Genomic DNA, 102,417 nt, shown 5'->3' with positions numbered 1-102,417 from the left:
CTAAAGGTATAAAATCTGCTGCACTGCTAATCTAGACATTGCCATTCCTTAAGCCGCTCAAAATATGACAAAGAAAACACAATCATTTTGTAAATTTCAGTTAAGCATGTTAGTGTTGGACCTTGGCTACAAGTTTGGCTATCAGCAATAATTAATGATTATCAAGGATAATCATTAATTATTGCAGTTTAGGAAGAGGTTAGTTGCATGCAAGATCTAGTTACTGGATGTAACATGTGCTGAGCATGCTAACATTAACCTAGCGGTGTGGCTATGCAATAACCTGACCATGAACAAGACATCACAACAATAGTTCAATGAATAACCTTAGCCAAATCAATACATGTACAGTACAATGATTAAGTTAAACATTCTTGCTTAGCCATGCTATGCTTCACTATATGTTGCCAGGCTATGCCCAGTTGTTCCCAGTCCATGAAGAAAGAGATGCTTTGTGGTGTTTTGCTTCTTAGCTGGTGAATCCGTGGAAGAGACAGGCTGAGAAGGGTTTGGTTCCAAAGCTGAAGGATGCAGGCATTGCTGGGGAGACAGCACTCCAGTCGTGCAGGTCAGAGGGCCCAGGTCTTCCTTTGTGTAGAGTTAGCGGCAAGCTGACTCTGTTTTGTGGCTCCTGTACTTGTTTAATCAGTCAGCAGACTTGTGTAGTAGCTGCTGGCACTAGAAAACTTAGTTTCTGAGTCTTAGGCAGGCTCTCGCATCTTCTGCTGTAAAGAAAGAGTTCTGTGTGTGTCTGCTGGGAGTAGGCCACACAAGAGAGCAGAGAGCTGTGAGGAGAAAGAGGAGCTAAGAGCTGCTCCTTCAGCAGCTGGAGGTGAAAAAGAGCAAGGAGCTGCTCCAGCCACAGCTGGAGGAGAAAGAGAGAGATAAGAGGGGGATCTTTAGTTTTGATAACCTGGATCCATGGGTGGAGTTTCTTGAGGACACCTGCTGTCTCCTAGTCTTGAAACATGTGGTCAGCTAGTGAGACCCAACTGTCAGTAAGCTGTTGTTAATGCTCCCTATATGCCAGCAGCCCGCCCCTCCAACAGGACCCCCTACCCCTCCTGAGAGAAACAAAATATGTTTATTTATGTTATTTACATAATTTATGTGCAGCTCAGTGTGAGAGTCTCTACTGCATTCTACTGTCATTTATGATCGCATTAGTTTCTCTCCTCTCCTCTGCTCTCTGTGGTTTACTATGGGCGGGGCTCACACACACACACACATACACACACACACACACACACACACACACACACAGAGTGGAGCAGGGGAGAGACAGTCAGGAAGGGAATGCTGCACTTTTGTTGGAGCCAATCAGAAGAGAGGGGCATATAGCAGACACAAAATAGCCCGTTTCTGGTTGAGTGAGACAGAGGGGCTGCATCCATGGCTGGTACAGCTGTAACTAGGTGCTTTTTGACAATAAAAACCATGCCAATGTTTGTAGACAGACCATGAAAATGAAAATATTAAACTAGGAAAGGGGCATAATATGACCTCTTTAAACCTGCAGTGCAGAACTTTTACATATAAATGAATTTCTGTTACATTCAAGCCCTTGCCAAACAAGTTTACACAATGCTGATTAATCCTCTCACCGCCAGGTAAATCTCTCTGTTTTTCACAGTATACAGAGTTTTTAAATCTCATGTTGGGAGGGACATTCCCATGCTGGCTGTTTGAATGCGCACCCAGAGACTTCCACTGGCCAAGCCGGTAAACTTCCAGTTAGCCCTCTGATAACTTGAATGAGGATAAAATAACTGAATGATGCAGCTCTTCTATTAGTCTTTATTGGACTGGGAATATGTGATGTAAGCACATGTCAACAGTGGTTTTGTAATTACTCTCACTGCCAGAAGGGGAAGACAAAAGTCCCAAATTCCAGCTTTAAGGAGATGAAGAGGAAGTCATCATGATGGAAACAGTTGATTTTACTTTTGCACTTGAACAACAGAAGTTCAGAACAAGCTGTTAAGGAACTACCATGCTATGTTGAGGAGTGGCAATGAATGTATTGTATGTTGTTCTGCTTATGTATGTTTCTGCTTATGTAATGTGCAATTTATTGGGCTCACAGCAGTGGTGTACTGGCCATTGGGCATACCAGGGCAAGTCCTGGTGGGCCGCTGCATCAGTGGACCAGCAGACCGTCAAAAATCAGTTTTTGGGCCAGTGGACTGTTTTCTGTGTGCCTGTCGTTCGGGATGTGCATGAGAGTGTGCTGCATGTGTGTTTGCATCACTGGCCAATCAACAACTGATTAGCTCTAAGCACAAAGTACAGCTGAGCCTGAGGGAACATCATTCATTTGCAGGTATTTGGTCATAATCCACAGTGTTGGACAAATTAAAATCTTCACATGATGTTGGTGCTAGATAAAAAGTCAGGGGAGTTCCAAAAGTATTGTATAGAGATATTTTGGTCTGAACCAAAGTGGTGGACCAGCAGAACAACATTGCCAACCCTTGAGCCACACCACTAGCATCACTCAAAATATGACAAACACAAGAATTTTGTAAATTTCATTTGGGGATGTTTGTCAGTAAGTTGTTGTAAATGCTCCCTATATGCATAGTGTTTGTGCATTGTGAATATGTTTCCTTTTTTTTAAAGATAAAAACAATGCTTGAGATATACACAAAACAATACACTGTTGTCAAGGAAACAAGTTGTCAAGCTGGAGACACCACAAGCCCAATTCTGCCGCAAACGGGACGGGTTTGAGGTGCCTCCCGCCCAACACCCTCACAAAAGCAGAGAGTACAGCGTAATATCCGTTAGATCAGAACAAACAAAACAAATCATCAGCAGGCTTACTCTCAACGGCCAATGAAGCACTGAGATACATGACGCAGCATGTGCATCATGCATTCAGGATCTCATCTTCCCTAACCCTAACCCAGTATCAGACAGCAAACAAGGTGTCACAAAAAATAAATCTCAAAAGCGGGATGTGTGGACCTGAGTGTCAAGCAACCTGACTGGTTGATCCAACTCCTGTCAGGATGCAGGTTCGTAACAGAGAAGAACATATACAAAATGGTATACAAGGTCCACATTTTACACCAAAGGCCATGACCATAAATGAGGAAAAGAATTTCACAGAGGAAGAAAGAAGGTAACCAGTATTTCAGACAACCCAAAAGTGGAAATTGGTCAAATTGATCTGCTGCAACATAATAAGAAAGTTAAAGGATATGATGATAATTTTTTATATTTTTCTTATTGTCAACAAATCTCAAATTACAAGTATAGTGTGTGTATCCAAAGTCTGATATATCTTATTCCTCTGTTTTGCTAGTGCCTCTTTTCATAAGTCTAATATATTTTTACTTGCATGTGGGGTATATTTGTGTTCACATGGCAAATAATCTCTCTACTGAGCAAAACAACCAAATCTCATCATGTGCCAAAATAAATTTAAAGCTATAACTTAACTTAAGTGATAACTTATATTAATCGACATAGAACGTCAAACATGTGTATAGCAAAATAACAGCCATTGCTCAGATGAATGGAAGACAACTGAAAATGAGTACCACACACACGTTTCTGTTTTGTATTCATCTCCAATACTTTAATGTGTCAATGCACATTATTTTATACAGTTACTTTACAATTATCTGTACAGTCTTCTTTGGTATTAAAAATTACTATCTGTCTATGATAGGTCTGTGATTGATACAGTGAACGGAGAGTCCTCTGCTGTTAAAGATTTATTCATCATTTAGTCATACAAAACACACAATATCTGATTTGATTAAATTATTTAAACAATTATTAAACAATTTGTACTGTGAGTCCAATAATTCTTTGCACGTTACATGAGCAGAACAACATACAGTTTATCATTTCCACTCATCAACATAGCATGGCAGTTCTTAAAAAGCTTGTTTTGAACTTCTGTTGTTCGAGTGCACAAGTGAAATCAACTTGCTTCCATCATTAATCATTCATCGTTAAGTTGCTCTTCATTTCCTGTAGATATAATTCGATGCCCATAGGACGCTTTGGGCGCTAAACAGAAGGAGGGAGAGAGAGAGAAAGAGAGAGAGATTACTGATGTTATTGAAGTAACAACAAACAACAATCATCCACTTTTTAATACGGAGCACTTTGTGATAAAATGTAACATTTGAATATATTGCAAGACAGAAGAGAAATAAACTCAAAGTAAAGCAAGTTTATTCTTACATGTTTAGCCGAACATCCTCCTGGTCTTCTGTAACAGCCGCGCCAGAACCAATATTTGGACTTCACAACTTTTTTCACGGGTCTTCTCTGTAACAAAATGAGAAGAACACATTTTTTCAGACAACTTTCTTCCACTGTTTCACCATACTTGTTACACTTGTAATCTTCTAATTTATAATAGAATATCTGCAAATTTAAAAAGAAATAAAACCTTTTGTTTTTCAGCAACATGTTTGACATTCATGACTAAACACTCCAAAAAGAAAACACCACGTGAATCAAGGATCTTCTTACAACAAAAGAAAAGTTCTTTGCAGTCAATAAACTGCAGAGGATCTTCTTACCAGATCAAGATCAAGAGGCTTTGGTTGTTGATCATCTTTCACCAGAGCAGCTGCATCTGTAGAAGAGAAGGCTGTGATGAGCAGGAAAGCCTGCAGACACAACAGGACCAGCAGCACAGTTTTGTCCATGGCTGATGAACTGAAGAGTTTGATCCAGCTGTGAAACAAACAGGTCTTTATATACTCACTGACAACAAACCACTTCCATGAAAGAAATCTACTGTGCCAAACATTCACAAAGATTTCATATTATTGGAGTTTTACAAAGGAGGAAACAGTCTCTATTACATTATCTCTCAAGGAAATATGGTCAGTATATTTCCACATTACTTTAGAGCTGAAAGCTGTGATGTCAAAGAGCACCTTACATTCATCAGTGAGGAAAATTACACATTATTATCCCGACTTTAAAGTGAAGTTCTGAAAAAAACACCTTAAATCATAAACATTGACTGCAGATTAGAATATTTATGCACATTTAGATTAACACATTCAAATAAAGCAAAGATAGAAACAATATACATGTGTAACTTACAACATGTGTATAAATTACAAATGACAGTGCAACAAATGAATGATGATAAATTGAACAAATTAATCATTATGAATTCATACAATAAAAACTATACAGAAATGAGGATGACACAAAGCTACAAACTGGGCAGCCCTTTGTGTGAATGTGTGGGACTGTTTAATTGCAAAACTTTAGGTAACAAACAAGTATAATAATTTGAAAAGAAAGTGGAAGCACTTTAAAATTACTTTACTGCATGAACAGATGTTTTGCTAACAATGTGCTTTCTTTAGAGCTTAAAGGAAAAAAACATGACAACATCCTTTTTATATCTTCCAGGGACACCAAATGTATGAAATCTTCCGTATGAAGTAGATAAAAACCCCTATCAGGTAAAAGTTGGGTATGCAGAAAAGGCCACAAAAGAACAGAACAGGGTTCATCTTCACTAGAGTGTAAATATTTGTGAAAAATAAAGTTAAAATGGACTGTTTACTTGGAACTATAGAATTATATTAATCAGTGCTACAATGACTACATTATGTTGTTGCTGAAGGTGACTTTAGTGCATTTAGCAACATTATGTAGTTGTTGGATCACTGTTAGTGAAATAATATCTGTTGTAACTGTGAACTTACATGATAGTATGTGTTGCGTGAGGTGGACTGAGGTAACTGAAGTTACTTAATTCGTTTTCACTTGTTCAGTGATCTTACCACATTTTCGGGTGGTGTAATCAAAGCCTCACAAAAAATCTGTTGTCTACAGTCCCTTCTTCCATCTATGATGCAACATTTCATACAAAAAAACATCTTCTATTGTTTCAATATACTTTTGACATTTTCTGTAAAGTGTAGTGTTTAAAATGTACAGCTATATTTGTTGTTAGGTTATTTTTCAACTATTTTTCAACATAAAAAAGAAACTTTAGTGTAGCATACCGTGAGGCAAAGTGAGCATAGTATTCAGGAAAGAGTGATTGTCACTCAGTATTGACACTAGGGAATGTAGCCATTGGCAGAAATATTGTTTTTATAGTTTTTTATAGTTTTTGGTCAACAGCGGAGGTCTGCAGCACAGAGGAATGCAATATATCAGGCTTGGGATACACACACAATACTTGTAAGTAGGATCAGTTCATTGTTGGTTTGGCTCTGCACATGAGATTTGATAACAATAAGAAAAATATAAAAATTTGCCAGCCATATCCATTAATAAGTACAATATGAATCAATAATCAATCAATCACCCGATCCATCCATCCACCTGACCTTCTGTCTGGAGACAGAGAGAGTGAAAGAAAGAAAAGAAAGACAGGTGATTATAAAAGACAGCTTACCAAGTGAGGTTTGCTAAGCCTGTCCCTTTGAGTTACTGTTGCTACCAGTCAAGATTTCTGTTCTTACGCAGCAAATATTGCAGTTTACAATCATAACGGTGCTAAACTGTTTTAATTTTTACCATCAGAAAAAATACTAGGCCCATAAACATTAATGTTTTTTTTTTCTAAATCCTGCTGCTTGATTGTACAAATTTTGTAAAATTTCGCAACTGCCTCTTTTCTTAACTAATATATTTTTACTTTATGTCTTGTAATCAAGCATGTGGGGTATATTTGTGTTCACATAGCAGATAATCTCACTATTTAGAAAAACAACCAAACCTCAACATGTGCCAAAATAAATCCAAAACTAAAAATGAGTACCACACTATGTTTCTGTTCTGTATTCATCTCCAAATACTTTAATATGTCGATACACATTATTTTGTACCATTACTTTACAGTTATCTGTACAGTCTTATTTGGTATTAAAAATGACTGTGACAGGTCTGTAATTGATACAGTGAACGGAGAATCCTCTGCTGTTAAAGATTTATTCATCATCCAGTCATACAAAACACACAATATCTGATTTGAAATCTTTATTTTGTAAATAAATGATTTGTATTGTGAGCCCAGTAAATTATTGCATATTACATAAGTAGAACAACATACAGTTTATCATTTTCACTCATCAACATAGCATGGCAGTTCTTAAAAAGCTTGTTTTGAACTTGTTATTCGAGTGCACAAGTGAGATCGACTTGCTTCCATCATGTTAGGTTGTTCTTCGTTTACTATTGATGTAATTTGGTGTCCTCAGGAAGCCTGGGGGGCTAAACAGAGGGAGAGAGAGAGAGTACTGTTGTTATTTAAGTAACAACAACAAGCCAACCAACTCTTTTAACAACGATCATCCACTTTTCAATATTAACACTTTGTGATAAAATGTAGCTTCTGAATATATTGCAAGACAGACAGAGGAGAAATTAACTTCAAGTAAGACAAGTTTATTCTTACAGGACGCCTACATCCTCCTGGATTTCTCCTACAGCTTCTCTTGGTCCGAATTATTAACTTTCCAATTTCTTTTTCCTGTAACAAAATGAGAAGAACACATTATTTAAGACAACCTTCTTCCGTTGTTTCGCCATACTTGTTAAACTTGTAATCTCTTAATCAATAAAAGATTTACTGCACATTTACACAAAAACCTTTTGTTTTACAGCAACATGTTTGACATTTACAACTAACCAATAAAATAAGAAAACACCACGTGAATTAAGGATCAGTCAGAGGATCTTCTTACCAGATCAAGAGGCTTTGGTTGTTGATCATCTTTCACCAGAGCGGCTGCATCTGTAGAAGAGAAGGCTGTGATGAGCAGGAAAGCCTGCAGACACAACAGGACCAGCAGCACACTTTTGTCCATGGCTGATGAACTGAAGAGTTTGATCCAGCTGTGAAACAAACAGGTCTTTATATACTCACTGACAACAAACCACTTCCATGAAAGAAATCTACTGTGCCAAACATTCACAAAGATATCATATTATTGGAGTTTTACAAAGGAGGAAACAGTCTCAATTACATCATCTCTCAAGGAAATATGGTCAGTATATTTCCACATTACTTTAGAGCTGAAAGCTGTGATGTCAAAGAACACCTTACATTCATCAGTGAGGAAAATTACACATTATTATCCCGACTTTAAAGTGAGGTTCTGAAAAAAATGCCTTTAATCATAAAAATTGAGTGAGGATTACAATATTTATGCACATTTAAATTAACACATTCAAATAAAGCAAAGATAGAAACAATATACATGTGTAACAAAGGGAGGTGCAAATTGCAATAAATGAATGATTATAAATTGTATGAATTCATGAATGAATCATGAATCATTATAAATTTAAACAATATAAACTGTACAGAAATTAAGATGACATAAAGCTAAAAGTCAACTGGGCAGCCTTTTGTGTGAATGTGTGAAACCAATTACTTGGAAAACTTTAGGTAACAAACAGTATAAGAACTTGAAAACCATTTTAAAATGACTTTATTCCATGAGCTGTTTCAGTAACAATGTGCTTTCCATAAAGCTTCAAAAGAAAAGCATAACAACATCCTTTTTACAGTTTCCAGGGACACCAAATGTATGTAATATTGTATAAATGAAGTAGATAATAAGTCGGTTTTTTGTTGTTGTTGTTGTTGTTGTTTTGCATGAATATATTTGTTGGTTTTTATATTTTTCGTTACATATACAATAAAGACATAAAAACTAAAACAAAATAGGAAAAACAAGGAATCAAAACAAAAACAAACAAAAAAAGAAAAAATGCTGTCATACATAAACTACATTTCTTCATCAGTTCATCAGAAAGTACAAAGTCAAATGCATAAAGCGTCCTCATATTATTTGTAATGTTTGTAATGGTCCTTTGCAGCATATGTGAGCTTTTTCATGGCCAGGCAGCTTGAGAAGCTTTTTAGCCATTGAGTAACAGATGGTACTTCAGTTTTTTTCCATTAAAGTGCAATACAGTTTTTATCGTGTAGGTTCTACAGAATAAATACTGTATTGCGCTTTAAAAATGATCAGCTTTTGTTTTCTACAGTGTAGAAACAGCGAGAGGAAAATTATGCAGAAATGCATTCGTTTTTGTAAATGGTGCTTTACAGCGAGAGGAAAATTATGCAGAAATGCATTCGTTTTTGTAAATGGTGCTTTACACAAACAATTCTTTATTTTTCCCCAACTTAATTTGTTTGTTTTTTTTTTACTTTTAATCACAAACAGATAATAGACTGGAAGCCAGTCTGTTTTCTACAGTGTAGAAAACAAAGACTGATCATTTTTGCTTTAGATTTTGACAATTATATGTCATCAGGATTAAGACCCAGGATGCAAAGACAGGGCAGATGCTGTAGGTAATGGTAAGGAAACAATATCTGATAAGATCTGTGTTGTTTTTACCCAAAAGATTTGCAACTTCTGGCAGTTCCACATACAATGTACTAATGTCGCCTCCTCTGAGCCACATTTTACACAAGTATTATTTTCATTGCATCGATGTAAGAGATAATCAGTTGTAGGTAGAAATCCCACCACCATCAGGTAAAAGTTGGATATGCAGAAAAAGTCACATAAGAACAGAACAGGGTTCACCTGAGATATGAGAGTAAATATGTGCAAAAATAAAGTAGATATATTCTCTGTGTATATGTAGACAACTAAAATGGACTCTTAACTGGACTCTTATTTTTGGAGCTAATAAATGTTGACTAAAAAATTACTATGTTGTTTTTAATTTTGGTGCATTTAGCAAATGTACTTGTTGGATGCCTGTTAGAGAAATAATATCAATAAATAATATCAACAATATGGTGTAACAGTGAACTTGCATGCTAATATGTGGTATGTGTTGCGTGAGATGGACTGAGGTAACTGAAGTTACTTAATTCCTCTGCACTTTTTCAAAGATCTGACCTCCTTTCAGGGTGATGGAATCAGAGTACTTGCATCACCAAGCAATTTGACCAAAGAAATAACCTCATTATTTTTTCGCAAAAATTACAAAAAGTTTACATATTTGTCTTCTTTTTCTGTTGTCTATGGCCCCTCTCACCATCTGTGATGCAACGTTTCACACAGAAAATCATTTTCTTCTTTTGCTTCAATATACTTTTAACATTTTCTGTAAATTGTAGTAAGTGTGCAATTTACTCATACATTTACTGTCAGGTTATAAAATTTTAGAAAATATCCCACTCAGTACTCATGTTGTTTAATACTCTTTAATAGCAGATGTAAAGGACTCATCAAAAATGATGAAGATTTATGATAGAGGTTTACAGGAAAATGTATTACTGTATTACTGTTGTATTGTTATCAGATTTTTTAAATGCTTTCAAATATCAATATCTGCTTCAGCCTCAAAAAACCTTCATCAATCAGGCTCTAAGTAAAGCCATGGTTAGCTTCTTTATTTTGCAAAGAATGTTTATAGATAAGTCTATAGACAAGCTATACATTAATTTGAAGTTAAAAAATTACCCGCCTTTATCAGTTTAGGGATGCATAATTACGATCATAGTCATCGCTTAGGCACAGATCTGTTGGGAAAATGAGAAGTTTAACAAGTTGATTGTTGTCATTGAAAAGAACATTAATGCAATGAACAAAGCTCATTTTCAAACAGAAATGGTGTACAGGTAAAACACAAATTGCTGGTGTTGTTTTTAATCAGTGATGCTTTTTATTGTGATATGTAAAAAAATAAATGGTATGTAACACATACCGTAAGACAATGTGAGCACATTATTCAGTACAGGAGTGATTCTTTATTACTCAGTATTGACTCTTGTAAATTTAGCCAAGCAAAAATAGTACTTGAGCATAATACACAGTATATAAACACCAGTGGACTTTGCATTAACTGACAATTTAGAAGGGAAAAAGGAGAAAAAGACAACATATTTTACAATGAACAGCACAATTTGAGTGTGATCTGGCAATCACAGGATCACCAGAATTCCCTTCTGTGGAAGTAGCTTAATAAGTACAATATCAATCAGTAATCAATCAGTCACCCGATCCTTCCATCCATCCATTGGACCTTCTGTCTGGTCTGGAGGCCGAGATAGAGAGTGAAAAAAAGCAAAGAAACAAAGATGTTATAAACTGAAGTTTGCGAAGCCCATCAAGCTTTCTGCTCTTACACACTTTTCTAAAACTTGCTGCTTGATTAAAAAATATATTTTGCTCCCTCTTTTCATAATTATAATAGATTGTAACTTTGTCTTTTAATCAAGCATGTGGGGTATATTTGTGTTCATGTGAGAGAAAATCTCTTACCTGGAAGGAGGAGGAGGAGGAGGAGGAGGAGGAGGAGGCGGGTTTGAAGAATTTGGATTAGGCTGTAACAGAGACAGAGCAGTTGATAAGCAGCAGCAGATTAATTGAGAAATAATATATCAGAATAAACACATGACAACCCTGCAGTTTTCAGAACTAATGAGTGATAAAACTTCCTCAAATTAAAATGTTGAAATCTGACAGTGATTTTTGAGACGTAGATTCTGGGAGGTTCAGTTACGTTTTATAAGATGAAAAAGACGTTAAATTGGTGAAGTTTGGTCTTACCCTCAGAGCAGCCCCTCCACTTGATCCTGGTCTCCAACTACAGTCGGAATTGGGTCTTCTTCCAAATCTGTCTCTGTGATGGTTATGTCTTCTGTCCATCTATAACAAATTTTAGTTGTCATTTCCCAAAGCAGTGATGAACCCCAAATTGCAAATTCAAAAAGAACAAAATCTTTGGGTAACGGTTTTGATTAAAGGCCACACAGTGTAATTATTTATCACATATGGGGTATCAATAACATACTTGCCGAGTATCTACTGTATATGCAAGTCCAAAGAAAGTAGACAAGAGGTCAGAGAATAAGAGTGTAAGAAATGTGTGTTAACAGTGATGTAAATTACACTATATGTATTTTTAAGTACCTTTTTGATAATTACTGGGTGCAGTAATATTGTTACTGGGTAACCAAACAGGAAAAATGGGGCAAACAGGGTAACAGTGACAATATTGCAATCAAATTAGTTATGGTATCACTTATTTTAAAATGATGATATACTGACACTTACAAAAATGTTTAAAACTGCACTTCTTCTTATTATTATTACTACAGTGTAAAATATTGTTGCTGGTGGATAAATCATCACTCTAAGCCTAGGAAGAAAGGTGGACTGTTATAGCTATAACTACAAAAGTTTATGTACTTTTTCAAAATGATTTTAAAAAATACTGGGGAACAATAGTGTGATGATGATGAGCTCAAAACTTATTTTAAACTCCAGTAGAAAAGAAGCTAGTCCTGCTCATCTCTTAGAAACGCAAATGTGTTGCCTCCTTATTCCCTGTAACTTCTCCCTTTCACCTACTGGTTGGTACTAAACTAAAGTATTTCATTTGTATCCAACAACATGTTTTCTATTTAGACCTAAACAGTTAAATGAGAGAAGACCATGAATCAAGGACCTTCTTACAATATAAGAAGCTCTTTACAGTCAATTAATCTTACCAGATTAGGAGGTTGTTGATAATCTCTCACCAGAGTGGCTGCATCTGTAGAAGTGAAGGCTGTGATGAGCAGGAAAACCTGCAGACACAACAGGACCAGCAGCACACCTCTGTCCATGGCTGCAGAACTAAAAAGTTTGATAAATCTATAAAACACACAGATCTTTATATACTCACTGACAACCAACCACTTTCATGTAGAGAAAGGGGAGGCAAACAGATGTTAGATAATGCAAATGCGCAATTTGAAATGGTTTGTTTAAGTACAAGTTCAATTTAATCATAGCAATGACTTCTAAAGTATTTAACTGATGTATCTGCTTACTTCCTCTGCAGTCCCTCGTTGGACATCTCCAGATTATATCAATTAAAATATTTCCGTAGCTGTCCAAAGAAATAACTTTTTTTCTTGAACTTACATAAACTTCATGATATTCTGCAACCTCTCAGTTAGAGAATATTGTATTGATATAGCTCACAAAATCAACCTTTTTGTGTACCTGATCAGGTTTGTATACAGGTCTTTATCATATTTTAAAAAATGAAGTCTATACAGTACATCGAGTGAGACCTCCTCTACTCTGCTTTGATTTTATAATCAACATTAACAAATGAACTACCAGATTTTGGGGCCTATGGAAATATAGGGAACTAAATATAGGAATTTAAATCTGCAAATACAGATCTGTCGACTTGGTCGCAGTGGAAACAAGCTGTGAACAAAACATTGACACAAGCTACCTTTTAAATTGACATGACAAATTTAAATAGTTACTTATTTACACATCCAGCAGTTACAGACATTTTTGTCTGGCCATCAGGCGAATGTAAGTCCAACATTCACTCTCTTTTAGCTCTTTTTTTGGTTTCTATCAGGCTCTTTAGCTGCTAAATGCTCAACTATGTTCACCTGATGGTCACGAGCTGTGTCTGTTTGCAGTTTGGTGCTGAGCAGGTAGTGTACAGTGGGTTTTTAGAGCTTTTTCTCAGAAAACAGCTTCCTGACATGCTTGACAACGACGCTTTAGATCAGTGAGAGTGATCCAAAACAGTAAAGTTGCAGCTGGACAGCTTAGCAATGAGCTAAAACTCATGACAAACCTCCATAAAGCTGCAGAGTTAGAACATAATTCTGTTTGTTCTGTTTTATAATTTAAGTAATTTTGCTGTGTTATTTTTGTGAAATGTTATTTAAAATCTTCACATTTTCACCTAGTATACACTTATGTTATCAATAGGTGAAATGTACAGACAGCTAGTGCTACTGGCTCAGGGGGCCTGGTCTTCTTTTGCATTGTCTTTAATAATTAAAACACCAGTGCAGTGATAAAAAGTGAGTTAAGAAAAATTTTATTCAATCTTTTTCTATTTAAAGTGATGAATGTAGATCAACATTCAGTCAAACTCTGTGCACGAGTCGGGAAACGAGCGACCCAGGCAAGTCAATCTGTGCAAAATCAAGTAAATTCACATTTTTCTTGTAATTTAATTTATCATACATCTAGTAAACAAACCACTGGCTCACTGATAACTAAAGGACATGGCAGACAAGATAAACAACAAAACCTCATCATGGACCAAAATAAATCCAAAACTGTTTCTGTGATAAATCATATTAACATAGAGCATCAAACATGTGCACTACAACATAAAAGACATTGCTCAGATAAATGGAAGAAGACTAAAAATGAGTACCACTCTATGTTTTTTTTTCTGTATTCATCTCCAAATGCTGTTGTACTCACTTTATTTTGTACCATTACTTATGGTTATATTAATTACTTATATCTTTCTTGATCTGTACAGTCTTTGGTATTAAAATGAGTATCAGAGTCAGTGACAGCGTCTGTGTCAGGTCTCTGGTTGATACTGGATAGTGTGTCATCTAGTCATACAAAACACACAATGTCTGATTTGAAATCTATATTTTGTAAATAAACAATTTGTATTGTGTGTCCAGTAAATGATTGTACATTGCATAAGCAGAACAACATACAGTTTATCATTTCCACTTCTCAACATAGTATGGCAGATCCTAAAACACTTGTTTTGAACTTTTGTTGAGTGCACAAGTGAAATCAACTTGCTTCCCTCATGTTGACGTGCTGTTTGTCCCTTTTAGATGTAATCCGATCTTCTACTGAGATTCGCGGGGCTAATCAGTGGGAGAGAGAGAGAGAGAGAGAGAGAGAGAGAGAGTATGATGTTGTGATTTAAGTAACAACAAACTCTTGTACCAACAAGCATTCACTTTTCAATACTGAACTCTTTGTTACAGACATAACGCAAGTTTATTCTTACTGCAGGACATCCTCTCATTCTTCCCACATAGCCTCTCTTGGTCCAAATTATTAACTCTCTAATTCCTTTTTCCGCAGCTCCTTCCTGTAACAAAATAAGAGGAACGCATTATTTCAGACAACCTTCTTCCACTGTTTCAACATACTTGTTACACTTGTAATCTTCTAATTAACAATATAAATACTGCAAATTGAAAAGGAACTAAAACCTTTTGTTTTGCAGCAACATATTTGAAATTCACAACTAAACACTCCAATAAGAAAACACCTTGTGAATTAAGGATTTTACAACATAAGAAAGTCAGTATAACCAGCAGTGGATCTTCTTACCAGATCAAGAGACTTTTGTTGTTGATCATCTTTCACCGGAGCGGCTGCATCTGTAGAAGTGAAGGCTGTGATGAGCAGGAAAGCCTGCAGACACAACAGCACCAGTAGCACACTTTTGTCCATGGCTGATGAATTGAAGAGTTTGATACAGCTGTGAAACACAGAGGTCTTCATATACTCACTGACAACAAACCGTTTCCATGTGGACAAACAGGAGGCAACAACAGCTTCCTCTTAGATATTAATGGGTGCTCGTTATTGGAAGAGAAACAATATATTGCTTCAATTACATTAATTTAAAGCCAAATATAATGTCTTACACAGTAGGTACAACATTGAAACTCTTTTGTATTTCATTTTTGTCATGTGATTTGATTTGTCTTTATAACCATTTTTGTGACCAGCAGCATGTCCTTTAAGTTACCCACTTCTGTTAAATTATTTATTGTTTAAGTGATGATAGTCAATGTATCATGAGAGAACATCTATCTCATTTTCCTAAAAAAGGATATAAAACACAGTTTATGCAGGATGAGCCATTCAGCCGGAAGAAAGGGAACATGAAGGAAGATGTTCCTGTGATGATGCTTCTGTGGTGACAGAGGTTAGAGAAGCACAGAGTTGCAAGTTCAAGTCCTGGACTGCAGCACTTGTCTCTCCAGATTTCTGGCTTTGAGTCCTAGTAGGCCTTTATACAATACCAGAGTTATCATAACTACAAGTTTCTGACTTGTAAGCAGTATTCATGTTAACATCCAAGTTGTAAATATGACTGGGAAACTAATTTTTTATGAAAGCTCTGATATATCCAAACTAACACTTAATAATATGGTTGTGGATGAAAAACCAAATAGATATGGATGTCTCCACACATCAATGGCCTTAGCCCGCAAGTGCTCTTTCAGTGCTGCTCAGTGGCCAACAGATCAGACTGTGGGTGTATAAAGTGTGTGGAAGCCTTTTTTCATTGACGAAAATTTTCTCACGTCACAGTAGGAAAAACACAGGTGTCAATAATAAAATGATTGATGGCTGAATTCCATTTTAGCTGCAGTTTCAGGCTCCTGGTGTTGACATTTTTCACTTGTCATACCAGGACAAACACAAGTGACACTGATAACTTTAATGATGGCTCAGTTTCACTGCATCATTCATTATATCTGGGTCATGAATTTAGAAGAACTATATGGGATTCAGCCGTCATTAATGCTATAAACTGCACCTCTGCTTTTCCTTCTTTGATATGTTAAAATGTCTGCTGTGAAAACGGTCTATTGACAAGAGATTTTGACATATGAAGTTACAGAGGAAGTAGATGGTGATGCTTATGTAACCCTGATAGCCTATATAGTGTCTAAATTGTATAAAATAAGGTCTGAAGGGTTAGGCTACTATATAACAGTTCATTATATGCCATTTTATCTGACTTTTAAAAAAAAATGCAAGTAGATTTATTTATTTTATTTTATTATTTTTCAGTGTTTTCACTGATAGAAATGCTCTCTTTTGACTTGTCATGGTAGGTAAATAACAGGTGTTACTTATAACATTAATGAAGGTCCCAGAAAGCCATGACAGTGTGACAGTGAACTAGCATCTACAATACCAGGACCTTTAAACTAAAGCTGCCAAATGTAATTCAGCCATCATTCATTGTACCTGTGCTTTTCCTACTATGATGTGTGAATGTTCCGCTTTTGCCATCCCTGTATGATAGTCTGATACTGTATTTAGCCTGAATATGTCTTCCATGAAGGTGTTTGTCACAGAAGACATTTTGACATGTCATGGTGCTTTTCCTGCTGTGACATGTGAAAAGGGTAAATAACTCTGAAACTGAAGCAGCTAAATGGAATCCAGACATTGTTAATTTTATTACTGACACGTCTGCTTTTCCTACTGTGACATGTCAACATGTCCATGAAAAAGGTGTGGAGGAAAAAATGACATTAGAAGTGTACTGTATTATTATATTAATATTTTGACGATCATTAATCCAGTGTAGAAGTGTGATCAACTGATCAGTTTTGTCTTTAAGACCCTGAGATGTTTCACAACTTGTTTGTGTATAAATGAATAACTTATCTGTCAGAAAAGCAGAAATAGGAAAGTTATCTGAATTGTATCATACATGGTAACTCCAATTCTAAGAAGTGATTGCTGGAAAAGGGGAACTAAATGCAAGAACTGGAAGCTGTACAAGATGGACATGACTCATTATTAATGATTATCTTGCAGGAAGCAGATGTCTGCAGACAGGAGTGTGACTGCGCAAGAGGTGCTTGTGTTGATGGTTGTGCTGGACGGAGGCTGAAAGTATAAGATGTTTGTGTGAGCTGTTCAAGGGGCTCCTCTTGCTGCAGAGCTCAGGAGCCTGTATGCAAACGCTTTAATGATTTATTAAAGGCAGTTGGACTGCAAAAGAATACTGTGTCTTTGGTATTTAGTCGTCTTTCTCACCTAACAAGCTAATATTTCAACTGCAACAAAAGAATCCTATTCAGACTCAGACTGTAATTCTCCGTCTGTCCACCAGATGTCCTCAGCGAGTTTACTGCGCTTGTTAAAGTCACCTGCTCTCCCGACATACCTGCTGCACCCACCTGCTCCTCATTATCCCATCTAGCGTCCTTGCAGCCACCGCTCTCTGCTGGACTTTTAGTAGCTTTCCAGGCTGTATCCTGTTTTACCTGCTTGCTTTGGATTTCACAAACTCCTGCCAACCTGCCTTTATCCCTTTGGTTCTGTTTGCGGATTCATGCCTGCTAGTCCGATTAGACCAAGTAAACACAATTTTATCCTCAACTGCCTGCATGTGACTCTGTTCATGAGTCCAGTCAGAAACCACAAACACTAGTATTGTTATTTAGGCTTATCATTGTGATACAGTGACAGAGGAATCAAGATGAAGAACGCGTAAATGTGCTCGCACCTGGCGAATGATTGCGTCCTGATTCTATATACTGTTTGTTTGGAAACATAAAGATAACACTTAAAAACTACCATCATCATTATGTGCATTATAGTGCTACAATCCCCCTCTCTTGTTTACACAAATGTCCATCATTTGTCGCCTACTTTGTTGTGCCAAGCAGAGAAACACTGGAAGTTGACCCTTCCAGCTTTATCCTGATTTTCTGTTGGACACACGGATCAGAGCAGCCGGGGCGGTCTTCAGACCACATCCACCTTTTTTATAAACAGGAAAATACTTTTAAAGAAAGGTTTGAGGACTTTTGGCAACATCATTTTCTTTTATAGAGATTTGATAACAGCAGTGGCCATTTCACAGGAGGAATTCAAAACGGATTTAAAGTGTTTTTTGTTTTGTTTTGTTTTTTGTTTTGTTTTTTTTGGCTCTTTTTTGCAGCTGTGAAGGTGAACCGCTGGTCATTGTTTCAACCAACGACGACAACAGACTCAGACATCGGTAAGTCTTTAGAGCAAGATTTTCTTTTATTATAGTCTATGATATGATTTATTGTCAGTAATATAAATAGGTCTGTTCCTGTTATATCTTAGCAAATATGTATCTGTGACCACTCATAATGAATAAAGTGGTCTAACTGCATTATATACATTTATAGGCGACTGTATCACTATATTATGGCTCAGAAGTTTGTACCACCTCCCACTAAAATTAGCTCTGCCGGATTAAAAACTGCAAAAGTACTCCTTATCGCGAGTTGACAGTAAGATGAAACAGTTTTGTTGTTACTGCCTTGAGCACAGTTTGATAATCCTGAACAGTTTCCCGCTATAGATATAATATAATCTCCTCAAACCAGGAGCTCCACATCCACATGGATTCACTGCAGACACCCTGATCTGCTTCAATCATAGAAAAGTTCAACTTCATGTCTGACACACACACACACACACACACACACACACACACACACACAGAGAGAGAGAGAGAGAGAGAGAGAGAGAGAGAGAGAGAGAGAGAGAGAGAGAGATTTCATCCTCAGGAATGCTAATGCAGAAAAATGAAATCCAGGTCGGTGTTAATTCCCCCTGATTTACTTGTGTAAGTGGCTTGAAGGACGTCAAAATGAGTTTTAAGTGCTTATGGACACAGTTGTGTTCTGTATAGTGTTAAATAGGAGGGTGTTTATGTATGAGCTGCCAGGTTGAAGGCATGTAATTCAGTTCAAATGGGTAGAAATGTAGGAAAGTTTGGTTTACCATCAGTCAGCAGGACCCTGAAGGACATATTTCTGACAGTATTATATTATTGGAATATAATATGGACTCTCAGACTTGCAAATTCAGTATCTTCCTTTAGGTTGCCTCTGACAACTCATTATCGTAAGGCTGTCGTATAATCTTAATTTACTGACTTGATTTAATGATTTCTATTTGTTTTTAATGATATATATGTGGGGATGAATGTGTGTATTTGTTGTTTTTATTCTGCTTTTTGCTCCTTTTATGTCTACTTTGACCTTGTAACTGCTGGTTTTGATAAGTGTTATACAAATAAACTTTATTATTATGTTTCCATACATATATAGTCTTTTGTTAACAGGATAACAGAAGTTTAGACTTTTATATGTGGTTCATTGTTATATTAATATACCCACACTGTCTTACAAAGGTGTACTGCAGTGAAATACTGTGTTTTTTACAGGTCACAGGTCATGAGTGAAGTTTAGATTTCACTTCATTAATATTAATAAAGTTTATTAATATAGCATTTGTCACAGTGCTTTACAAACATATCACAGCATATGATAAGCCTACCTTGCATCATGCACACATAATTGCATTTCATTCATTCATTTCATTTTCCTCTTTTTTAAGATGATAACAACAAGCTGATTGGTTGGTCAGAGGGGCAACAGCTGACGGTGTGTCAACGATGGGCCGGAAGTTGGATCTGTCGGGCCTGACGGACAACGAGGCGGAGCATGTGCTGCAGGTGGTGCAGAGGGACATGAGGTTACGCAAGAAAGAGGAGGAGCGACTCAGGTGAGTTCTGAGCTACCTGGTGAATTTGAGAATTAACAATTGGACCAGTGGTTAGAAAAGACTGTTTTGTAATCAGATGGTCACAAGTTTGAGCCCTGAAACAGATAATAGCTGCATTATGAGGTGTGTGTGACCTGTCAAAGTGTTTTTGAGCTACTGGACTTCAAAGTGATTACAGAGTGATAAACACCTCAAACTCCTCGAATGACTTTACTGATTGTTTTATTTAGTTTATTAGATCAACTGATATTTAGCACATATAAAACTCCAAAAAAGGACAGAGGCATGGTAGCTGTTACTTAAACGATTGCATCAATTAGGCTGATGATGACACACTAAAACTAATCTGTTTCAACAGCAGCAACACAGAAGAACACCCAATGCTCTCAACATCATGCAAACAACTTCCTGTTTGTTGGTCTACGGTCCAACCATAGAAAGTAAAACTTCATGTGTTCAAGAGAGTCTAACAAAAACATTGTTAATATTAGATTTTTGTTTAAAGCTGCTCTAAATAATATATTTACAGTAACAAATGACTTTGTCTAATGTGGAAAGAGAAAATAATGGACTTAAATTCATCAGGTACATTAAATACATCTCCAAATTAATGCTAATGTTGCTCTGCAGCTGCTGGATGTGTAAAGAGGCAACTTTTTCTGAATGTTCAACATATTAAAGGGGACATATTACTGTTTTGTGGTTTTCTGATATTTTTATATGTTTAACATGGTCAAATTTCCAAAAGTTGAGGTTAACGTATGTAGAAATGCTCCCTGCAAGTCAAAAGCCTGCAACCTGCCCTGAACGCTTCATTTACAATGTTTTTTTCGACCTTGTCAACGAACTGACGGCGACTCATCACGCATGCCCATAAACTGCCGTCTGTTCTTCCATCTGGGCTCAAACATATACGGATGTATTTGAGAAGTTGATATTTGAGTAAGAACAAGGATGAGTAGTGAAAGCCTACTACTTTAGTTTGGTTTCATGGTTTGTTGACATGGCCTCCGGAGCCGGCATTTCTTAACCTCAGTGGAGATTTCCCATTCTGCGTCTCTGCCCTGCTCTGTGCTCCTCAAAACAACGGACAGGAAGCGACAGCCCTTTCCTGTTGCACTCAAACAAGTTTCCTCAAAACTCCTGTGGCCTTCAGATTCCACAGATTCCACAGCAATACAAAGACAGAATATGCTAATTGGGTGGGTTTGAGTCTCTGGTGTATATCAGCCTGAGTTTAGGCTGAGAGTTAGAGAAACACATAATAGTCGGAAACGATTTGTCTGCTTGTTGAGCACAAGTCAGTATTCAGAGGTTAAGAATAACATGGTTATGTCATTGCCCTTCAACTCTTTGCTTGGTTGGACTCCATCCTGCTCCTGATTCTTTCTCTCAGACTCCATCACTCTGCTTACTTTAACTGAAAATGCTTTCAGCGATCGGGGAAACCTATCAAAAGATAAGAAATTGTTTTTTAAGAGCCACTCACGCAAGATTAACTTAATGGCTGTAATTTCTTTCAGATTGACAAGAGAGGAATGCTTTAATGTGGAAACTTGGCTCAAGCCCCATATTTTGTATTTTGACCTACGTGACAATCACATAGCCAGTTTTTCACAAGTTCATACTGACTCATTTGCTGTGGTGACAGATGTTTAACAGTCCTGATATGAACTGTGAACAGAAACAAAAATATGAAGTATTGGAAAAATTATCTAAATTATGCATAAAATGCTCTAATTGGTCTTAATTAATTGTCCCAGTCCACTTAAAACATAGTTTATATACCTTCTGATAAGATAAAATATATCCATCATCCTATATTTCCTACCTGTGCGTTTATATACAGTACTTAAGGTGAGGAGGGAATTTGCAGGGATTCAGAGTTTGTTTTCAGATCAGCTGCTCTGCCAATTTCTTAGTTGTTGTTGTTGTTCTTCCTCTTAGGTGTTTGCCTTGCATGTATTTTATCATGAAAGCCATGTACCAAAAGTAAGGAGAAATAATATCATATTATTGTTCACAGTGCTGTCTGTTTTTTATGTTTTTGGTTTTTTTTATGTCAGCAATCAATTTGGTCATCCAGCCCTATGAAGATACTATTGTAAGCCTAAAATATTCTCATAATATTCCAGAATTTTATTTGCTGTCTGCCTGGATTAGTTAGTAATTCATTAATTTTGATATTAACAGTCTTTATAATTGAATCTCCTATATTAAAACACTGTGATAGACTAGTTTGAACGTTTTCTGCTATATGAATCATCAGCAGTCTTAACTTCCGCAGCCTCACATGCTACACAACACTACTGGGAACGTTCTTAATAAATGTTATTGTAAAAGTCGTATGTAAGATCTGTGTGTAAAATCTGGAAAAACCAGAAGCCGCTGAACAATTGGCTAAGCTGTTCTACTGAATCATATTTACAACTGGATGGTTTCTGGTTAAATCTCCATGTGACTGTTACTGAAAATGGGGTGTTTTCTAGTTTCTTGAACTTTGACAAATTTGGCAAGCAAGGTGTTAACATCTAATCTGGTTGTTGTTTACCAGGTATGTCTAGACGTGTGCTGAGTTGTACAAAAGAGGATATTTTACACATTCAATTTCTGTGTTTGTGGAGATCAAAATGATTTTTCTATTTTATATTTAAGTTGTTAAGTGACATGACAAACACTTTCACACCACATAATTGGTCAAGACTTCTTTAGCAGAAGTACATTTCATCAGTTAAGGTTCTCAGATACCATATCTAAGATGTAAAATCCTCATGTCATGCAGATTGTGCACGTTTCTGCTTCCTCAGTCCTCCAGTCATTAAGTGGGCTCCATCTTCATGCAGCCTCCTTTTCCAATTTCTGCACTGATATCCCCTGAGATGAAATCTAAGAGTCGCACAGAATGTCAAATAGCAACGAGTGATAGACAGGGGAGTACAGGAAAGCAGCATCTAGAGTTGAAGGTTAGAAGGAATACAGATGAGTGAGTTTGCTGCTGTTTACTTTCCTCGTAGCTCCAGCTGAACAAGAGGGTTTCTCTTTTTTCTCACGCGGAGAAGAATTATCAAATTTCGACTGAATCTTGCATCACTGGCAGCAATGTTGTAAGAGTGTCAGAAAGGTGCTGGATAACTGAAATATCTCACATATAAAACCGAACTGATATTAAGCTTGATCAAATCTGCCTTGCTCTCTAGCCTGTTGCAACAGTAGAAATACTTTAGATAATGACACCCTCTACAAAGAAAAAAGAAGATAGAGCTCAGGTTGAGAGATTAGCGAGATTTCAATGCATTTCTTACATCTGTTAGCCAACAGGGAGAATGTTGAGCAGAGAACAGGCTTTGAAACACTTTAACACTCAGATCTAATTATTTTATGTAGGTTATTTTAATAACCCGGCTTAACTAACATATTAATCACACCTTCTTAGTGTTCGTACGTATTTATTGTAATCTGTATTTACATTCTCAAGTAATCCCATGTAATCTTGTTATAAATTGTGAGATTACTTTAAGAAAGAACATAGTAATTAGTTCTTAGGTCTCTGAACTAAGGCCGTGCTCAGTAGTTACATATATAGGAATGTATATGCATGTATTTACATGTTGTAGATCTCAATTACACATATAAAACACATCTTATATCCAGTATCTAATTTGATGAACCCTTTGTGAAACATTAAATTTGTTATTCCTGATGAATTTCAACAGGCCGTGTTGAATTTGCTCTAAAATGTTGGGACACTGATCGTGGACAGCTGTCAGACTGTGTTTATGTTGTAAACTGTTCCAGCAGAATAACAAGTTCTTTGGAAAAAGCCCCAGGAGCCGGCTCACTGCCACCGCACCTGATGATTTGGGGATTGCTGGCTTGTGATTCTCTGTAGTGTCACCCGCCCACACACAGAACACACAGTCAGCACAGATACACACACACACACACACACACACACACATGCAGAGTCTTAGTGTCAGTGCTAATCCTGGCTGATTGAGACAGCGAGTCTGTGGAAGTGAAGTTGTGTTCAGTGTTAGAGAAAGATGACCGCATCACTGTATCAGGAAAGAAATGATAAGACAGCAAGAGGCAGCTTGATATGTTTCTTAAATCTTCTGCAATTATTTATGTAGATAATTACTCAGCAATTATTATGCTAAGTGCTTTGTGGATTTCCAAAATGGCCAGTGTCAAATAACTTCAATGTGCACACCATGAATCATGCACTTGATTATTAATATACAATAAGAAATTCAACTAAAATAGAAAAATGAACCAATTAACTGAGCAAACCTCTTTTATTATCATCTCTATTTTTACAGTAACAGTCGTATTGGATTTCATTTTTATTTCAGTTTCCATAGTCTCTGTCATAGTTGTATCATCAGTCGAATCAAACCAATAACATAATATACCCCGAGCATATCATAGCAGAACATATGTCAGTTTCACATGATGCCTTCTGTTCATGTTTTTCTTATGTAGAGATATCATGTTTTTTGTATTATGTCAATCACAATCTTTCATGTTACTTAATCCAGGCTTCAAAAATATTTTGAACAAAGATTCAATAACACACAAACACGTCCGGTAGATACTTTTACAACAATCAAAACATGAAGTAGTTCTAATTGGATACAACTGAACACTAAGGACATGCTTTACCCTCTAATCATTATCAAACAAAACAAACTGTCATCCTTATACACCTAAGTCACCCTCAGCAGGTGACACTGTTCTTACTGATCTTGATTTGTTTTATTAATTAACTCTCAGTTCAACTCAAATAACATTAGATACCAGAGCGCATTCAACCACAGTCTAAGTATGAATGCCCTCTACTGTTCAAAAGCAGCACAGCAAGTATATTTTCTTGGCAAGAAACTACATTGTGCATAATAAATAATAAAACTATCATCTTCCTAAAGCAAAAGAAAACAGATCCCTGCTAAAATCTTTCAAAACAAGAAAAATTAATTACAATATACATTAGGGGGTGTCACATCTTCTTATCACCAAGAAACAGACTTTTTGTGAAGATTATTGCAGCTCAATCTGAGCTCAATCCTTTCCTCGCTTCTTCTCTTTTTTTGCCTGAAGCGAGAAAGTTCTTTTAGACGAGGATGTGCTGAGCTACTTTACAGATTTTGTGAATTATTGTGCTGACGAACATTGTCAGTGTATGTTCCATGTCATTATAATTATTTAAATGAATGAGATATTTAATGGTTGCCGTTGTTGCTGTCAGTTGTAGGTGCATTTCTGCATTTTCAGAGGTGCGTTTACACATCTCCATGTGTTTCTGCACGTTACTTTACTGTCTTGCATCTTGCTGTGAGTATCTTACTGTGACTGTGTGTATCTGTGTACGTTCTGTCTCAGTTATTTATGTCGCCCACTGAGGTTCAGTAATGGACTGTGCTGCTGTAGTGAGAGGGCAGCCGTCTCTCTGTCAGACAGGCATCTGAGGGACACTGTTAAATTTTTATAGTTTGAGAGTTACAGAAACCAAACCTGGGTTCATTTTCAAGAGGTGTGGCTTTGATTAGGGACTTCTAAGTCATATAGTGTGTTATTTAGTTACATACTCATTGTTCAATATTTCCAGATTCATTTTTTTGTGATTATCAGTGTATCTCATCTCCTTTCAGGTATTTGTAACCTTTTCTCTACCTTGCTCTCCACTTTTCTTTCCGTGTAAAGTGCTCTCTCTGTTTCATCAAGATTACAGAGTTCACCAAGTTTCCAATTTGGGTAATTTGGGGTGCAGGAAAACTATCTGTATGTGCAAATAAATGTTAAATGTTTGATTCATCAGATTTCTTTTTTTTTTTCTTTGAATTTTTGCAAACATGAGAAACCTGAATCCAAGGGTCAAAGTTTATTCTTGACCTCAGAAACACCAGACAGAACAATATCAGCATGAAGCATTCAGTACCATTTGTGGTGTTTTCAATTAGGGCTGCAACGATTAGTCGATTAATTGATTAGTCAGTCGATAGAAAATTAATCATCAACTATTTAATAATGATAGAATAATAATTTTAGTCATTTTTTAAGCAAAATGCCAAATATTCAGTGGTTGCAGCCTCTCAAATGTGAGAATTTGAAGCTTTTCTGTGTCATAGATGATAGTAATCTGAATATCTTTTGGATTGTGGACTGTTTGAACATTTGACATTTGAAGATGTCAGTTTGAGCTTTAAGAAATTATGAGCAGGCATTTTTCTCCATTTTCTGACATTTTGTAGACAAAACGCTTTATCAATTAATTGAAAAATAATCAGCAGATTAATTGATAATGAAAATAATCGTTGGTTAGCTCTACTTTTGATCACATCTCATGACCTTCATATGAACTTTGCCCAATCGTCATGGAGTTGTAGATGTTCATGTCCCATTTTTTAAGGACTTCTCTAGCCTGCTCAGACCTCTGAATCTCAAGCTTCGTTGGAGGGATTAAGTATAGGAATGTGATCTTTCTTCATAACTAGCTACCTAGCTACATTCATGAAAAATGATGAAAAGCGTGGATGAGGAGAGCGCAGCTGTTCAAATTGCTGTAAGTCCATGTACAGAAATAACTCTTAAAGTCAAACAGCAGTTACAGTGTCTTTATCCTCTGTGATGTGACGTATGTGGGTGGGGTATTACTATGCAAGGGATTTAAATCAAATCCTACAGATTTGTTTTGATCACTTGAATGGGCGTGGCTTCATGAATGCAGAGCGTTTCAGTGCTGTAGAGAACTGTCGGCCTCCATGCACACCTCCCTCACCTGCGCTGTTGAAGTCAGGAGGAAGAGGATGAGGGAGAAATGAATAACAGCACAATCACACACACACACCTGCTCTGCATGCTACACCCACAAGCTAACTGACAAGTGCAGTCTTATAGAGCCACACTAGACAAAATAACCCCGTCACACCAACAACAAATCAGCCAGCATGAACACAATGTGACAGGCTGAATGAATTAAGTGAAACCAAGCAAAGCTGACAGTTCAGTTTGACTGTCAGGCGAGGATTTTTTTACATAAAAGCTGAGGTTCAACATTATGAAATATGATCAAAAGCTCCAGAACAGCTACTAACTGGACCTTCTTTAATAATAATAATAAATGTTCACAATACTCTGACATTGGTAGTCATATAAACAGAAGAGCTGCCGGTGCTGTCGAGGAAAACACACCAATGTATTATTCACCACAGCCGCCTCCTTTAACCTTTACATGAGCGCAGCAGGCAGCATTTAAATGAACATGTAATGATAAGTGCTCTGTTTTAAATATTTAATCAGACATTTATGAATGAGAATTTCACTCTGATAACATTGTGAAGACATTTCACCACCTTGAAATGAATGATGTGCATTAAGGCAGATGTGGCTGCTTTTTTTTTTTTTCAATCATCATTTACCTTTTAACGATGTATAGATTATGATGAGATGAAATGACCGACTTTGTGAAACCACTTTAATTTCTGTTCCATTTTCATTAAAAGGAGGCAGAGGATCAGTGTGAATGTGTGTGTTTATGTCCTCATTGTAATCCCATTTGACACAGTAAGCCCACGACTGCTGCTTTATCCACAGAGATGAGCTATATCTTCCCCTTCTCATCCTACTCCCAGTCACTCATACAACCTGATTTAAATATTCTCAGCCTTTTTTTAAAAAAAAAAAACAAACATTTTCTACCACACACGCATAAATTCCCAGGTTCACTTCCTTCTCTCTCTAACCATCTCTTCTCTCCCCCTCTCTTCATCCCTTCTTTCCCTCTCATCCCTCCCCACCCCCCCCCCACCCCTCCTCCCCACAGTGAACTGAAGCAGGAGCTCGACGAGGAGGGCAGTCGCTGCCTCCTGCTGTCACGGCAGAGTTGCTTCAACCGGCGCTGCTGCATCCGCTGCTGCGCACCCTTCACCTTCCTGCTCAACCCCAAGCGCCAGTGCCGTGACTGCCTCTACAACGTCTGTAAGGCCTGCCGGGTCTACAACAAGCGGGACAAAGCCTGGCTCTGCTCCGCCTGCCAGAAGAGCAGGTAAGGTTGGCGGTGGTGGATGATAGTGGGGTGATTCAGATAGTGTGTTTTGTGTGTATTAAGTAAAAAGAGGCTAAGTTAAGGATGAGAGTCTAACAGTGACATCAAAGGTTATTAAGGTCTTAACTCTGCTGTGGGAGATATGGATTTAGCACTTATTACACACAACATAGTCACTAAGATACAGCACAGGATAAAGTCTGTCACTGGCTGGAATATTTGCACTCAGCCTGACATAACATGGCAGAGAGAAGGAGAGAGATGACTAAACTCAGCAGGTTAAAGTGTTGACGATGTGAAGATGTGAAGCAACAAGAAATGTATGCCTTTCGTTATCTGCATGAGGTGTTGAATGCAGCATCTCGGTTTCATATTACTGAAACCTGCGATGTGTAATTGCAAATCATTTTAAATATATGTTTGATTTATTGCTTTTCTGTGTTTTTGTGGTCAGTTCATGTTTTAACAACTCAGGATGACATTTGTTAATTGAGGGAAATCCTTAGTTTACTAAATTCATGACCATTTCAAAACCTATTGGATCAATTGGAAAATGTGTTGTTTTCCTACATGAAAAGATGACATTTTGGAGAGTCAACATTTTCTCTGAAAAGATAAGGCTGGTGCTATTTTATGTCCCTTAAGGTGGGGTTATGCTCAGAATGAACTAGTTACTGTAGTACGATATGTTGTCGTGCCGTGAAACAGAGAGGAGAGGGATACGCAGTAACTGTTCAAACAGCACACACCTTCAGACAATCTTTTCTCTGAAGGCTTTAATGTCGTTTGTACAGTTGAAAAGTGACAGGTGTAAGTCTTTGAAGAATAAAAAAAGAGAGAGAATGTCAAACCCTGCTTAGTTTCACACCTCCACACATCTGGCCTATTGCTGTGTGAAGTGGTGCGTGACTGTCTGATTGTCAGTTTCAGAAAGTTACAGAAATTCTCAGATGCAACATCTGACATCAGAAAGGTTTCTCACATTCTATCATTAAATACGCACTTACTGGCTTACTAGCAGCTTTATTGACAACAAATCCCTTGAAAATACCAAAAATGAACAATGCATCAGTTTGTCTCTCAACACTTCACTGCCCTGCCTGGTGCACTAAACCCTCAAGCCCATTTGTTCCTTCTGAAGGTGTAATTTTCTTAAACTGGCTCAAAGTGAAATAGTTTCATCTTTAGAAAAAAATCTGAGTAATTCCCTTATACAGCTGGGCACTTTAGCAAAAGTTACTCAAACAGGAGTAAATTGTGTATTTTTAGGGGACTATTTCCATTCATGACTTAATATATTTGGTGCTCTAGTGAGTCACAGAGGACTAAGATGTATCAGGCTCTGGATACACAAAAATATTTATTAGTAGGATCAATTCATTACTAGTTTTGGTCTTTCCATGGAATTTATTGACAATAAAAAATATAATACATTGCCAGACTTATCCTTTAAAAACTACAATATATGCATGATACACAATACCATATATTAAATATATTGTATACTGTATTTGAAGATTATTTCAAATTCAAGTCTATTCTCTTAACCCACTTAGCCTGATCTGGATCAGGGTTGCTGGAGTAAATGCCAGCAGCATGCACTGGGCACTGGGGTACACCCTGTGCAGTCGTCACAATCACAATCACACCTTTTTAACTTTCAAATTCACCTGAGAACCTGGAGGAAATTCGTGCAGATGCAAGAAAACACGGGATCTTCTTGCTGTGAGGTGCTAAAATTACCAACTGAGCCTCAAAACACTTTGATAAAATTTCAAAACCTAAAATTCATGATTCAGTGCTTATAAAACAAATGATGCTTTCTACTAGAAATTACAGTAATAACTTCTAGTAAAAATTTTCATAAGGCTTTTTACTACCATCTTAACTATGATCTATTGTAAATGATGCAGGTGTCTATGCCCCGAAGAAAGATTTTTTTTATATATTATGCGTAGAAGATAATAACTTATGTGCATAACATTATAACTTGATAACAACAAGATTCATTAAAAAAATATAATCTCCTGGGACTTTGGTGTCTCTGTAAACTTCAGTTTTTTTAATTGGTGGATATCTGACACCACTGCAGGAGACACTAGGAGTCTACCTGTGTCACCTCCACCTCCCGTCAACACACTTACACTCAGCACTCAGCACTCAGCTCCCCATCACACTGCAACTCGACCGCAACTCGACCACAGTGAACAGATGGTAACTCATTAAACATGCTGACATGAATATCTCTGAAATATCCTACACCTGTCATTCCTCAGCATTCAGTTTAATTCTAGTTCATTTTAATCTTAATAGGAAACTTGAAGATGAGACATTAATCTCACTGTGATAATACACCTGTTAAGTTAGTAATTTAAAGAACTTCAGTAAGTGCATTTATATCATGATGGTTTATCCCTAAAATAAATCAAAGTTTGAAATATTGGATTCTTTCTGGTTTACAAACCTGATTAAAATTGAAATCCACTTTGTGTAAAAATATTTTATTAGTTTTTAGCATCTTCCATGTTATTCTGATGGCATCGTTTATAGAAATCTTCCAGTAAAATTTTGATGTGTTGGTTTCATTTCCTTTATGTATTGGCGGCATGCGCTGCTGTATGCCACTGTGCCTTTAATATTAACATGGTGCACCAAAGTCAAAAGAAACTTTCAATTTCAACACATAGTGGCTTTAAATTTCATATATTTATTTCATATATTTATTTAACTAAACCTTTTCCTTAAGACCTTTCCTTTTTGCTTATGTCTGTAAGGTTTAAGATTGATTACTTTTTCAACTGCTGTCTGCTTGTCTCTCTCTCTCTGTCAGGTTATTAAAGACACAGTCACTTGAGTGGTTCTACACTAATGTGAAGACGCGCTTCAAGAGGTTTGGCAGTGCCAAAGTGCTGAAGACTCTTTACAGGAAGCACTTGGTGGAGCACAGTGCGCTCGCAGAGCTGACTGGTAAACTACTCTGTTCATTAGTGATGCTGCTAAAACCTGTTTGCATTAGTTTTGGTAATATGATGATTGTTACAGGTTCAGCACCAATTTAAGTATTTTACATTAATGATGGCTTGGCATTTAGGGTAAACCTGTACAGAACAAAAACAGAAAACAAACAACAAAGAATCAACTCTCAGAGTGCTTAACTTGTCTTATGTAACACATTTTGGGAATATTTGTGGCAAAACATCTGAAAGGGTACTGAAATCCTGTATATGACCGGGTCAGGTCTGCAAACTTAATCCCACACTGAATGCTGTAAAGGGATTACTTTAGGGAGAATTTACTGTCATTAAAAATGATGGTGTGTATATGAGAATGTGTCTAATTCAACCACAGTATGAGCATGATTTTGTGTGTGGAAGTTTCAGTGTATCTGCATGATTTTTGTTGTTTCATATCTCAAAGCAGTGAAGAACAGGAAGTTAGGAAGAGAGCGAAACAGGATTAAGGTCTTGCTTTGCTTTCATCTCACATAACTTCAGCAGATTACTCTGACTGGCTGCCAGACTTCAGTCTTTTTTTACATTTGTTTGCTTCCTTCCCATCATCACTCAGCAGGGAGTCAGTGCTGCTGTATTTGGGTTTTATTATACAATATAAAAGTGTGTCTGTGTGTATGAATGGTAGATGCATACTGTATGTAAACTTCACCAGTGCTGTTAGAAAATATACCTTTTATTTCAACTTGAATTAGAAGTTCAAACTTCATTTACCATAAATTTTCTTCTTTTTTTAAAAGAACCTACAGAACCTGTCAAAATCCAGTATAGAGTATAATCCAGTAGAGCTGCAACATAGTCGATTAATCAATTAAACAGTAGAAAATGAATCAGCAACTATTTTAATAATTGAATAATCATTTTTAGTGATTTTTTTTTTTAAGCAAATATGCCAAACATACTGTGGTTGCAGTTTCTCAAATGTGAGAATTTGAAGCTTTTCTGTGTCATACATGATAGTAAACTGAATATCTTTGGATTTTGGACTTTTGATTTGACAAATCAAAACATATGAAGATGTCAGCTTGAGCTTAAGAAATTATAACAGGCTTTTTCCCCCCATTTTCTTACATTTTATAGACAAAATGCTAACATGTGTTTATACTAAACACAAAATGCAGCTGACATGTTACTTTGAGTTTAAGTATGTTGTAATGTCATTAGCTTTGCAGGTATTTGTTCATATACAAGTATTGGACAAACTGATATGATGTTGACATGATGATGGCGCTAGAAGAAAAGTTAAGGGATCATCAGTGTGATAACAATTCATCCTGAGGGGGACATGAATATGTGTACCATCTTTAATGGCAAAACATCCGATAGTTGTTGAGACATTTCAATTAGAACCACAAATGTCAATCTCATGATGGCGCTAGAGAAAAAGTCAGGGATCATCTAAGTCATAAGCTTTCATCCTTTGGGGACCATGAATGTCTGTACAAACTTTCATGGCAATCCTCTGGTAGTTGTTGAGATATTTCAGTCTGGACTAAAATGCTGGACCGACCGCCAGACCATTGCCATCCATTCTACCCTCATGGCTAAAAACATGAATTTCTAAGTATCTTAGGCCAGCATTATTTTTGTTTTGCTATTATCTTATAGTTTGACATCACCAGGCAAAGTCTAAATGTATCTGTTTCAGTCTTATTTCATTCATTGTGTCTAGTAGTAGCTTTCTGCACAGCTTAATGTGAAGCGTGTGGCACAAATACACACATACATGTGGGCCAAGGTTGGGAGCTTTACTGGAGCTAACCATGCTGAAAATGTATTTATCGTGCTATACAGCACTTTGAATAAAAGTCTTCACCGGCAGCATATGCTACACTGGGGACCAGTGTAGTTCAGGCGGAGGCGTGTATCTCCGGGCCGTTAGTTCAGAGTCTCTGATCTGATTGAACAGACAAGGGATTTCAGAGCATTATGCATGTTTTGTGGAGGAGAGGTCGCTGGCTGCAGATGATGCAGAACTGTGACCCTCGTGGGAGGGGGACTCATGCGGGCTGATGTCAGGCCACCGCTCATCTTCTCTTTCTGGTTTAGGTAGCTCTGTTTTCATTTTCCACTCACACGCACACTCTTAGCACACACTGTATCATACATTATAATTTGTTTATGACTGACCCGCACTGGATATTCAGCTGTATTTATCCTGCCACCATATCCGATCTGCATAGTCTGACTCATGGAAGACCTCGCTACTGTTACTTTGCATATGAACAATGTGAGCTGCATGAATAGCATCAGAATTAATAGAGCTGACATTTGGGAGCTAAAAGCTGTGGGTATAGGCATCATCTTGTCTTTGTGTAGCAGTGAAACATTTCCCCTCAAGACTCCAACACAGCCCAGTGACTCAACAGCGCTCGGAGACATTCCCCTCTAAAGAGTAGAGCAGAAGAACAAAGTGACCCTCAGGAGAAGAGAAAATGGGCACGAGAACACATACAGACAGTCTAGTAAAAGTCACAACTGTGTGATGCATCATGCATATTACATGCCGATTTTAATGTAGTAATATGGAAAGCAATGCCAATAGTCGGAATGATGGCATTCACAAGTATAGAAACGTAATATACACTCACTGAGCACTTTATTAGGAACATCTGTGCAATCTAATGCAATCCAATACAAACAAAGCTGATATATTCTCAGTTTTTGTTAATATTGTCAGAAAGGTGATAATTCTACTTTGTTTTTGAGGTTGTAGTGGGTGGTGGTGGTGTTACTAGGGTGCATTATATTGAAAAGTGTTCCTAATATTTTGCTCCCCACATGTATGTCAATGGGGTGGATAAAATATTACAGACACTTTTCAAGGAAATTACAGCAACATACAGGAAGTAATGAATTATAATTATAATTCTACATCACCCAGAATCCATCTTTTTTCAAGTGCATCCTACATATTTCTTATTTTGTGAGTCAATTCTTCTTGAATTGTGCTTTTTCATCTTGTTAAATCTGGGTGTGTCGGCTTTTTTCCATCTTCTTGTAAGAATTTGAAATTACATTTTTTTAATCCTCTTGATGATCTCATTGGGATTGCATTGGTATTTTTAGATAATTTTCAAAGTTGCTTCTGCTGATTCGAAATTTCCAGTTTTCTTGAGGACCTTTGGTGAAAATCAGATAATCGTAGCTTATTTTTTAGAGTTAACCTGCCGTCATATACATTTAGTATACACATTACATCAGGATTATATTTCTATGCAGATACAGTTTGTGAACCACCGTTAGTTCACCTTCGTGAGAGTCTCATGGTGCCTTTAGGGTTACAATGACCTTTAGCTGCTGTAGTTGAGGCAACTGTGTCGGTCATGAGTGTTTTTTTTCATGTCCCTTTGCTGGGGCCAAATGTGCCATGACTCTTTAGATGTTGTAACACAGATGTTGCACACACATCTACCAGGGGACACAAAATTAATATTCCAGCCACTGAAATACAAATACAGATTCTCAGTTTGTCTCATGTCGTTGAATTCATGCCTGCCTATAGGGTTTTAGCAGTGAAAGGGCTCTCAGAATCAAAGAGTGCTCTCTGCATTTTCAAAATAATCTAGTTCATATCACTTAAGTCCACTTTTTGCCCCTTAAAATGATTGGAAGTGACCCTGTGTACTTCTGAACCAGCGCCTGCTGCACACAGATCAGGTCGCCTGGTAATACCACACACGAGGCTGCTCTAATGCACTTATATAACCACAAATGGCTGCATTGTTGCATGAATATTTGCACAACGTGAAAACAGCTCAAGGCTCAGAGTTGGAAGGGGAAACTGTCTACAGTAGGACTGAGCTCCCTCACACCCTAAAAGACTGCTGCTCAGTCATCAACTCTGAAACCTAGTCATGAATTTAAAATGTAATTTCCCATAATTAAAGGCAAAGATACATGAGATACATTTCCCAGCTATTCTTCTTTGTTGTTGTTGTTTTTGGTTAAATTATCACATTAGTTCTTATTTTTTGACCCACTAAATGAAGGTAAAAATCCTTTCACAAATGATATGCAAGAAAAAAACATCATCACAGGGACATTTCAAATTTCTGCATGAATGAAAACAGTATTTATGATGAGACTGTACTTGACATGTACTATAATAGTGTAACTAATGTGTGTAAAAGTAATTCTTATCATTGCTATGAGATTTTACTATTAAAGGAGAATATATACTGTTAATAGTTGGTAAACTGATGCCATATGTTACATTAGTGAGAAGAGAGACAGGACACAATTTCCTTTTTGTTGACTGTACTGTATCTGCTTTTTCACATCCATGTTGACATCTGTCTTTATGTGTGTGTGTGTGTATGCGCGTGCATGCAGAGGGCAGCGCCTACGAGGAGAGCATCTGCAATGAGGGCAGCGTCTGTGGGAGCGACTCAACCTTCTACAGACAAACTGAAGGTGTGAATGTGTTTTATAACTGTTTCACTGTTCCTTGGATTTTGTAAAGTCACCCTTTGATATAAAGCAGTTTAATACAGTAAGGTTTATTATTGCTGTGTCACACTAAACATTTAACCATCCAAATGGAAATACAAGACACCGCTATACATTGAATATCAAAAATAAAACATTGCCATTAATACATATACAAAACCAAAATTAAAAACATCAGTTTTAACATTATGTATACTTCTACATCCTGTAAATATTATATGTTTATGACCTATTTTCATTGGAAAATTTCAAATACATTTTGCACTGAACAGCAGAAGAAAGAAATGAAATACTACTGACTAACTCACTGACTTAGATGTATCGTTTCTGAACAGCCAACTCTGTTTTTTGTGCATCATATATGTAAACCACATACTTCAGTATTGACAGAGGTTATAGTGGCAGAAATGCTCAAGTCTCTTTTTAAAAGAACCTTCTTCTGAGGACAAAATGATCCTCTGTAATGGCAACAGTGAGACTAAAAAAGTCTCTTAAGATTAGATCCTCTACTTTTAGTTGTGTCTTAGTAAATAATTAACACAAGTAGCAATAAAAGTCATTATAGTTGCACAGATATCAGGAGTTGGCATGCAGAAGCATGGGGTCGGCTCAACTCTGAAGGGGGCCCCGGGCCCCTATTCAGTCCCCCTAGGTTCACCAACTTAGTTTTGTTAGAAGTTGATTAAATGCTAAAAATGCTAAAAATTCATTTAAAAGGAACATATCATGCTTTTTATGATTTTCTGTATTTTATATACTGTTATGATGTTAAATGTCTCTGTTAAACATAGTCCAAGTTCCAAGACTTGAGGTGAACATATGTAAAAATGCAAAAGCCCAGACTTCAGCCTACTCTGAACGCTCAGTTTGCAAGGTTACCTCTACTTCCTTGCAATGACATCAGTTTTTTGAACTGTAAATCATGCCAAGTAGACCGGTAGAGCCCCAGAATAAAAACAGTGATTTGGAAATGTGCATGATACGTCCCCTTTAAGAATATATGACATGTAATCATAATATCGACTGATATATTAGAGGTATTAAAATTAGATTTTGTTCTGACCTCCTCTATGAGACAGGGCCTTGAGGGTTTGAGGTAAAGATGCAGGAGTTGCCTTAAGGCCTCTTTGCTGTCAGTTGCTATAAAATCAGTTGATCAGATTACTTGCCCCACAGTGAACTTGAGGCCTTTGGGGCTCTGGGGTGGTGGCCCACTTTGCCCATTTGGTAATCCAGCATTGCTTAGTGTTTAACGCCATTTCTACAAGAAAGTCACCACAACAGACGTTCTGAGGCCATATTCAAGGTTATTTTAGGATTGTTGTAATCCTCTCATGAATCCATAAACTCATATTTGTGCCCAGCTGCCATGAAGCTAATACTTTACAGCAGACGAAGCAGCGGAGAAATAAATAGTTAAAGGATCTTGGCTGTAATCTTTTGATTACAGTTGCATCTCAAGCAGCTGTATGTTAGTCATTCCTGCCCCTGCATGCCTTCCTCTGTGTCTTAGTCTGTCCTCACTTCTCCTCAACTCTCCCAGTTCACTGCACTAACAGAATGAGTGACTGTAAACAGAAATGAAAAGCTGCAGCAGCCTGATGGTCATGCATCTGTCTGTTGTGCCTCTGTGACACAAATCAGGACAGACAAAACAGATCAGTCATGCAGGATACAATTATATATGAAAATTATACAATTATTCCCCTTTTTACTTCATTTTACATAATTGCAATGATTAAATCATGTTTTTTCTTTGATTTTATTTCAAGGATTGTTCAGATAACAAAACAAGTGATTATTGTGTTTCTTTGTGTTCAGAGCACAGCATGGAAGATACGCTCACTGTGGCCTTGCGGGTGGCAGAGGAGGCTATAGACGAGGCCATTTCCAAGGCTGAGTTCGATTCTGCCAGTCAGGTTATTCATGCTGTTCACGTATTATAAATAGACTGTCATTGTAAATTTATTTGTAGATTTCTTATCTACTCATACTGCCTTGCACTTAGTGTTACAAAAACTGCTGTGTACTGTGTTAGCATTTTTATGTTTTCTGACATTTGTACTGTAATTACTCTTCTCTGTAAACGGCAGTGGATGAAAGGCAATACTGTACAGACAATACTGTAGATGCTTATATATTACTGTGTTGGTCTACAATCTGTATGCTTTGATAAATATACAGTACTTTCATCACATTTCTCTTTAATCTAAATTCTGTGATTTTTCTCTAAATCAGTGTTTGAGTCAGATTATGGGAAACAATACAGATTCTGCTGCAATCCAAATAACGGTTTAATGTTACAGTATAAAATAATGTTATATACTGCTTAAAATAACATGGATTATCTCATTAAATAGTTATTTTAGTTTTCAGTCTGTTTTTGGAGGCTGATGATAACAAAGAATTAATTAAAATTAAAATTCATGAAGATGTGTTTCCCTATAACATTTATGTGATACCTAAAGTATGTAAATTCTTTGTTCAACAACGTAACAGTTAACTTATTGTTCATTGGCTGAAACCCACTATTGATTTTATCTGTTTCTACAAAACATCAGGCTTATTATACATGTCTCCCAAGATGTATAAAGTTTATACACTTTCTTCATTTCAGTGAGTTTCATATAATTTTTCTTAAATAATCGATCATACTTGCTCTTTATGTCAAGTAAAATTATCATTCACTTTGCTTTGAATCTCAGTGTTTTCAAAGGTGACTAAAGACGCGTAATCCGTGTATTCCATATATAACCTTAGATCTATAATCTGTATATTAAATTTCAAAGACACATTTGTGATTCTGCTGCCATTTTCAGACATACTGCTGTGTACTGCAGCATATGTTCAAAATGATTTTCTTCTCACTAATCTGTTAAAGTATCCCAAAGCTTTTGAACTCAGTGCAGAAAATATGTATATTTAGAGCGTATATTTAGAGAAGTAATCCGCTTATAGTGTGTGTGTATCTGTGTGTGTGTGTGGTACTGCATGAGTAGCCTTTTTTATTTGTGTGTTTGTTCTTGTTTACCAGGAGAAGCAGAATGAGGCACACTATCTACGGAAGCACAGAGGAGAGCTTGTTGAGGAACTGGCCAAAACTATTGTGCAAAAAGTATGAAAAAAGAACAGATTTTACTGTCTGAGCTGCTGACATTCACAATTCATTCTAACTGATGTTTTATAGTGTGTAATTAGGTTGATTGAGCCATTGCGTAACACTCAAATGTAAGTCAGAAGAGTGGGTGGAGGGGTTTCCACAGCTGTTACACTACACGATGATGTGTTTAAATTCATAGCTGCTCTATTACACTCTAACTGAACCAGTAATTTACCTTTAAACAGGAAAACCAGCTGATTTTCATTATCCTTTCTCTGTGCATGTAAGATCATTAGTAGGAGGAAGACTTTGGCTGACATTAAGGCTGAGTATAACGAGGATTGGCCATTTGAACACAACACGGACCTTCATCATCATCATCAGTCCACCGCTGATCAAGCCTGCAGCTCCTTTAAAAACCAACCAGGCCTCTGGGTAAAAAAAACAAAAAAAAAAACACATCACAGTCAGTCCGAAGGATGACACATGCTGACCTCTACTGGTTAAATATGCTATATTGATTTTATGGTATGTAGGCAGATATAAGTGTTTATTACTGTATTTGTCGACAACAATAACTCCTCCTGTGGGCGCCCATAGGAGGCTGGTGTATAAACAGATAATGAATGACAGTACAGTAAAACACAAAATAATATATGTCTTCGTAGGAGAAGTTATATTGTTGTTAGATACTGTACATTAATAAACACTTAAAATGTCCTTACATCTGCTTATAACTACATTATAGTGTGTTATAAAAATTTATTAAATGTTTGTATACTGCTTATAAATTCTGTGATTTAATTATCAGCATCCAGCATTTCTATTGTGATTGTAGGTAAAACCACATGTGTGATTTCATTTGTCTCATCTCTCTCCAGAGGTCACATTCTGCCTTCTCACTGCTGGACGACTCTCCAGGTCTGATACAAGAAACTCACCAGACGTTGAAGAAGGAAGGTGGTGGCTCGGCTATGTCTGCTTGGAAGAGTGTAGACCGGCTGGACAATCCCGGTGAGATGTTGCTGCTTTAACTTGTTAAACCTCATTGATCCACCACTCAGTTTTTGTTCTTCTAGGTTCTGTCAGGCCAGGAATTAGAATAACTTACCTTTGCAAATTAAAATAATAAATAACCACAACAATTTTAAATTAATTTGTACTTAATTTGTTTTATAATGTGTTTCTTGGATGTTTTAATTGAAATGATTTATAAATGGTGATGATATAGATTTGTAGTATTTTATTTTCACAATATCAAATTAATAATGAAATTATGACGGTGAAATTATGACGGTGAAATTATGAAATTATGGTTAAAAACTCAAAGAAATATTCATACAGTCACACCAGATGTGCAGGCAGAGCCCAAAAGCCAAAGGGCAGATCCCCTAGAAGAGCATCAACTTTATCATCACAACAGCATCATATTTCTGGAGCAAAATATCTACAATCAACATTTATCTGTCCAAACCAGAATCTACAATATTGCTCAAAATAGACAGGTACTAAGAGTTGACAATGAGGAATCCTCAACATATTTTTTATATGTTGAGGATTATATATAAAAACTCTGGGGATAAGTTTACAAAACAGGACCCGTATCAAAAATTCTACATTGGGCTTTGAAATTCTTGAAAATGCAAGCTGAAGTTGATGATCTGTGCCTGGTTTCACAGTTGTGAATGGTGCTAAATATGCTGAAATAATCATTTAGAAGTTGGTATTAATTGTGTTAGTTTGTTGGTAGTATTGCCTCACCTGGTCACCTGAACTCCTGCATCTTTACATCAAGGACCACAACAGAAATAATTCTTGGAATGTATTGTACCATCCTTGATACTTTTGTGGGTGTAAATTACAGTAAAGTCATTACAAAGTCATGTTGTGAAAATATTGTTTAAACTCTCATAACTTTTCTCTAAATTCTTGTGGAGATCCCAAAGTTTTCACAGTTACCAAATATGTCACAAAAAATAATGCTCAAACCATTTCTGATTGACAGAATGAAAATATGGAGTCTTTGGTTTGACTATTTCCCTCAGTAATGCTTTATTTTATCCTAATTTACTAATTTCCTTTAAGTAATTTGTAGGTATTTAATGGTTAATTTTAGGACATTTTATAGAAAGGGTGTAATTTGGTTCAAATTATACGAAAAAACTGAAAAATTGTTGGTAAGTGCCCACTCCTTATATCTGGGTTCATACATAGTTGTAAATTTACAAATATAAAATAATAAATTGGACTTTTAACAATTCTGAATTTAAGTGACAGAAAAAACTTTTTCAGTGTGTAGTTTTGAGTGTCAAAAATGTTCAATTGTTTCTTAAAAACTATAAATGCACTATAATAAGTGCATTTATTGTATTCTACCAAATTACATAATCCTTTCAGAGAAATGTCCTAAGAGTTAACAGTTACACAGTAGCTACTTTTAGCAGATTATTGAAAGAACTCAATATGCTAATATATATCGTTTGACACACAAAACTACACACTGAAAATTTAAAAACATTTTTTTATATATTTTCTGTCAGTTAAAGAATTGTTAAGAGTCTAATTTATTAAGAATCTTTGCAAAGTAACTACATATGAACCCAAATGTAATGAGTGGTTACTTTTGAAATAACCTAACTTAACACTGTTTTCTGCTGTTTCTTATCATTTGTACCAAATTGCCCCACCTTTTCAGTAAAATTAACTTAACTTAATTTGTTAAATACCTACAAATTACTCTGAAAATGTTCAGGAAATGAGTGTGAAATTAAAGGACCTGTAAAATAAAGCGTTCCCTAAACATCATATATCTGAGTTGGAACTAGCTGCTGCAGACAGTGTGGAATAAAATGCTACTTAACAGGTAAAAAGGGTAAAACTGGATGTTTAATTGTTTAGCACAAGTTCATATATTAGTAATTTTTCACTGTCAGCTAATACATACCTCCACTGTGTTTGTTTTTGTTTGCTGCATGGGTGACTGTATTTTCTGTGGTATGCATGTTTGGCATATGCTTGTCTGCATGATATTTGTCCTTGTATGTGTGTGTGTGTGTGTGTGCATTCTGGGATGCGGAGGTGTGTCCTCAGTGCTCACGAGCCCAGATGGGAACTGGATTGCCCTGCAGAGCGCCCAGCTGTCGCGTCCCAGCCTGCTGACCAGAAGGAAGAGCCTGGTCTACAGTGCCTTGGAGAAGGAGTCAGGAGTGGTATCCGCCTATGAAGGCATGGGCTTTGACAGTGAAACCAAATCTGAGCCGGACAGTTCCTGGGGCACCGTCCTCCAGGAGATTCACAAGAAGATGACAGACTCCAACTTTAACCTCCAGGACACCGAGGACAGGGTCTCGCCACAGCTAATGGACCACCGGGGCAGCAACGACAATCTGTTTTCAGACTCTGAGGGCAACTGGAAAGTTAATAAACCTGTGCTGGGTCGTCTTAAAAGGAAGGTGCCTGTGGAGATCAGGCGACCTTCATCATTACCCAGGACCAACATCATCGACGTGAACTTTAACGTGGAAGGAGCAGAGGATGAGAGCAATGCGGCTGCTGAGCCCGCAGTTGGAAAAGTCAGGAGATCACGGAAGAAAAGGAACAGTAAAAAAGAGCTGGCAGCTTCTTCTCCTGTGCTGGTGAGAAATACATTCAACTCCAAACTGATATGACATAACAAAAGATATAAGACATAGACTTAAACAAGAGACAGATAATGAGACAGAAGATACAGACAAAGCAGAAAAATAGCAAGTTTGACATAGATGCAATACAAGGTTTGAAAGGAAAATAAAACAAATATATACAATTAATTCCTTATAAATTAGAAAAATACCTACTTACACTCAGTTTCCAGTTTATAGAGTTCATCTTTATAAAAGTAGGTATGCAACTAAAGATTATTTTCATTATTGATTAATCTGCCGATTACGTTTTAGATTCATTGATTACCTATAAAATGTCATAAAATATTGAAAAATGTCCATCACATTTTCATTATGTCCAAAACCAAAAGATAGTTAGTTAACATGATATAAGAGAGGGGAAAGCAGCAAATCCCCACACTGAAGAAGCTGGAAGCACAGAACGTTTGGCATTTTTGCTAAAAAAACAAAAAAAAACTCCAAAAACTTAACATAGTCAATTGATTACCAAAATAGTTGCTGTTGCCGATTAATTTTCTGGCGATTGACTAATTGATTAATTGACTAATTGTTGTAGCTCTAACTCCAATACAACAGCCGTGTTTTAGAGAGGTGTTACTTGGTCATTTTTGAATCTGTAGTTTGTGGTTCTGTTGAACTGTATTGTGTCATACTGAAAGGTGTTTCTAATTTTTAGTCTACACTGATATGATTGGTGTGGATAAAATAAACCGACAATCTACAGTAGATTTGAACTCATGTTATTCACCACAGAAATATTTATTTTAAACACTCTTATATTCACAGGATTATAACAAAAAAGACAACCAGTCCGAACCTACTTCTGATGCTGTGACCCCTGACACTTTGACCTCTGGGGCCACAACCCCTGAACCTTTTAACCCAGAGAGTGACATCACCGGACATGGAGCCAGTCAGATGGAGCAGGAGCTCACGTTAAAACTGCAACAGCTCACAGGCAGAGTTTCTGACTCGTTTACGAGAGACGACGGGCTTTATGGAGTGAGAGATGCTGACGATGACGCACAGAGTGAGGAAAGGAGACAAGGAAACGAGGACAAAGATGAAAAAGATGAAGAAGATGAGAGGCCGTGGAGGATGGAGATCGAATTGGATGACAGAAGAACAGAGGATGAGAGAGAGGAGGAGGAGCAAGACATAGACGAAGACGAGGTGAAAGACCGATTGTACAGGCTCGTCACACAGTCCAGACTCACATACTTATCGTCTACTGATGACGAGTTAGACAGAGCAGGCCTGAGCGAAGGAGAATGGGACGGAGAGAGAGATGAAGATATGGAGGAGGACTATAAAGAGCAGAAAGAGGAAAAGACAGAAGGACTCACTTATAAACTCTGTCAGCTGGAAAAAGAAGTCAGAGCTACCCAGTTCTCATCCACGGAGGATGAGCTGGACAGAGTTGGCATCATGGATGAAGAGAAGAAGACAGGAGAGGAGGAGGAGGAGCTGGCGGTGAAAGTGTGCAAATTAGCAAACCAAGTCAATGCCACCCAATTTTCATCCACGGACGATGAGTTAGACGGGAGAGGCGAAGAGGGGGAGGAAGCGATAGACGAAGTGACGCTTTGGAAACTGCAGGCGCGAAAAGCAGTCCAGGCGGCTCAAGTGCGCGACTTGGCCAGTCTAGTCAGCGCCTCTCAGTTTTCTTCCACGGAGGACGAGCTGGACAGATATGGAGAGAATGAGGGAGAGATGGAGCACGAGGTAAATGAAGGAGGAATAGAGAGCAGTGTTGAGATGGAAAAAGTGTGGGAGGGAACAGTGGGAAAGAGTCAGGAGAGGAGAGAATCCATTGGAGATTTAGATGTGAAAATGTTTGATTTAAGGGAAGAAATTGAGGAGAGAATGAACGAGAGAAGTGAGGAGAAAGTAGAAAAAGCGACGACTGAGAACGTTCTGGATTGTCAGATAAAATTTGATGTCCAGCCAGAAAAAACGAAGATAGAGGAACCTGAAGAGAAAGATTGCGTGCAAGAGAGAGTGGCAGAGGAGACTGAGGATGAAAGGATGGAAGGAAAAGTTTTTAAAGAGACAGAGGAGAGACAGGAGATGCAGTTAAAAACAGTGGTGGGAGCAGAGAGAAGGCAGGAAAGGACTGAGGAAATAATAGTCTTATATGAGACAAGAGTCGGACTAGAAAATCAGCCAGAGGCGAAGTGGTCAGACAAAAAAGAAGGAGAGGAGAGACAGGAAGAGGAAAAGATTAGAGAAAGCAAACAGACTCAGGAGAAATGGGAAACAGCATCAGACAGTGAAGAGGAGGATGAAGAATTTGACAGAATAATCAGCAGCATGTTGATGATGACTTTGGAGGACATGCAGGTAGAAAAGTTAAAGGATAAAGGAGAAAACGGAGGGATGAATAGAGAGCTAGAGGAGGTAGAGGCAGACAAGAAGGAGAAAGTGGATTCGAAGACAGACGAGACAGGAGGTGCAAAAGAAAGACCAGGAGAAAATATAACTGAGCAAACTGCAGGAGATATTTCTACAAAACAGGAGAGCAGCAATGCCACAGGCAGGAATAAAAATGAGCAGCAGGAAAAAGACACAGATCCACTAGAAAAACCGACAGATATGACAAGCGAAGAGACCAATGAGGCCAAACAGACATGTAAAAGAACGGAAGCGGATGACAAGAGCACAAGAGGAGAAATGACGACTGAGTGGCAAATGATGGAGACGCAGGGAGACGCTGCAGAGTGTGAAAGTAAAGACACGGATAAAACACTCGAGGAAACCAAAGAAAAACACATAGACGACACAGAGCAGAGCTGCACCTCGTCCCTTCAGGATGGTTTACTGTCACCGGAGGAGATTCAAAATGTAAGCATTCCTTTTTCTTTTTAGGCAGTTGTACATTTAGTAAATCATTCAGCAACATAGTTTAAGTTTTGCTTTTTTATAGTTGCTGCCAAGAAAATATTCACTGCACTGCAACTAACTACTCAACTTCCTTTTTCTATCTGTCCTCTGTTTCCCTCTCACCTTCTGTGCTTTTCTGTGTGCACTGTAGGCTAGTGACATGGAGCTTTACAAAACAATAGAGTTTATATCATCTCTGCTGGAGCAGGTGAGAGTGAACATGTTGTGCTTTAGAAAGGCAACATGTTGGAAAATGCAGGTGATGATTGCTAATTATGGTGCAGCTCTACTTCATTTACAGTCCTTTTCACCCACTTTTTCTTCTCTCATTGCTTTTATGCAACTTCTAAGTTGTTATAAAAGGAAACCTCCATATGTTGTTAAAATAGACAATACTGTAGCCTATATCAGCTAGAAAAAGTGAAAATTACTGATTTATGTGGTTTGATTAAGAGCAATTTTTTTGTCTTGGTGGCAAGAATATGCTGACGCAATTGGCCAATCATGTTATCCACTGCAGATATGAATACTCCTGTAAATGACTCCTGTGACCTGATGAAGTCTCCTCCCTGAAAATAACGTCCTGTCACCCTGGAGTCACCTGTAATAGTGTTTGTGTCTCATAGTCTGAATACTGCTGCAGAGGGTTTTTTGCAGGCACTCAAAAACCCTAGTGTATGGTCATAATGCAAGAAATCAGATGTAACAAAAATATCATCCAGCCTTAGAAATATATCTGTGTATGTGTTTATATGTGTGTTGTAGAGGTACTCAGCAGTGTCGCTGCGCAGCATCACCACCGAGGTGCTGAAGGTGCTGAATGCCACCGAGGAGCTGCTGCAGGGAGTGGAGGGAGGAGATGGCCCCCGCCTCTCCACCACCTCACTGCCCCCCAACACTGACCCCAAGAAACTGGACCAACAGTTCTCCAGACTAGAGGAGAATGTAAGTTCACTTTTATTTCCTAGCCTACATGCACTGTTTGTTTAAAAAAACTGTATAAAATGACTCTAACTTTACTTAATGTCACTTTTAATCAAGATGGGTTTATAATTTAAAGCTTTCAAAGCTGCAAAACTCTAAACAACAAAAGTGCAGAGTGTGTGGACCAAAGACAGAGAGTTCAGACAATAAGTGCAATTAAAGTTTCCCTTAAATATGTCTATATAGCCAAAAAAAGAGCAGGGATAGATAACACAATAGCTGTGTAAAAAAATAACATGAGGACTAAATGTTATGTTTTGAATAAGTCCATAACAATTATTAAAATATTGAATTGGGTTCTTCAGTTTTAGCAGATTGATCAATGTTTATTCTGTTTTTGGTTTTGGGTACAAAATACTTACTATACACTGGTAAATTGGTAGGTCTCCTTTTATGATATAATTCAAAATAGTATTTATCTATTTTTCTTGTTAAATATTTGCTTGATGTTCAGTTCTTATGAACACATTTGAGAAGAAGGCATGTGACCAGCAGGTCGATGATTCAGATATCAGGACTGGTTCAGAACATTTGGAAAGAGAAAGTTGAAGAGTTAAGTTTCAGTAACTGTCAGTACACACACATGAAGAACTGACTACCATGTAAAATAAGACTTTAAAAAACTGGTTCACTTTAGATCATTGTAATTAATCTTGTTTTCAGTATAAAAACCCTAATTTTGAAATGAATCTTGTGTTGAACTGTATTTTTTTTTGCTGCAGGTGTATGTGGCAGCTGGTACAGTGTACAGTCTGGAGGCGGAGCTGAGTGACCTGGAGGAGTGTGCCAGGGGCATCTGCAGTGCCACATCCGATATGGAGCTGTCCTTCCTGGAGGAGCAGGTGGCATCAGCAGCTGCCAAGGTTCAACAGTCTGAGCTACAGGTGGGCTGAAGCTTCTTTTTTAAGATGTGAGAGCGGTATATAAAGACATGTGACAGACCTCCTGCAGCTTGTTATTAGACCTTAATACTTCTGTGTTTTGGAAGCTGTGTGATGCTTGTGTTTTGTAAAGAAGTATTGGACAGACTGGTGTTAAGATAGAAACAGCTGCATTGATTGGGGCTTTCATTAAACAACAATTTTTAAACGTCCAGGTGTTTAAAGACACCAATTGACCTGATGGAGGCACTGCAGCAACACCACAACATCTGCAACACTAGTCCGATCTAGGATGAGGCATTTTGTTTATTCCAGTGTGTGCAGGCATCATCTGGGGGACCACATACACTGCATTACTTGTTTGTGTTGTTGCTGTTGTAGATATGCGATATCTCGGCAAGGATTGCTGCCCTGAAGAGTGCAGGCCTCAATGTGGACCCGCAGTCCTGCTTCCCTAAGACCAGGGCCATCCCAGTTATGGTACAGTATTGCATACATACACTGTACACAAAAGTACAGTAGTTGTGTCATGAAGTTCATACAAGAACTACAAAAATATTATTTTCCATATGCAGCCAGTCACACTGGACTCATCAAGACAGCTGAGGAGGCGATTACCTGCACCACCGATGAAGGGTAAGAAACGTTAAGACAGAATTGTTATAATCTGAGTAGTTGTGGTTTGGCACAGAACAATACTGATTTTTTTACAGATTTTTCTGTATCACTAGAATGTATTTACGATTTAGTATTTTTCCAGTTGCTACTTTTTATGCACATGCTTTTTGACTGAAGCTTAATCTTATTTTCATTGCCTCGAGTGCATCTGTATTTTACAAACATAACTGCATTTTTTTCCTTAATTTGTTTCATTATATTTCAGAAGACAAGGAGACCTAACTCATCCCCCCAGGACCTGTGCAGTACCTCCCACACAGCAGTGCCTTGACCCCATCACTCTGCAGTCTACAGGCCAGTCTTAAGTGATCCATCTGATACCATTTGCCTTAATTCCATCCTACACGAAACATGCCTCAGATAACACTGGACACTAGTACTGTATGTGTATTTTGTGTTGTTGTACAGTGTAATAGTACAGGAAATCATTTTGGGGAAAACTTTAAGCAATGATTAACCTTGTAAAGAGAAGCAGCAGGTTAAATCAGCTTATCGCTCACTAAACCTGAGAACAAGAAAATCACTAAAAAATTGAGTTTTGCAAAAACGCAGTCATACTGTGTATGTGCAGGAGATTCTTTTAGATTTCCTAACAGCTGGAATAATGCTAAATGTTTTAATTGTAATACTTGAGTTAATTTTAACACTAATAGTTGTCCATTTGACTTGTTGATGAATTAAGTCATACATATAGTGTATTGAAGAGACACTGAAATTATCAGCAGTACAGCTACTGGATGAAACCTGCATTAGTACTGTTTTTACTGTAAATCATACTCAATAAGCAGATTACAAATACATGGAAACAATTAAAGCATGTTAGAAAATTGTTTTGGGAGACCATATCATGTCTAGAATTAATACTATGGATATACTGTACACCTGTATTTTTCCATGGTTGTGGATATTTGTAATGTTGTAGTGTACTTATTTATACAGCAAAGCAATCAGTACATATGTTGTTTTCTGCCTTTACAGAAAATAAAGAAAAGTCACTAAGTTCCAAATATTTGCTCCACCGTGAAAATGTTATGCACTGAGATAAACAGCCCTGAAAACACTCTGCACCCTGTTTGCCCCTCAGATGAAGGTGGGTGTTATGGTGAGGAATTTAGTCTGTATTTTTGAGATGAGGAAATGACACCAGAATATGACATTCCTCCTTCTGAAGATGTGTGGGAACAACACATAACAGCTCTGGAAAATAACAGCCGTCTTTGAGAGAAATGGTCTCAAGACAAACATTCAGCAGCGTCACCTCTCGCTCTTTCTGACGCTGCAGTAAACATGAGCGAACGACCTGAGCGGAGTACAAAAAAGCTTTTTCTCTTATTTTCCTGTAATGTTTGTTTTCACAAATATATCACAGGGAACCAGTCTTATGGCTCATTCAGTCTTAAAGCCACACTGTTGCATAAAATATTCTGTAGTAACAGTTTCCTCATAGAGGTTTGACGTTTTCCTCTCTGAATGCTCCTATTCTGTCCTTAAAAGTGAACTTGAGCAACAGCTGAATAGAAAATAAGAAAAGCTTCATCACATAGAGAACCAGCTCCGTCCCAAAGCCTTCTGGGATATGCAGTTTTAGTCAGGAGCTCTCTGAGACGAGGAAGCGCTCCCTCTGATCAGGAACTATGAATCCTTCTTTCTGTTCACTCTCTCTTCTAACTGACATGACAAAGGCCTGTTTGGGGTCAATGACCACCGTGCTGTCTTTGTCCTGACCGGGAGCTTCCACCTCGGCGTAGGAAGGCCGACCAGAGCCCCGTCGGAACTTCATGATCGGCCAGCGGGTCGGGCGTCGCTGTGGGAGGAAGGAACGACAAAATATTAAATATGTTGAATATGAAATATGTTTTAATTCATTTTTTGTAGTCCCTACCATTCATACCAAATTTCATGGTAACCTGCCAGAAATAGTTCAATAAATAGAATAAAACATTTCCATACTTAAAACTTTTATGCATTTAACTATTCATTGTCTTACTTTGTAAGGAAAGTATGTGTCTGCTCAGCGAGGGATGAATAAAGCTATTGAAATGAGTTTTACTAAATGCCCCTTAAAGGATAAGTTCACAATTTTTCCAAGTTTGTCTTAAAATAATTGTCAGTTTTGGACATTGAAATAGGTTTTGCTCACTGCAATCATTCCTCCTGTTCATACAGGCCATTAAAAGATTCATTCTTATTATGCCTTCAATGTAAGCGATGGCGGACAATAATCCACAGTCTTGAATACATTTGTGCAAAACGTATGTTGATCTGAAGTTTGTAAGAGGCTTCAGCTACCCAAATTAGTCTAATCAAGTGGAGATCTTCAAAGGTTAAAAGCCTTTTTGGTACAAATTTCCCTCTTTTTGTTATTATCCTTCCACTGCCACACAACAGGAAAAACACAAAGAAGCAATTTTGCACTAAAAAGACTAACTTTAGGAGATTTTCACTTGATTTGACTAATTTGGACAGTTGAAGCCTTACAAGCTTCAGCTGTACTTTTGAGTACAATTTTTCCAAAAACAAGGATTGTGGATCTTGTTCCCCATCATGTACATTAAAAGCTTATTAGAAAGGGATCTCCCAATGGTGAGTATGAACAGGAGGACTTAATAAAGCAAGCAAAACCTGTTTCAGTGTTTGTATGGACACTTGACTGTAGTTTTAAGATAGACTTTACAATTTAATAACAACAATTTAATACAAACTCATGTTTTGAGGAGAGCCACTTTTCAAACCAAAGAGAAATGATGTTTTGAATTCTATTCAAGTTCTCAGTTTACAAAATTGTGTTCAAAATTATCCACATGTAGAGTTTTCAACTGGATTGAAGGTATCATAAAATAATGGGCACCATTTTTCAGTTTTAGATGTTTATAGTTCACTCAGCACAAGTGTGATGTAGCTTCAGTGTTGGGATACGTGGATACTAAAAAAATGTACAGAATACGGTGGTAGATGCAGATAAATTATTGGATCTTGGTGCTGTTTGAAAAAAGGTCAGTCAGTCACACAAATCATCATATTGGAATGATGAATATCATGAAAAATGACATGCAAGTCTGGCTATTAATTTAAAAAATACTTTGTATTGGATGAGGTCATTTTGGTTACAGAGAAATTTTGACTTAATGGTCGTTCTAGATGAAAGTTAAAGGGGAATCATCCTCTGTGACAATAAGTATCCACACCAAATTTAATGGAAACCCCCCCAGTAGTTAACAAAAGCTGACAACATATCTTGCTGGGGATGTAAAGTGCTGGTAGGATAAACTTTAGGACTATCATCTTTAGGCCCCACTGCTTGCAAAGCAAATAATATAGCTGACAAAATGTTCACTGTGATGGATTACAAATACTAATAACTAGGTTTTAAAGTCTCTGTGAGCTGATTTCCATTGTGTACAGAGATACCAGGAGATTGAAAGGCTAAACTAAAAGCATTGTATGCTTTAGAAAATGGGAGCCAAAAATGCAAAGAATGAGCTAAGACTTAAAGACATGGTTCTTTCCGGGGAAACATAAGTGTATTTTTGTGAACTCATTGCTGTCACTGACCTCCATGAAGAAGAGGCTGGGGTTGGAGGTCGGGTGGTTGTACATGTAGACAGAAAGAAGGACGGCTGCTGCCATGATGACCATCATCATGACGATGCCCGCCAGGAGACCAATCTGTAGCTGCTCATCACTGTCTCCTTTGTCGTCCTTGTCTCCTGCTGTACAGAGGTGAGGGTGAGACTCTCAATGATACCACTCAGAGTCACGTTTTAGACATATCAGGTGCAAATATAATGTTGACAGCTGACGAGAAGTAAAAGCATCATTGACCTGATACTGATCAATGATCATCACAGATATAAAATACTGGAGGTGAACATTAATAACTCACGTGTTTCATTGATGTGGAAAGAGATCTTTGTGTCATCTACAAGAAAAAAAATCCATTAACTTATAGTATTCCATTTACCTTTGTGTCCATTTTTTTTAAGAGTAAAAGAAAGAGAGTGAAAAGAAAAGAGTGTCCATGTGTCATTATTTACATTCTTGTTACTGTCTCAGAGTAGTTATTTTAGTTCTTAGTTGTTGATGTAGTAAGTCAGTAATTTAACATTTGTCAGTTTTTATTGAAGTACTTTAGCGTACTTGACTACAGGTGAAATCATATATAAAGTTCAGCTCCTAAAAAGCGTCAGAATATTTACCACTTTGCAGCAGAGGTGGGACAAAGTTGTTTTTACAAGTCACATAAGTCTCAAGTTTTGACCATGAAGTCTTGAGTCAAGTCCCAAACTTTCCAGTTCCAGATGTAAACAAGTTATAATATTCACTTCACCAAATTTTATCCCATTTTAATCACATTTTAAACAACAGTTGATACAGTAAATTTACAAAAATGGATGCTTTCTGTTCTTACTTTATCATATGTGCCTTGGTATGTTCTTCCTCCGACACAATTACAATCATTTGTAATTACTGAGGGGAAAGTTTAGCATGTTGCCTTCTGCACTTTCGAACATGATAATCGGAAGGTATCATCTGTCGGACTGATTCAAAGTATGTCCGTTGTCTGGAAAATGAAGAGTTGATTCTCTGCACACTTTTTAAAAAACATTTTTTTAAGCTTTGGGCTTGAGGAGGATATCAAGTGATTTAGTCTTTTGATTTTGTCAACTTAAGTCTAAAGTTGTCAGATTCATGACTACAAGTCTGACTTGTTTCTAGATTACATGACTCAAGCCCACAACTCTGATTTACACCAAACATTTACACAATGAAGAAAAGACTGATTGTGCAATTTATTATGTCATTTCCAAAATTTCACTTAAAATATTCAAGTTTAATCTTGTCAATTTGAAGTTAATATCCAAAGCATCCAAAACATTCTTCTACATCAAAAAAGACATTTTAGGATTAACTAAACTTTACCTTTTCCTTCTACTTAAGTAAAATCTCAGTAAGAGTGAGTAAAACATTTAACTTTTTCAGCTTACAAATAATAGCAACTACATATACACACATATATTCTGACCCAACCAGGATACAGAGTGATACACATACTGTACATTGAGTCTTCCTTCAGTAGCTGAGGACACTATGCAGTATTTAACATGGCGCTGTATACACTCAGCAGAGAGCTAACAGAGGGCTGGGAAATAGCTGACCACTTGACCCTCACAGTGGGCGTGGATACCATGCTACGAGAACAAGCATTAATTCATGAGATGGTAAAGACACCTGAGCTTTAATATGTCCTAAATATTCACTGACGTTAAGCTGTCAAACAAGAGGAGTCTATGAAAGGTAGTCGTACGACTTTTTAAGTCTTTAAAGTTTCAAAAAAAGGACCTCATTTGCAAATGCTGCAATCAGGACCAATAAAACTTACAGTTCACATTCACTACAGATGATGTGAAAGGCTTTTGTCAGCCTACCTTCTGCAGGTTTGCTGGTTGGAGGCTGTGGAGTGGCTATTGTTCTCCTGCTGCTAGTGCTGCTGCTGTGTGTCGATGGGTTTGTGACAGTGGACGTCTTGCTGAGGGGGGCGGAGGTCATGCTGGAGGTCCTCTGCTGCTCTGCGGTCACAGTGACTGGAGTGGTTGTGTGCGTGAGGTGGCCAGATGTGGCGTTTGTGACGTCTGTCATTCGGAGACACCGGGGATCTCGTCTCTGGAGAGGAAACATGAGTAAACTCTTTTGTTCAGACAGACAGAAGAGATGCTACCTTCACACGAGTTAAACTTTTTGCAGTTTTATGTAATGTAAAATAATGCAAACCTCTTCCAGGCAGCCGAGGTCAACCCAGTCCTGGCGGTTACGATCAAAGCCGCTGGAGCATCTGAAAAAGGATATAAACATTATTACTGTGTGGAGAGAATAGCTGAGCTGTAATTACAGGTTTACCTTCACAAAGCCATCATTGGTAAACTTCCTGGTTGCCTTTCATAAAAAGCTGTTTCTAACAGCTATCAGACCAGATATCTTCAGTATCCCTGCAGTCTGCTCACAACTCAGCAAAACTGAATTTTAATATTATGAACCCTGGACTTAGAAACATTTCCAAGATTAAATTCATCTGGAAACGCTGCCTTCATATCAGGCATTCAAGCATCACATTAAAAAAATGTGTCATGACAAATTATTATTAATTATTTAATTATAATTATTTAAATGGTCAAGTTTTATCACGCTCATATATCTGAGATCCTGTTTTGGTGTGTTTGATGTGATTGTTGTAAATTATTGTGTTTTTATACAGCTCTGTGACACCTATTTTACACTGTCATTTTGGCCACGTCTCCCTTGTAAACAAGATAATGTACAGTAGCAGTCAAAGGTTTGGACACACTTTCACATTCATTTAAATGAGAATATGTCTCCAAACTTTTGACTGGTACTGTATCTCAAGAACATTCCTGGTTAAATAAAAGTTAAATAAATAAAAACAAACATACAAGACACAGTATTAACAAGGTGCTTCATAAGTCGTGTATGAAGTTTGAATCAAGCTTCAGATTGTTCTTCAAAATCAAAACTTTGTGAAGTTATTTCCATTTTCTTGTGATCGGTTGCCAAATTCTTTCAGCTGTGACATATCTAAAAAAAAAAACAAACTTTAAATTTAGTAAAAATTTACATCGACTCCAACTCCTGAAAATCAGCAACATGGTTAATTTAAATAGCCAAAACTGTAGTCAACAGTCTGACTCCCAAACAGGATCATATTAGACATCCTGCATATCACAGCTGCCACTAACCATGGTTTGTTCATCTAAATTCAGATGCAGAAATGTAAAGAATTCTAAACATTTTCTATTATTAAAATACATTTCAGGGACTGTGCAGCCTTGTCAGTGGTATGCGCTCTCCCGAGTGCTTTTCCAGTTTACCTTTGTAGCCGACTGCACCAGCTGCAGTTAAAGCCGATCTGAGAAGTGACACATGGACCACAGCTGGAGAACTGGAGACATGCTGAGAATAAAGACATACAGTGAAGACTGTGGAGGAAGAGACGGCTTTGGCTTCTGTAAATAAAACTTGAATCCAGTTTTTCAGGCCATCCTGCAGGATAGAGCCAACTTGCAATGGCTACTAATGTATTATTATTTCTCTGTACATTTTCTATATGAAGACAAAGAATTGTGAGGCTAAAAAAAGTAAAAGAAATAGATATTTAGATCAGGTTCACTGCTGATCTAAATATACACGTAGATGTGAATCTATGAGTGTTTTTTTTGCCAGCTTGCCAGCAGCACTTTTCCTGGTGTACTCAGACTTAAAGTAGGAATAACTTACTAGGAAGAGGTAACATCTCCACAGCTGTGGAATTGGAGATTTTGGACTTGAGGATGTCGACTTTGTGATATTCGTAGATGGTTCTCCTCCGAACATCTGAAATATATCAGAAAGAATATAATGTTGTTAATAAGTGATGAGGCCAAGTTGTTTAATAAATCGTCTGGTAAAAATATAGTTAAACTAAAAGGATTTTTCCGGCTTTAAAAAAGCTTAAATACGACAAGTTTGGCACTCACTGGGGATCTGCTCTATCTCATGAAGCACCACAAAAGCATCCGACAAGCCCACTTTGACGGGATGATTCTCGGTGCTGATGTTGCTGATTTCAGACGGAATCTATAAAAGAAGATAAAGCTGTAAGATTAAACTAATTTCACCTTAAAAGGAGAACATGAGAGAGAAAAGAAAAGTCACCTCTTTGTAGGCAAAGACAATGCGTCCGTCGCTGTGCAGAGAGGCCTGGAAGGTGAAAGTTCCCAGATTGACGTTGTCCTGGAGGTGAATCTGGTTCCACTGCACCACCAATGCAGTGCCTAAAGGTAAACATACGTACAGTACACAAAACGATGAGCTTATATTCAGGTTAATATTCTACATTGGGCCTACAAATTAAAGCCACAACTCATGACAGTTTAAATATTGTGGTCATGAAAACACCACTCTTTCTTACCATTATCGCAGTAAAACACGGAAGAGTTTTTGGAAAGACTTGGGTCAAAATTCGCCATCAGAGGAGCGACGTACTGAGTGGCTGTGAGCATTCGGTGGATTATATCTCCAGTGTAAATGAAACCTAGGAGACACAAGCACGTGTATGTAGCCATCAGTTGTTTGTAGTGCAGGCAGACACAGTATTAATTAAAATTAGTCATGTCATGACCTTTATTAATCATATAATGTAGCTCTATATCGTGGCAGAAGCCAGGATTTTAGAAATACTGAGGTCATGAGTCCCCTCAAAATCCCCGCCTGCACATGAAAACTCAAAGTCATTTTTCATGCTTCATTAATGGAGTTAGCTGTTCAGGTTTTTGTCTTTATTTAAAATTGAGCTTCATGGAACTTACTCCAGCAATTAACAACTAATAAACTAAAATGAACTTTGTTTTAATAATTAGTACCAATTTACACATTTTCTTCCAGGAAACTTCCCAGGAAATTTAGAGGAATGGATCCATATAATTAAGTGTTTGCAGGAATAAACTTGTGGTGGTAAAATATTGAATCCTTTATTTATTTTGTTTAAACGTATTGAGTCTCAAAATACTGGAATCGGTTAAAAAAAAAAACAACCATGTGTACATTTTTAACTCTAACATTAAACTCCTCCTAGATGCTAAAATCCCAGATTCCCCAGAAAAAACACAAAGGACACAACCTAAACTGTAGCTACAGTCCTGTACTGTATATACCTGTAACTTAAATTAAGACTTTTTCCTCAAAAGAATACAGATTAAACCTCATGATTCAAATCTCACAATTTTTAGAGAAAAGATGCACGTGTTGTGAGAGGCTCACCTCCAGTTGCCACGGTGATTTCCTTCAATATGTGACCGTAGAAAGGAAAGTTGAAGGAAAGATTTACTCTCTGGAAGCAAAAAAAAAAAAAAGACAAAGTACACTAACATTAGTATGCTAGAGGTGATCAACAACTAATGACAACAAAAGTAAAATTTTAATTATGTTAAGTTTTACTGTAACTGAGAGCAGAGTCAGTTGTTGTTTGTGTGGAACATTTCACTGTACTTCGATCCTTTCAGACAGTAAATAGCAACTTTAATAAACTATTCAAATAAATCCACACATTCAAACTGAAACATTTCCTCCAGCAGCTATTTAATTTACATAAATGTCCACACATATCCACACAGACTGATTTCATACCTCAGCCTGTCTGTGGGTGCTGGACAGGAAGCCGTGGACCTTCCAGTCATCCTCCTCCATCTCATCAATGTTCACCCACAGCTCTTTACTGGCTGCGTCTCCAGACCCGTAGATTTTAGATGTATAGTAGGCGTGATCAATGTCCTGTCCAAAAATATGGGGGTTGAAGTGCTTTAATTATATATTAATAATTTATATTGCTCGCTATTTCTCCATATGTATACCTAATTCTCACAGTAAATGGCAAAAATGTATTTAATTAAAAAAAAATCCATCTACTATTATCCAAATGTCATTACTTGCAGACACAATTTAAACAATTTTTTTCACAAGTGTCACCTCTAAAACCCTGTTTACTTTCCTAAAAACATTACTATTTACCAACAATACTACATCAATATGTTTGTGAAGTTTTATTGAAGATTCTGGACTTTGATACACAGAGAATTTCATCCAATTGTTCATAAAGAATCTCAGCATGCAATGAACTTCAACAACATGATTTTTACAGTCTAACTCACATTTTCCAACAGTCACAACCCAAATTATGTAGCTAACTAACATCCCATTTAAATAGGAAATATATTAATGACATTTTCTTTTCACCACTGACTTTGATTTCTTTGAACTTTACCACAATCTGTGTAGAATCGTCGTGTCCCTCCTCCATCAGCAGGTCTGGGTTCGACTCTTCCGGCAGGTGCTGGTCTCTGTAGTGGCCCCTCTTATCTGCAGCCCAGCCAGGGGTCCCAGACCTGGGCCTGGATGCCCACCTCCTCTCTCTGGATTTGTGGTTTCTGGCAATTACATATGGCCTTTCCTCTGGAGGAGACAGCCCCTGCGTGTCAGTACGGTAGACCCCTAAGAGCCAAAGAGAAGCAGATGGGTCGTGATCACACTGTTTCCTTCTCTAATGTGTCTCAACTGTTCCAAAGCTTTTTCGTGTCCCGTCAGGAACAACGGACATGACAAACAGGAACAGCAATAAACTGTAAATTCCTGAGATGTGAGCTGATCTCAAACATTTTAGAGCAGTCTTAGCACAAACACAGGTACAAAAGTTTTTTTTCCAGAGACCCATTTCTTAAAGTAAATATACTAAAAAATGTGTTTTTATGACCAAGATTTTTGCTCTGTCACAATTTTAACAGTTTAAGACCTTGAGTGAATAAATAATTAGTCTATAACAAATTGGTCAATTAGTGTAACATTAATTTACTGAATTTAAACACATAAAATACAGGAAAAAGACATACAAAACAAAAACAAGGCAGCCACAGCTCTCAAGTTTAGGACACAAATTAGCTAAAACACATGTAGTAAAATAGCAACACTGATAAAAAAGACAAAACACTAAATATTAAAAAGTTAACAGAAAAGCAATTTTAAAAATATCATTGAAGTCTTTCTCTGAGCATAAATGCCAAACATCAATCCTCAAATATAAGGTTTCTCACTGTTTTCTATAACTATAAATTGTATATTTCTGATTAAAGACAAAAACAAGCAGTTTGAAGACATTTTTGGGCTGTGGGAAATTGTGCTGGATGTTTTACCATTATTCTCTGACGTTTTATAAATTATGAACCCTTAAACATGCAGCGGCCCACCGGTGGATCAGTCATCACAAACTCATATTGTGCAGCCAGACATTGTTCAAACTCACTGAACTGAGATTGCAAAGTTTCCAAGTATGATATCAAATACCAGATATCAATTATGGTGGGCTGAATTTTGGGGAAATGATGCACAAGACATCTAAAATATTTCTATTTGATGGAACGGTGCAGCCGAGTCTTGGGTTTGAATGTTGCACTCAGTGTAAACATCAGGTGGCTTCAATGAGGAGCTTCACAAGCTGATATACAATATATGTTTAGATAGTATGATAGTGTTACTGTGGAAACAGATGCTTTTAACAACCTTAAAAGCTACTTAAATGGGGGAAACTGTATGTTTTATCCAGTTAATAGTGTGCAAAGCCTCCTTCAACATCTCAAACATCAGTCATCTCCTGTATCTCATGCTCTCATGCAACAGGACATAAACACATCTTCAGCCTGTGACATGTGGCAAACATGCGTGGTCTCCCCGTCATTCTGCCCTTACAGTGACAACACTGCATCCAAACATTTCTCTTCACAGCAGAGGGTGAAAGCATGCTTCACATTCTTCACACCAGCAGGTCCAGGACCAGGCATGTGAGACCGGTCAGTGGTGGGTGTTGTGTCTATATTTCTGTCATATGGTGGCCCTGTGGCTGCAGAGGCCTCCACGTGTGTGTGTGTGAGAGAGAGAGAGAGACATGGGCAGTGCACCGATGCTACATAATCAATGTGCAGTGGTGGAAGAAGTACTCAGATCCTTTACTTAAGTAAAAGTACCAATACAGCAATGTGAAAAACCTGCATGAAAAATAAGTATAAGCAGCAAAATGTACTTAAAGTATTAAAGTAAAAGTACTCATTTCGTCCCTCTGACTGATATATTATTATATATGACATCGTTAGATTGTTAATACTGAAGCATCAGTGTGTAAGCAGCATGTTACTGTTGTAGCTGCTGGAGGTGGAGCTAGTTTCAACTACTTTATATACAGTTAGCTAGTTTAGTCCAGTGGTTCCCAACCTAGGGGTCGGGCCCCTCCAAAGGGTCACCAGATAAATCTGAGGTGTTGTCAGATGATTAGCGGGAGAGGAAAGAAGAAAAAACAAAGTTCTGATACACAAATCTGTTTTCAGTTTTTGGACTTTTTCTCTAATCTTTGATTTTTGGTTAAATATTGGATCATTTGAACATTTATTGAAATGAAACCATGTGAGAAGTTTAGAGGGAAAAAAAAAAATCACTATTTGGTGGAGCTGTTAACAACTCATAGACATCTGAAATGTGACCCGACTACACACTGCTTTATGTAAGCCGTCAAAAGCGAAAAAGGTTGGAAACCACTGGTTTCATCTTTAACAATGTGTTGTATTTTAAAAGCTTGTTATATTATTCATTGTGTCAAATTTTCATCTGAAAAGTAACTAAAGCTGTCAAATAAATGTAGTGGAGTAGAAAGTACAATATTTCCCTCTGACATGTAGTGGAGTGGAAGTATAAAATAGCATCAAATGGAAATACTCAAGTAAAGTACAAGTCCCTCAAAATTGTACTTAAGTACTGCAGTACTTGAGTGTACGTCATTACTCCTCACCACTTCTGTCTGTATGCAACTGGTAGTTGGCTTGCATACTGTTTATATGTTTATTTTCACCAGTTAAGCCACTGATGACTGCTACAGTTGATGTATTTAGTTTGTACATCGACAAAAGTCAGATTTATCACACAGTTCAATAAAGCTCACCAACTGCTGCTGCAGCTTAGTCCACAGTTTAATTCTCACTAAAAAATAAATCAAAGAAAACCGCAGAAATGAGGCACAAACACGGTCACAAACGCTCTGCTTCTTTCACAGAAACACACAACACACCTGAACCCAATTACACCTTAATTAAGTCTCTATCAGTCACCTTGAAATAAAGATTCTCCGCCTGGTGGTCGGAGGCGTAAAAACAAATAAACAAATAAACAGAATCACACTGAAAACGGCAGGTTAGAATTTATATTATATCCCGCTGTGGTTAAAATGCTGTGTCAAAGGGTTTTCACCAAGCCAAGAATAAAATACACGAGATAACACAGAATGATAATACTGTTTTGCATTTTTGGAGATTTCCTGTGAAGAAAATGTCAAAACATTTGCAAAAATGATCTGCAACTGGCATCTTCAGTCCAAAAAATATTATTAGCATTTAAACAAATCATGTAGTCATCATCATCATCATCATCATCATCATTGTTATTGTTGCAAGTATGGAGAGATGAAATAAATGACAAAAACTTCACAAAGAACCAAACACTGCAAACATACAATGAGTATCTAAATTACAGGACTTGCTAGTTAGTGTATTGACTTGCAGAACAATGCGGAAGTAGCATGTGACTTTAAAAGAAAAAATAACATTAAACAGGTTGAAATAATATTCAATATACAATAATATGTTATATTGTGCAAACTGTCCTCCTGTTCCTACAAACAATGATGATTTTATGACTTACCATATGCAGATTTTAGCTTCATGAAGCTTATTTGAAACTGGAAAACAATGATCAGTCCTGTAATAAGTTGAACAGTCTTAGTCATGGTCATCGACATCCTTTTTTCTCAGTTAACGCAACTTCACAGTTTAGAGAAACTCATGAATGGACGCAAAGTGAGACTGAGCCTGCAGCGTCTCACTGCTGCTGGATGTCAGGTTAGAATAATAATTATGATAATAATAATAATAAAAGCTCCTAGTCGCCTAATGAAGAAAGTTTCTCATCATGTTTTTGTCCATGTCCGACCTACAAACCGCCAGCAGACCGACTGTGCGTAAGTTCACTCTTCTCAGGAATGAAATGAACGGTTGGTGATGAGAGCCTGAACCTGGGGAAACGCTGCCTTCACGTGTCGTCGTAATTGTCAGTATTAGGAGCCCACAGACAGAACGAGGATTTAAAACAAGTGTGTTCAACAAAACGGTGCAAGCGTTTATTTTCATGTGTTCTTGTTGCAGAAGATGAGGGAGCTCAATGTGTCAGCGATCAGTTAAACTTGATGAATAGTGAACTTTTTGGGTTGGTAAATCAAAGTGAAGGCCAATAAACATTTTAATCACTACATTTCTCTACTGCAGCACAAAATATTACCTATGGGACTTATTTATTTGTTGCAGTTTTCCCACCTTTATTGTACACCAAAAATTGGGTTCTGGTCGTAGAATTGACATATTATGAAGAGAGGATGAATGCACATTAAACTCCAACGAAGAAAAATGCTACACCTGTAAGCTGAACAGAATATTCATGTTTCAATATTGCTTTCTGAAGAGTCCTCGGTACATATACTGCAAAGAAACAATAAAACAGAATAAGAAAAACATATCAAACAAATGTGGTCGAAACGTCCGTGATGAAATACAATCAAACCTCTACGTGCAGTTGTTCAGATTACCAGGTGCAAGTGAAGGCAACAGAGGTTGATGCAGTTACAACTTCCGCCCACGAGATGTCGGAGGATCGTCGATAATAATGTGTCAAGGTTATGATTTGGTTTAAGATCTGAAAAAAGGGAAAGACGCCACTCATACTCGCCACTATTATTATCATAAACAAATGAAACGTAATCTGTTGTGTGTGAGTAACACAACAAATGTAGCCAACTGTAATATAATATAAAATCTGCCGTAAACTAACAGTCACACAACAATCTGTAATTTGTCGCCGTGTCTGAAGCGCTGCTGCAGACCTGATAAGATTTTATAGATTATGAAAATAACCATAGAAATTCTGCGGTAAAACTGCTAGAACAACATTAACAGTCTTACTTAAAGCTCTCTAATACTGTGATAGTACGAATAAACACAGAAACTGGGCTACAATCACAATAAACGTATTGTACGTATTTAAATATGTTGTTTGGTTTTTAAAAAAAAAAAAAAAAAAAAACAACATAATACACCTATAGCTGGTCTAAATGAAGTGATGAGGTTGGTGATATTGAGATGTGATGCTCATTTTTCCAAATGCTTGTACATTTTTATGCACAACTGAACACAGTGTGGCTTCACTACACGAACTTTTATGTTTTGAGTATTTTTGTTGGGCAGGTATGATAAATAAATTTGATTTGAAAGTTACTTAGAAATAAAGAAATCCACAAACTCTTCACTTACTTGAAAATAAATGTTCTAAAATCATATTCTACATTTGAAGGTTTCTTATATATTGCATTCAGCCACATTTGGACATTATATTTTTGATATCATATTTTATATCTATTATTCTATTTTTTTGTATGTTTACTTTGCCCATTAAAAATAAATGAAAGAATTGTATAAATATATGAATAGTAAACACATTGAACAACGATGAATTAGAGAGGAACTGGCTGGACAGGTGAACTCTTAAACACTATTTAAAGAAATACATTGGCCCTTTTGTGGTAACCAATGGTAATTATAGGTCAAAATAGCTACTTTTCAAATAATTTTCAACTCAACTGAATTCTACTTTTGCTTAAATAGCATCTAAGATATATACTATTTGCTTTGAGTCTCAAGAAAAGCAGCAACAGAGAAGCTGTTTTACTACTAAACTGTTGCAGACGGCTGCAATCCGTTTATGACAATCAACCTAAACCTGCAGAGCACAATCCAGTTTGACAACAATATTGTTTTCATGAACACATTGCAGAAGTCTGGCGTGGTAATCCCTCCAAGGAAAGTACTGAAAGGCATCAACCTCTGCTGGAAGACATCAGAGCAGACTTTCAGCTTTGACGCATCAGTGACTTACAAATAGTTTGATTGCAGATTGCAAAGATACCTAAAACTTGTGTGTGTTGCAAGTACTTCAAACATAAATCTAAATCATATTTAAGACAATAAATGAAGCATAAATATTGTATACTCTTTTTAATGCAAGAATGTAATACCCAAATTTAACAATTTCAAATGGCTGATACCAAAGAAAGAAAACATTAAGCACTATGACATAATACAAGGACACTTCAGACAATTCATGTTACGGCAAAAAGCCTCAAAAGTATAGTACAAGGAGCAAGTTTCAACATCTGTTCCTAATACTATAAATGGCAACACAAGTAGTGATGATAAATGAAATCATACGCCAATTTTTGTTTCTAAACATGTGAAGTGTTTCTTTACATTGTGTCAAAGTTTCAAGCCGTCAAACTCATGCATCTTTTGGAGGGATAGGTTTACGCTGGAAAAAAACAAATAAACTTTTCATTAAAGGTGTTTCATTTGCATTTTATATACTAATAATCTTTACTGCACTACCTTTGAGACATTGGAATATTTATGCACTAACTAGACATTTGCTGAGAAGACTGGTAGCCTCTACTACATATTTTAGAGCCACACATTCAGATTTTGTGATCATTATTGGTTTATGGCACAGAGCGAAAGCTGCTTTTTGTACAATGTACAGCACTCTAGTCTACTGTTCCCTTGTTGTTTTGCTCTTATTCCAGTATGTATTTTAAGTGCTTTCTACCACCTGAGAGATAAGTCAAATATTTAACAGACAAAAGGTAAAAATGAGGCTCAAATAAATCCTGAAAGTTTACAACCAAAGATGATATCTCAACCGTATGTCCAAACAACAGAAGGGGGACATTACACATGGATTTCTTTATAGGAATAGTTCAACATTTTGGAAAACACACTTCCTTGTTGAGAGAATGATACTGCTCTTCAGTTTGTATGGAAAATATACAGCCACCACCAGCAGCAGTCTGTTATCTTATCTAAAGCATAAAACAGGAGGGAAACCCATTAGTGAACCTTAGAGGTGCTGGTAGGTGGATTTTGTTACCTTCAAGCAGAGCCAGACTAGCCGTTTCCCCATTTCTAGTCTTTATGCTAAGCTAAGATAATCCTCTCCTGGATGTTTCATATTTAACAGACAGAAATGTGAATTCCTAATAATGTTGAACTACCTCCTTTACAGTTAGTGGCTCTGAGTGTCATCACAACACCAATAAGATTATTAGCATTGGGACATATCAATTCACTCAACCATGATCTCATTAGTCTCAATTTTACCAAGATATCAGAATAATTTTTACAATGATTTATTTTTGTTTATAAATGCTACTGACAGCACCTTTAATTAAACAAGTTATTTGTGTCCGGGATGAGGGTGGAATGAGAAATTTTGAGGAGCAACCTTCAGCTTAAACACTCAGCAATTCAGCAGCTCCACTTCGAAGATGAGGGTGGAATTTCCTGGGATGATGGGAGGGTATCCTTTACTGCCATACGCATAATCCGGCGAGCAGGTCAGCTTGGCCACCTGGCCCACGCTCATCTGTGGAGGATATGAAGGGCAAGTTACATAAAAAGGTAATAATATGGTTTTAATATTTGTATTTTTGGCATCTCTATTAAAAAGGACACTCCAGTGATTGATTATTACACTTGTAATGTTGGGAAACTCACACGCCTTGTATTAAAATAGAACAGTCAATATCTGTAAAGATATCCTGACTCCAAGAAAACAGTGGATCCTACATTTTCTGTAACATAAATCAATACTGCCATTTGTGAGGTCTTCTCTGGCTGGAAAATGCTGACTTTGTTACACATTTAAAGTCTGAACACACGCTGGTATATTTTGTCAGACTTTGGAAATCTCCTGCAGAGACTTGCTTCTCTATTCATGAGCCCTTTCAGTCGTCTTCCACCTCTGTTTAATTGATCAGCAGTACTGTGACTGAACGCATCCTGTGTAGACACAGATAAAGGCTTAAAGCTGCTGCTCTTCTTACTTCAGAGCAGTATTCTCCATGAAGAGTAATCTGATCTTGATGTGTACTAATCAGTGGAGTGCCCCTTTAAAGTTCCTCTCCTTACCTGAGCTACACCCTCATCCCATCCACGAATGACTTGACCGGCTCCAATTTTGAATTTGAAGGGCTCTCCCCGGTCCCTGGAGGAGTCGAACTTTTTCCCATTTGTCAGTGTGCCTGTTCAATATTAAAGTTAAAGTTCAGCTTTTATTTGTTCCCAAAGGGCAATTGATTTTGCAGCATAAAGTACAACATAAAACAAACATGAAATCACATTAGCAAGATTAATACAGACTCAGCAGCACTGCATCAATGAACAAGCATAATCATCAGAGCAGCAATAACAGTAACCATGATGACTATCCTGTCATCCCCCTACATAAAATATGACCACCACAGCATTAAAAAAAAACAACAACAAAAACACAAAAAACCTCTATCAGTAGTGTATGACTTATTTTTAGTGTTAGAAACACTTTTCAATGCAACTGAGTGATAAAAACATTGACAATTGCACAAAATAGGACAGAATTTCACATTTTAAAAGGAAATTTGCTCATGTGCTTTCTTACCGAGAGGTAAGATGGCAAGATCCATCATGCCGCTGTCATGCCTTTACATTAAATATGAAGCTATAGCCCGCAGCAGCTGGCAAACCTTATCATAAAAACATGCTGGTAGCCTGATTCGGGCTGGTGAATTAATATTTTAACACTTAGATTTCATTAAACAAATATATAACGTGTAAGAAAAGTGTATGAGTTAGAGAAGTGCTGAAAAGCTGATTTTTTTTTTTTTTTTGCTCTGGACAGAGCCAGGCTAACGTTAGCCGTCCCCCACGTTTCCTGTCTAAGTGCTAAACTAAGCTAAGCTAAGCTAAGCTAGGCTAGGCTAGGCTAGGCTAACCGTGTCCCAGCCGTAGCTTCATATTTTACGCACATACATGAGAAAAATACAGATATTCTCATCAAACTCTCGACATAAAAGCGAACGAGCCTTTTCTCCTCCCAAATGACTAATTATTAACTTAAGAAAAGGAAATACAATAGCATAACGTTAACATTTAGCGAGACAAAGTGTAACGCCAAGTAGCTTCATTCAAAGCTAATAAATGTGTAAAGTGGCGAATTGCGCACATTTAAAAAAAAAAATCGACCAAATGTTTCCATTTATGTAAAGGAAATAATCTTCTATTTTAAGTGAGAGTGTGTGTGAAAACACACACACACACACACACACACACACACACACACACACACACACACACACACACACACACTGAGTCTTACCGACGTAATGCACGCTAACAGTCTGCCCTTTCTGCGGAAAAGTCTTTCCTGTAAGAAGAAAAATGAGCGTTAAAACTGGTGTCTTTCTTACAGGGAATATATATTTACATTTATAAAGTAATTAGAATAAAAAAATCCTTACCGTCTCCGGGTTTTAGGGTCTCAACGTCCACTCCCATTGTTCCTGACTGAGTCTTCCCTCTTTCACACTTCCTAAGAACAGCCTGTCTCTATGCGTGCGTGCGTGCGCGTGCATGTGTGTGGGGATGCACGTCACGTGGTTGGGAGGTTCTCGTGTCTTTTGTTCTGGCTGTTTCTTTTTAGGCGTGTGTGTGTTTGCGTGTATGTGCTTGTGTGAAAGAGGAAAAATGTGACTGAGGACAGAATCAGTGAGAGGGAGGGTTGCAGTTGTAGCTTATTGCAACGAGAATAAATAGGATCATACGTAAAGACTTCCCCCCAGACATGAATTAAGATATATTTTTAAAAAAAAATACTCTGCTCCTATCTAATTTTTTTTTTCCCCCAAAAAAGTTACCTTTTGACTCAGACACTGTGCAATAACCCTGTAACACTATAATACCCACAGTACCTACAAATTATACATATTAATTTAGACTTTAAGCAAAAGTAATAATACCTCAATTTGAAAATACTCTGTTACAAGTAAATGTCCTGCATTAAAATACTACTTAAGTAGAAGTACAGATGTGTTTTGCTTATTGTGCTTATTGTTCTGTGAGTTGGATGTTTGAGCCTCACTGTGCAGATTAATGTATGTGCAGAGTTTGACACTAGAAGGCTGTTTTCACATTGATCTGCTATGAGCAAGATTTGTGACATTACAACAAGTTTGGAGCCAATCATAGCCCAGTATGCAACTTACACAAGTGTGATGTGGAAACTTGATGCCTCTACTCTGCTTGGAACAATAATGTGTGTCTTATATGGTCCCCCCCCCCACCCCCCGCCCCCGTATCCTGTTTACAGTTCACAGAAATGGTTTCACCGGTACATATTCACTCCGTGTGTATATTTCTGAAGATTATTGTGCATACTTTCTGTAAGTACACTGAAGCAAAACCGGAGCCAAATTCCTTGTATGTGTAAACATACTTGGCCAATAATGATTCTTATTCTGATGTGCACTGGAGGCTTCAGGTCTCCACATCACACTTGTGTAAGTGTAATAGTGGACAAGAATTGGCTTCCAAACTAGTTGTGATGTCACAAATCATGCTCATGGGCCTACCAATTAGACTCAGATTTTCAATGAGCACAGACAAACGTTCCACTTTCAACAGACGAATGTGAAAAAAACCTTTTAGTGCCAAACTTCACAGTGAAGCTCAAACATTCAATTGTAAAAACAGGAAGAAAAAAACAATTTTTTGAGTGTCCTCTCCAGACATGTTTTAATACATATAAAAATAATCTACAGTGAATAATAATTTGGTGTCTAATATGGTTTTTCCACAGAAAACATTCAATCCCCCAGTTACAAATCCTTAAAATGACATCCATTCTTTCAGAATCTATAAATATGCAAATATATTTTATTTCAAAAGTTTAACCGATACACTCAAGATGTCTCGTACTTCACTGAAAAATCAATTTCCACATCACACTTGTGTAAATTTCCTATTGGACCAGAATTAGCTTCTAAACTAGTTGTGATGTCACAAATCATGCTCGTAGTCTAAAAATCAGATTTTCAGTGAGCTCTGAGAAACTTTCCTCTTTCAGAAGATGAAAGTGAAAACATACATCAGCACAGTGCATTTCACAGTGAAGCTCAAGCATCAAACTAAAGAAACAATAAGCAAAACACATTTTTGACTCAAGGGGGGAAAGTAGCAATACCTCAGTTTGAAAATACTCTGTTACTAGTAACAGTATGCCACTAACACAAGTGTGATGTGGAAACTTGACACATCCAGTACACTGATAATGGACTTTTCAATGAAGGAGACATCTTCTAAATGAAAAATATTTGCATATTCATAGTTATTTCTCAGTGAGGGAGTAGGAGTAGGATGTGGTTTTAAGAATGTTTACTTTTTTGTGGGAAAAACATATCAGAAACAAATTATTATCTTCTATCTATGTCTTAAAACATGTCTGAAGATGATCTTTCAAGTATAAAAAGTAAAAGTACTCCTGCTGAAAAATGACTCTGTGTCTGATAGTGTATGTAAGTTTATATATTACATTATTAGATTATGATGCATCCATGCATAAGTGGCATTTTATTGTTGTAGTTGTTTGAGGTGGAGTAAGTAACAACTATATACTGTTACTTTAGTCCTGTGATTCTCAATCTTGGGGTCAGACCTCTTCTAAATTAAGGGTCACAATAAATCTGGGTGGTTTTAAGATAATTAATGGCATACAAAAGCAGAATTAAAGAACTAAACTCCACCATACATTTTTGGACTTTTCTTTTTTATTATTATTATTGGAGCTCTAACAGTTATTTAAATAAACCATGTTTATTTTAAAGGGCATCTGAACTCACACTGCTTTTTTGTTAAGGGTCTCAAGCCAAAAAGGTTGGGAACTACTGGCTTAATCTTTAAGAGCGAACTGTATTTTTCTGAGTTTACTCTTGACCTGGTAAAAAGATTATATTTATTTATTTATTATTCATATGATTTATATCAAAATATTGAGATTCTGATACAAATAATCCATACATATGAGGAGAAAAAGTAGGAAACCTGCTCATGCATTTTACTCTCTTACCATGAAACAATAATTTTTGTTTGTCAACTGTTCATACGCTACTAAAATGAATCTAACAGGAGAACTGGTTCTGCTGGTTCAACACAGCAAAAGGATCTAAATTATATCAACAACATCAAGCTAGTTATTACAAGACTTAAATACTTAAATTCACTTAAATTCCATTTTATAAAACTGAGATTCTTTTTCAAAGCACAACATGTCCCAATACTCAGTCAAAGGCTTTGACTGTATGGTAGTAATTGCATATAAATAATAGGTATATTAATGTAGTTAAAATACAGTAGTCATTAAAAAAAAAAGATACTGTCATTAAACTGCCATTACATTCTTTGATCTGTTACCACAGAAAAATGCTACATTAACATCATTACTAAATTTTAAAATAATAAAAATCAAATATCTAAAATATATCACTGAAATAATTTACAATAATTTAGTTATGGCTTATTTGTTGTATTGTATTTACTAGAGGGAATGTCTGGATTAGGCGTTAGATGTAGCCAGTGTGTCGTCAATCTGGGATTGACCATAAAGATTATTGTAGAAGGAAAAGTCAGATTCACTTCCATGTTGTGTGCCCTGCATGGGAGGAAATAAATATATTTTTTTTAATCATCTGAGCTCTATGAAACCAGGACAAGATGTTTTGTTATCCGCTTCTGCTTACTTACCTCTATTTTGCAGTCATAGAGGTCAAACACAGCGCGCTGGTCCATCACATTGTCATGCATAACTGTTGGCTGGTTCCTATAAAACACAATCAGGTATGTAGATAAACAACATGACTGAGCGTTCTTAAGTGTTATTATGTGCATCATGTAAATTGTTTAAGTATTTAAATCACTGTGTACGTTATACAGCGTTTCCTGTACAGCACAAAGACGCAAGCGGCGATGACGACCACAGCCAGCACAGTGACACCAACAGCGAGGCCTGTAAGCGACGAATCTGCAGACACAGAAAGACATGATGGATATAATAAACAGGCGATTTGAAAGTAACATCAGACATTAACTGGACCCACAAATAAAATCAGGTAAGTCAAAACAAAACAAAGCCAAATCACATACAATCAGGACAAATGAAGTATGTTTTAAGAAGAATTTTAAACAATGATACTCATTATTTCCACAATATGTGAAATCAATATTTTCTTAAAATGCATATGTTTGCTTACTGCATTTCCCACTTCTTCTGAAGCTTTCAAATCCCTTACTTTCAAGTATTTGTATTAGAAATTGACCGACTAGGTTGATGCTTCAATTTTGAGCAGGTCATGACAGAAAAAAAAAGACAAAAAATGCTTCTACAAAACGTCGTTAAAAACTGGCAAGCTGAGTAGTAGAGTAAATGATGAGGCCATTTTTTATGCAAGTAGTTGTCTGCACTAATTCAGAGGAGATGAGTAAGGGTTAATGATTTCTGAATAATTTGTATTTTGGGTAATTTGTCAGTTAATCAATAAGAATTATAGAGCGACACACACAACTCTAGTTTTATAGTCATCAATAAAATATCTCACAATGACAAATAACTGTGCAGGTACATATGATAGATGCTCAGTGGAAATAGATAAGGGGGGTGTTTGGTTACCATTACTGGAGTAGCAGGTGCCAGGGACGATGGAGATGTCATCAAGAGCAACGGTGCCACCTGTATTCATCCCCCTCTGATATACAAACAAAAACTGGCAAAAAAGAGAGTTGTGTCAATCAAAAAAAAATCAGGAGACACATCAGCAAACACTTCAAACAATTCTGCCCTTCATATGACTGACACTTGCTCTGAACGGACTCTATGCAGCTGTTGTATTGAAGTTGATTTTTATTAAAAAGGTCCAGGATGTTAAAGCTAATCAGATACTCAAAACAAATCAATCAGTATCCTAGTTTTCAGCTAGAGTTTGATTCTTAGAAACTGGCCCTACATGCTATTTTAAGTGTAATTGTTGTAACTGACTTTCTATCATACAAGCAAATACTAAAACACTGCCACTGTAAAATCTTGACTGTAGGCTCTTTAATGAGTTTTTCATCCTAACACTATCTGCATTCATTCTGCTGAAGCCCATTAAAAGCTCATTATTACCCAGAATGCTTCTTCATGTTTAATGTCCATACTGGCCTCCTGCCACTTGTTTCCCTTGTTTCCTGTCTCAGTCCACTTCAGAATCCCTTCTTCGCTGCCACCAGTGTGTTTTTCTCTGTAAGACATCACCGATTCAAATTAATGTCTTGCAAATGTTAATTAATGTTCAGTAAAATTATGTTTAATGCTGCTACTCATCAGACATGATGGTTACCTGTCATTTATAAAGACTGTGAGAGTCCCATCTTGATTGCCAAACATGTGGTACCAGAATCTAAGACAGTGCCCACTAGTGGACGGCTGGAACATATCACTGATCAAGAAGGTCTTGTCTCCCCTATGACCCACTGAGCTGTCCACGTACAGATAATAACCTGGAGGAAATGTGGTAAGATGGAAAATGTGTACAGCTTGTATGTAGCAATCATGATTCAGCTTTCTTGTCATTATACTACTTAATAGAGGATTACAGTTAAATGCTGGTGTAGGCCACTCCATGCTACACACACAGAAAATGTATGAAATATAATATAGTATAGTATAAACATATACACACTCAAAATATTAAAATGTTGTATATTTCTGACCTGCTCTGGTCACTGTTTCTAGGACAGGATCAAGATCCAGTGAAGGTACTTTTTGTTACTTTGATCTTGGAAAAACTGGCTGATGACCTGAGATCTGTCATCTGTCTGTGTCCACTCTCACATGCAAACTGAAAACTTGTGTTTTTTCTCAGGTTTATGAATAGTTACTTAGATTAGTTGGGTGTGTGTATGCGGTTTATGTCTGAGGGGTGAATGTGGGCTTCAGTGTCTTTACACTCATTGTTTTGGTTTTACAGCCCACAGCTTTACTGTTTTGGTTCACCCTCATCGCTCTTATCAGCAGTTTCCAGACTCAGCAGACGGTTATTTATTCAGCAAAAAAGCTCTAAAAACCAATTGTACTGCCCTGCACTAAACAACAGACAAAAGCACCAGATATTTCCCAAAGCATTCACCTGGTATACATACAGACATGACTCCAAATGAATGCTAATGTTAGTCTGTATCTGCTGGGTGTGTAAATAAATAATTGTTCTCTTACAAGCTCACCATATCAACTTAAAAGGTCATGTCAGTGTTGTGTTTACAGCTTGTTTCTGATACCCCCAAGTTGCCAAAAAATCCATTAATGCTTGCCAAGCCATAAAGGTGTTATTTTTAGCTTAGAGCAGAATGGATATGAGTGTGATCAAATCAGAGTTATAAAAAATACAACCAACCGCGTGTTGAGTTTGTGGTGTGATCCACACTGGGTCCGGTGTTGGGGTTCAGGGAGGCCCCTTTGCTATGGAGCCAGTCTCCCTGGTCTACTCCTCCACCCAGGTTGCTCCAGCTACACATGTTAATTTCAAAGTCACAATATCCACGAGGAGGACACTGGGTGTCTGTCAGCTGTACATCATCAAAAGCCATGTCTCCCTCCTGGGTGGGGCCAGCCTTCACACCTTCTACCACAATCTGAAACACAAAGCAAGAATGATGGAAACTGCTTACTGTAAATCCTAATACTTACTTAAAAATCAGTGGAATACTTAAAGTGAGTTTTAGATGTAATCTTAGTCTCTTTTAATCACATCCAAATCTCATGAAAGAGTTGGGCTGCCAAAATAACCCCAAAAAAGAAAGAAAAAGATATGAGTCTACTTTTTATCAAGGAACTTCTACAGGAAGGTCTGTGAAATAGTCTTATTAACCAGAATTCAGAGCTGATTCAGGAAAGCTTGTAGCAAACGTTTCAAAGCTGGATATCTCAAAATGTAAGCAGATCAGACCAAAACTATCTAGAGAGGTAAGTGAGATTATGTTTTTTGTAATTTGGGTGACCTGACTCTCCAAAAACAATGTACATTATTAGTCCTAACTGACTTGTTTGGCTGTGAAACTCCTAAAACTCATAATGAGACTAATCTTACATAATATCTTGAACTATATCCAAGTGTATGTATTTCCCCCCAAACATTACACCACCACTGTGGTATCAGCCTGTTCTGAGCAGATCTTTGTGACTCACCCTGTAAGGCTGATCCCGAGGCAGAAGTGAAGCCTGCGCAAACCACCACAGCCGGCCCTGGTCTCCTGTCTGGGAGAAAATCTGAGATTGCTTCCCTTCCCCATTCTGCTGGTAGATATTCAGTGTTCCCATGCCTTTTCCATACATGTGGTACCACAGCTGCACACAAGCTCCTTTGCCTGAAGGGCCATAGGAAGGAAAACCATATTAAATGTAATTTCCATCCCTGAAATATCATAGTGAATATCCAGAGTGTATTGCAACACAGCCACTCTGTGAACTTTAGATTGTTTAGATATCCAGATATGTGTGTTTGCTTGTAGAGAAAAGTCGAGTCAGTCAGCAGATATGTGCCTTAAATTAAATCAACCAACTGGACACTTTTTAGGCAGCGAAATGAGATTCTAGACATTTGCGAGACACTGGAACTGATGGGTCTAATCCGCATAATCACACTGTATACAAATGGGTTAGATCAGGTGTCTTCTCAGTTAAAACATTCAACCAAACAGTTACTAAACTGTTGAGTCTGTCTGAATGTGATGTAAGTGGGGGACGTACTAGTAACTCTCTCTTACCTGCAGGGTACAGTGGTGAAAACATTACAGCTGTCTGGCCGGCATGGTCAGCAGCAGAGGAGGGCAGGTAGTAGTAATGGCCTGTGGGTGTGTTGGTGGTGTGGTCGCTGTCCGGTCCTGTGTTGGGGTTGAGCGTGGAGCCCGACTGTCTGACCCAGTCAGCATCATCAGAGGTCTGCTGCTGCCAGTTACAGCTCCCCTGCTCAAAATCACACAGATCTACAAAATATTGAGGAATGCCTTATGAAAAGTATATATTGTGTGAAGAATTTCAATGTACCTCTAACATGTTTATGTAACCAACGAATATAAGTGTCAGTTAAACAAAGACCTGACAGTATTTTGCCTACTGTGCTGTGACATTGTTTTCTTTGAGGACCGTGAAAGCCCTTGACAAAAATCTTTAATTAATTGTGATTTAAAAGGATCTTTGACTGATGGTTTATAATCCTGTTTACTGTAAACTGTCACCAAAAGCAGCTTGGTTACTGAATTACACTGCTTTCTCAATGTTTTGCATATAATGTATAGAGTTTGTATATTAATATATCTCTTTTCGCCTCTGCTTGATTTCACTCTGCTTTAAAAAATGTTTATGATTTTCTTTTAGTTTAGTAATTTATTTTAGTTCTGGATTTTAAAGAAATTATGACATACAGCTAGTTTTTTCAATCGGCTGATGTTATTTGATACTCTTTTATTGCCATCAAATCCCATTTAAAAGCCAAATTCAGCAAGTAGGGAAGGATGATGCAGTTGAGAGAATGATTCGGTGTGGACAGACATAAGTTATTGAAAATGTAAGTTCTTCCATTTTCCTTTTTCAAGTTACTAAAAAATGATTACTGATAATCCTAAATAATTCACCTGATAGATCCACATTGTACGTTTGAGATGGCAATACAAGACATTTATGCCAATGTAATAAGGAATACCTGTTTATAATCACTTAAAATAATCAACTAAGAATTCTGAAAATACAAACAGACCAAGTCAATTAAACTACTCCATATTACATGCACAAACATCTTCAGTCTTATTACCAGAGGCAGGACATGGACCACTGATGAGGGAGATGTCATCGATGGCTATGTCCCCTGCCTCTCCTCCCACTGTGGCCTCCAAAATCACTTGATGGACTTTCTGCAAGGTCATGTGGCTCTGCATTAGCAGCCACTGATCCCCCTGATGTCCTGATTTTTGCCACATCTACAGAAAAGACAAGAGCCTGATTCATACTTCACAATGAGGATGTGAGGAGATTTTTTGCAACACCATGGTATATACTGAAACTGTGCAACTTGCACTCATTATACCATACATCAATAATGTTTTGCAATCAGCATTTCACAACCATAAGAAAAGTATAATAAGAGAGAGAGCCGACTGGCAACAGTCCCATATATTACTCAATCAACCTCACAGCCATTTTTCTAACACTGTAGTACAGGGAAGTACAGTGTGTGCAGACAAAAAACACAACCATAAATGAAAAACTGAGGCTTTCTCTGACATTTTCATGCACTAGCTTTGATAAAAAACAAACATATCATCAAGAAAACCAGAAAAGCTTTTAATTTCATGCATGTTTTACCAGTGTTTTGGTCAAGGGATCAGCTGTTTGTAGAAACATCCTCAAAGATCCCACAGTAGCTCCAAACATGTGGTACCAGAATCTGAAACAGTATCCTTTTTCACCAGCAGGTGGCAGCAACGAAGACTTCAGCTGGGCCATATTCCCTGTTACACTTGCCGGGGAACTCTTAATGTAAAGGTATTTCCCTGTGAAACCACATACAACAATGGTTTCCAACCTTTTCAGCTTGTGAGCATTAAATACAAAGAACTGTCTATTTGCAACTCCTTGTCACTGGTTGCATTTGTATATAAGTCTGAGGAGTTTAAGCAAAGAATGATTTTTCACTTTTTTAGAGGCCTGAGGAGGTAAAACTCTCTGGTATTTCGCAAAAAGAAAAAGAAAGAAAGATTAGACAAATCAGACAAAATCTGCATTGAAGAATCTTGTTTCTGACTCTGTAATCACTTTTTGACCCCTTGGATTCAACTTGTGTACACTTGGGGTGCCCCTGTCCCCAGATGGGGAAACCACTGCTATACAAAATTGTTAATGTTTAATTTTTGCTGTTTGTAATAAATTCCACTTTGTTGCATTATCCATTTAAAATAAAATCCTCAAAACAAGCTTGATGTACTTTTGTTTGTGAATGTAATTCAACACTTGCTAGTTATACAGTATGTATAATGTTCTAGTAGATTGCTTGTCTAAAGATGGTCTAGCATAGTAATGACCTTTGCCGGTAGTGTGGTCTCCGGCAGGCCCGGTATTGGGTGTGTCAGTGGGACCCGACATGCTGAGCCAGTCCAACTGATCCTCAGCTCCCTGCACCCAAACACACAGACCATCTTCAAAAGAACAGTCGTAGGCAGACAGGGCTGAGGAGGGAAAAATAATTGCAAATTTAGCACTTTAGCAACACATGCTGCGTTCACCACACCCATGTGACTTCTACTCACTCCTCACAAGAACTTGTACTCACAAGTTGATCAAACCTTATTTACCTGGAGGTCGGAATGATTTTTCACAGTTTTGAAAAGAGATATCATCCACAGCAATGATGTGACCTCTAGAGGTGGAGCCCCCCTGAGTTATTTTACTCATGCCACTGAACCAAATCTGAGAAAAAAATATTTTCACATTAATGATTTATAAGGATTAGAGTCCCAAAAACAAAGGAAACATTGCATTGCACTGCACGTCCTGCACTTTAAACATCCTTTAAATGGACATATATTTGAAAATTAACAAATATCATGTTCACACACCATCCTCACCCTCATGCACACCCTACTGACATTGACATATACACATCCCATGTTTTATGTATTTGCTTCACTTATTGTTGATTAATAAATTGTTTACCTTAGAAGACAAGTTGTAACAGTAATATATTAAAATACTGCAGATTTGTAAATAGTTCCATACATATTTAGCAATATAGTACATGTGCATATAATAATAGGATTGTGGATGATATATATATTTTCTGTCACATTCAGGTGAATTGCATATGGTAGATACATTATATGGAAAATATAATGTATATACATTACACTAGGCTGCATTACTTAATTTGCAATAAAGTGAACACATTATATATGTTCCAAAATTCAGTGTATATTTATGTATTAGAACTCCATACATTATGAATATACAGATGGGTGACATAGTAAAAGAAAAAGCCACAGTGACCCCTGGAAGCATCTGCATTACTAATTTTTCTCCACTCATTTATTCAGGTATTTTCTTTAATTTGTCACCCATTTGTATGTATATTTGTGGAATTAAAATGTATTTGTTCAACTGTTAAGTGGAGACATGAGCAGTCACCTTATAAGGCTGCTGGTGCAGGCCTAGAGGCAGATACTCCGGCGTCCAATGGGACACAGTGTTGTGACTATGTGACCACAGGATTGCTTCACTTCCATCAGCTTGCTGCATAAGCACTCTGAGTGACCCAGCACACTCTGAGCTTATGTGGAAGTGAAACCTGGGTTTAGGAAAGAAGGAAGGAAGAGAGTGTTGGATTGGGAAGAGAGTTGCATGGTAGAAAGACGGGGGGCGGTGGGGAGCATTGAGCAATTCATACACTAAAATATTCAACTCTGTATCAAAACAAATGTATTACAGACATTAGCTATGAAGAATAAACTAGCCATTAACGTTGTGGTTATCACTTACAGAATCTGGCAGTAGGGGGATGAAGGGGAGAGTGAGGGACTCTGAAGTCGTGCTTCAATCTGTGTGGACACCTGACTGAAATTCACTCTCATGTAGTACCCTAAGAATGAGAGAAGATATCCTGAATCAACACAAACTGACGCTTAAACATGCTGATTCAAGATTCAACTGCTGACGGATGGTTGTAGTTATGATCATTTGAGGGCCATGTTACGTATAAATCCTCACAAGTTATCCCTTCGATTCCTGTCCTGTGGGTCCATAAAATAAATAAAGGAATCCACCAATCAATGAGCCCCTGAAGTCACCTGTTTCTGTAGTGTGATCAGTGGGTGGCTCCATGTTGTTACTGGCTTTCTGTCTCTGCCACCTCCTCTGTCCTTCACTGATGTCTAACCACTGGCACTGGTCACTCTCAAACGTGCACGGACCTGAAATGTTAAGGCAAGGCGTGAGTAATACTGCTGGGAAAAGATGGAATGTGAACACTGGCTCAAGAATCACAGGTTTTTGAGAAATGTTTTTGAAGTAGTCCACTTTTGTAACATTTTGTGCTACAGAGAACATGTTCAACAGTAAAGGTTACTGTTGCTGGTCATCAGTGAGAGTCTGTTCCTAACACAATTTAAGATGTATACTTTTTTGTGGTCTTGTGTTAGGGCATGCTGACCTCTTTGTTGGTGAATCTGAAATGTCACAGAATTGTACAGTTAAGACTGTACCAAATTGCATTACTTTTCAGCTGTATTAGCATGCAGGAAAATAGTCTTTTCTGAGAATCAAATTTCAACTAGAGTCAATGAACACCAGAAAGTAAAATCCTTTGCATCTCTCAAGATGTAGAAATACTCTCTGTCAGTTCTCTATCATACACAGGGAATCTCAGCTTAATGCAACACAATCTTCTTCTATCACAAACTTTAAATTCAGGCATAAAACATTTGTTTTGTTATCTGTGCAAAATAAACTAAACTAATGCTTACTTCAATATAATATGATAATAATCTCTCTTATCTTAAAAACACTGCAAGACTAGGTTAAAAACAACTGTTGCCATAACTTATATGCACCATATACATGCAAGTGGATTTTGGTGAAATGTAAGTGCTTCGTTGAATTAGGGTAAGCAGAGTCATTTTCTGAATGTACTCCATGACTCATTTTACCCAACAGCCACCATTTTGACAGAATTGCGTCACATAGCTAATCAGGCTCATATTATGACATTGGATTGTGACATATAAAGCCACAAATATACACTCAGCTTTGGAGGTTGCAGTTTAATGCTGAAACAATGGTGGAAGCAATGTCCTACGGTCTATTTTAGATGGATACAGTGAATGCACCAGGCAGCTTACCACAGCCATCCTCGTCCTCGCTCTGGGGACAGTCTGGGCGATAATCACACTGTAAACTAGCCAGAATACACACTTTGCCAGGTGAACGCCAACAGAAAAACTCATCATCCTGCAAAACCAAAGAAAAATAAAAACTACTCTTAGATTAATTTAAACCAATTTACAAACCCAGTTTAGTGAATGCTTTATGTTTCACAGGATTACCTTTGCTGTCATGAGCTTATGATATTAAGTAGCTTACCTGACATGGGTTGGTTGGTGCAGTTGAGGTTAAGGGTGAGGTTGGAGATGTGGGTGGGACAGAGGTGGGCCATGTGTCAGGCAGTTCACTGTTAGCAGGGTCAAATACACACTCCTTAGAGAAAGAGACGTCATCCAGTGCAACCAGTCCTCTGTGACCATCACTTCGCTCATATCTGAAGACAATCTGAGGACACACACCAAAAACACTACATTCTGACATTGTTGCTATCTGTTATCCCTGTTACTATGAATCTTGAATTTTGTATCAAAAGCTACGACTAATTTCTATAACTATCGATATATGACTTGAATGATATGACCCACATTGATTTTTTGACCAGCTGGGGGCAACGCAATAAGCAGTAAACACAACATTGACATATTATCACCATATAAAGCAAACAGTTGCTTACACACCAATCAGGTATAAAGCAACATTAGCATTTGGAGCTGGGTTTAGGTCCACCTGACGATGGTGGGTCCAATATTCATTCTCCTTTAAGCTCTGTTTTGGTCTCCACCTACTCCTGAAGGAAACATCTGGCTCTTTAGCTACTTAAGTCACCACAATGTCCACCAGCTAGTCCCTAACGATGCCTGCCGTTTGCTGCTGAGCGGATAGTTTACAGTGGGTTTTAGAGCTTTTTCACTGAAATCAGCTGTCTGCTGCAGCTGGAAACAACGCTTTTATCTTTGTTCTCTCATAGGGTAAAGTTTACAATCTGATAGCATTTTCATACATAAGGTCCTGGCTGCCGAAAGCTGTCATCTGTCGTTTAACCAACTGTTCGTGTTTTCCTCACTGACCTTGCAATTGACTGAGGAGGAGAAGGTGACCTCTGCTCTCTGCCAGCTGTAGCTCTGTGAGTTTTCCCTGAGCCATAACACTGTGTCGTCACTACCAGAATGTAGCGTCCTGGATTGGGCTGTCAGTCTGGCTGTAGTATCCTCCAGGCTGTAGTAGAAGAATCTCATCTACATGGAAACAATAAGTGTCATCACAGTAAAGGGAATACTACGGAAGCCAAGAACAGCCATGCTTGCAATTATTTTTTTAATACCATTCTCTCAAGATAACAAAGGCAGATTTCTCGAGATTTTGCTGCCATTTTTATATGAAGTTAAGTCCAGTCAAGTAAATATAATGTCTAGCCCACATGTTAATCATGCTTTCAATGCTGCAAAACACTGTTGTCTTCCTTTTAGGCCTAACTAGTAACAGTTTAAACCAGACATCTCGTCAGCCATTGGTGACAGAGAAAATAGACGTTGACATAGTGCTTCAGATAACTGACAGGACAAAATACATATTCACAGCCAAACTGGCTTGGAGTCAAGAAAGCCGCAGCTACATTTGACTCCAAGTAGTCAACGTAGTTGGATGTGGAGGGAAAGGAAAACAAGCTGGTGCGTGTGAACAGTAGCTTCGTCAGAACTGACGAAGGGGCCTGAACAGCTTCGCCTCAGGCTAACCAGGGTTAAATCATTTCTGTGGGTTAAATACTGCATACAGTGTCAAACATGTAGGGATAACCCATGTATGTTAATGCAGAATAAAGTTAGTTCAAGCTTAAAAAAAAAAAAAAAAATATATATATATGTAAAAAGGCCTGTACATTGATATTAATCATAGTAAAAAAAAATGTATGTGGTTGGATGGGTTATGCTGATCAAGAATAATCCATTCCACAAAGATAGAATCCCTAATATTATATTAAAGTGGACGAGACTGCTCAGGTGTCGGCTTTACACATCATCACGCCATCGAGGAACGACAGTGGCAGGCCCAACAAAATCTGTGCAGCCTACTGCTGGAGCACTAGCTGATAGGATTGATTGAAGTACAGTCTGATGTGTTGATCAATAATGGGTACTCCTTGATCCGACATTTTCAACTTAAATCAGTTGCTACAGTTGTCAAGACACCATCTATGCATGCTGGCATGGCATTCCTGATCTCTGATAAAACATTGTAAGTGATAAGAGGAACCAGCTGTTTGCTTACTCATGATAACAGGTTGATTATTTCGTTATCCTGAGATAACAAAGCTCATTTTCTCGAGATAACAAAATAATTAACTCGTGATCTTGGCATAAAAAAAAAAAAAATGCAGGCACTGACATTCTTGGCTTCCGTAGAACACATAAAAGTCGGTGATAATGTTCTTTGAAAGTAAGTTTAATCTAACTGAGCAGAACAGTCTTGTGAACTGTGATCACCCTGCAAGAATGGTTAATAACATACTGCACCTTTGCAGATCAGAGATAAGCTTGACAGAGGTAATAAAAGCTACACACAGACTTATGCAGCACAGCATTACAGCAGTATCATCTGTAGTTTTGCTGAGGCTGATAATTGCAGCTCAAGATACAGAAATGTATGGGGCTGAAGAGTCGAAACACATTAAATGTACACATTCATTTATATCTGAGATATACATGTTCAAAAAATATTATATTATATAAAGTATCAATACATCTAGATTTTATGAGCCTGTCAGGATGCCACCCATATAGACTTGTGCACATTTTGTAATCTCTGACACTATGAAATGGTTAAATCGAATAATTTTGTAATAATTTCAGCCTGTTAGCTGTACTGTCCCCAAATACCCGGATGGACCATAACCACTTATACTCACTGTGCAATTAGAGCTCGGTAGTAAGGTTTTTGAGAGAATTTCTGATGTCTGCCCCTTCTCAGTCAGGTGAGTCCCAGGGACAACATAGATACCTGTGTAATAACATTAGACAATGAAATGGTAAGATTAAGTATAGCACTACTCAATACAGAAAATTTAATTTTTCATATTGAATGGGCAGATATGAGAGTTTTGTCCATCTTTTGTCTGTTTCTTTAAGGATTATCTCATTACCAAGCAGTTCAGAGAGTTTAATACCTGCAGCAGAATTTTGGGTGTGATCCCTGGGAGGCCCATGGTTTGGCCAGGCTTCCTGCCCTCTGTGTTGTGTCCACTCAGTTCCAGGTGTGTCCACCTCACTCTCTGCCCAGGAACACAGGCCTTGTTCAAAGCTGCAGCGCTCCACCACACCTTGTTGCTCTAAATTAATATTATCAGCAGGTAAAGCAGAGAGAGACAGACAATTAACACCAGTTATAAACTGGATCAACCTGTGAATACATAATACATAAACAGTCACATAAAATCGCATATTATTATATTTCATTGAAGTAAATCATATATGTTTCTAACCCTAATATCAAAATTCCAAAACTGACTCAACTTCTAATCCTTTTAAGGGAATTCGAAACTATGAAATAATGTTCTGGACAAGAGGATATATCCATTAATACATTTTTCACAAAAAACTGCTCTGTTTATGTGCCAGAATCACCGATTTAATGATCATAATGGTCTTGTTAACTTCTACATGACTAGCTTTTTAAGCTGTTTGATATTTGTAAATCAACCTATTGTATGTAGTAGTCTGCAGGCAGTATATGTATATGAATTCACCGTACTGGCACATAATCTACCATTCAACATTTGTGATATCTCACCACAATTGTTCTCATCAGACCTGTCCCCACAGTCATCGTTGAAGTCACACACTTGGTTGCTCTCTACACACACACTGTTATTGCACATGAACATGTTCTCAGGACATATCGGCTGGGGCTCTGAAAAACACACCAAAATTATGTTTATGAATGTAATTCAGCTTGAAAAAAAAACATGTGCAGGTAGAGCAGGTAGCCTACCAGGCAGGGTGCAGTTGGTGAAGTCTATGTCGTCAATGGCAATATGACCAGGTTTGTTGTAGGTCCTGGTGGCTTCAAAGAGGATGGTAAAGTCCTGAGGGTTTCTACCAACCGTCACCTCACCATGTTGCCACAAATTTCCATGGTTACCCGATTGCCACCACAAGGTGGTGGTCCTGGAGCCCTCCTTTAGCAGCACATTCAGCTCTTTTGTGTCTGTAACAGTTTACAGAGTTGATGATTCCATGCACAATCTAACTAAGACATGAAAGAAGCAAGAACATGTGAATGTTTATGGCTGCACAAAAATGTGATCATTATGCAAAACATACCCTCTCCATACATGTTGTAGTAGAAGTGTAGTGTGCAAGTGGAGCTGGCCTGTTTCATGGCAGGACTCTGCAGGGCGGCAGGGCTCATTTGATCTCCCATGTTAGACTCCACTGCCATGTACCAACCTGGAAGATTCAGAAAAGAATTCAGGGAGAACCTAACGCATAACCCTTTATTTTCACTATACACATGCAGTAGTGTAAACCCACATCTGTAAAAATGCCACTGCTGCTGTAGTAGGTCTGTAAAGTTGATGTGGGTGGCAAAGTGGTGACAAGAGGTTTTAGCAGGGTGGTGGCAGATTTGGGATGAATGGACGGTTTCCTCTGACACTTATGCAGCTTGAATACCTGCCTTGATTTTAAGCAGACATGCAGCATAGTATGCAATGCAAGGTAATGATTAGATGTTGTTTGTGCCGTTTTCTTCTTCGTTTGTGTGAGAGTTCTGGAGACTGATGGGTCATTTTTGGTGGCAAGGCAACATGAATTGGGGATTTACCTCTTTTTTGATATCAGTTTCAATTTAGGCATTATAGGTACAAATTAAATTTTGCATTATGTTTTAAGGTGTGGAGGCCATTGATCTAACAGAATATTTTAATGATAATCACAAAGGTATAGATTTTATGTTTAGTAATAGTATGAACATTGAGGAATCCAAGAACAAGCCAGAAATGTGGAAACTGTGGCTAACACTGCTACCAGACATTGTAAAAGAGGAAACACAACAGGAATCACACTTCTGTACTCAGCTCCTTTTTACCTCTGTAACAAATCCCCATATATTACCCCAAACATCTTTTTAGGATCAACAAAATAACTACATAATAAAATAATGAATTTTATTTCTTTCCTGATTGGTGGGTTCTAATTATGGATGGTTATTGGGTTATTTTATGAATGGAAGGAGTCCAGACTTGTATACTGTACACAGATCATGTTTGCTTTTGTATTGATTTGATTCCAGCGAAGTGTCAGTTTGCTCTGTATAACTGACTATAACCTGCTCTATCATATATAAAGGCAAGATAGAGGAGTTTGTGTGTGGCCTTACCCAACTGAGTGCCCAATGTGTTGTCAACAGAGGGTCCAGTGTTCCCAGTAGCATTCCTTCCTCTCACCCACTGACTCTGGCCAACACTGATGTCCTCCCAGACACATGTGCCATTCTCAAAAGAACAGCCCACAAATCCCAAACTTGTTTCATTCACTAAAAGAAAACAGTTCATTTATTTTGTTTAAATATAGTAAAATATCATTTAATTTCAGTAGTAAACTATGAAACTAAAAAAACAAAAACAGTCTCAGTACCTTGACAAAGGCCTGTTGTGAGACTGATGTCATCAATGGCAATAAATCCTCTGTTGTTATTCTCTGCTTCAATCAGCAGCTGAGCATAAGGTCATTAAGGGAATCAGAGAATATCATTGATAAATTATCCATTTTTTCTATTTTTATTTTTATCATTACTATTTCTACTTCTAAGTCTGTTTTGGGGTACCTGGAATGGTTTGGGTGTCTCTACAGACTGAGAGAACCTGGTCCAGCTGTGTCCACTGCTGTTACTTTGGAACATCAGATCCTCCTCTGATGGCCCTAAACGAATGTAGACTCTCAACATCCCAGAGTCACTGACAACAACAGACAAATGTCATGTTTTAGTGTCATTATGTGAAAACAGCTTCAGCTAAGATAAACCAAAGCACATTTGCCTACTTTGCAAAATCCTTATTTAGTAAGTTTTGTCACTGATCTTTGCAAAAAACTTTGTATTTCCATCAGTGCTACAAATTCTGGACATTTTTGCTTGTTTGTAAATTTCACATATCATAAGAACTCACTTGTTGTATTAACCTTCTTGTTTGGGCATTTGGGCTATGTTGAGGCAGAAATTTTGCACGGGAGTCTATGTAACTCTCACTTTCAGGTTGTTTTTAGGGGTTGAAACTATTTTTTTTTTAAAAGTCAAAACTGATATTATGCCTTTTTTGTACAACTCGCACAGATCTGTGTAAAGAGTGAACTCTGCCACAGAATATCTGTTGTCTTGCACAAAGTGGGGCAGGTGATTCATGACATTTGTGCACACTTCCTGAGGAAGTCAATGAGGAAACTAAACACGATAAACAGGATAAAGTGCATCCTCTGGATTGTTACATACTGTACGGTGCAAAAGTTGTGGTGGTTTTGTAATTTTTTTTGCTGACCTGCTATCCATATGGTACCACAGGGTGAGACAGGAGGTGGTGTTTTTCGGTTGGATCCATTCTGACACTACTTGTGCAAGACCTCTATTGGTTTGGTGCTGTGGTAAGCTCAACAAGAACCAACCTAAAAGCAAATACAAGACAAAAATGTAAAAAAAAAAAATACTTTTGAGTATATTGAAAAACCCACAAAACTGTTTGCAACACTTTGCAGCATTGATGATTGCATTCTCATTGGCCAATCAGTGTAATGATAAATGAAGAGAATATGAGTCTTATGACAGACTTATTTTCAGGGCACACTATCAGATGTGAATGCTTCTCAGTTCAGTTTATTTCAGCTGCCTGAACTAAACAAAATGAGTGCTGCAAGATCAAAGTTATAGAAAGGATGTTCATTTCAATGATTTTGATACCCTCTCAGTATCAAGTTTCTGCTAGAGAAAGGACATAAGGAAACTGTATTTGGGTCAGGGAGGAGGTAATGTCAGTAACAGGACAGGAAGTCAAGGATAAAAAGAGAAGTTGATGAATAACATGCTTTTTCGGTAAAACAGCAGCTACAGTGGCTAGCAATAATTATGGATTGCAACATTGGCAGTTTATGAGCCAATTAGTCACCTAACGTTTTACTGAGATGTTATATGATGTTTGTCACATTTTCAGATGGAAAATGATGATGATGAATTTTTATGGGACTCAGTAACGTATTATTAAGTGGACAAGCTCCCCCATTTAATGGGATCTAATAACAGTTGGAAGGTTTCCATTTCTATTCTAGTGGAATGGTAATGATCATCTTATTTGAGTGATCTAAGGTCGTACCCTCTGGGGTTTGAGTGGTGTGATCTGTAGGTGGACCCTGGAAACCCCCACTGGCCAACACCCAGTCATGTCCATCTTCTTCGGGGATGTTAACCCAGGTGCACTGTCCAGACTCAAAGTCACAGCTGCCTGATGGAGAACAGGCCCCATCCCTCACAGAAAAATCATCTATATGCACTGTAGAATTCATGCCTGGAACATGGACTCCCTTAAACACCACCTGACAAGGAAAACTAACGGTTTTAAGCGCCCAACAGTAATGATTGAAAAATACAGTATGCAGTTTTTACTGACTAACTGTGACGCAGATGGTGTGACTGGGAGTGAGTGTGATTAAAGGGATTATCAGAGAGAAACAGCTTACGTGGTATTTTGCAGGGGAGGACAGAGTGACCTCTGCCACCTCCCAGCCTTTGGAGGACACTCCCGACCAAAGTGCATCACCCAGGTCCCCGCTCCGCAGCACATGGACTGTCAGGACATTTGAAGACTCTGCAGGGAACCAGTACCTGAACAAATATATTACATTCTCTGACATCATAATATGCATCAAACGACCCTGTGTAAATGTGTGTATTGGCAGCACTGAACTCACCAGAAGCGCATACACATCTCTCTAGCTGAGGTGAACTCCGGTGTGAGCAGCTGAGCTACTACACTTTGTGCAGAATCTGATTTTCTGACAGACATGTAGAAACCTACAGGAAAAAGTTTCAGAGCTGTTTTTAAAATGCAGTCAGGGTTCGTTTTACAGTTACAGCCTGACTGGAGTTTCTGTTCATTCTCCTCGCTGTAGATTGGGCTTTAATCATGATATTTGCTCCCTCGCCTCAATAGTTTGACAAAACAGCTACAGTACATGTACAATGTACTATGAATTAGATATCTACCAGAGAATTGTAATAACAAGGTACAAACAGAATGAAACAAATGTGCAAAAAATAATAGTCAATTCGTGACTAAATGGTTGTTTGATAGATTTACCATACATTAAATAATCTCAAACAGTGTTTCCTAATCCTTTTGGCTTGTGAATGTTTGAAGTGAAGCATATCTATTCATGGACCATAGTCACAAATTGTGTTGCAAGCAGTTCAATCAAAGTATAAAGTTCCTTTCACACTAAATTCTACATCAGATTGTGTCATTTGCATCATTTTTAGAGGCCGAAAGAGGTAAATTTAACCAGTATCACAATAAAAAACACAGGTTATTTCCTATCTTGTTAAACAGCTAACAACTCCAAGGTTTGGTGCCCATGCTTTACTATTGATTCACTTTACATTTGAACCTTTATCTTGCTTTAGTGTGACCTTCGTTGCTCATTTTCAGTGAAGCTGCTTGGCACCACCAGTTTTCTACTCACCATTTTCAGTTCCATAGGTGTGATCCACGTAATGTTTTGTGCCTTTTTTGCGATCCCAGCGACCAATATGACTGACATCATTCTCAAAGCCACACATGCTGGAATCAAACCCACAGGCATCTGAAATAATAAAAAAAGCTGTAATAATCTCTAATATGTTTTGTATAGTCCACCTCTCTCTGTTATGTCTCTCAGGTCTTATGTTATTGTGCTTATATGTTAATGTTGGAATTTTTTTATGTGACTTTGTAAATTTGCTGCCATTGTGGACATGTCTCTCTTATAAAAGAGATAATGTATCCCAAGAGACTTCATGGTTAAAGAAAGGTAAGATAAATGAAATTTCTATGACTTTCTTGTGAACACCAGGCAGCAGTGCGTCAGTGTTTACGTACTCAGATTACTGCAGGCCCCCTCCCTCACTGTAATGTCATCAATGGCAATGAATCCTTGACTGCTGGTGTTTCTATGGCCAATGAACTTCAGCTATGGATAAAAGAGAAACACATACAGCATTTAACAGATAGAAGATGATGAATTTTTAAAAACATGGTTTTGTGCTTGTGTGCATATTTATGTTTCTGTAAGATCCTAACAAATGAAATTAAATAAATGAAATGTATGCGCAGACTTGAGTCGATAAATAAATCAGCAGGTCTGATATATTGGCTGATATTATCTTATTGCATATATGTCAGTCTATTGATTGTGAATAAATTAATCTAAATGACCAATACATGAAGGGATCATTTTTGTTGTTCCTTAACTATGGAGTGTGCCTTTTTTCCTGAATTTGTTCTTGAGAATATAGACTTATTGAAACTGCAGTACAGAAATGCCAAAGATATGTTTGAGTTATGTTTCAGAAACAGTGCCACCATTATGTTGTTTATTCACAAGCACAAACTTGTGAACATTTTTGAACTGTAAAATGTTCAGCTTAGTACATACAGTATATTCTCAGAATTCATTCAAAAAACAAATTTAAGGGATCCTTGTTTTTGTTTATGTTATGTATTTGCAAATATGTTATGTGTATGTAAATAAAATTTTAAAAAAAATCAACTAATATAGTATTATCTAATTTTTAAGTTCGGGCTGTAGTGCAGGTCTGAAAACACAAATGTGCACTTGAGTGAAAATTTACCCAGATCACATCATCCATGCTGATGGTTACTTGTGCGTTCATCCATTCTGGATTCTGGGTCCCTCGGCGAGTCCAGGCTAACATTTCGGTGTATTCCTAGAACAAAGAATTGAAGTAAAGACAAGTTGCAAGAAAAGCCTAGAACAGAAGGATCTGCAGAAGATCTAGGTAACTAGGTCACATACTGTTTTAACCAGCAGATCAAGGGTTGACACTGAAGGCCCCAACATGTAATACCAGAATCCAACACAGAAAGGTGAATAAGAATGGATGACACGGACAGAGATGGCTGCACTCTCACTATCCTTGGATCCAGATCCATTCAACAGTAAATAGACCCCTTAGAAGAGAGAGAACACAGACTGTCAGACTGTGATGGAAATAACTGAATATGACACTGGATCATTGTTCTTCTGTCTATTTCATTATTGAAGATGATGTTTAAATACAAATCAGCATTGGTTAGTTTTTTAATGAAAACATGTGTTCCCACCTTTTATGGGCTGAACAGAAGAATAGCAATGAAAAATGTTGATTAATATGTCAATTACTTTCATTTATCTATTCACCATTTAGTCTATATAAAATGAAATTGTGAAAAATAACTAATAAAATAACATTTAATATTACGTTTTGTAAAGCTTTACGCCCTTAAAGTCTTCAAATTGTTTATTTTGTCTGACTATAGACACCATGATACATAATGTATGATGATATAAATTAGAAAAAAGCAAATATCGTCACACTTCAGAAGCTGAAACCAGTGAATGTTAAGACATTAATCAAAAATTGTTGATTGATTTTCTGTCGATTTACTTATTCATTGGTCAACTAACTGGTTCTCTGGACAAAAACATTGTGCTTATCAATACATACAATGGTTACACAGACACAGACAGTACACATGTTTTCAGGTCAGTTGGTTTCTCTCCTCTAATCTAAATTAATCAGATAACCCCAGTGTTGATGCTTTTATTAAAACCACTAGTAAATACCTTGATTATTTCCAACAGTATGATCATACCGAGGTCCATCCCATGGCTGGTCCACTTGAAGTCCACTAAGCAGAGTCCAGTTTACGTCATCACTGTCCTCTTGGACCCAATTACAGAGATCTGTTTTACAAGATACAGTTTTAACATCTTAACATATTTATAATAAAGATAACAGACTAAATAGAGAAAAGAACATTTACATAATAATATGCAAATAGCCAAATGCATATACACAAAAAACCTATGCAAAGCAAAATAAGCATCTAGTAATGTGATTTGTTTTATGTGTGTTTAGAGCCTAAATTAGGCAACTATAGCTAAGAAGTCACACACTTTTGTTTGTTAATTCAGTTACTGAGTCACTCAAGCTGACCAGTAATCATATATTGGATTCACAAGCTTAAAAAGTGTTGACCATGACATTTTATGAGAAGCTATCCTGCTGTGTGTTATGATGTTTCAAATCAAACAGATGTTTCAAATGACAAAGGAAGTGATTAAGCATGAGCCTTCAGTTCTCAAGAAAACCAACTGTCAAGCAACACATCTCCATGTCAGCTGATTATTAATTATCCTTCACTGCTCCTTTCTTAAAAATGACTCATATTATGAGTTGATTTGCCAGTAATCATGAGCAGCAAACATTACATTGTTCAGTTGGTGGATGTTTCATTGTGTTATTCTCCTTAAGCAAGCATAAAAGTTTTGTTATTGACACACTGACTCTACTCTGACTCTAACCCTGTGTTCCTGTGTCACCTTGTTCAAAAGTGCAGTCCATGGCGGAGCCATGAGCAGTGGTGGTCATGGTGACAGGGTTTGGGGTGGTAGTCGGGATAAAGCCATCACAAGACTTGTTCATGATGATGTGGATGTCATCCAGGGCAAAGCTTCCACACCTTGAGCGTGGACAAGTGGCTTGCAAAATAATCTGTGAGAAAGGATGATAGTTTGTGTAAGAATTTTGTCAAGAAATTGAATCAGTGTGGATGATTAAATGATCAATTTTGCTTTACCTGGTGACGCCCTGATGCATTGTAATCCACCTTGTCTTGGATCCATGTGTAATTCATATATCCATTTGTGTTCCACACAGGACGCAGTCCAGAAGTGTCATTGACAAACACTGTCAGTGTGATATCTGACGGACCTGGAAGCACAAAAATTAATTGTCAAAAGACCAAAATTTGTTTATTGACAGGTTTTGAGAATGGATTTCCTGGATGATGCCATGTGACATAAAGATGGTGAAAGTCATTAAGCATATGTATTGGGCTTAGATGGTTAGATGTGTAATGAGGCACACACATCAGAGCAACACTGCATAGACAGAATCCGACTCAGTGATAGGACCTCATCCTCATCATAAGTATTAATCCCCTAACATACAGATTCCCATCTTTTACTTCCCTCATATTAATTTGAGGTTGGGAAAATAATTTTATTCCACACTGTCACTCACAGTGATCTGTATCATAATCACATGGCCATAACATGATCTGTATCATCTTGTGCAAACTCTGAAGCTATATGATGAGTGAAATGTTCAAGCCCACAAATCTAAACTTTTTATGTGGTAGGAATATGCAATTAAAGAGTTTTTTTTTTTACACTTGTTCGCTTCCCGTAGCCTTCATTTATTTTGTACTTATGTGTCTTGTAATCTTTGATTATTCTCTTCTCTCTATCACTCTTTTTAGTTTCTTCTCAAATTCATTATAAGTCTGTTTGTTTTGTAGTCTCTATATTTTATGTAGTGCTGATATATTGGGAAAGACAGTTCTGTAAAATAGTTTAATTTGGTGATTTGCAGGTCAAAAGACTTTAAAAATAGTACAACATTTTCTGGTGCCAAGGTTACATTTAACACAACAGCAGTTTTAACAGCATTTACAGGAAATGACCATGTTTCAGCATTTAAAGTTTCTTTCAAGATGACCTTCAAATCACCAGTTCAAGGCTTACTGAGACAGTAGACGAGGCTGTACTCACCATGTGCTGACCACCCTTCAGTTTGATGCCAGAGCTCCAGGCAAGCCTGGTCTACAGGCTCCATCAACTCACTCTCCAGTCGAGCAATATTCCCTGTTTCAGCAATGAAAATTGCAAAGTGGCCTATAGAGAACAAAAAAACAACATAATATATCCCAGAGAATTATTTTCTAACAATGTCTTGCACATGTACACAGCTGAACGATTATTGATATGATCAGTATCTTATTATGGATTTATTTGGAGTCTGAGCATCTTCCTGGGTTAATGCCCTGTTAAATAAAGCACCTTAGTGAATGGAACAGAGCATCATCAGAGATATTCCCAGCAGGCCAGAATTAGTATTTGAGGTTAAGAAGGTAACTTTGAGGTTATAAATGCACGTGTTAAACCATTATTCAGATATGGTTCACTTGAAATCACTAATTAGAGGTAACAGAGGTAACAGTATGTGTGCGGAGGCTTACCTAAATCTGAATCAGTAGTGTGGTCCTTTCGTGGGATAAAACTACCCTCACTGGTGCTTGAGAGCCAATCCCAGTCTATTCCAGACTCTGCTGGTGGATTACTCACCCACCCACAGAGGTCCATCTCAAAGTCACAAAAACCTGCAAGGAATAACACAGATACACATACAGTATGTAGACATACATGGATGAACAAACACCCAAACACAAACTAATTTTCATCATTCATCCATTTCCTTTTAAACTTTTAAGTATGACATTTATAGAGGTCACTAACCTGGCGGGGGACAGGCACCGTTCTGGACAATCAGGTCATCAATGGCAATATCTCTTCTCGGTCCATCCCCGGTTTCCGCTTCAAAAATCACCTGTCACTCAGAATGACAGCTGGAGTTATCATTCGTTACAGGACTCCTTTTTCTTCTTGCAGGTAAATATAGTTCTTTATGACTCTGGCTGTATGTTTGGGGTCATTTTCATGCTACAGAATTAAGTTGGGACCGATCAGACGCCTCCCTGATCATATTGTGTGATGGATAAGAATCTAAACCTCCAAAGTGCCTAAAACTTTTGCACAGTACAGAATATACTTCATATCATTGTCATTGCACTGTTTATGATTTCATGGTACTGCACTTGTAGCAGCATGTAAATACACAGACCACAAAACATGAGGCTATAAAAAAGCCAAAAACCAAATAGTATTAATCTAATCAATAATCATTATCTGATATCAACTTTAACTACCAGGCATACCTACCTGATAAGGGGTATCAGGACTCAAAAGAGTCACTCTTCCGTGCCTCCAGCAGTTCTCCTGATCTCCTCGCCTGGTCCAAAGCTGGACGGGGGTGTCAGCGGAGATGGTTTGAAGGTAAATACTGAGCTCACCTATTGCTTTTCCCTCCATGTAGTACCAGAACATTAAGCACTCCCCATCATGAGGGGTGGGCTCCATCATTGCAGTCATCATCCTGCCTCTGGACCCCACAGGGTGTCTCCACAACTGGGCACTCAGGTAATAACCTAAACATGAGGTGGAGTTATGCACATGCTCCTTTTTTTGAGAGTTTATGTTTTTATAAGCATGTAAGTTGATCAAATGTAATATCTAATCCAAAGCATCATCCACGAACAACATGCATCATCTTCAAAGAAAATAGGTCTTTCAAATTTAGATTTTTTCCATTAATTAACAGACCCCTTAAATAATACATATGTCTTTAAAATTATACTATCCTCACTATGCCAGTTAAGGTGTCTTTAAAAAATATGACCTGTCTCAAGTTCTGACATGAAAAATGAACCGCAGATAAGCCAGATGAGACTGTATGTCAAAGAGTTTCAAACCTTGCTCTGTCCCCAGAGTGTGATCAGTAGCAGGGCCTGAGGAGTTGGCTGGCTGGGACTCCCCTGTGATGCGGGTCCAGCTGAAATCTGCAGATGGTTGGGGCTGCAGACCACAGAGGGAGCCCTGGAAGGTGCATTCCCTCTCAGCTGGACAAGAGCCATTGACACTGCTGGACACCACAATGTTACCGATGGATATGCTGCCTTGCTTACCACCCATCACAGCTTCTATAATAAACTGGAGAACAGCAGGAGTTTCAAGACAACAAAGAGTTTAACTTTGTCATGGCTGTGGAAATCAACAAGAAACAAAACTGCATGTATCGAAACTGACCCCTTATTAGAATAAAAAAATTGTTGTATTACTGTGTCTTGTCAACTGTAAGAAGAAGCAGTAAGAAAGGAGCTCAAAATAGAGATGTGTGTTTGATAATAGAAACCTTAACTTCAAGTCACATCCTTTACCATCCTCTAACAGGAATATTGTTCAGTATAAACAACAGCAGAGGAATACACACACACACACACACACACAGACACACACAAAAAGGAAATAAGAATACCTGTATTGGTTTGTCGCTGGTGAAAGTAAGATCAGCAAATCTCCATTTGTTTCCCTGGGTGCCACTCCTCATCCACACTACTGTTTCTGGTTCACCAGCATGCTTTACAATAAACTTCAATGAACCTGGTATTAAATTACATGCATTATATTATATTACACTGTATTACAGAGAAAAAGCTCATAGAAAACAGCCAATTCATGAGAATTTCAAGAATTTGTTTTCTTCCACTACATTTAATTGGACAATGAGGTACATACCAATACTGTTGCCAAATATGTGGTACTGGAAGCTCACACAAATGACTCTACCAGCAGGTTGAGGATAGCCGATGAGTCTGGCTGTTGATGTGATATCTATGTTGTATTTAGCTGTTATGAACATGTAGTAGCCTGTGTGGGGGGAAAAAAATCATGAACCATGACTTGAAGGGCCACACAATTAAATATATTATTTAGTTAATTATCTGTATTGGTGATCATAGGGTCTCCTTGATCTGTACAGGGGAAACCAGGTTTCAAAATGATGTCCAAAGGTTTTTTTTTATTTTTATTTTTTTAGCATTTTGGTTCATATACAGATGACAATGAGTCAGTTATTGATCAGTTTAAGTTGAAAAATGCATTCAAAGTTTCAACTTGACATTCAATCAGAAGCAGAATCAGCAGAACAGTAATGACAACCAGTTAAACTGAGAAGGAAATAAGGGGAAAAAAAGGAGAAAAGGAAAAAAAAGAAAAAAGGCAACAAAGAGTCTACATAATCTCACCTCATCACCTTAACCCACCAATGTTTCCTGGGTGTTTTAACTCATTCATATTCCTTCATATCTGTATGATACTGTGAAATGTTATGGATGGAAAACTTTGTTTTACTTTTTATTTTAATGTGTGGTTGCCAAATTGACAAATTCAAAAATCAAATTGAGAGAGTTTGTTTTTTAAAGCATATTGAATCTTTTCTAAATGTAAGGTGTCATCCAGTCACATCATAATGGTTGGGACATTAGTTTTATTCCAGTGTGTAGGGATGAGGGTTTTTACTGTAATGAAGGTATAAGAAAGAAAAAGCTTCGGGGTTGAAGTCAGATTCATTGTTGATTCAAACGAGCCAAGGATGATACATAAAGGATCAATGGCAACAACCTTAGAGATAATATCAAAGATGCCAGACCAAAAGGCAAAATAATCTCAAATAGGGCTACAGAGTGTCAGTCTGTATTATTTAATTGCAAATACACAATGTTGAAATGCATCCCATTTCATTCCAGAGTTGTATTTAGTATTGCTGATCATATCTGCTATTTGTTCCATACCAAGAAGATTTAGAAATTCAGTTAACCAGGTTTCTATTGAGAAACAGTCCTTGTATATTTGTGTATTGTATAACAACATGTAAGTACTGCTGAGTTGTTCAGGAGACAGGATTCCCAGCCTTGCAAAGCAGGCAACTGCCCCAGGCCCCTAGACCCTCCGGGGCTCTGAAGGTTCCACATTCATTTTGACACAATCATAATATGGTCATTTAATTCACTGCAGATGTGTTTGTTAATTCTCTGTGTACCACTAATGCACATTATAAAGTGAAATGATAGGGGACTTAAAGCAACACTTGCATTACAGTATTACACAACCTTGACGCACCATCTTATACAGTAGAGGGGCCCTAAATTAAAATAGTTTCTCAGTTTATATTATGTTTATATGGTACATTTTAGTGAACAAAATAAGCGCTTAATCAAGTTACCACAAATTAATTGCTAAAATTAAAGTTGGTTACTATAAATAGGATACTCACCTTTCCCAGCTGGGCCTTCCACATAATCTCTACTCCTATCCCATAAAAGGCTGGCACTGTAGTCATGGTACCATGAACAGGTATTCTTTTCAAAATTACATGAGAGCTGGTCTGATCCTGCCGGGACATCTCCCTCTGCACAGTACTCAAAGTTGATATCATCCAGCATAACATCCTTGGGCTCGGAAAATGGATAGTCAAACGCAAACATCAGCTGTAGAAAGAGAAGCATTTTTCTCTACAATTCTTCTGAAAATCTATATTCCATACATAATAATAAAAATAGTAACAATAATAATAATAATATACTGTACTATACTGTAACAAGATGAAAGAATCAAAGTTATTCTTAGGAAGTATGGCTACACTGACTACATTTTACCTAAATCTGGGGCCAGATTAACCCACTATTGGGCCTCAGTGTGAAAATGAGACCACTTACTGACCACCAGGTTCCCTGTGTATTATATATGTACCCTTTTGCCATTAAGTCCCCCTCAAGTACAAAGTACCCAAGAGACTATACATAACAGCGTTGCTTTAATCCCCAAAAAGTGACCAATACTCCTATTCCTGAGAGCTACCTTGCTGAGATTTACTGTGTGTCAGTTAGTTTATGGCAACAGAAATTTATCAAGGATGAACAATTAAGGACGAAGGCAAACATAATATCAAGTATATAAAAAAAGATAAGGTGAAGTTTTATTAATCGCTCCTCTGGGAAATTAGGGGTTATAGAAGCACAGTTAATAGGTCAGATAAAGACACAATAATATTTAGAGGTAGAATTAAAATTAAGAAGTAAACAAAACTAAAGGCTTGGCGCCCAGGGTCCCTTACACTGGGGCAAAATCCCCTTTACTCAACTAGTTCTAACTTCCTCCTATATGTAAATTAGATATTTTACTAACCTTGTATCCTCCTGGCTGATTACCAATGAAGGCTGTGGCAGTTTCCCAATCATCCGTCTTTCCTTTAGAAATCATCAGCAAATCTTGCTCATTTGTGCCTCTAACCATTGTTAATTTAAAGGTTGATGATGATACATAGGGGCTGTCGTCATAAATATGGTACCAGAACCTGAAATATATTACCAGTCAAATCACTAAAACAGGCAAGTGCTACAGTGACATAATGTATAAGAAAAAAATCAAGTCTAATTCTGGTAAATTAATCGTTGTTTATAATTTTGAAGCACATATCTTTGAAAAACCTGAACAGATTGTTGTAGTACCTGATCTGGCATCCCAGACCTCCCGCTTTGTCAACAGAATGCTCCAAAATAGCCTTGGACATGATATGACCACTTTGTTTTCCATCTATATACATGATGTGTCCTGTGTCCAGCAGACAAATATGCAATAATAAGATTAGCAAGTTATAATCAAAGGCTAGATCTTGTAATGGAATAAAACATATGATCAGATATTTAAAATGCCACTGAATCAGTTTAAATTTAATTATCAACAACTTAATGACACGATAGAACATGACAGGAAGTTCACATTTACCCCAAGAGCTATTTGTGGTATGGTCCTTTCCAGGTACTGAGGTAATGTTTGCCATCTGCCATATCCAGTGGTAGGACTCTTTACTAGTGTCAGTCCAACCACAGGAGTGATGCTCAAAGTCACATGACCCTTAAAGAAGAAAGTTAGAAAGTATTAAAATATGTCTTATCCTTATATATTTGTTGTATTTCTAACTGGTCTCTGTGTTTAAAAGGCCCCCATACATCTTCTCAAGTACTATATTCTAAATGAAGTTCAATTAGACTTCAGGCGAGAAAGTTTTGCAGGAAAGCCAGCCTACCGCAAAACTCCTCGTCCGAGCCATCCTCACAATCATTCTCAAAATCACAGACGAGTTGAGCAGGAACACATTCTCCAGATGTACAGTTAAACTGCCCATCAGGACAAGAGGACACGAAGACCAATGATACTGTAAAGAAAGTTTTATAACAAAGAGATTATGGGAGAGGAACCTCATGGAAAAATGTGACAACATCTTTGAATTACACTATGGCTTGCTTCCTTTTTTCACTGTTAAAACATCTCAAAAGTTATCCACAGCATTGGCATTCAACAATCTTATACAAACACCACTGACATCCCACAACTTGCCAGTCTGCAGTTTATATCAATGACAACTCTCTCCCACATCTCTCCACTCCTTATTTAACCAGTGAATACATAAAATACAGTAAACTACCTTAAAGATAAACAGTGATACAGAAATGATCCTTACCGGACAGCAAAACAAATAATTGCTTCATATCTGGAGAAACATGACACAAGGCAAGGAATCCAAAGAAAAGGCAAGACTTTTAAAGCATGATACCCCCACTTAAACCTCTGATTAACAGTTTGTGCCTGGAATATTGAAGTGCAACCTTTATTACATCAAATGAGCTAAGGCAACAAGTTCTTATCGGCAAACCATGGCTTAAAGTCCAGCGTGTGCTCAGTAAACTGCACTATATTTCCGTTGCTTGTCTTTATAGCTCTCAGTGCATACCTTACTCTTATTACTTAAGCAAAGCAGAGTGCTAGATTACAAGAACTAATGTCATATAAATGTTAGTACAGTACCAGAATTGTGTAGTCTCCTGTTGCACATAAAGGCACCGATACAAACTGTGATGTGTTGGTAAATATGTGGATAAAATCTGACTTTAATTCAATGAGAATCAAAGTCATAATAAAGTGAGAATATGATTTAGAGGCATTTTATTCTCATAAAAAGACACTTTCATGTAAATTTAAACATTTATCTTAACTGTAATGTATCCCATTCATTTACCACAAATACTGTATCTCTATTCACATTAAGGTGGGTGAGCCCTAATTTCTTTGATATAAAGAAATTACCCTGTCAAGCATTGTAATTAGCTTTACTGTATCTTATCTGACTTTCCAACTGGGAGATAAAAAGCCCAGAAATTGCATGATCCAGTTTCAGTACGTGAGGTCAGCAGGTACTCTGCAAAACAGTGGGGGAAATAATCATAAAGACAACCTGAGGAGGAGCTACTGTATCATGAATCACCCTGCTAAAATTAAATGGTTCATCTCAACTGGGAGTTTCCAGCAGTAAGATGCCAATATGTGCCTGCTTTGTTTTATTTACCAGCAAGAGATCACAAAAACTAAAGTCTTTAAACTCTTGCATCAACAGTGTAGTGTACCAGGCACTCTGTGAGTCAAATTTTCACTTGGAGTGCAACAGATGTGGACAAATTGGTGTGGTTGAAGTTGCTCAGCACAATAATTACTGCATTAGGAAAATTCCCAAGGGGAGGGGGGTGTAGCTAGCTAGTTCATGTACAGTATAGCATTGCTAGCATAAGCCTTTGAGAACACAGGCAAACAACTTTAAAGAACACAAGCCAACAACTTTAAAGAACACAGGCCAACTATCTCGGACGATTTGATGGTCTGCATTTGACACTGAGGTAGTAAGTGTGGTTAACTGATAATGAAACATACCTGTGCATACAATAATAAAGTAACATTTGGTTGAATGTACTTATGAAGCTAGTGGAACACATAAGGTTACTACTTTGCTGTCCATCCAATAACCATTCCTTCCCTCCACCTCTTTCCCTCACAGTGGGTGGAATCTAACTCCTATCACAGTTAGGCGTGCAGGCCTCTGGCCAATAAAACTGACACTGACATCATTTCATCAACAGCACACTATCAAAATGCCAGTGAGCAGGTTTGTATCACTGGGAACAAAATCAGGGAACGATCAACGTTACACAATAGGCTGACAGAAAGCCATTCTGATCATTAGGTTTTTATTCCTCACAAAACCATTCTCTTCTTGGGATCACACCTTTGTGACAACCCTTTCTTGAGCCATCACTTAAAGTCGGCATAAAGCAGCACATGTCATTTTGTGTGCCGACATAAAATGGAATGGAAATCACAGCTAGCCACTTAAATTTGGCATTGTGCCAATCAGGATTGGAGTGTACCCCTTGGCCTTCTGCTGCAGGGGCCCGGAGCGTGGAGTCAATGGTCGTCAGGGTGTTTCACATGGTTGCATTTGGTTTGTCTTTAGCCTATTCAGTTATGTTAAATAAGTTCTCATTTTAGTCTACCTGTTTTGTTACGCTGGTTTGTGAGAAATTGGTGGGATAGTCTGTAGGTCCCAGATTGACTATTTTGGTAAAGTTGGTTAAGTGTGGTAAATCTAGCCTTATTGGTAGTTTGGCCGAGTTTGGTTTGTTAAGTTGCTATTGTTTTTCCCTTTGTGTTGATTAGTTTCTGGTTTTTGTTCATATTTAACATGTGCTGGTCTATTGTGCATGGTGGTTTTGGGTGTTCATTTGAGTACCCGGTTTTCCGCACATGAGGCTTTGACAGCAGCTCCAATAATGACAATAGTGAGCTCGCTGCAGCTGCAACTCTGAAAGTAGACAGAGCTTTTAGCACTGACTCATGTCTGTGGCTTTTTGAGGGTAAGTAGCTTTTTTCATAAATCAAATTGAAAGTGATGCTTTACATACTCACAAACAGAAATTGTCAATAATGACTTGAAACAAAGCCATTCAGAAATCACAATTCTAACATTAGTGTAAAAATCACTAGTGTACTACTTAAACATAAGAAAGATAAAAACAAACACTGAAAGTAACAGAGGTTCATATTTCAGTGCAATCCTGCCACCCCTAAAGGAGAATAACCAAAGAGGAAGTGAAAATACAAAATGCTATGATAGATCGTGTTGCTACACTCAGGATGCACAAAATGTTCTCTTTATCAGCAACAGTGAAATACCACTCTGGTCTAATAAGCTCAAGGGTAATCGTGTGACTTACAGCTATCATAACATTTCTAGTCCATTAGTGGATTGTGACTTTTAGGCCCCCTTTTCACACTTCCAGTAGCCTATGTGAGTTTTATTCATGAATGTGTACTGTATGTGGTTTTGAATCACATTTTATTGTTTTATACATACTTACTCCGGGTGATAAGAAACATAAAATGTATGAATTATTAAGGAAAAAGTACAAATATAAAGTAGAAAAGCAAACATTTTCTGCAGAAAGAAACTCTTGCTCGCTTGCTGACTCATAGCTTCAAAGTTGTTGCCTGGAAGATAGTAAAGTGTTTGTAGTGGTTTCTGAAAGAGTCAGTAGCATGTTGCAAGGTGGTTTTCAGTGGCTCCCAGACTGTTTCTTGGGGGTCTGCTACTGTTTTCGGGGAAACTAAGATGTTGGAAGCAAAAACAAGCCCCAAGGAACAGGCCTGGCCTGTGATGCCGTTTTGACATAGCTGCCACACAGTATTTTCTGGATCACGTTAAGCACACAGGCCAATAAATATATTTTCCTTACACAATCATTACAAAAGAAATGTAAAATGCTTAATTATTTTTTCATAAACACCCTGACCCCTTTCTTTAGAGCTATGTCAGTAAATAATTTTATGCCATTGATGTGCAAGAGGCGCCAACAAGAAGTCAGCTGGCTCAGCCAGAGGAAGTCTCTAAAGGTGCATGCTCCAAACCAGCTCAGCTGGAGAAAAAAACGGTGAGCCTTCTTGGCAGGGTGCAAAATTAACTTTTTTGTCCAACGGGCAAATGGCTAGTGAATGTTCAAATTTTACCAGCCAATCAACAGACTACTGTTGTTTTTTTGTCTAGTGAGTGAAGCAAATTTCCCAGCCACTTGCATATTTTACCAGCATTTGGCTGGTGGCTGGTGCTAATTTTGTGCCCTGCTTCTTGGAAAGCAGTTTCCAGTTTTTTAAACTCCCCACTCACCTTTGTTCTGTATAGGACAACAACAGTGATTGATAGCACCAGCTCAACAGTCTTTAAAATCTAGATTACACAATAACATCAAAAAGACTGATAGACTGGTCCAGTCCCAGGGTTCACCCTAAGACAAAAGCATTGAATGGTGTGTAGAAGGGTGCAAGGGCTCAAAATATGGTGTTTGCAATTAATAGAATAGAGTATCTGTTGTTCATCCTCTGGACATAGCCTATATATCATTAATATGTTGTTTAATCAAAACAGATGAAAAGAAATCCTCATAATCATACCAACATTACAAAGACACAGCACTGGCTACTATGTGCCTACACACATGTTCTTACAGCTCTTTCATTGTTTATTTTCTTATTATTGCTTTAGGCAAAGGCTGTGACTGAGCGGTAAAT

The 102,417-nt window shown here is 37.5% G+C and overlaps 4 protein-coding genes and 2 long non-coding RNA genes across 10 annotated transcripts; 1 reads left to right on the top strand and 5 right to left on the bottom strand.

Annotated features, from left to right (window-relative positions):
• Window positions 1–6,969: 6,969 nt before the first annotated feature.
• LOC137193432 (uncharacterized) lies at window positions 6,970–7,873 on the bottom strand. The gene is made up of 3 exons (XR_010930823.1): window positions 7,692–7,873; window positions 7,403–7,477; window positions 6,970–7,218 (listed from the first exon to the last, which is right to left on the bottom strand). It is a non-coding gene; the product is annotated as an uncharacterized lncRNA (long non-coding RNA).
• A 6,018-nt stretch (window positions 7,874–13,891) lies between these two features.
• On the bottom strand, window positions 13,892–15,675 carry LOC137193431 (uncharacterized). Its single transcript, XR_010930822.1, has 3 exons — window positions 15,105–15,675; window positions 14,776–14,859; window positions 13,892–14,629 (listed from the first exon to the last, which is right to left on the bottom strand). It is a non-coding gene; the product is annotated as an uncharacterized lncRNA (long non-coding RNA).
• Window positions 15,676–17,681: 2,006 nt separating this feature from the next.
• Window positions 17,682–48,780, top strand: myripa (myosin VIIA and Rab interacting protein a). 4 transcript variants are annotated; one of them, XM_067606289.1, is made up of 18 exons: window positions 17,682–17,887; window positions 18,200–18,328; window positions 18,475–18,534; window positions 19,911–20,078; window positions 27,901–28,122; window positions 30,953–31,089; window positions 35,469–35,549; window positions 37,407–37,504; window positions 38,620–38,700; window positions 38,974–39,120; window positions 39,567–39,699; window positions 41,764–42,320; window positions 43,134–45,191; window positions 45,996–46,175; window positions 46,937–47,098; window positions 47,477–47,575; window positions 47,671–47,731; window positions 47,982–48,780. In XM_067606289.1, exons 4-18 carry the CDS (start codon window positions 19,969–19,971, stop codon window positions 47,993–47,995), a joined length of 4,140 nt encoding a protein of 1,379 aa, XP_067462390.1. In that variant the 5' UTR covers window positions 17,682–17,887; window positions 18,200–18,328; window positions 18,475–18,534; window positions 19,911–19,968; the 3' UTR covers window positions 47,996–48,780. The 4 variants fall into 4 exon arrangements, with proteins under 4 accessions (XP_067462390.1, XP_067462391.1, XP_067462388.1 ...); XM_067606290.1 differs by having other exon boundaries at window positions 17,683–17,887; window positions 41,776–42,320; window positions 47,979–48,780; XM_067606287.1 differs by having other exon boundaries at window positions 17,683–17,887; window positions 47,979–48,780.
• A 581-nt stretch (window positions 48,781–49,361) lies between these two features.
• Window positions 49,362–62,755, bottom strand: plxdc2a (plexin domain containing 2a). Of its 2 annotated transcripts, none has more exons than XM_067606292.1 (14): window positions 61,052–62,755; window positions 57,582–57,808; window positions 56,948–57,091; window positions 56,582–56,651; window positions 55,734–55,856; window positions 55,478–55,596; window positions 55,300–55,399; window positions 55,061–55,156; window positions 54,655–54,736; window positions 53,543–53,603; window positions 53,200–53,434; window positions 51,657–51,692; window positions 51,326–51,480; window positions 49,362–49,577 (listed from the first exon to the last, which is right to left on the bottom strand). In XM_067606292.1, the coding sequence occupies exons 1-14, from the start codon at window positions 61,146–61,148 to the stop codon at window positions 49,362–49,364; spliced, it is 1,761 nt and encodes a 586-aa protein (XP_067462393.1). In that variant the 5' UTR covers window positions 61,149–62,755. The 2 variants fall into 2 exon arrangements, with proteins under 2 accessions (XP_067462393.1, XP_067462392.1); XM_067606291.1 differs by having other exon boundaries at window positions 51,326–51,483; window positions 61,052–62,754.
• Window positions 62,756–63,435: 680 nt separating this feature from the next.
• LOC137194410 (peptidyl-prolyl cis-trans isomerase FKBP1A-like) lies at window positions 63,436–66,934 on the bottom strand. Its single transcript, XM_067606286.1, has 4 exons — window positions 66,783–66,934; window positions 66,641–66,688; window positions 65,416–65,528; window positions 63,436–64,870 (listed from the first exon to the last, which is right to left on the bottom strand). The coding sequence occupies exons 1-4, from the start codon at window positions 66,817–66,819 to the stop codon at window positions 64,745–64,747; spliced, it is 324 nt and encodes a 107-aa protein (XP_067462387.1). The 5' UTR covers window positions 66,820–66,934; the 3' UTR covers window positions 63,436–64,744.
• Window positions 66,935–67,594: 660 nt separating this feature from the next.
• On the bottom strand, window positions 67,595–97,869 carry si:ch211-106h4.4 (MAM and LDL-receptor class A domain-containing protein 2). Its single transcript, XM_067606285.1, has 49 exons — window positions 97,753–97,869; window positions 97,476–97,578; window positions 97,153–97,321; window positions 96,242–96,455; window positions 94,705–94,836; window positions 94,445–94,569; window positions 93,882–94,119; window positions 93,292–93,557; window positions 92,809–92,899; window positions 92,532–92,672; window positions 92,065–92,187; window positions 91,089–91,222; window positions 90,832–91,003; window positions 90,073–90,192; window positions 89,263–89,417; window positions 89,078–89,173; window positions 88,326–88,416; window positions 87,931–88,050; window positions 87,160–87,262; window positions 86,929–87,073; window positions 86,565–86,784; window positions 85,740–85,863; window positions 85,034–85,163; window positions 84,844–84,922; window positions 84,587–84,742; window positions 83,530–83,655; window positions 83,198–83,413; window positions 82,997–83,116; window positions 82,374–82,535; window positions 82,116–82,207; window positions 80,281–80,448; window positions 79,472–79,657; window positions 79,231–79,339; window positions 78,181–78,303; window positions 77,873–77,972; window positions 77,522–77,681; window positions 76,693–76,807; window positions 76,423–76,566; window positions 75,707–75,894; window positions 75,156–75,321; window positions 74,113–74,331; window positions 73,535–73,713; window positions 72,744–72,981; window positions 71,691–71,850; window positions 71,477–71,591; window positions 70,982–71,075; window positions 70,240–70,336; window positions 70,060–70,135; window positions 67,595–69,967 (listed from the first exon to the last, which is right to left on the bottom strand). Exons 1-49 carry the CDS (start codon window positions 97,805–97,807, stop codon window positions 69,872–69,874), a joined length of 6,951 nt encoding a protein of 2,316 aa, XP_067462386.1. The 5' UTR covers window positions 97,808–97,869; the 3' UTR covers window positions 67,595–69,871.
• Window positions 97,870–102,417: the final 4,548 nt, after the last annotated feature.

The sequence above is a fragment of the Thunnus thynnus genome, chromosome 12 (genome assembly GCF_963924715.1).
Source record: "Thunnus thynnus chromosome 12, fThuThy2.1, whole genome shotgun sequence".
Classification (NCBI taxonomy): domain Eukaryota; kingdom Metazoa; phylum Chordata; class Actinopteri; order Scombriformes; family Scombridae; genus Thunnus; species Thunnus thynnus.
Note: the sequence above shows the minus strand (reverse complement) of the source record. Positions and strands in the feature narration are given on the sequence as shown.

What these genes read in the sequence shown, in the direction of transcription:
- myripa (XM_067606288.1), top strand. Translation starts at nt 19,969, where the DNA reads ATGGGCCGGAAGTTGGATCTGTCGGGCCTGACGGACAACGAGGCGGAG. An exon ending in CTTCTACAGACAAACTGAAG is followed by an intron (nt 35,550 to 37,406) that starts GTGTGAATGTGT and finishes CTTTGTGTTCAG; the next exon opens with AGCACAGCATGGAAGATACG. An exon ending in CCAGGGCCATCCCAGTTATG is followed by an intron (nt 47,576 to 47,670) that starts GTACAGTATTGC and finishes TTCCATATGCAG; the next exon opens with CCAGTCACACTGGACTCATC.
- plxdc2a (XM_067606291.1), bottom strand. Translation starts at nt 61,148, where the DNA reads ATGTCGATGACCATGACTAAGACTGTTCAACTTATTACAGGACTGATC. An exon ending in GAAGCTAAAATCTGCATATG is followed by an intron (nt 57,809 to 61,051) that starts GTAAGTCATAAA and finishes TTTGGCTCTTAG; the next exon opens with GGGTCTACCGTACTGACACG. An exon ending in TTGTCTTTGCCTACAAAGAG is followed by an intron (nt 55,400 to 55,477) that starts GTGACTTTTCTT and finishes CTTCTTTTATAG; the next exon opens with ATTCCGTCTGAAATCAGCAA.
- LOC137194410 (XM_067606286.1), bottom strand. Translation starts at nt 66,819, where the DNA reads ATGGGAGTGGACGTTGAGACCCTAAAACCCGGAGACG. An exon ending in TGTTAGCGTGCATTACGTCG is followed by an intron (nt 65,529 to 66,640) that starts GTAAGACTCAGT and finishes AATATTGAACAG; the next exon opens with GCACACTGACAAATGGGAAA. An exon ending in GGGATGAGGGTGTAGCTCAG is followed by an intron (nt 64,871 to 65,415) that starts GTAAGGAGAGGA and finishes TATCCTCCACAG; the next exon opens with ATGAGCGTGGGCCAGGTGGC.
- si:ch211-106h4.4 (XM_067606285.1), bottom strand. Translation starts at nt 97,807, where the DNA reads ATGGCAAACATTACCTCAGTACCTGGAAAGGACCATACCACAAATAGC. An exon ending in GGAAGGCCCAGCTGGGAAAG is followed by an intron (nt 94,837 to 96,241) that starts GTGAGTATCCTA and finishes CCCCCCACACAG; the next exon opens with GCTACTACATGTTCATAACA. An exon ending in CACCTATGGAACTGAAAATG is followed by an intron (nt 87,263 to 87,930) that starts GTGAGTAGAAAA and finishes TTTTTCCTGTAG; the next exon opens with GTTTCTACATGTCTGTCAGA.